We start from the raw sequence: 143,835 nt of genomic DNA, 5'->3' as shown, positions 1-143,835 counted from the left end.
TTGATTACAGTATCACTCGTATTTCATATGTCACAACGATTCACCGATTACTAACATTAAGTTAACTTTACTTGGCTATTGATGGTTGCAGTCCATCTCTTCTGTCCGTGAACAGCAGTCTGGTGCAATCAGAGATGGCAGGTTTACCATTTCGCGAAATTAGGCAGCAATTGTTAACTAGCTAGATAATTTTACCTCGGAAGAACGTCTTTCATCAGTACCTGAGAAATGGGAAAGAGTCCAAACGATCTTAATGCAAATGTGATCATCAGTGACAAAATCTTGACTCGTATGAGTACTGATGAAAGACGTTCACTCAACTTCTGTACAGATTTATGACTAGAGTTGGACAAATTGTTGAGCCACCAATTCAACCACACCATCTCTGTCCTCCATTGTCTTGACAACAATCCTTTTTTTGTAGGGGAACGAGTCTTCTCCTGTCTGTCTTAAAGGCCTCCACATTTGGATTCATTTGGGGGAATGTTTCCCACAACCTTCAAGAAGCTGCTCTCCTCCTGACCATAGGGCACTTTGATCTGCCTCACAGGATACTCTAAAGATACTGAGATATGGAAACATTATTTAAATCTAATAAAAAAATATCCTAATATAGAACAGGGACAGTCCATGATCTTTAAATCAGTAAAATAACCTTCAATAAGTCTATGTTTAATCTCAAGACAGATTCACACCTAGCTTACTTACAAAGCAAGCACTGTCCTCATGCATATAGGGAAAATGTACCTATCCTGTTCAGCTGCAGGATGTTAGGGTCAGCGATGCTTCTCAAACAGAGTTCCATGCCAATCGTCCTGATAGGACACATCACTGCACTCTATACTCCTCTGTAAACTGGTCATCTCTGTATACCCATCGCAAGACCCACTGGTTGAAGCTTATTTATAAAAACTCTCTTAGGTCTCACTCCCCGCTATCTGAGATATCTACTGAGGCCCTCATCCTCCACATACAACACATGGTCTGCCAGTCACATTCTGTTAAAGGTCCCCAAAGCGCACACATCCCTGGGTAGCTCCTCTTTCAGTTCACTGCAGCTAGCGACTGGAACAAGCTGCAACAAACACTCAAACTAGACAGTTATATCTCAATCATGGACACTCTTACTGACAGTTGTGGCTGCTTTGTGTGATGTATTGTTGTCTCTACCTTCTTGCCCTTTGTGCTGTTGTCTCTGCCCAATAATGTTTGTACCATGTTTTGTGCTGCTACCATGTTGTGTTGCTGCCATGCTACATTGTCTTAGGTCTCAATTTATGTAGTATTGTGTTGTCTCTCTTGTCATGATGTATGTTTTGTCCTATATTTTTGATCCCAGACCCCGTAGGAGACCTTTTGGAAGGGTGTCATTGTAAATAAGAATGTTCTTAACTGACTTGCCTAGTTAAATAAAATATGGTACAGGAAAGTTATGAATGTATGGAAATCTGGATCAAATGCGCCGAATACAACAGTATATTTTGAATCCCAGACCCCGTAAGAGACCTTTAGGAAGGGCGTCATTGTAATTTACGAGCTTACGAGCCCCTAACCGACAGTGCAGCTTAGAAAAATACGACAAGAATAAGAGATAAAAGTAACAAGTATTAAAGAGGAGCAGTAAAAAATAACAATATATATGGGGGGGTGCCGGTACAGAGTCCATGTGTGGGGGCACCGGTTAGTTGAGGTAGTATGTACATGTAGGTAGAGTTAATTAAAGTGACTATGCATAGATGACAAGGATACCTCCCAACCATAGTTTCAGGCAATATGGCATTACAATAAAAACAAAAAGACACTGTGCTGTAATTCGTCCCAGCTTGTTAAAATTTACCCGAATTTGGGAGACCATTCAGCGTTTGTAATTGCTTCATGACGCACATATTTTGCTATATAGCTGGTCAATATTGCTTAGCTACAATATAGCCTAAAGCAAATAGGCCTAGATTAGGGGTGTCAAACTAATTCAATGGAGGGCCTAGTGTCTGCAAGTTTGAGTTTTTCCTTACAATTAGACCCTAGACAACCAGGTGTGAGGAGTTCCTTATTAATTAGTGACCTTAATTAATCAATCAAGTACAAGTGAGGAGCAAAAACCCTTTGACACCTGTGACCTAGATCGTCAATATTGATACAAAGCAGCGCCATGTAAACAATATGACATGGATGGATCCACAAGTAGGGTCATAGTAGCATGCAAACTCAACTAGTGCTTTACCAAACAGCAATAGGCCTATAAATTGGTGTGACGGCCAAATGACACCAGACACGTAATATATGCAAGCGTTTCTAAACTGGAAGAGGTGATTCAAATCCGGGTGCCAACTCACGTGACGCCACCAATCGGAAATAGATGACAACACAGCTAGCCAACTGCTTGCCATGCTAGCAACATAAATATATAGATATATAGAATTCACCAAACAACCTATTATTTGCTAGCAAAGGCACGAGCTACCTAGCTGTTATGCTGTTGCGTTTTCAATAGCTTGCTAGCTACCTGCTATAACGTAACTAGCTTATAACAAAGACTGCATAGCTTGCCGTGTAAAAATGCACTTCTCGTCAGTTTATCATGGCATGCATGCATTGCCACCTCGCGACCTGCTATCAAATGACTGCTAGCACAAGCAGTCTATCTTTCAGTCACGTTGGTATAGTACCTAGCTAGTTTTCTTGCAAAATGTCAAATAAAGGGTCAATTTAAAGTGATATGCTGAAACCGTTTAAACATTTAACTAACTGTGCTCAAATAGTATCGCCAACAGTAGTTGTGCTGATGAAACCGTGCTATGCATTCTGATCATTGTAGTTGATGGCGCATAAAGGATTATGCTGTTTGCAGAATGGGTTGCCCTGTATGGATGGAGGATGCCCTTTAAATGGGAGATGCTCTACGACTTGCCAGGAGCCTAATTTATAACCGTTGCATAATTAATTAATGTGACAATACATTTCTGCGTGCGCCATTTCTGACAAGTCTGCGCACGTACAAAAATATAGAGATTTATAAACACATATGCATGTTTGTGCGCGAGTGAGTGAGCATTAAAGCCATACCTTATAAATCTCTGCCTTGGAAACGCCCTCCGTTCACCTTCCATGGTGACAATAACGCCTTTTATTTGCTGTATAGGTTTGAACTATTGGCATTAGACCAAGGCATGCAAACTATTGTTTATCAATATATTATTGTCTTTATATATCCTGCCTTGATATAGGCTCTGAGATTAAATAGGGAATGATGTCAGGATCCTATCGCACAGCAATCCTATAGTCTGTCATTCAGTCAGTCTATCACCCATACTGTAAATTATTTTACATAATACATAACTACCGGTCTATTTAATGTTTAAATTTTTTTGCAGAAATGTATACTGAATCTGGAATAGGACTGCCAGTTTCTGAACGAGAAATCTATGGAAAATCGGCGTGAACTTGTCAGCATAACGTTTGAATTCAGTAATGTTTTGCATTGACTTTTCCCCAAACCTAAATATGATGGACTACCCGCAATTTTAAAACATTGTAGGGCAGGCACAATTTTTATTACAGTACTTACAAAAGCACACACAGGTCTACTTTAATGTAAAATATCAGCTGTTAAAATTGACTGTATACCGGTATTATAAACCGAGCTGCCTATGATATTGCAGGACTTGAAATAAAAATAGGCCTTGCCTATCTATTTACAAGGCTACTAGGTCCAATTCAATGAGAGATGATAATTGTAATTTGTTGTAGAATATGGCTTCTTCGGAAATATGAACCCATCACACCCAGAAAATGTGAGGAATATATAATGCAATGGTTATGAAAATAAAATAATCTACAAATAAAACAGGTTTTCACCCATCTCACTAAATGGCTGCATTCATGTTAATATTTTGTTCTTTGTTTTAATGAATGAGCTGTTCATCTTCCCACTTTTGCACAAAATACTTGCCAGCTTGCAATACAATATTTCAACCGCTTGGTCTAAAGTTTGCGGGGAGGTGAGCAAATTCTGGCGTCAAGTTCAATTATTAGAAATGCCAACCTTTGATTGAAAACTGGCACATGCACATGTTGGGGTATATTTTGTAATTATGCATGGTTTATAAACGAGGCACCTGGGGCCTTGTTCAAAATCATTGTGTAAATGGAACACTAAATATCTGCGTGTGCCATTCTGAAAAGACTACACACACACAAACCTATTGAGATTTTTAAAACCTGGCGCACGCCATACACATAGGCATGTTTCCCATTATAAATCAGACCTGTCGTGAAACTCTGCGCGCGTGAACAAGCGTCATAACTTTGCCTGAAACACGCCCATTGTTCACCTTTTATGGTGACAACAACGCCTTTATTTGCTGTATATTTTGAACGTTTTGGAATTATGACAAGACAGTCTCTAAGGAATTTACAAATAATGGCAAACTTGTTCAAATGTCTATGCAGGGGTTGGCAAAATGTTTTAATTTGCAGTGACATTTGTCCTATTTAAACATCAGACTGACAAAAACAATTGCACATTGTTTGTGAACCTGTAAACAGATCGTTTGAATTCAATAATGTTTTGCATTTACTTTTTCTCGAACCTACAGTATATAGGCTATGCCCGCTAATTCTCGTTAAAAAAAAGTTAATCTACAGTAGGCCTACTTACAGTGGTAGTCTACACACTTCAATGCAAAATATCAACTGTCTGTTCACCTGTTAAATTCTACTGAATGTTATAAACCAGGTGCAACGCAAAAAAATCTAATAGGCACATGCGCATGGTAATTCGGCCAGAAAAGGTGAGGAATTTATTCTGCAGTGATCATGGAAATGGAATCAATAATAGGAAATATATGCCTATTTCTATTTGTTTCAGAATGCAAAGATACAATGAATTGTTTTTCGCTCTTCTCATTAACAGAAAATGATTGCTCTTGTTACTATATTTAGTTACCAGATTTTTTTGTTACTAATATGAGCATCATCATCTATTCCTGCACAAGGCTACTACACTGAATAAAAATATGAACTCAACATGCAAGGTCAAAGATTTTAAAGTTACAGGTCATATAAGGAAATCAGTCAATATAAGGAAATCAGTCATACTCATTAGGCCCTAATTTCACATGACTAGGAATACAGATATGCATCTGTTGGAAACAGATAGCTTTAAATGTAGGGATGTGGATCATAACACCAGTCAGTATCTGGTGTGACCACCATTTGACTCATGCAGTATGACACATCTCCTTCGCATTGAGTTGATCAAGCTGTTGATTGTGAATGTTGTCCCACTCCTCTTTAATGGCCGTGAGAAGTTGCTGGATATTGGCCGGAACTGGAACACGCTGTCGTACACATCCATCCAGAGCATTCTAAACATGCTCAATGTGTGACATGTCTGGTGAGTATGCAGACCATGAATGAACTGGGACATTTTCAGCTTCCAGGAATTGTGTACAGATCCTTGCTACATGGGGCCGTGCATGCTGAAACAGGAGGTGATGGCAGTGGATGAATGGCATGACAATGGGCCTCAGGATCTCGTCACGGTATCTCTGTGCATTCAAATTTCCAACGATAAAATGCAATTGTGTTTATTGTCTGTAGCTTATGCCTGCCCATACCTTAATCCCACCGCCAACATGGGGCACTCTGTTCACAACATTGACATCAGCAAACCCACACGATGCCACATACGTCTGCCATCTGCCCGGTACAGTTGGAACCGGGATTCATCCGTGAAGAGCACACTTCTCCAGCGTGCCAGTGGCCATTGAAGGTGATCATTTGCCCAGTGAAGTTGGTTAGAACACCGAACTGCAGTCACGTCAAGACCCTGGTGAGGACAATGAGCACGCAGATGAGCTTCCCTGAGACTGTTTCTGACAGTTTGTGCAGAAATTCTTTGGTTGTGCAAACCCACAGGTGTTCGGTTGGCTGGTCTTAGACCATCCCGCAGGTGGAAGTCAGATGTGGAGGTCCTGGGCTGGCGTGGTTACACGTGGTCTGCGGTTGTGAGGCTGGTTGGACATACTGGCAAATTCTCTAAAATGACATTGAAGCGGTTTATGGTAGAGAAATGAACAGCTATGATGGACATTCCTGCAGTCAGAAATCTCGTATTTCTTTTTGAGCCCTTTCCAACGAGCTAGGTTATGCTACTGGCTAGAAACTTCAGTGGAAATTGAAACTTGCCTGCTGAAGTTGGGACTTGGGAGTGTTCAGAATTTTTTATCTGAGTAATTATTTGTTCTTTTTTTAACAAACATAAGGTTATACATTTTCTGTGAAAATAACATTAAAATGTGCTTTTGCTGCCAACCTGGCTTGATATTGGATAGACTCATAACCGCGGGAAGTAGGGGTTGAGGGGGCTGCAGCACCCCCTGAAAAATCTGAATATAAAAAAATCACAAGTAGTTCACTTCGCCTTTACTAGTCCTGTATTAGCTGACCGATATAATGTAGCGCATGCCCCAAAAATGTAGAGCATGCCCCAAAAAATCTTATTTTACCATTCAGACACACATCGTATGTCTAGGAATCAGATTTGGATCGGACTTCAAACCACCTACATAGGTGCGGTGAAATGTGGCTTGAAATATCCAATTCCATGTGCTTTTTGGCTGTTCTCACTGCAGGAAAGATTCGATTCGGATATGCAAACAAATTGCATTTGAGTCACTTTAAATGAGCCAATGTGAACCTATGTGAACAAGGTTTTATAGACCCTAGTTTGTGCTATCTAAAACCAAAAAGGATTCTTTGGCTATCCCCATAGGAAATCTCTTTGAAGAACCCCTTTTGTTTCCAGGTAGAACCCTTTTGGGTTCAATGTAGAATCCTTTCCACAGTACATAATGTAATCCAAGGAAGTCCAAAACGCAAATGTTTTGGCTAGAAGTATTTGAATTTAGTTTGAAACATGAAACCGAAAAGAGTTCTACCTGAAACGAGAAAGGGATCTCCTATGGGGACAGACACTTTTGGAATGCTTTTTATTCTAAGAGTGTAGATATCTTAGCTGGCATGCCTGTGTGACAAAGTGAAAATGTAGAGTTTCCATCAACATGTAGATATCAAAGAACAGAGTAGTGGGTGAAACCATTCACTTCAGGAAAAGGTGTGATATAAATAAATATTCCTTTCATTATGTGTTGTCGAATTCATAAAAATATTTGCTGCCGTTGTAGGAAGGTTGGCAATACGAGACGTCCATTGGACTTAACATTTTCTTTCCTTGAAAGAACAACTAGCGGGTTTCAAGTTTGTCTGCCTGCTCTTCAGTCTGAGATATTCTGAGAGCAGGTTCGTGTATCATTCCTCTGTACATTAAAAACGGTTTAAAAATGTATACGGGTTCATATTCAATAGTGAATGTGACTATGTATATATTTATCTTACCGTTGATGTATTTAAGGCCTATTTCGATAAGTTAACCAAGTTTTTACTGGCTTTGCTAGCCATGTTAATGACGAGCTGACTAGCACTGCACTGTCAAAGCTATTGCTAGCAGGTGATTGATCAAAATATGAAGTGAATGTTTATTTTCTTACTACCTTAATTGCATTGCAGTGCTAGCTGTGCCACCAGAGATTCTGGGTTTGAGCCAAGGCTCTGTCGCAGCCAGCCGCGACCGGGAGGCCCATGGGGCGGCGCACAATTTGCCTAGCGTGGCCCGGGTTAGGGAGGGTTTGACCAGCAGGAATATCCTTGTCTCATCGCGCACTAGCAACTCCTGTGTAGGGCCAGGTGCAGCGCACGCTGACCAGGTCGCCAGGTGTACAGTGTTTCCCCCGACACATTGGTGCGGCTGGCTTCCAGGTTGGATGTGCATTGTGTCAAGGAGCAGTGCGGCTTGGTTGGGTTGTGTTTCGGAGGACGCATGGCTCTCGACCTTCGCCTCTCCCGAGTCCGTATGGGATTTGCAGCGATGAGACAAGACTGTAACTACTATCAATTGGGGAGAAAAAAATGGTTGTACTTGTGCTCTGTATTTATGGATTATAATATCACTTCACATTGAGGGCATGTATCATTACTGTTGCTCCTATCTAAATTATATCTTGTGTACTACCTAACCAGTGAGTGTGTGGCTGTGACCGTCCTGTCAATGCCTGTCATCACTGTTTGATATCTTTTACTGCAGGTATGCTTTTCTGTATTTTTGTTATTTTCTAAACACAATGCATTTAGACTATACGATCACTTTGTGGATATATTCTGAGAGCAGTGAACGTGTGTCTGTGACCGTCCTGTCAATGCCTGTCATCACTGTTTGATATATTTTTCTGCAGATAAAAACCAAGTCAACCTGAAGTGTCGGTGTCCGTGTGCCTTCCTTCTGGGGGGCTATGTGAAGTTGGTTACAGAATTGGTGCCAAGATCAGTTATCGCCGATCACCGGGGAATACAGCAGCACTCCAGAGAGGAGGACCACACCTCCCGTCAACTTCAAGAGACAGTCGATTTAAATAGACAGCCACCAAAATGACAGATGTGCTACAAGGAGGAAACAAAACATATTGACACTACAGGAAGACATCCAAAAAACAGAGGAGAGTTCAGAGCGCCCCATCCTTACCTCAGCGGTTCAAGGAGTTGAGTAGCAATGATCAGGTGACAATGACAAAACTTGTCACACTGCTAGAACAGTTTATTATTAACCAAAACTCTGCTCACCCCACCACAAGAGGGCCCTGCAGAACTTCACAGCTGTCTCCCTCCTTCCCATGTGCTATATGTAAAGATGTGGCTCACTTCACTCGGTCTCACTGTCTTAATGACAGCATGTGCTTCAAATGTCACAATCCTGGCCATCAAACCATAGACTTCCCACAAAGCAGTAGGTTAGAAGAGAGGCACCAGTCGGGCAGCGGCCATAAAATCAAGTTCTAGCTTTAAACTAATAGGTCTGCACCTTGAGGGGAAAGGTGCAGCTAAAAACTCAGCCCCTATAAATGAATGATCCTGAAATAGAACTGTCTTCATAATCTCAGCAAAAAAAGAAATGTCCCTTTTTCAGGACCCTGTCTTTCAAAGATGATTCGTAAAAATCCAAATAACTTCACAGATCTTCATTTTAAAGGGTTTAAAAACTGTTTCCCATGCTTGTTCAATGAACCATAAACAATTAATGAACATGCACCTTACAGACGGTAGACAAGTAAGGTCACAGTAATGAAAACTTAGGACACCAATGAGGCCTTTCTACTGACTCTGCAAACACCAAAAGATAGATGCCCAGGGTCCCTGCTCATCTGCGTGAACATGCCTTAGGCATGCTGCAAGGAGGCATGAGGAATGCAGATGTGGCCAGGACAATAAATTGCAATGTCCGTACTGTGAGACACCTAAGACAGTGCTACAGGGAGACAGGATGGACAGCTGATCGTCCTCGCAGTGGCAGACCACGTGTAACAACACCTGCACAGGATCAGTACATCCAAACGGTTCAGTACACCTGCGGCACAGGTATAGTCTTGCAACAACATCTGCCCGAGTTACACCAGGAATGGGCAATCCCTCCATCAGTGCTCAGACTGTCCGCAATAGGCTGAGAGAGTCTGGACTGAGGGCTTGTAGGCCTGTTGTAAGGGATGTCCTCACCAGACATCACCGAAAACAACGTCACCTATGGGCACAAACCCACCGTCGCTGGACTAGATAGGACTGGCAAAATGTGCTCTCCACTGACAATTCGCGGTTTTGTCTCACCAGGGGTCAACGTCGGATTTACGTTTATCATCGAAGGATGGGGCATTAGTCGTTCAGTATCTGGCCACACCAGATACTAACTGTTACTTTTGATTTTGGATCCACCCCTCCATTTGTTCAGGGACATATATGTCTGTGGAACTTGTTCAGTTCATGTCTCAGTTGTTGAATCTTGTTATGTTCATACAAATATTTACAAATGTTAAGTTTGCTGAAAATAAATGCAGTTGACAGTGAGAGGTCGTTTCTTTTTTTGCTGAGTTTGCGAAGAGAAAAATCAAGGCTACACAAATATGATATATCAACAAACTCAGAGAATAACAGGCAATGAAAGTCTGTTCTATGCACCAGTGACTGTGCAATGATCAGTAGAACTAAGAGGACTCTTTGATAGTGGTTCAATGGCCTGTATGTTAAGTTAATTTCTTCGAAAACATGTCTTAACTGAAAGCTCGAAATTGTCCTGTCCTGTAGGACTCGTTGGATGTGGAGGTCAACATTGGGTGGAAACTGCCTATTCAGCACAATGGATCTGACATCGGGATTTTACAATATTCCCATATACGATCGTAAATACACAGCCGTTTCCACACCAGTTGGCCTTTCGAATATAACAGAATGGCTCAGGGCCTCTGCAACAGCCCAGCTATGTTTGCCAGGATGATGATGTCAATCTTTGGGGTTCAGAACTATCTAGATGACTTACTAGTCTTTGGTAAAAGTGAACAAGAAGCACTTGAACGGTTGGAGTTGGTTTTCAGTAGACTCTCAAACAACAACTTGAAGCTTGTCCAAAAGAAGTGCCACTTCCTTAGGTGTTCTGTGAAATTCTTAGGCCATGTGATATCTCAAAAGGGGATCCAGACTGACGAGGGAAAAGTGATGGCCATCAGTGAAATTACATCCACTGATCTCATGGAGATGGATGGGAATATTACTCCTATTTTATCAACAGGTTTTCAAAAATTGTCAAGCCACTGTGCTGTTTAACAGCGGGACATAAAACCAAACCGAAAAGATAAAAATGGCAAAACTGAGTAGGCCGTCTGGTAGGCTGACACCTGAAGACTGGACGAGTGAGTGTCAACTTGTATTTGATGAGTTAAAAGCAGCTGTAGTTTTAGCTCACCCAGACTTTAGTAAAACACTTCATACTTTCGACTGATGCTTCAATTGATGGCCTAGGCGCTGTTCTGAGCCAGATCCCAGAGGGCAAGAGTAAAAGTAGACCCATTGCGTTTGCTAGTAAATACCTCAAGCAAGATATCCAGCCTGTTGTCTATAGTTTCTTGCATTGAAATGGGCCGTGCGTTTAAAATGTAGTCACTGGCTAAAAGGTGCCCAGTTTACTGTCCTGACAGATAATAACCCACTCACTCACATACTGACAAAGCCTAAACTTGATGCCTGTGAGCAGAGGTGGGTGGTGAAGCTAGCCCCGTATGACTTTGATCTGAAATACACACAGTGGGGCAAAAAAGTATTTAGTCAGCCACCAATTGTGCAAGTTCTCCCACTTAAAAAGATGAGAGAGGCCTGTAATTTTCATCATAGGTACACTTCAACTATGACAGACAAAATGAGGGAAAAAAATCCAGAAAATCACATTGTAGGATTTTTTATGAATTTATTTGCAAATTATGTTGGAAAATAAGTATTTGGTCATCTACAAACAAGCAAGATTTCTGGCTCTCACAGACCTGTAACTTCTTCTTTAAGAGGCTCATCTGTCCTCCATTCGTTACCTGTATTAATGGCACCTGTTTGAACTTGTTATCTGTATAAAAGTCACCTGTCCACAACCTCAAACAGTCACACGCCAAACTTCACTATGGCCAAGACCAAAGAGCTGTCAAAGGACACCAGAAAGAAAATTGTAGACCTGCACCAGGCTGGGAAGACTGAATCTGCAATAGGTACGCAGCTTGGTTTGAATAAATCAACTGTGGGAGCATTTATTAGGAAATGGAAGACATACAAGACCACTGATAATCTCCCTCGATCTGGGGCTCCACACAAGATCTCACCCCGTGGGGTCAAATGATCACAAGAACGGTGAGCAAAAATCCCAGAACCACACGGGGGGACCTAGTGAATGACCTGCAGAGAGCTGGGACTAAAGTAACAAAGCCTACCATCTGTAACACGCTACGCCGCCAGGGACTCAAATCCTGCAGCGCCAGACGTGTCCCCCTGCTTAAGCCAGTACATGTCCAGGCATCCCGGGCAATGAAGGAGTGGCTTCGTAAGAAGCATTTCAAGGTCCTGGAGTGGCCTAGCCAGTCTCCAGACCTGAACCCAATAGAAGGGAGGGAGCTGAAAGTCCGTATTGCCCAGCGACAGCCCCGAAACCTGAAGGATCTGGAGAAGGTCTGCATGGAGGAGTGGGCAAAAATCCCTGGGACTAAAGTAACAAAGCCTACCATCTGTAACACACTACGCCGCCAGGGACTCAAATCCTGCAGCGCCAGACGTGTCCCCCTGCTTAAGCCAGTACATGTCCAGGCATCCCGGGCAATGAAGGAGTGGCTTCGTAAGAAGCATTTCAAGGTCCTGGAGTGGCCTAGCCAGTCTCCAGACCTGAACCCAATAGAAGGGAGGGAGCTGAAAGTCCGTATTGCCCAGCGACAGCCCCGAAACCTGAAGGATCTGGAGAAGGTCTGCATGGAGGAGTGGGCCAAAATCCCTACTGCAGTGTGTGCAAACCTGGTCAAGAACTACAGGAAACGTATGATCTCTGTAATTGCAAACAAAGGTTTCTGTACCAAATATTAAGTTATGCTTTTCTGATGTATCATATACTTATGTCATGCAATAAAATGCAAATTAATTACTTAAAAATCATACAATGCTATTTTCTGGATTTTTATTTTAGATTCCGTCTCTCACAGAGTGTACCTATGATAAAAATTACAGACCTCTACATGCTTTGTAAGTAGGAAAACCTGCAAAATCGGCAGTGTATCAAATACTTGTTCTCCCCACTGTACATATTACCTCAACCCCACACATTGACCCTGTACCGGTATCCCCCTGTATATAGTTTTGCTATTTTACTGCTGCTCTTTAATTACATTTAATTCTTATTCTTATCCATATTTTTTTTTAAAGGCACTGTTGGTTAGGGGCTTGTAAGTAAGAATTTCACTGTTGTATTTGGCGCATGTGACTAATACAATTTGATTTGATTTGAGATCCTTGATGAAAACCTACTCCAGAGCGCTCAGGATCTATAAAAAATATTGATCTGTATGCACAGTGGTTACTGCAATCTAGCCAGAGGTATCAGCAGAGAGTCTGGTCTTATTGCAGTTTGTATCCTGGCAGGGATCTTTGGTCAACTACCTCTTGTCTGACAGTGTGTCTGCCTCCATTGTCAAGGCTGTCACAGTGGAAGTGCAGAGAGGGTTTTTCAAGCTCAATTAAGTGGTGCAGAGATAAGTGGGACAGACAATCTCCTCATGAATAATTAAAAGGCTGACATGTCATTGACATTAAGATGGTTTATTAAACAAAAGTATATGACAGCTGGTGAAACTATTGACTGTGCTGAAGTAGGTCACAAAGTTATTAAAGATGCAGTTCAAGCCTCCTACTAAATATTACACACACATACACTCACACACACGTACGCACGGACACACAAATGAGTATGCACACACGGACACACACACAAACGTTGGTTTTACTATCCAAGTGGGGACCAAAAAATATCTTCTCATTCAAAATCCCATTTTCCTTAAAACTAACCCTTAACCCCTAACCAAAATACTAAATGTAACCATAATTCCTAACTCTACCCTAATTCTAACCCTAACTGTAACCGTAACACTACACCTAACCCCTAAGCCTAAAGTAGCATATTTCCTTTTCGGGGGCCAGCGAAATGTCCCCACTTGTCAGAATTGTCATTTTTTACTATCTTTGTGAGGACTTTTGGAACCAAAAAGGATAGTAAAGTTAGATCACACACGTAGGTTTCATCTCCCTCAGAATAAACATGTCACACCATCTGATAATATCTGCTTCTTTTTTTACACTTTGAATTAGACTTGGAATAGAAACGCACTGACTGAGAAATACTAGAGAACCTTTAAAAAGCTTTGCCCCAGGTGTGATATGTTAGATAATCTGAACTTGTTTTTCAGGATAATATTTAATTCTCAGAGGCCTCGATGGTGGCTGACTTTGTTAGTGAGTGCACTGATCAAACTTCTGTTTAAATAGATATTCTACACTGTCAAGGCAATTAATGATATGCATTGGCAATAATTAAAGGAAACTAAGAAAAGATAGCATTTTAAAATACATATTTCTATATTTCATTCTATATTTTTATTTCCCCATCCCTAATAATCAATGGTCCAAGGTGCCCCAGTACTGATGAAAACAGAGATGTGTAATTCAATCACTTACCACAGTGGACATGAAACTGGACCCATACCAATTTGCTTAGAGAAATAGCTGCAGCATCTGATCCTCAAACACATAGATCAGCCACAGACCTATGCCAAACTAGATTTCTCTTCCAACCCTTCATCCTTCTAGCCAAAATGCAACAGCTGGACAGTGGACATTTAATCCATACCCCATTTACTGGTATCACTCCTTATGTACTTAGAGCTTCCAACAGTTATTCGCTAGTAAAAGCGAACAACAATTACAAATCCCTCCTGGTCTGTATCCATCAACTCTGTAGCAAAGCAGGGCTGATTGAGCTCTGTTGTCCTTTTGATTTTACACACCAATAACTAAATGGGTTTGACCACCAATCATGATATCATGCATGTGGCTCTCAGACGACACCTAAACGGTGCTTCAGGTTCCTCAGGGCCAACCAGTTTTAAAACCTCGTGCTCAATTATACAACTTAACAGGCATTAAGGACAACAGTGGGGGTCTATAGGGATGTACGCCTATAGGACGTGTTGAGGAATCATTCTGTATCATGACACAAGCCGAAACCCAGATGCAGACACAGGAGGCAGATGGTTGGTTGGAGTCTTACAATATTTATTCATCCAGTAGGGGAAGGCAAGAGAATGGTCATGGACAGGCAAAGGGGTCAAAACCAGTTCAGAGTTCAAAAGGTACCAAAGGCCAGGCAGGATGATCAGGCAGACGGGAAAGAAGTCCAGAGTCAGGCAGGGGTCAAAACCAGGAGGATTATCAAAAAGCAAATCGCAAAAGGAGTACATGGGGAAAACACACTGGTTCACTTGACTAACATGCAAGACAAACTGGCACAGAGAGACAGGAAACACAGGGATAAATACACTGGGGAAAACAAGCGACACCTGGAGGGGGTGGAGACAATAACGAGGACAGGTGAAACTGATCAGGGTGTGACATTATGGCGTGTGCAATGTACAGAGAATTGCAATTACTGAACACTGACTATAAGGTGTGTGTAATATACATAGATCATGTATGGTTAATGTGTTAATTAAGAACATACATACAAAAATAACTTAAAGTTATAAGTTAAAGTTATTAGTGCAATAACTGAAAGTGATGGACTGTAGGGGAGGAGCAATAATGAGCAAGATGTGTTTCTTGTTGTTCTGGCTCTGTTCAGTTTGTCACAATACACTTTTGTACGCAAAGCAAATTTAAATCACTATAAATATCTAATCTAATGTTATGTAAATTAAGGTTCCAACAGTATAAACATCATGTCTGATAAAAGTGTTAAATAAAGAGCATGTTGAACCCATTTTTATTGTGTACATTTGTATGTTAAATATCATACACAAGAGGGCAGTGTTGAAACATTAAAGTACTTCAGTGTCAAGAACTTCCTGGCTTTCCAAAACAGTTGAGCCTCAGCCTCTAAACAAATGTTACGCGTAGTGGAATATTCCCTTTGAAACAGGACAATTCTCTCATGGAAAAAGTTTGTTTATGGAAGTTGTTCAAAGGCCATTGGCCTAAATGTCTGTCGTATCATTGTTTGAGATCTCCTTGTATTAGAAGTAAAGCAAATTACAATATAAAGTGTTGTTAATCAATGTGGTTCTCTTTCAGGTTTCCATACACTGTTTCCGTTAGCATTAGGAGGTTGAACCATTCATAATGCATAATCCAAGGCTTTTATTTCCTCTCCTCTTTGAAGTGTTTTGTGGCGTTATTATATCCAGGCTTGACTAGTAACAACGTTGATGTCTTTTGCGAGCTATAATTACTAGATCAGAGGTAGGAGGGCAAAGCCAAAATGTGCTTGAAGTACCAGTGTGGCCATCCTTTGATGTTTGAGGAACAGAAATGCAGCCCTTCCACAAGAGAATTTCCACAGAAATATCTGAGAAGGCCATATGCATCAAACCTTAATGACACATAATGGCAAATATTTCTTTATAGAGTGAACCATTAGCATTTGGCTCCAGTAATTGTAAAATGGTCAATTATATCATTTTGGTGAATTAGCGTACTTTAAACACCCCTTTAATGGTGAGCTTTGTTCTTGGCATGCATGTGTGAAACTGTCCTCACTCAGCAACTACGCCACGTTCAGAGGACTAGGCCAACCGTACCATGATGATGACATTGCTTTTGTTATCGCCATTTTTGTTAGATTGTGTGAGTTTTGAATTCATCTTCTCTGTGTTATGGTTACAGCAGTGTCTGCCGCATGTGTTAATGTCCTAAGTGAAAGCGTCCTTGGCTGCTTTTGTTGTTGAGTCACCTGGAGGTGTCTATGTGCACTTCAAGTGCAGCATCCTGAAAAGGTGATTGGGGCTGTGGGAACAGTTACTGTATGAGGAAGAAGGGCTGGCAGCAGCAGGATATCCCATCACATTGACTGCACCCAGTTCCTGAAATGCTTCCCAGCAGCAGTGTCCAGGAAGAGGTCGCCAGGGGTCAAGCAGCCTCCTCCCACTGTCATTATCCTTCCATCACCTGCCTGACATCCTTGTGCTGACAACAACAGAACACTAGATGTAGGATCTTTATTTGATCACCCTGCTGTTGCAGGAAATGCAAACATGTAGTGTATTAAAGGTTTAAAAGGCTTCTAAAGTTTGTAATTTCCTCAGAAAAATGTCAGACTTGATTTGCCCTAACAAACAAAATGTATCAACCCCTGCAAAAATGGTCAAATTAAGATCCTACACCTGTACTCTTTCACAGAGGATAGCTCAGGTACCGTCTGCTGCTTACTCTTTTTGTTATTCTGGGTACTTTGTGGCTGTCTATATCTGAGACTTAAATAAATAACACATCAGATGATTTCATTAATTAATTTTGACACTGAAAAGTTCCATTTCCATTTTAATTCAAATGAATGTTGGTAATTAACAACAATATGGAGTATAATTAAGTACTATAACATATGCATGTTGTATAAGGTTAGCCATCAAGGTGAAATGTTGTTAAATGATCATTTTCAATTATGCAAATGTATGTAAAAATTAATTATTTCAGACTGCACATCACTAACATACAGTAGGAGCTGTTACTCCAGTGGCAGATGTCATTCTTTATCTCTAAACCACATTGGATTTTGTTTTGGCACCAACTTGGTTTCTAACATGTTAAAATATTTTTGAAATTCAAATGTTTTATGGCTAAATTTCACAGCACTCTTCGCCTATGGTTATACAGTCTGTATACCTTTTGAGTGGAGCTATGACTTTGTTGATTTTCCAGTTCTTCAAATGCCTTTGTGTCATTCGTTGTCTGGCAGCCTCCCTCTTGTCTCTGAAAATGCAAAGTGAACAAGGCTTAATGAGAAGAGGAGAATATTTTTACATGATTTAAAAATAGGAGATAAGCAGATGCTCTGAGCAATTCTTACTCAGATACTGCACTCTCACCAACGTTTCTGAAATCTAGTCGAGAATGAAAGACAGATGTGCAGAGAGTATTTCATTCGTGTCCCTTCTCTAGATACTGTAGATATTATTTGATTCATACATTTATTCATAAATGTATTGCCTCAGCGATAATATGAGGGAGAGAAAAAGTGATTTTGTAAATGAACTTATTCTGATGAAAAGCAGTAATAGGAACATTAACTGAAACGACTTTCTGATATATCAAACCATTGGCAGGGAATATAAATATCTCAAATATAGTGAAGATGAATTGATTTCCTTTGGCACCATGCTGTTTGTTGTCTGTTTACTGAATATGGAGCCATCACGGTAAATCATTTGATATCAATAGCCCACTACAGCACAAGACGGTGTATACCATAACAGTAGATGTATCCTTTACATCTTAAAACGATCACAAATGTTTCTGTTCTAAAGGTAAGTGACTATATAAAGACCGTTTTGTTTTGCATTATGGACCTTGAATGCACCTCAAAATGGTCTAGTGGTCCATTATCTTTAAGGTTAGTTGGTTATTATCCTTGGTGATTTATGCTGTCCATGTAGACCCTCACCCACAATGACCTACCTTGCTTTCATCTGACACATCAATCATTAATCAGTTCAAAGTCAGGTCTGTCAAAAGCCTAATCGTGATGTTTAATCATGGGTGGATTTCAGTTTCTGCAGACCTCTACTCTTGATTCCTTTAGTTAATTTAAAACATTGTTGCAGTTAATATACAGTAGAGGTCTGCAGATACAACATGGTGAATGTGCACTGATTTCAGAGCAGAAACCCATGCTTTCCACACGTAGCACCTTCACCTTAGTTTCAACCATGGGCAAAAAGCACAAAGCTGCAGATCATGGAACAAAAACAACAAGCTCCCTAGACCACTGAGAAAGAATAAATTACTCCATAGACAGTTCCTATGATGATAAAATATGCAGTGGCTCTGTTGAATGGGTGGAACACACTAGCCTTACATGCACATTCACATCCACGTTGAGAGAGTGACTGAAATGTATTGGCTGAAAAATGTATGAGCACAATCGTGTGTTTGCACTGGCAGGATTATTTATTCAGCAAGGACTGAGCACTGTTGTCATTTAATCAGCTGATTTACCCACAGCTAGCCTCCCATGTGGGGCTGAGACTGGAGATGAGGCTACTGAAGACTCCCTGACCCAGGGAGTCAAAGATGCACGTGACACACAGAACCAAGGCAGGGCGGGTCCTGGTCCAGTTACCCAGTAACCTGAAGCATATGCTTCTTTTCTGCACACGGTCCATTTTGAGAGTCATGATGGCAGGCAGGTGCCACTGTAGTCCAAAACACTGGACTCTTTAACTGTCACTCCTCATTATGGGGACTCAGAGCAGAAACACTGACTTATTCATGCTTCTGCCAGCCTTGGTGCATGCTCTAGCTCAGGCTCAAGGTGCAAGTTTCTGAGTGAATGTCTACCTCAGCTTTAAATCGTTTCACCATTATAGTTCACCAGCATTTCATTCATTTAATATGCTGAGGAAGATGTCTGCAGCTTTGAGTCAGAACTCAGAGTTCATCTCCGAAAGGGCTGTTTTGCAAACTGCAACATTCGTCTAAAATGATGATAGGACAAAATATAGTGACCGGAATAGCTGTACATACAGTAAAACCATCGACAGTAGGCATAATTGGAAAAACTAATCCTGGATCATCATCGGCAAGATCCATATTGGCAGATGTGTAGAGTACTTAAGTAAAAATACTTAAAAATACTACTTAAGTCATTTTTGGGGGGTATCTGTACTTTACTTCACTATTTCTATTTTTTTACAACTTTTACTATACTCTGCTACATTCCCTATGAACATAATGCACTTTTTACTCCCCACACATCCCTGACACCCAGAAGTACTCGTTACATTTTGAGTGCTTAGCAGGACAGGAAAATGGTCCAATACACGTACTTATCAAGAGAACATCCCTGGTCATCCCTACTGCCTCTGATCTGTTGGACTCACTAAACGCAAATACTTAATTTGTAAAATATGTCTGAATGTTGGAGTGTGCCCATGGCTATCAGTAAATTACAAAAACAAGAAAATTGTTCTGCCTGGTTTGCTTAAGATAAGGAATTTGAAATTATCTATACTTTTACTTTTGATACTTAGGTATATTTTAGCAATTACATTTACTGTTGATACTTAAGTATATTTAAAACCAAATACTTTTAGACTTCTACTCAAGTAGTATTTTACTGGCTTTCACTTTTACTTGAATCATTTTTACTTTTACTCAAGTATGACAATTGGGTCGTTTTTCCACACTGCATATTGGCAACATACTATTTATCACTTTCAACACATCACTTGCACACACAGCGGGTAGCTGTTATGGCTTAGAGGAGAAAATTATCCTATTGGGATTTAGTAGAATATATAAAGATGGTAAATTCTTATTACCTGTGCAGAATATAAATTGATTGATATCTTGATATCCTGTTACTGAGAGTATGGTGGCCTATGTGTTGATGAGAAAACGTTTTCACTGCAATTTTCTCAGAGACCAATTAAATGTTGTGAAGCTGAGAGGGTGATAAATAATGCCATCGAATGAATATTTTTCCTGTCACAATGTGATGTCTGCTCTGATCATCGTCAAGTGCCATTTATACATGTCTGTCTGTCTGTCTGTCTGTCTGTCTGTCTGTCTGTCTGTCTGTCTGTCTGTCTGTCTGTCTGTCTGTCTGTCTGTCTGTCTGTCTGTCTGTCTGTCTGTCTGTCTGTCTGTCTGTCTGTCTTTTCAGAAGTTCCTCCACCTGTAATTCATAACTCCATTTCAACTTGTCATGCATGCTGTGCTCCAATGTTTGTTATACACGTAAACTGGAAGCTGACACATCCCCTTGTGAAGTAACACAAGACTATTATTCTAACTGTTCCACAGTAGGCAATAATAAAATATCTAAAAGTCGCAATTGATGATCACACATCATTGTGTAGTTTGTTGAACCAATATGTGCTTACTCAGACAACAGTAAGATAATAATAACTGGCTCTTGGAGCATGGGTGAATGTTTTTCTCTCGTCTCTAATACTGCATCATAAACTCAGCAAAAAAAGAAATGTCCCTGCCTTTCAAACATTATTTGTAAAAATCCAAATAACTTCACAGATCTTCATTGTAAAGGGTATAAACACTGTTTCCCATGCTTGTTCAATGAACCATAAACAATTAATGAACATGCATCTGTGAAATGGTCGTTAAGACACTAACATCTTACAGACGGTAGGCAATTAAGGTCACAGTTATGAAAACTTAGGACACCAAAGAGGCCTTTCTACTGACTCTGAAAAACACCAAAAGAAAGATACCCAGGATCCCTGCTCATCTGCGTGAATGTGCCTTAGGCATGCTGCAAGGAGGCATGAAGACTGCAGATGTAGCCAGGGCAATAACTTGCAATGTCCGTACTGTGAGATGCCTAAGACAGTGCTACAGGGAGACAGAATGGACTGCTGAACGTCCTCGCAGTGGCAGACCACATGTAACAACACCTGCACAGGATCAGTACATACGAACATCACACCTGCGGGATAGGTATAGGATGGCAACAACATCTACCTGAGTTACACCAGGAAAGCACAATCCCTCCATCAGTGTTCAGACTGTCCGCAATAGGCTGAGAGAGGCTGGACTGAGGGCTTGTAGGCCTGTTGTGAGGCAGGTCCTCACCAAACATCACCGGCAACAACGTCGCCTATGGGCACAAATCCACCGTCGCTGGACCAGACAGGACTGGCAAAAAGTGCTCTTCACTGACGAGTCACGGTTTTGTCTCCCCAGGGGTGATGGTCGAATTTGCGTTTATCGTCGAAGGATGAGCGTTACAACCAAGGCCTGTACTCTGGAGTGGGATCGATTTGGAGGTGGAGGGTCCGTCATGGTCTGGGGCGGTGTGTCACAGCATTGCAGGCAATCTCAACACTGTGCATTACAGGAAAGACATCCTCCTCCCTCATGTGGTACCCTTCCTGTAGGCTCATCCTAACATGACCCCCTAGCATGACAATGCCACCAGCTATACTGCTCGTTCTGTAAGTGATTTCTTGCAAGACAGGAATGTCAGTGTTCTGCCATGGCCAGCAAAGAGCCCAGATCTCAATCCCATTGAGCACATCTGGGACCTGTTGGATCGGAGGGTAAGGGCTAGGGCCATTCCCCCCAGAAATGTCTGGTAATTTGCAGGTGCCTTGGAGGAAGAGTGGGGTAACATCTCACAGCAAAAACTGGCAAATCTGGTGCAGTCCATGAGGAGGAGATGCACTGCAGTACTTAATGCAGCTGGTGGCCACACCAGATACTGACTGTTACTTTTGAGTTTGACACCTCTTTGTTCAGGGACACATTATTCAATTTCTGTTAATCACATGTCTGTGGAACTTGTTCAGTTTATGTCTCAGTTGTTGAATCTTGTTATGTTCATACAATATTTACACATGTTAAGTTTGCTGAACATAAACACAGTTGACAGTGAGAGGACATTTCTTTTTTTGCTGAGTTTAGCTGTCTCATTGCCACAGCAGCTAACAAAAAGGAAGTCCAGACTTAAATCTAACCAAAGCCTGAGCAACCTGTTACCAGCCTCATGATTTAGATTAACAATGGCCAACTCCAGTATCCTGGGATCTAGCCTCTGTCAAGAAGCTGATGCATCAGTGGCTGTGTCTTCCCAGAGCGGCACTATATCTTCCATGCGTAAAACTCAGGATTACTGTAACTAGGATGGCTGTATCTTCACAGCAAGATAAGCTTTGATACTGTACTGTACATGGACATATTTTAAGAGTTCAAGCTAGCCCAAGTGTATAACCTACTGTAAGTGTATTCATACCCACGCAAAACATGTGGACTGGGAAATGTTCCGTTTAGCCTCAGAGAATAACATCGATTTATACACTGATTTGGTGAGTGAGTTTAGAAGAAGTCCAACTGTGACTATTAAAACCTACCCTAACCAGAAACAATGGATAGATAAAACTGAAAGCACCAACCACCGCATTTAACCATGTAAAGATGACCGGGAACATGGCTGAATATAAACAGTGTAGTTGTTCCCGCCCCAAGGCAATCAAACAAGCAAAGTGTCGGTATAGATACAAAGTGTAGTCACAATTCAACGGCTCTGACACGAGACGTATGTGGTACGGTCTACAGGCAATTATGGACTACAAAAAGAAAACCAGCCCCGTCACAGACACTGACGTCTTGCTTCGAGACAAACTAAACACCTTCTTTGCCCGCTTTGAGGATAATACAGTGCCACCGACATGGCCCGCTACCAAGGACTGCGGCCCCCCCTCTTCTTCTCCGGGGCCGACATAAGTAAGATATTTAAACACGTTAACCCTCGCAAGGCTGCTGGCCCAGACGGCATCCTTAGCCGCATCCTCAGAGCATGCACAGACCAGCTGGCTGGTGTGTTTATGGACATATTCAATCGCTCCCTAGCTTCAAGATGGCCACCATTGTTCCTGTACCCAAGAAGGGAAAGATAACTGAACAAAATGACTATTGCCCGGTAGCACTCACTTCTGTCATCATGAAGTGCTTTGAGAGACTAGTCAAGGATCATATCACCTCAACCTTACCTGCCACCCTAGACCCACTTCAGTTTGCATACCGCCCCAATGGTTCCACAGACGATGCAATCGCCACCCCACTGCACACCGGTGCCCTATCCCATATGGACAAGAAGAATACCTATGTAAGAATGCTGTTCATTGACTTAAGCTCAGCATTCAACCCCATAGTACCCTCCAAGCTCATCATTAAGCTTGAGACCCTGGCTCTCAACCCCAGGGGTGTCAGAAAAACAACCTCTCACTCAACGTCAACAAAACAAATCAGATGATCGTGGACTTCAGGAAACAGCAGAGGGTGCACCCCCCTATCAACATCGATGGGACAGCAGTGGAGTAAGGTGGAAAGTTGTGGGTTCCTCGGCGTACACATCACGGACAAACTCAGGAGGCTGAAGAAATTTGGCTTGTCCCCTAAAACCTTCACAAACATTTACAGATGCACAATTGAGAGCATCCTGCATGGTAGGGCAACTGCACCGCCATCAACCACAAGGCCCTCCAGAGGGTGGTGAGGTCTGCACAACACATCACTGGGGGCAAACTACCTGCTCTCCAGGACACCTACAGCTCCCAATGTCACAAGAAGGCCAAAAATATCATCAAGGACAACAACCACCCGAGCCACTGCCTGTTCACCCCGTAGCATTGGATAGAAAACACTCTGAAGTTTCTAAAACTAAAAAATAATGTCTGTGAGTATAACAGAACTGATATGGCAGGCGAAAACCTGAGGGAAAAAGGTTTTTGAGGTCACAGGCTATTTCAATGCTAGCCTATGGGAAAAAACAAATAGACAGGAACCATATTGCAGTTCCTATGGCTTCCACTAGATGTCAACAGTCTCTAGAAAGGGTTTCAGGCTTGTTTTTTGAAAAATTAACAAGTAGTTGTAGTTTTTCCAAGGTGTCCCTCATTAGAAAAGGATTCTTGTTGCATGTGTGAATGAGGTGTGCGCTCTTCGTTATTTATCTTCCCTATTGAACATACTATTTTCCGTCTTAAATTGTATTGTTTATTTAGATATTAGAGTACCTGAGGATTAATTTGAAACATCGTTTGACTTGTTTGGACAAACTTTACCTGTAACTTTTTTGATTCATTTGTATGCATGTTGAACGAGTGGATTACTGAAATCAATAGCGCCAACTAAACAGACTTTTTGGGATATAAAGAGGGACTTTATCGAACACAATGACCTTTCATTGTGTAGCTGGGACCCCTAGGATTGCAAACAGAGGAAGATCTTCAAAGGTAAGTGATTTATTTTATCGTTATTTGGGATTTTGTGATGCCTGTGCTGGTTTGAAAAGTATTTTGATGTGGGGCGCTGTCCTCAGATAGTCACATGGTATGCTTTCGCCGTAAAGCCTTTTTGAAATCTGACAACGCGGTTGGATTAACAAGAAGTGACACTTTTAAACGACGTAAGACACTTCTATTTTCATGAATGTTTAATATGACGATGTTTGTATTTTGAATTTCACACTCTGCAATTTCACCAGATGTTGTTGTAGTGGCACGCTAGCGAAACTCCGATCCCAAAGAGGTTATAACAGCTGCACCAACGTATAGGTACTCACACGACCAACGGACATGGGAACAATAACTGACAAAGACAGAGGGAACATAGGGCACATATGTAACATACTAATTAGGGGAAATGGGAACCAGGTGTGTGTAATCAGACAAGACAGTCCGGGGTTTGTAATAATGAATCCCGTTCAGTGAAGCCTAGAAAGCCGGTGACGTAGACCTCCGGATCTGGTGAACAGAATGAGCAGCAGTACCGGGGGGGTTCCGTGACAGGTAGTTGTTGGGGAATTGTTAGATTATTTATTAGATATTACTGCACTGTCGGAACTAGAGACACAAGCATTTCACTACACTCACATTAACATCTGCTAACCATGTGTATGTGACCAATATAATTTCATTTTATTTGATTTAGATTTGATTGGATATCTAAGGGTTTCAAGCTAGTATTACCATATGTTTTGTTTTGTTTTATTTGTCCTGTTATTTCCATTTAGTGATGTCATCCGTATGGTTAGGTCATGTTTGTATAAATTGATTCTGTAATGGTATAAATAATATTACCACACATAATTACAGGTGTGACATCATTCAGAATCTCGTTAATTTATGTAAAATGCACTTGACCTTTGCAGCATTATACCATTTCATTATTAAAATATTTTTTTATGTTGTCCACACTATCAAATAAATGTAGGCCGGGAACATATGGCACAACAACTTGAAAGAGACAACAGTCTGTAGGCCTACTCATTTATCTGGGATAATAGTTTATAATCTTTTGGCCATTGACTCACACAGAAGGATCCACCTGCACTGTAATTATGTAATAGTGAGTTACTCAAATTGCAGACTTGAATTTGCCATAATTCAAGAAGATAAAGGCGAAATGCTGTCATAAATCAGTTTACATTACTGGACTGGAACCACGAGGAAGGTGTACATTGTAAATTATATCAGCATGTCTAAATACAATTTGTTGCAGCAAGCATCTGGCCAAGTGGCTATAGTTTAAGGGACATAACTAATGCAGCCACCCCCATTGGGCTGTTATTTCATCAAGCAAACACTCCCGATCTGAGCATGAGCCATTATGAATCCTTGGCCTTCTAGCGTGTAAGCACCTTTTAGGTATTTGTATTTCACCTTTATTACGGAACTCTCAAAGAAATGGGGGTACAATGCGTAACTGTGGGCATCATCATTGTCACAACAATATTGTTTCTGACAGTTTCCGTGCAAGCCAGATAGGCTTGTGCTTCACGTTTCCATTGCCTATATAAATGTAATAGATCGTTTGTTGTTATTTCTCTTAAACGAACATAATTATCTGTACATAATTATTCTATTTTGGTCATTTAGGCTATAATGATTCGATTTGTGCATTTATGTCAATGTCTTTTCATGGAATACCAGTGAACATCTAAAAATACAGTCGTCATAAGAGGCACCCATGAAACAAAAGATCCTATTCCACCAGCACGCTCCAGTCTAGGGTTTATAGCTCCTCCCTGTGTGTAGCGGGTGACAGCTGGGATCGCTGTGCACTAGTAAGAAGGCTTCATCTCCAAATAGGATGACCAGCAGCTTTTGTTAGGGGACTGAGTTCGGTTGCCACGAATGGTTCGGGAACGCTCCATTGTTAATTCTTGAACGCCAGGTTGGTCCTGCTCAGCTTTCTCAAATGAGTTTTTAAAACCGCTAGGTTTCAAGTGAATTTCCGATGGATATTCCGATTTGAAGAGGTGCGTAGCCTACAAGAGCGGCATGTAACAAAAAAGCCCAAGAGGTTTAGAAAAGTAGCGTTCGCATAGTTTTTTTTATCTCTCGAAATGAGCACTGTCTGAACTGCTTTTTGAGCATTCGTTTTAATGGATTAAAGGACGAGCAATACATTTACCCCAAGGCATATCCATTCATGAGCTGAAGGTATTGTATTATGATTTTTAACCTTGGATGTGCATAATAGTAGCCTATTTCCATAGAGCCTATAAACTATAGCCTGTTTTCCAAATCACTGTAGGCTATTACAAGTGCACAACGCGTGTATAACAAGGTAGTCTAGGTCACTTCAGTAACTTTATGAAATATCTGTCTGTTGCAGTTAATCAATAACCATTCATTGGGAAAGTGTAGGATTATCTCGTAAAGATAATAGGTATTTTGGCAATTTAAATATAGAATGTTTGTGCTTAAATAAGCATTTACACGTAGCCTATTATCCAAGCTGTCACGGGTCCATTCAATATCATTTGGAAGAATTTCGACGTGCTTGTAAAGCTTCAGAAATTATAGATTATTATTGACAACTCTCCGCCAATTTTCCCCAGGTGGTGAAATCGTCTATAATTACAACGCCTGTCAATTATGGAGACAAACTCTCCCTTGCTTTTACTGTGCTGTGAACTTAGGCTAGCAGGACTCAACATTATAGTCTACTTAAATCATCTGAGCTCTCCTTCGTTGTTGGGCTCTCCATGGCTGCGCAATGAGATACAATTGTCATGTGTGAGAAGACAGACGGGCGTTTAGATTGTCCGTGTTGGCTGAACTAATATCACCTGTGTCTTTTCAAGTGGAAAATAAGGTATTTTATCGCCGCAGGTTATTTCAATGTATTGGCCTTTATCATTCTTCAACACATCATACATTATTTATTGATGTGGATTTAAATATACAGTAGCTATTTCATAAATGTATTTTCACTTTTATTTTACCACAATTGGGTCCAACTGATTTCTGACTGACATTTCTTTAACTGATGTACTGTAGATGGTTGTAGTTACACCACTTGTCTCTCTGTCTCTCTCTGCCTTTCTCTGCCTCTCTCTCTCTCTCTCTCTCTCTCTCTCTCACACGCACGCACGCGCACACACACACACACACACACACACACACACACACACACACACACACACACACACACACACACACACACACACACACACACACACACACACACACACACACACACACAGAGATAGAGATTAGGAGTGAAGCTTTGTCCACACAGGGTGTGTTTAGTGACTACAGGATTTAAGGGCCATTTCAGGGATGGTCATTGTTGTAATTCCTCCATTCGGCATCAAATATGTGTTACATGTATGTAATGTATTTTCTTTAGAAAGAGATAAAACTGGTGTGAGCAGCCATATATACTGGATGCTGAGTTTACCCATTATTTTTTACTAGGTGGGCAGGGAGGCCCCATGCAACATGCTAACACCTCAGCTCTCTCAGCCAGTTTGAATATGTCTGGGGTTGCTGTATTTACAATGGGAATCTAGTCAAGGATAAGGAATGTTTCTCAATATGTTGAAACCTCCCATTTCCTGTGTGTTTATAAAAACACAATTAGGAATTAGTGCTAAATGGCTGTGATATTTTGGGGGAATTATTTGTAAGATGGGATGGTCTTGTAAAAACATTGATAGGAAAAAGAATAGTCTATGATCCATTATTTCATGAAATCACTGGAAAAAATAATTGATGCGTTCCCATTCTCGGCACTTCCGCATGGATATATAGTGTAACAGTAAAGTTGAGATGAGATACTGTAGAGGATATGTACTATGGGTATCTCTGTGAGATATACACTACAGCATTCTTACAGTGATGGGCAAGAGTCCTGGAGCCATTTTGAAACACCTGCCATGATACATTGTTTACAAGACATACTCTGAAAGCAGATCATCCTGCCATTGATGTATGTGTACATGTGTGTCTGCCACTGTGTGGCTGACTACATTTGGAGAAAGCATTGTTTTTTCTTCAAAGCAGACAAGAGGAGAAACCAAAACACCAGCATGCATTGTGGTGCCTCTATTTGGAGCAATGCTCTGTGGGACATTTGATCTGCAGCTTCCCAACAATAGCAATGAGGTTGGCATTGTGTGTGACTGATGTGGATTTGTCACACTTGTGTGCTTGGATCCGCTGTGCAGGAGTGTAGGTTGGTATTTACATTTGTCAGTCAAGGATAGATAGACATGCTTGGTCTTGAATAATTGATCAATGGCATGCCTATGTGTAATGAGTTGAACTCAATTACTCAAAGCGAGGCCTTGTTAATCATTGTGTTCTAATTTAGTGACAATACTATAGGTCCAACAGAGTTGTCTATTTCTGCATCTTTTATGATTGTATGTTTTATTAATGTGCCAGTGTATTTTTTGTTGTTTAAACAATTTGTGTATGAGAGCATCATTAAAATCCTCACACTCGTCAACATGTGATTTATTTATGATTAACCCTTTATTTATTTATTATTTTTATTGCAGTTCTCTTTATACTTTAATCATTTAAAATTAGGCTTTCATCGCATTTTAGACGGGCTACCATAGTAGTCCACAGATAGCAAAATAATATACATTTTAATACCATAATCCTTTGGGGAAATTATATCCCATGTAGCCCATATTTAACTAGGCAAGTCAGTTAAGAACAAAATCTTATTTACAATGACAGCCTATCCCGGAAGACGCTGGGCAATAGGACAGCGCACAATGACAGCCGAAAGTGATTCAGTCTGGATTCGAACCAGGGACTGTAGTGACACCTCTTGCACTGAGATGCAGTGCCTTAGATCACTGTGACAATCAGGGGTCCAGTGGCAAGATATAGGCAAAGTTTCAATGTGACATGTGGAGGTTTAGCCTATATCTTGCCACTGGACCCCTCATGACATTGGCATCATATTTAGTGGTAAACCTCCACTCAAAGGTGAAATAGCAAAACCCATCCCATAGTATCAAACACTTGACCATTGCTCTGACAATAATATATTCAGTGAAATCCAACCCCCCCTAGCATTAACCCCCCCCAGAATCCCATTGCACTATTTATTTTTCTTGAAGTAATAGGCCTTGTAAAATTCCCTTCCCTTAGGCTTGTTAAATTAACATAATGGAGGTCCTTATTAGTGTCAGAATAGCCAAGGATGTACAGTATGGAGCTGATTTTTGACAGAACCTCTTAAGCCAATGGCTGAATTGGCAGAGTGCCTTTTGACATGCTCACTGTTGCTCTTAAGCAATACTTTGTTCATAGAAATTAACACAATTAAATTGTGATTGGCAATCCTAGGAGGAGAGTTGATGTAGCCGACCTGCCTGTGTTTCATAGAAGTTATCAGAGATGATCCACCTCTCTGGGATATGTGTTTGCAAACACAGTATAAACTGGCTGAGATAGACAAGTGTTGATAAGGCGCCTAATCTGATGCCAGACAACACAGTTTATAGTATGTACAGTTGAAGTTTACATACACCTTAACATTTAAACTCATTTTTTCATAAATCCTGACATTTAATCCTTTTAAATATTCCCTGTCTTTGGTCAGTTAGGATCAACACTTTATTTTAGGAATGTGAAATGTCAGAATAATAGTAGAGAGAAAGATTTATTTCAGCTTTAAATTTCTTTCATCACATTCCCAGTGGGTCAGAAGTTTACATACACTCAATTAGTATTTGGTAGCATTGCCTTTAAATTGTTTAACTTGGGTCAAACGTTTCGGGTAGCCTTCTACAATCTTCCCACAATAAGTTGGGTCAAATTGGCCCATTCCTCTTCACAGAGCTGGTGTAACTGAGGCTGGTTTGTAGGCCTCCTTGCTCACATACGCTTTTTCAGTTCTGCCCACAAATTTTCTATGGGATTGAGGTCAGGGCTTTGTTGTCCTTAAGCCATTTTGCCACAACTTTGGAAGTATGTTTGGGGTCATTGTCCATTTGGAAGACCCATTTGTGACCAAGCTTTAACTGATGTCTTGAGATACACCTCCAATTGACTCAAATGATGTCAATTTGCCTATTAGAAGCTTCTAAAACAATGACATAATTTTGGGGAATTTTCCAAGCTGTTTAAAGGCAGTTAACTTAGTGTATGTAAACTTCTGACCCACTGGAATTGTGATACAGTGAATTATAAGTGAAATAATCTGTCTGTAAACAATTGTTGGAAAAATTACTCTTGTCATGCACAAAGTAGATGTCCTAACTGACTTGCCAAAACTATAGATTGTTTACAAGAAATGTGTGGAGTGGTTGAAAAATGACTTTTAATGACTCCAACCTAAGTGTATGTAAACTTCCGACTTCAACTGTAAATAGTTAAATGTGTACTGTACTTATACAGGTGAGTGACCATGAGTCACAAACGGCACTCGCTGTGAACACTCATTATAAACAACGGTGGCTTCCGGTTGTGTTTAGCTCATTGGGTGCTCATGAGGTGTGCATCGATGCTTGCATAGGACTACATGGATGCTCTACAGCAGCTTGTCCTGGGAGAGTTCCATGACACTGTGTTGACGGGGTGCTTGTTGTGTGCTTTGCAGGCCCTCCTTCCACCTTCTGTGCCTCGGTGTGTGGCAGTGTATCACAGAGAGGAGCGTGCATCTATCCCCCTCCCTAGGCCCATCTCGATTGGCACTGCATTTCTCATCTATTAATCATTGAGGCTGCTCTCTTATTCGGTTGCCATAGTTTCAGGGCCTGATACGGTGTTGGGGTGCCCAGAGAAGGCCTGGAGAGATTTCAGGGCAGCACTCGGATCAGCACTCTCCATGGGTGTCTGCTTGAAAAGGCTAAATGGTTTCTACTTTCATCTCACAGCGGTGCGCTCCCTCTATAGAAGGAGGAAGAAAATGTAAGGAGGCTTTCACAGTAGGCCTTATCCCTGGAATCATGTGTCTTTCACTGAAGAGGCTGATGCTACTGTATGTTTACTGGTGACAATATGGGTCTTATTGTCCTCCTGGGTTTGCAATGGGTGATCTGAGAGATAGAATTGGCCTCCATTATTACACAGAATGTGTTTGGAGAGATTAATTTTGTTGTCTGGTTTAAGAAAACAAACCGTAGAGAATTTGTAGAAGATGGCATCACTCTCCACCAAGAAAGATATCAGTATGTTGAGGCTACCAGTGTGTTGAGCATTTGTTTTTCGTTCCTCTAAGATGGTCTTTCTTGGCCGTGTTGTACCTCCCAAATGAGTCTGTAATCTCTGTTTACTCTTGTAAATGTTTAATGTGGCCATATTGTTGCTGTATCATATTAAACTTTGCCTATTTTCAGGGGAACTAGTGGGCAAAGCCCTCTAATCATGGGACTTTCTTCTTGGCCTTTCATGTGGGCCACATTAAGAAGAAAGAACCCTGTCATTGTTAGTGCCATTGGGATGTAATCCAAGCCTGGGTGATTTAGACACTGCAATTCTCTCATCTGGGTGACCTTTCTGGAGGGAATCCTACCATGGGTTTATAATGGAGAATTGGCCTGTTTGCTCAATTTACCCATGCAGACGTTTTATGGCTTTAAAGTGATATGATTGTAGACTCAGTGACATGATTTGTTTAGGTGCAGGTGACTGGCGAGGGGGCAGGGCTTGTGGACTATTGTTAATCTGTTATTTATGTGGAGAAATGCACTGTGTAAAGTGCTATGTGAGGGATGCTGCTCTGAGGCAAGGTCTATCTCGAAAGCTTTTATCAAAGTACACCCGTGGTTAGTAAGTGTTATTTAATAGAGCAAATGTCATTTCTAATGCCCTCCCAAGTCATGTAACCCTTCAGACGATGACAGATTTTTTGCAATAGTGCTTTATGAGGTACAGTATTTCAAAATTCCTTATTTTACCTATATGAAAGCAATCTCATCAATTGACGGCTTTTACACGTTAGTTTCTTTAAAGATAAATCAAATTGACATATATTTTTCATTAGCTCTAAGTAAGGGATGTTACTACAGACATACAAGAAAGAAGGATCAGTCACTGTTGCTGGCTACACATTTTTTTTTTAAATAGTCTTTTTCCATTTCTGAATCCAATCAGGACAAGAAAGTGAACAATAATACCTCTGTGTGTACATTTATGACATACCTAATGAACAAATTGCAGTCAATGTTGCGTGGTCGTGTGGCTGGTAGGAGACGCACACGACCACAGGGCCCCCAGTGTTTCAGCACTCCTGCCTATCCATCAGCTCAGGTGGACCGGTGGGCTGGGAACACTTATCATCACTCTCATAGAGGCCACACAATGTCCCCCTTGCTCACATTTCACTCAACCCTGATTAAATGTATGGCAGCGGATGCTGCATTGTTCCATGCATAGTGATGTGTTCATTATCTAAATTCTCATCTTATTAGGCAAGCAGCACAAGGTTAGTGTGTGCAGGCGGAGGAATAAGCTGTTATTATGAGGCATGTTGCTGTGATTGAGCTCTACATTTTATTGAGAAATGCACAAACAGTATTCACAACACTGTTGACGACTACCATACTTTTACTATGCATTTCAGATGAATGTGAATGCTCTGGCTGCCAACTTGGCTCTTTATTGATTATGCTGCTAAGGTAATTGAACACTTGATTATTTAATTGCGTTTGGAGACCGTATTAAGATGCATGGCCCTGTTCTCAGGTGCAGCAGTCTCTGAGAATATGGTTTGACTTCACAAATGCAGGTTTTTCATGAATCTTGTTCTGGAGGCAGCTCTGCAGAACGGTCACTAGCTGGCACAGTCACAAAGTCATAAAATCTGATTTAAACCTAACCTTAACCCTAACCTTAACCGCACAGCTAACCCTGATGCTTAACCCTAACTTTAAATGAAGACCTAAAAGCACATTTTTATTGCCATGAATTTTTACAATTTAACCAATTTTGACATTGCAGTTGGCCTAAGGATAAATCACTCAGTTCTGCCTCCAGGACAAGACTCGTGACAATAAGCATCGGCACGCTTCACAAACAGTCTGAGAATCTGTTAGAGCATCCTCCCATTTGTTTTCTTCCGCATCCCATTTTTTTATGAGATCAAACAGGTTCCTCAATGACTGTCCATTTTAAGTAGGTAGGTAATTATGAAAAATTACCATCAGCAATTCATTAGTCACCCCCTCTTAAGTTTCGGTTGGCTCCCCTGTCAGTCGGTTAGTGCACGTGAGCTAATGCAAGGTAACCAGAGAGGAAGGGAGGAGACAATCTACAGGCAGCACAGCACAGCTCCTGTTCATCATCTGACCTACATAAGAGAAGGATCCTCTGGTACTGTTGTTTCTGGAACAGTATTTCTTTCTACCTGACTTTGATCTCCACTCCTCTCAGGGTGATGCTGTGTGGATTTATTTCCCTCTGTAGGCCCATTGAGGTGCAGCCTTACTGCCTGCGTCCATACTGGGCCTATGTCCCAGTGCCAGCTAGCCAGCTAACTAAATTCCCCTGCATGGTGTATGTAGACACTATCTAAAGCAAACACTATTTAATGTGGCCTCGGTAGATAAGATGGGTCATTGCTGTTAAATGGTGGCGCCGTTGTGTAATCACTCAATTCTCACACTAACAGGTGAATGGCTTAATGTGACCTTGTGTTATACAGGCTGGCTGCTCCTGACTGTGGTTGAGTCAGGAGCTGTAGAAAAGGTTATGTTGTTGAATCAGGGTTTCAGTTTCAATATGTTGTTTGTGCAAGAATCACTTCATGACATTCGATGAAAGCGGAGATCAATTGAGTTAGTGATTTCAACAACTTTTTCAAAAAATCATCTGCTTAACAACTACCTCAGGAAAATCAGAACTCATGGTAGTGCCAACTACAGTATCTCTTAGGGATGGCTGTGATTGTTCCAGAGTAACAGACAACCAGATTAAATACCCAAGGACCCCATATTTCTTAGCTCCACCATGAGTATAGTAATACGGTGTGATTTTTCTATCCAAAGTGCTCATTGCTTTCCCTTAAGGCAATGTCTACAGTTATTACTGCATCACGGTAATTTCCATGGCTATAATGTTGGACTAATTGATAGAGTAAATACTACAGCTGCATCGCTCTAAAATATTTCCTGAATGGAAGTATGAATGGAGCATGGCTCTATTCTTTCCCCACTGTACAATTCCCCACACAGTTTTAGTTCCTAATTCTTCACGCCACCATATTGAAATTGAAGAGAGGTTGCGGTTGGAGGAATATTGATTTTAGCCAATCGAATGTTAGCAGAATCTTGGGTGCTTTTTATAGCCATTAGTAATGATTATTTATTCACGTGGACGCATTGTATTACATCTTGGAGGTTATTGAGCGGACACAGAGATACTAATCAATGAAAGCATTAATACTCCTGTTTGTCCTGTACTCTCAAACAACTGCCTCCCTCCCCCAGAGTCAAAAGCTTTGACAAAGAACTCATGTTGTTCTAATGGGCCAATGTGTTTGATTCATCGTCATGAGGGTTGGTCATAAGAACGGCCTTGCCCTAGTTGCCAATAAGATTGGCAAGAAGAGATCGGCCCAAGAGGCGGTTATTATTCAGAAGGCATGAGTCGAGAAAAAAGGGCCTAACATAGAATAATTAAGGTGGAGTCACATTTTACTTGAAAAACCATCGCAAACTACCCGGGGAATAGATATACTGTACGTGTGTCTTCGTATTGGATAACATGGATATAGAACTGAATCCTCAGTCTCTAGAGTTGGGCCCTGATGTTTGACTAGATACCAGAGAATGCTAGTGATAACATAAGCCTTTTATGGCATTGTGACGGTTGAAACTCAAGATGGCAAACCCGGTTATAAAACAGTTGTTGTTGCTGTTTTGCTTAAGTGCCCTTTGGGTGGGTTATGGCATGGTCTGTGTATGTGAGCCACTCTGGTGTCTAATGGGCAGGGCATGGCGTATAAAGTATCTGTTGGACATGTACTGTGGGTCAGATATCCTAGTGGTCAGATGAGTGGCTGATCCTGTGGAAGACAGAGTGATTAGGTTTCCTTCGTGTTGTTGGGGTCCGATGTCTGCTAGAACTCCTCAATCGGTGCCATGTTTGACTATCACATGTATGCGGTATATGAAATGGTGTATCCTACATGTGATATGATGAACAATGGAACTACAACTTGATTAAAGTTCTCCATTTCAGGTTATGTTTCCACCCACCCCATAGGTGAGAATGTAAACTAGAAGTTGATCATAATAACCTATTCACCAAACTCCCCCCCCAAAACAGATCAAATGAATAGATAAGACAAATAGGCCCATGTTGTGTATAGGGTCAACAACATGATATTTCCTGTGTTCAGGATATGGATGCTGTTTGATGTGGTGGATATATTTTTGTGTCAGAGGATTGATATGATAGAGAATCAGAACAAGGTGGTGGTATTGCATTCACCTTTACATTCTCAAGTGTGGATAAGGAATGGCATCGTTACGTAAAGAGATCTCCATGATTATGCCTGGCCTCTCAGTGCACAGTATGATAGGTAGTTCTTTGGGTGTGTGTGTGTGTGTGTGTGTGTGTGTGTGTGTGTGTGTGTGTGTGTGTGTGTGTGTGTGTGTGTGTGTGTGTGTGTGTGTGTGTGTGTTGTCTGTGTGTGTGTGTGTTGTCTGTGAACCAACAGTGCTTGCATCCTATGCATACAGCAGCAGGGCACACAAGCGCTCATTGTACACTTCAAATAGCAGTGCTTGAGTACAGACAGTTTTGTCCCAGTGGAGATCTGTCAAGGTTATACGTTATTCCACAGTTTTCATATGGTAATCATTTCTGGACTTTTCAAATGGAGTTGTTTTAATGAAAGTAGTCGTTCATTGTATGCTCCTTAATGGAATGTGACAGCCTGTACTGTTTAGGTGGCTTAATTGGCCCTCCATAGAGATTGAAGGGTAGAAAGGTGAAAGGAAGAGGAGCCTTCCTTATAACACAGCCAACACGCTTCACTGGCATTTCTAGTTAGTATAAAACCCATTGTTTTATTGGCAAACACAGAACAATAGACGGATGCACTGAACTTCCCTCTTTTAATGAGGACATTGTCAAGAACTATCATCATTATAATGACATTTCTGTTGATTTCCTATTTACTGTATACAGTAGCCATCACAATGACGGGGTTGAGGAATATTTCTGAATTCGTTTTTTTGTTGTTGCCGGTTACAAATGTTTGTCTGTGTGCTTCATCCAGTGAGACATCAGCTGTTTATGTGAGATTTTCGAATCATTGTTATTAAGTCCTATTTTCCTGGAACCGAGAACACCGATTGACCCCGGTAGGTTTTTGTTTATGTGTAACGTGCAATGAGTGAAGAGGTGCAGAGAGCGCAGAGAGCAAAAGGATGTGGGGAAAAACACGCTTTAATGTCCAGGAAAAATAACATGAACAAAAGTAGGAAAACAAATGAACAGAAATATAAACGGACAGCGCGAAACCCAAAATGCAAACAAAATACACTCTAACACAAAACAGACGAACAAGCCCGCACGAAACAGAAGCGGGCTGAACAAACTTAAATAACCCCACCCTAACAACCAAACAAGAAACAGGTGATACCAATTAGACAAAACCAAACGAACACAGAACAAAGGATCGGTGATAGCTAGTAGACCGGCGACGACGACCGCCGAGCGCCACCCGAACAAGAAGGGGAGTCACCTTCGGTAATATTCGTGACAGTACCCCCCCCTGACGCGTAGCTCCCGCTGCGCGACCGGGGGGCCGAGGCGCCTGGCGATCCGGACGGAGGAGATGGAACTCTCTCAACATAGATGGATCTAGAATATCCCCCACCGGAACCCAGCACCTCTCCTCCGGACCGTACCCCTCCCAGTCAACGAGGTACTGCAAGCCCCTCACCCGGCGTCTCGAGTCCAGAATAGCTCGTATAGTGTACGCCGGGGACCCCTTGATGTCCAGAGGGGGCGGAGGGACCTCCGGAACCTCACCTTCCTGCATGGGACCAGCTACCACCGGCCTGAGAAGAGACACATGAAACGAGGGGTTAATACGATAATACGAAGGAAGTAATAATCGATAACAAACCTTGTTTATTCTCCTCAGGACTTTAAATGGCCCTATACACTGCGGACCCAGCTTCCGGCAGGGCAAGCGGAGGGGCAGGTTTCGGGTCGAGAGCCAGACCCTGTCCCCAGGTGCAAACACGGGGTTGACGGTCAAGCGCTCAGGTGCAAACACTGCGGTGACGGTCAAGCGCTCTTCTTCTGCCTAACACTCGCTTGGCGTAATGACTCTTGGACAGCCCTCCAGGTCTCCTTATAGCGCTGCACCCACTCCTCCACCGCAGGAGCCTCAGTCTGGCTCTGATGACAAGGTGCCAGGACCGGCTGGTACCCCAACACGCACTCAAATGGTGACATGTTGGTAGAGGAGTGGCTTAGTGAGTTCTGGGCCATTTCTGCCCAGGGAATGTATCTCGCCCACTCCCCTGGCCGGTCCTGGCAATACGACCACAGAAACCTACCCACCTCCTGGTTCACTCTCTCCACCTGCCCATTACTTTCCGGGTGATACCCTGATGTCAGGCTGACCGAGACCCCCAGACGTTCCATAAATGCCCTCCATACACGGGAGGTAAACTGGGGGCCTCGATCAGAAACTATATCCTCGGGCACCCCGTAGTGCCGGAAGACATGGGTGAAAAGAGCTTCCGCAGTCTGTAGGGCCGTGTGGAGACCGGGCAATGGGATAAGACGGCAGGACTTAGAGAACCGATCCACAACGACCAGGATCGTTGTGTTACCCTGAGAGGGGGGAAGGTCAGTAAGAAAATCCACCGATAGATGGGTCCACGGCCATTGTGGAATGGGGAGAGGTTGTAATTTACCTCGTGGCAGATGCCTAGGAGCCTTACTCTGGGCGCACACCGAACAGGAGAAGACATAGAATCGCACATCCCTCACCAAAGTGGACCACCAGTACTTCCTCCGAAGACATCGCACTGTCCTAGAAATACCTGGGTGACCCGACGAGGGTAGACTATGAGTCCATCGAATCAATTGATCACGAACAGCGAGCGGCACGTACCTACGACCCTCCGGACACTGTGGAGGCGCAGGTTCCTCCCTTAGCGCCCGCTCGATGTCCGCGTCCACCTCCCATACTACTGGTGCCACAATGATGGGAGTAGGATCGATGGACCTGTCCTCAGTGTCATAGAGTCGTGACAGCGCGTCGGCCTTAGTGTTGAGGGAACCTGGTCGATACGAGATAGTAAAACGAAATCTGGTGAAATACATGGCCCACCTCGCCTGACGAGGATTCAGTCTCCTAGCTGATCGGATATACTCCAGGTTACGGTGGTCAGTCCAGATAAGGAAAAGGTGCTTAGCCCCCTCAAGCCAGTGTCTCCACACCTTCAGGGCGTCAACCATAGCCAACAACTCCCTGTCCCCCACATCATAATTCCACTCCGCTGGCCCGAGCTTCTTAGAAAAAAAGGCACAGGGGCGGAGCTTCGGTGGCGCACCCGAACGCTGTGAGAGCACCGCTCCAACCCCAGCCTCGGATGCGTCCACCTCTACTATAAACGCCAAAGAAGGGTCCGGATGCGCCAACACCGGCGCCTCAGTAAACATCGCCTTCAACCTACGAAAAGCTCCGTCCGCCTCTGCTGACCACTGCAAACGCACCGGCCCCCCCTTCAGCAGTGAGGTAATAGGAGCTGCTACCTGACCAAAACCCCGGATAAACCTCCGGTAGTAATTGGCAAACCCTAAGAACCGCTGCACCTTCTTTACCGTGGTCGGAGTCGGCCAATTACGCACGGCTTTTACGCGGTCACCCTCCATTACCAACCCAGAGCTGGAAATGCGATAACCCAGGAAGGAAACTGATCGTTTAGAAAACTCACATTTCTCCGCCTTCACGTACAGGTCATGGCCAGATGGAGTAGCTAAATGCAGTTTTCCATTCATCTCCCTCCCGAATACGAACCAGATTATACGCACTCCTGAGATCCAGTTTCGTGAAGAACTGCGCTCCGTGAAATGATTCAATGAAGCAATGAGAGGTAGTGGGTAACCCACCGTGATGGAATTTAGACCTCTATAATCAATACACGGACGCAAACCACCATCCTTTTTCTTCACAAAAAAGAAACTGGAGGAGACAGGTGACATGGAGGGCCGAATGTACCCCTGTCCCAGAGCCTCGGTGATATATGTTTCCATAGCCACCTTCTCCTCCTGGGATAAAGGATACACATGACTCCTGGGGAGTGCAGCGTTTACCTGGAGGTTTATCACGCAATCCCCCTGACGATGGTGTGGTAATTGGGTCGCCTTCTTTTTACTGAAAGCGATAGCCAAATCGACATACTCAGCTGGAATGCGCATGGTGGAAACCTGGTCTGGACTCTCCACCGTTGTTGCACCGATGGAAACCCCTACACACCAGCCTGAGCACTCATCAGACCACCCCTGGAGAGTTCCCTGTTTCCACGAAATCGTAGGATTGTGAATAGCTAGCCAGGGAATCCCCAGCACCACCGGAAACGCAGGTGAATCGATAAGGAACAGACTAATTCGCTCCTTGTGATTCCCCTGCGTAATCATCTCCAACGGAATTGTGGCTTTCCTCACCAGCCCTGACCCTAATGGTCGACTATCTAAAGAGTGCACAGGAAAACTTTACTAATGGAATCCTCAACCTCTGAGCGAGTCCGCAATCTATAAAGTTCCCAGCTGCACCTGAATCTACCAGTGCCTTATGCTTGAGAGAGGGAGAATAATTAAGGAAACAAATGAATAAGAACATGTGACCAACAGGAAACTCTGGGAGAGTGTGGTGCTTACTCACCTGAGGTGACCGAGGAGTGTTCTGCCTGCCTTCTCGACTCCCAGATGAATTCCTCCAGCACCGACCAGACGTGTGCCCTCTCCGGCCACAACTGGTACAGGAGGAGCCTCCTCCTCTGATCTCCCTAGACGCGGAACCTCCTAGCTCCATCGGGATAGAAGCGGGAGGGTCAGGAGGTAGAACTGACAGGACCCTTTCAGAACGTCCGCGAGCAGCAAGCAGATGGTCCAACCGGATCGACAGGTCTATCAGTCCATCCAGGCTGAGTGTAGTGTCCCGACAAGCCAGCTCCCTGCGAACATCCTCTCTCAGGCTACACTGGTAATGGTCTATCAGGGCCCTGTCGTTCCACCCTGCTCCAGCGGCCAAGGTCCGGAACTCCAGCGCGAAGTCCTGCGCGCTCCTCGTCCCCTGCCTGAGATGGAACAACCTCTCACCCGCCGCTCGACCCTCTGGAGGGTGATCGAACACGGCCCGGAAACGGCGGGTGAATGCCCTTCGCTGAGTCGGGCCCGTTCCAGACCGCATTGGCCCACTCAAGGGCTCTACCCGTAAGGCATGTGATGAGGACACATACGCTCTCCTCGTTCCGAGGGAGCCGGCCGAACGGTGGCCAGGTAGAGTTCTAGTTGAAGCAGGAATCCCTGGCACCCCGTCGCTGCTCCATCGTACTCCCTCGGAGGCGCTGGAACCGGATCCCGATGGGGGAGATGGTAGACGTGCTGGTGGGAGGGTCGGTGGGGTAGTAGGGAGACCATTCCTCTCCCAACGATCCATCCTCTCCATCATTTGATCCATTGCTGATCCGAGGCGATGGAGGATGGACGTGTGATGAAGGACTCTCTCCTCCATCGTGGGAAGAGGAGTGGTCGCTGCTCCTGCTGACTCCATATTAAGGTGCGGGTTTCTGTAACGTGCAATGAGTGAAGAGGTGTGGAGTCAGACGCAGAGAGCAAAAGGATGTGGGGAAAAACAAGCTTTAATGTCCAGGAAAAATAACATGAACAAAAGTAGGAAAACAAATGAACAGAAATATAAACGGACAGCGCGAAACCCAAAATGCAAACAAAATACACTCTAACACAAAACAGACGAACAAGCCCGCACGAAACAGAAGCGGGCTGAACAAACTTAAATAACCCCACCCTAACAACCAAACAAGAACAGGTGATACCAATTAGACAAAACCAAACGAACACAGAACAAAGGTCGGTGATAGCTAGAACAAAGATCGGTGATAGCTAGTAGACCGGCGACGACGACCGCCGAGCGCCACCCGAAAAAGAAGGGGAGTCACCTTCGGTAATATTCGTGACATTATGACACCAAGTCCTAAGTGGATGTGGTTATTGTCGTTGCATGTCTATGCCAGATTAAAGCTATCTTTGCTGCAGAGACCAAGTTAAAAGGCGTGGTGCAAGGCCACAGGAAGCAAGACCTTCCCAGACCTTGCTGAATAGAAAGGTTTTCCTTTATTTGACTTGGTGGCACCAAATCTCTGTAGCTATTTTAAAGTGATGCTCTGGAACTTTTGTTTAATTTCAACCAGTAGTTTTGGAATTGGTCTCTGTTTTTAGTGTACTACATCATTCAATTGTGAACTATGTCATCCATTTCGTATGTTACCTCCTGCAAATGTACCTTTTCTGGGCAATTTGATTAATATGTTATGAATCCAATTCGTACAATACTGTATGTTACTCATTTCTTGTGCTTAAGATCTCGGACTTCGTTTTTAAGGCACCCTGAACTTCCCGTGCTGTGGGAACATTGAGTCATTGATCTATAGCAGCCCGCTCTGACTGTGGGGATCGACAAAGTGGTGGTTTCACCTTCATATTACAGGTCAATATGAAAGTACATCATGGGAAAAACTTTTAGATTACACCCTTAACCAGGAGTGAAAGTAGATTTAATTTCTTACCGGTACGGGATACCCAAGTTTGAGCACACATTTGTTTTTAATACTACATAACGTACACGGTAGCCTACTCTGCTGACACTGACAAACAAATCAATAAAAAAGACGTTGTCCATATAATTGGTCTTCGAAAAGGGCACACAAAAATAAAATACGATGTCTATCTAACCTGGAGGAGGAAATTATTATCCAAAACAAACAAAAGTGACACTGACCCAATAATAAAGTCTGCATATGCACACTCATCGGAATATGGCCAATGTTCTCCGCTGGTGCCAGTAAGATAGGCTACTGTTTGCTCAATTAAGATTGGAGTCTTTTCATTGTTATCTCTTTAAAGCAATAGCCATTTGCTTACCAAACTGTTTTTTCCCCCAGTTGTATTTTGAAATATTGCGATATGCCTGGCTGGGTCGCTCTGCTTTTCACTGACAGTCGCAACTCAACAATCATCTATTTGGTATTTGCAGCGCGCGCTGCCCAAATTGTGGGCCCTTTCCGACAGTAGGCTATGCGATTTTAAAACAATCCACAGCTTTCTTTTTAAGAAGTTAATGATCCTCTGTGCCAAATCATGCTTTCTGATGTAGTGGCCTATTTTGAATAATTGTATTTATTTATGTATATACGGGAGTAAGCTAATTAGGATATCTCATTTTGGCAATTTAGTTCAAATTACTTTAGGGAAAGCTTAGCTTCCCCTAGCCTTATGGACACGCCACCTCCCCCCTTTAATGTGGCATAAACACAACCAGTCATGACGTTTTCATCTGATTGTCAAACAATCACTTAACAAAGGCGCTCCTGTAGGCTACCCGTCCACTCACAAAATCATTTCACCGTCCAAACCACAACAGTGCACTGTGCACCGGCCTTTTGATTAAAGGAAAGAGACATCTGTTAACAAACACCAACGTGTATTGTAATTACATTATGTGATTGTCATTAGGCTTACCACTCGGTTTCCAGTCAATTCGCAAATGTTTCATATGGCTGACATAGAGAAATATTAAATAATGGTCTAATAGCCTATAGTTTATTGGGCGTGTTGTATTAATTATGATAGGCTCACGTTTTACTGGCATACCCCCACTATTTATTTTGCCGGGACGCCATACCGGACCGTACCACCTTACTTTCACCCCTGCCCTTAACTTCACAGAGCCCTGTCAACCTTTTCACTCAAGAACTCGCTAATCTCCACATGAGAAGATCATGTTGAATTAGACACTCTGAATCTGCATAACTCCTCTGGCTTATATTGTTGCAAAATTCAGGTCGGTATTTCTCTGGCGTGTTGACTAAAAGAAGGATAAAATTCTCACTGACTGACCAGTGGTGCATTAAATAGCCTGCCTGAGCACGGTTGATTATGAATAACAAAACTGTATGTGTGTCACTCACCATGAAGATAATTATTTTTCACCAATTGTTTTTGCATCTCTGAGATTTAAAAGGGAGAGGAGAACGTTTTTGTAATGACTTTTGCCGATGTTTATTTTCCTCAGAGTGGTGCACACAGGTCTGGAGTGTGGTATAGTTTGGGATGATGTTACTGGTGTGAGTTAGTACCAGCGACAGTTCCACAGTGGGAAGCCAGCTCTGGTGGGGAGACCTCATGTCCAGATTTGGCCTACATTCCAGACACTCAGTGGTCCGTCTGAATTCTATGGCCTGAGGTGAAAGAACCGGGGGAAGGAATCGAGGTTAGTCCTGGGGTCAGTTTGTATGTGGCTGTGGGTGTGTGTGCATATGCCTGTGTAGAAGTAATTTATTCAAGATAGATGTACCAAAAATGAAAGGATAAGCCTGTGGTGCTGTCGGTATTGCTGTAGTGGATATCCAGGTGTATTGAAGCAATTCTCTGAAGTATGATGGAGAGCAGATCAGCTATTTTGGATGTTGTAGGAGGACTGTTTTGAAAATCTACAAATGAAGTTGCTGCATTGTAATTAAAGGATGTCTAAAATGTACAATACTATTAGGATGGATGTGGCACCACAGCAAATATGGTTGTAGGTTGAATTCAGAGTAATGACTACTAAGACCTTCTCTTTCTCTGAAAAGGTTTGAAGTCAAATGGCCATAAAAGCTGTCAAGGTTTCTTCCTAGGTTTTGGCCTTTCTAGGGAGTTTTTTCCTAGCCACCGTGCTTCTACACCTGCATTGCTTGCTGTTTGGTGTTTTAGGCTGGGTTTCTGTACAGCACTTTGAGATATCAGCTGATGTACGAAGGGCTATATAAATACATTTGATTTGATTTGATTTGAACACATTTGATTCTATGGCTTGTCCATCTTGTCCATCTGCAGGTTACGTCACCAGCATGCTGCCTTGTTTATTTAGATAATGGATGTTAAGCACTGTTGTTGTTAGCGTCACTTGGTGATTGATGGGGGAAAATCCACCTCAACTGACCTGGAAAGCCAGCATGCACTGCTGTTTACCTTGTGAGACATACCGAGACAAACAAGGTATTGAATTTCATAACAACGTGTAACTGTGGTATCCAGACGTACAGTATCCTGATTTCAAAAACTAGAAGCATTACACTGCACTGTTAACAGTTAAGGCTTCATAGGCATAACTGAGGTTCTATGCATGGACTGTTTGGAGGTCCCTCTATTCATTGGTCATGTCCCCCCCCCCATAGTGGTTGGCTAATTGGTCGTCCAGGCTAGCTACTTTTTGTCCTGGGCTCTCAAAAAGGTGTGTGGATGGAGTTATAGAAGGCACACATGGGGGAAGAGGGAAGCAGAGTTCCTATACAAAGCTGTGCTGGGAAGAGCTGAGCTGAAGGGGGTCTCACCGGTTTGGGGGAACAGATCCTGCCAGTTGTTGGCCTCCACAAGTTAGCCTTGACCCACATAGCCACCCATGTGTGAGATGTTTCTTTATAGAGCTCCTCTCACTTGAAACATGGAAATATGGGTGTTCCTGAATCTCCCTGCTTGTTTTCTCCACTGGGACCGAGAGGAGGCCCCATGTGGGCTGACATTGTTCCCCCCGACCCAAGGACAATAAGCCAGTTGGCTCTGCCAAGCAGAAGAGTGCTTCATTCTGGGAGAGAGTATTGATTGTTCTATAGGCTGAATGTCTTCAGCTGCGCTAGGATACAGGGAGAGGTCGTTATTGCTCCTGAATCATGGAATCATAGACGTTAGTGGGTCTTTAACATACTCCATGTTGATTACGCTGGTAGAAGAATTATATGTTTTTTGAGGATAAAGTATTCTGTGTAATTAGCACCTGGCCTCTAAAAGCACATTCAGAGACATTACACTGGCTGTGTAAGGGCTGCAAAGCTATGTGATTCAAGAAGGGATATGCTGAATGAGAAAATGGCTAATTTCTCTACTGTTGATTTTATTGTCTCAGGCTTTTTACCCATTTAGGAGTCAGTGCTTTATTTGTGTGAAGAAGCCAATGACCTAATCTTGATACTTTATCTTAAAGGCATAAAGACTATGAATCAGTGAATTGTGAGCGATGAGTAGGTCATGGATCATTATAATTTACCCCCTTTCCATTTGGCCATGATTATAATTGAAGTAAGTCACACACACACACACACACACACACACACACACACACACACACACACACACACACACACACACACACACACACACACACACACACACACACACACACACACACACACACACACACACACACACACACACACACACACACACACACAGAGGGTTGGGTAGGTTACTTTCTAAATGTAATCAGTTACAGTTAGTAGCTATCTTTTTGGATTACTCTGATTACTTTCAGTTACTTTGAAATGACTTTCCCCTTAAGATGCATTAGGAGAAGACAAAAAATTTATATTACCAATTGAACAACATCTATTGAAGGATAAATCAATGTTAGAGTTTACATAGCTGGCCATAAATGGATGTTGTATTTGACTTTATGGGTTATGTGGGATTCTTCTGACCCATTGCTTTCTACCTCAATACAGAATATTATAATAATAGTCTATATCTTTACATTAAAAACCAAAGTCTGTCAGATTTCCAGTGATATGGAAATATAAATTAGCCAAATTGTTTTACCTGAGCATAACCCAAAAACTAAGGATTTATTAGCCTACTCTGTTATTTATGATTTTGTTTTCATGGAGGACTGATTGCTTCGTGTTGAAAAATAAATTCTGCTCTCATGGAATGGCATACTTTGAGCACTATGGGGAAAGTGCTATTTAGATGTGAAAAATGAATGCAATATGATCCATTTGCTATAGGCCTATTGTTTATGTATTTATTGGTGACACTTTGAAATCTCGACAATTTGCAGCCGTTTAAGTCTATCAAAAGTGTGTGAGTTTGCGCATGTGTACATTAGGCCTATGGATTAAAAAAATAATCATCATCACAAATTAGAATGAGCAATAAAAGCCCCACTCAGGGGTCTTCTTAAATGAAACTTGTTTTTGACAGTATGGAGCACAATACCACAGAGTTTAGAAGGGAGGAACTGTTGCAAGCAAATTTTTCGCTTACTGCCCACCGGTCGCAAAAACAGTGATTGAAAGGCAGCTTTAACTTCCCCAATTCAACCATTATTGGGTTAAAATACACCTATACATTAATGAACAGCCATCCACAACAACCACAAATAGCTAAATGAGAGAGCAGTAGTGTGATTCACATCATTGAGCTCAATCCTCGACTTTGGCGATGTCATTTACAAAATAGCCTCCAATACCCTACTCAACAAATTGGATGCAGTCTATCACAGTGCAATCCGTTTTATCACCAAAGCCCCATATACTACCCACCATTGTGACCTGTACGCTCTCGTTGGCTGGCCCTCGCTTCATACTCGTCGCCAAACCCACTGGCTCCATGTCATCTACAAGACCCTGCTAGGTAAAGTCCCCCCTTATCTCAGCTCGCTGGTCACCATAGCATCTCCCACCTGTAGCACACGCTCCAGCAGGTATATCTCTCTAGTCACCCCCAAAACCAATTCTTTCTTTGGCCGCCTCTCCTTCCAGTTCTCTGCTGCCAATGACTGGAACGAACTACAAAAATCTCTGAAACTGGAAACACTTATCTCCCTCACTAGCTTTAAGCACCAACTGTCAGAGCAGCTCACAGATTACTGCACCTGTACATAGCCCACCTATAATTTAGCCCAAACAACTACCTCTTTCCCAACTGTATTTAATTTTTATTTATTTATTTATTTTGCTCCTTTGCACCCCATTATTTTTATTTCTACTTTGCACATTCTTCCATTGCAAAACTACCATTCCAGTATTTTACTTGCTATATTGTATTTACTTTGCCATCATGGGCTTTTTTTGCCTTTACCTCCCTTCTCACCTCATTTGCTCACATTGTATATAGACTTGTTTATACTGCATTATTGACTGTATGTTTGTTTTTACTCCATGTGTAACTCTGTGTCGTTTTATCTGTCGAACTGCTTTGCTTTATCTTGGCCAGGTCGCAATTGTAAATGAGAACTTGTTCTCAACTTGCCTACCTGGTTAAATAAAGGTAAAAAAAATAAATAATAATAATAATAATAATAAGTGATATCCGTATGGCCAGTAGGCCACACCACTGGTGTCATCCTAACCTCCAAGCTTTTATTCAAATTGGATGTATAATCTTTGGATGTCGACAGCAGTCGCACCATTGGAAGACATAGCTTGCTTGGACTGTAGCCTACAAAAGCCTATTCTTGCTCTTTTCCCGTGATCCATCAAAACACATTTGGTGTGTCATCATAGTAGTCTCTGATTGTGGTCAGACTGCAGATTCTTGTCAGCTGCCATGTTTTTGGGGTGACTGTGAAGATCCAACCATTTTCAACGGAGAGTAAAGACTGTGGTTGGGTACCACTTTTACAGCATAGAAGCTTAGAAGGACCTTTAAAATATTTTTACAATGGAGATTAAAGACAGTGGTAGGGTACTACTCTTACAGCATAGAAGCTTAGAAGGTCCTTCAAAAGCTTTTTGCTTTGAAAAATATGTTCCTCACATTGGTTTTCTGTTTTTTTTTAAATAGGGGGGGTATAAAAACAGGCTTGCAGCTAACACTTTTTTTTATTTTTATCCAGGATGATGGGGCTCTAGTTTTCTTTTCTCTATATAGCACACATTTTCAAACACAGTTTGTACCCACGCGAGCTTGCACACACACACGCACACACACACACACATACACACACACACACACACACACACACACACACACACACACACACACACACACACACACACACACACACACACACACACACACACACACACACACACACACACACACACACACACACACACACACACACACACTAGCATGGAATCAAAAGCTTAGAATTAAGCTGTGTGTATGCTGCTTCCCCTTCACTGAAGCCCATTTTGGGGGAGGAAACCACATGAAACAGCCTGAGCCCTCCCACTCCCACTCAGCAGCCATTAAAAGATTAGACAACTTTACTGGATCTTATAATCAGTGATGAAATGCCCAACAAAATGCATTTTGATATCTCAACAAGAAACCAGAGCCATATGCAGGTCATTACAGACTCTCAAAGCCAGCTGTTGTTTCTAGACCTGACTGAAACTCAAGCATAAATTTAAAGTAATTACCATGTCAGAGATCAAAACTGGTCTGACACCACTTTTTCAATTACTCAGAAAGGTTGTTAAAATGCAAATTCAACTAAATGGCTAAACCCCCTGAGAGGGATATAGTTTCTAACATTTCCTTATCTCGTCTTTAAGGGTGAGGGCTGCAGACTAGAGGAATTGACTGTGCTATTCCTCTTTACCCTGTATGAAAGCTGGCTGAGCTTCAGAATCTTGTAATTACAAGGCTGGTACTAGAAATGTCCTTCCCCACACAATTTAGTGAAGATTCCGGAGTCTGCCCTTTTTGTGGAGAAGGAGCCATCTGAGATGTATTGTATAAAATGATATAATGTTATTCTTAAAGATGAATACTGTATTCTTATAATTGACCTCTTTATGGATAACCAGCACAGCTCTCTCTGTTTATTGAAAAGTTTGTTTTCAATGTTCTAGTATTTCATTTATATTGATGATGTCTTGTAATGTCTATGAATTTATGCACCATTCTCTATGTCTCTTGGCAAATTGATATTACGTAATGATGTTATTTTGCCTTGAGCACTTACTCAGACATGCTATACAAGTTAGTCAGTGCTATTTCTCCAGCCTTAACACCCCGGTGTTTGACTCCACAACAAGATGCCCTCAGATATTGCCACCACAGTGGCACCGCAGTGACAGTGACATCATCACTAGTGGACAGATCCTGGAAAGGTTCACTGGCAGGGCTAATCAGGGCTACTGTATATCCTGGCAGGAGAAAGCCAACTTGGAATCAAGCAGGGAGGCGGGGGAGGTGGGAGAGGGAGGAACGCAACGCTGACTGGAGCAGGGAATGCTCTGAGGTCATGCCATAGGGGCCAATCCCGTGGGGCCCACCCTGAATCCAATGGCAGCTATCCTCACCACTCTGGGGGGAATGCCAGATAGCTGGGTCCTGGAGACTCCACAAGCCTTGCACAATGAATGGCTGTATATTAGCTCTTCCCTCTCTCCCTCTGTCTCACCAGTCACCACAGCCTCGAAGGGCATGACGGGGGTAGTATAAAGTGCTTGTGTCATGTGGAAGAGTGTAGCAGGATGTAAGGAATCTGTCCCCTCAATAGGCAGTTTAGAAGGGTTTTATTTACAGTTTAGAAAGTAAAGGTTTGGTTAACACTTTCTATGAGCCTCCTGTGTATAATGCATTATGAATACGTTTATATTGTCTTCTATCACAGACACTATCCTCTTTTAATCTGAGTGAATGACAGCATATGCACAACGCTGCATGTCCTTGTGTTAATTGAACTCAGACTTTGCTGGCATTTATTTGCACTTCTAAGCTTCCATGTTTCAGTGTCTCTCCTTTGTGTTACGTTAAGTAAACATGAGTGTATATCCCATGTGTCCAGTCCCCCTTCTTCTCTTGTTCATTCATGCCATTGGAGCAGTATAATGAGTTGTAATCAGCAGCAGCCCTGCTGGCCGTATTTCATTACACTTTTGGCATGGTTGTGCGGGCGTTTTTATTGCAGCGCCGAGCTGCTCTCAATGAGCTTATGGCAGACCTTGATTAGATGGAGAGCTTGCCGAGCAGCGATGGACGTCACCTTTTTTTAAATAGTTAATCTGTTCCTAAAAGGACAATGACTCCTTTAACCCCCCTCCTCACCGCCCCCATCTTCCCCTGGCCTGGAGTAGCTCATGGCTGAGGCACGCCGTGGATTAAACTCTGTTATCCACTCCCCTTCTGCCTCATATCACACATAGGGAATACTGTTGCCATTTCTTTTGATAGAGCCATCTTATAGGGCCAAAAGCAATAACCATATGTTCCAAAGCAGTCCAAGACAGGAGTACTTCTCCCCCATAGTTACTTTCTCTGAGCCACCACACGATGCAATTAGAATGCACAATGTTCCACGGCACGATTTTACAGCGGCATCATTTCAGAAGCCTGTAGGAATTAAATGTTTAAGATCGCTGCCCTGAATGAATTCGTATATAAAACAGACAAATATCAACTAGAGAGTAGCAGAGTGTTAGTTCTAAATGGAAAATGTTAATTCATTCAGGAATTATGGAGGTGGCTTAATCTTGTACAGTTGAATAGAGAGGAGCTACTTTGATTTGTAGTGCTGGGGGGAGGGGGGTCTGTTCCCACCAGATAGAGCCGTATCTTGCAGCCTCTAGAGTAAAGCTTTCACTAATCCCCTCAATGAGCCACTCCAAGGAGGATTCACCTGAAATTCTCGATACTGAAATGTGGCCCTGCATTGTTTAACAATTTCATGCAGTAATATTGATTTCTCCCCCCAATTTCTCAATTTCTCCCTTATTTTTATTTGTCAGGCCCACTTTCTTTCAACAGTACTTTCTTGAATAGGAAAGTAATCCCTAGATTCTTTGTACTTACTCACAGAAAGAGAAGTGACTTAATGTTGTATACTGTCCTACAGTGAATAAAATGGCCTTAACGCAGTCATAATATTTGCGTAGTACAGGAATAATGTGTTTCTAAAACTGACACCTTTTAATAAAATAAGTAATGTTGACGTATGTACCACTATGCAAATACCACACTATTATTGCTGTGTATTCAAAGCCCCAGGAAATAATATGTAGCCTGGTAACTTCAGAAGAGTACTCTAAGCCAGCGTGAGTAAAGGACTTGGACAAGGTATTAGGCCTAAGAAATGTCTGGCAGGATGGCTGCTTGTCCATTGTTTCCCCCCAAATTCGCATGTCTCCAGTATTAAATGCACAAACAGTTAAATGATTTAAGGCAGAGGATGAGCAGGCTTATCTTCTTAAGTCTTAGGGCCTGACACTGCCAGTAAAGCAGACACAGATTTCATTGTTACTGCTAGCAGACAGTAATTGCTATCTGCCCTCCTGGATGCAAGGCTTGTCTTTGGATTAAGCATGTTGGTGGTATGGTGGGGGCGGTTGTTGCATAGGCTGGTTATTACCTCATTGGGGGGAAGAAAGAATGCCGTCTCTCCAAGGACAGTATGGCAGGAGATAGCAACGGATAGCAGAGGATAGCAGGGTAGAGCAGCAGAGGCACAGTTGCTGTTGCCATTAGTTGAGTGGATATTTTGAAACTAATCTGTCTCAAAGAGATAGTCGCTGTGTGTCTTCAATTCCATTAAGTTGATTTACATTATTTACCTTAGGCTTAGGCGGTACACTCTTGGAAAATTAGGTGATATCTAGAACCTTAAATAGTACTTCGGCTGACACTATAGAGGAACCCTTTGCAGAACCCTTTTTGTTTGCAGGTAGAACTGTTTTAGGGTTCCATGTGGAACCCTTTTCACAGAGGGTTCTACATGGAACTGAAAAGGGTTCTACCTGTAACCAAAAAGGGTTCGACTTGGAACCAAAAAGGGTTCTCCTATGGGGACAGCCAAAGAACCCTTTCAGGAACCCTTTTTTCTAAGAGTTTATATTGTATATTGGGGTATTTTGAAGTACAGACGGTATGATTTCCAATACCGTCCCAACAAATAAAATAAATACATGATACTTTTTTTTTTATTATAAAAAAATGTATTGAACCAGTCACAGGGCATGTTTGTTTACGAAGAGCAAATGGCGAAATGATGATCCACTGTTGAGAACCACAAGATTGGTGATGAAGTTACACTTCAAATTCACTACTAAGGTTTGCCTTGAGCTATCTAAGCTACAGTATGCATTTGGTTTGCTAACCTGCTAGCTATAACGTTAGGTGGCTAGTTTGAAATATCAAGCTTCTTGATTAGAATTTAGCTAGCGACCGCTATGGGAATTCGCTAGTACTCTGTTAGAAAAATAAATAAATAAATAGAGCTCCTTGTGTGCACTGCAGATAATACCGTATACAGCAACGGTATGCAGGTATGAAAATCTAGAGAGAGAGGAGAGAGGAGAGAGGAGAGAGAGAGAGAGAGAGAGAGAGAGAGAGAGAGAGAGAGAGAGAGAGAGAGAGAGAGAGAGAGAGAGAGAGAGAGAGAGAGAGATAGAAACTATTCTGTCAGAGTGCCTTAGACAAAATAGCCTTAGTTGGTGCAGTTCACTGAGATTGTGCTCATCCTTGTGGATATTGTGTCTGCATGAACAAACCCAGGCCAGTGTGTTTATCTCAAGGCCCAGACAGGGAAGCCAGCATCCAGCCAGCGATGATGAATCACATTGACAGAGGGAATCAGGATGAAATGTTAATGGAAGTCTACTTGTGAACGTAGCTCCCTATGGAATAAGATGAGGATGTATTCCACGGGGAAAACAATTTATGCAGAAATTGGAATTCATATTGTATTTGTTGGCTGTCAGTTCATGGCGGGGATTTATATTGGTTCATTATATGCAACAGCAAGCTGTGAAGTTTATTTTGTATATATGTTGTCAAGGAAACAGCTATATGTTAACCCTTACACAAAAATATGTGATATTTACAGCATTATTGACATGATACTATACACAGCATTTCCGCATCTTTCTTACAAATGAGCTGAATGCTGGTGTGATGACCAACACATGCCTCATCTCATTCATGCACCGTTATGAACTGATACTGTGTTCCTGACATCTATTGAGGTAGTTTAACCACTGAGCTTTCTCCTATGTAGTGTACCTAAACTCTTGAGAAAAGCGCTCGGCCACAGTGTCTATCTTCTAAATAAATACTTTTTACGTATTCGTCTGGTATACATAAGGGGATACTTTTGAAAGTTTCTCTCCCTCTTTTTCTCTCTGCGATATCAAAGTACAGTTTACAGAAGTTGGTTTAAGCTGCTCCATGCCTGGTGTTTATTTGCTGGCAGGCTGGGTTTCTGGCTGAAAGGAGCGGTAATCCTGGCATTAGGCAAACATCACAGAGTGAGGCTGACAGGTTCAGTCTCCTCCGCGTCTCCAGACTTAGGTCTGGGAGCTGCAGGTAGAATGCTGACACTGATACTCCCCACATGCAGGAACGGTCTCTTTATCCAAGAAGGATCTCCGTCCTTCATCTTCACTCACTTAGACTGGTGTGAACCCACAGCACAGAACTTCTCTCTCTCGCTCTTTCTCTCTCTCTCTTTCTCGCTTCACTTTTATCTTCCATACAGTCTGGTCAGACAGGAACTCGTAAACGGGATGTCTTTAGATCTAACGCGAGAAGGAGGTAATGGAGAAGGTTAAAAGGTCAACATGAAAGCAACAGGAAGTTGTTGAATTCTGAGGTGGAGCTTGTAGGTTTACAAGGAGGATACCAACAGCTAAAATACGTTTTTTTTGGGGGGGGGGGATAATAGTTTTTTTCAGTGAACGTATCTGTGAATAGTGACGTTGTTCCTGTTAAATGATACCACGATCATTTTTGTTATGGTGTCATGAGGATGTTATTGCCAATTATGCATAGTGATTGTAAACTACAATCAATTGTTTTTCTGTCAGTTTACCGATCTTCCCCCCTGCATATTATTTCTTTACTGTTCCAGTTATGTACATGTTACTGCCTGCCTTGGGTGTTCCTTGAAAGCAAGGCTAAGGCAACACACCCTCCTCAGGCCCTCTAGGGAAATGTATGGCCATGATCTATTGCCCCGGTGACTGAATTAATGAAATATTTCCATTAGAAAAATGTTATGACACGGCCGATATAAGAAGTTATCAATCAAAAATGTCCTGTGACACGGCAAGGAAAATTACTTATTGAAGAACCGTCAATCGTGCTTAGGTAACACCTGTGATGGGAGGGAGATAAAGTGTATCAGTTCATCCCACCGGGCCATCCGTGTGATTGAGATGCTGCAAGGGAAGCTTGTATACCCTGCAGTGTTCACTGGTTCCAACTAGTAGGGGGCTCTTACTCTGGTGGGTTGCTGCTGTTTATTTTATGTGATAAAACTGTTCACATCACAAGATTCACATTCTGGCCATGGTCCGAGATGGGTTGCTGTAGTGTAACTTCAGTCAACAGCATGCATTACTAGTGTCGTACACTGTTACATTTAGAATTAGCTGGTGTCGTTAGTAGTGGGATAAGCAGCCAAGCATGCAATTAGGCCATGTGCCCGTGGACTTGCACTTGCATTACATCAGTTTGTCTACAATCCTGTAGAATATCTGAAGGATGTTCTTGTTTTTGAAAATGTCACTTTATCTGCTTTTCTCCTCTGACTTTTGTAGTGTAACACACAGAACATGTACGTTGGTGAAACTTCACGATCGGTTGCTCTTTGTGGACTTTTCACTCATTTAGAGGAAGCATACACCAGCATTAGTAATCTGCTTATTTCCCAAGAAAATACATGCCAAGCTGCTCCCAGTTCCTGTATTTGCCTCAACAACATGATGCAGGGTATATTATCGTATTGGGAATGACTGAAATCATACAGCTTAAACAAGTGTTGACTGTAACAATGAAATGGTCTTAACCAATATGAACCAATAATTTTAGCCCCATATGCGTAAGCTTAAATGGTTTCACTGTATTGCTAATGGCTAATGGTACAGTACAATTGCATCTGCAAACGTTGACATTCAGTGAGCTCTGTGCCCTGATTGGCTTGGCTTGGGCCTAATCAGTCAAGGTTTAGTTCAGTAGTAGAGACACTGGTCTCTAAAGCACAATATCCAATTAGGTGGAGCAAGGCTAAGTCACAGAGCAGGTGAGGGGGTTTGTCTCGTCAGTGCTCTCTCCCCTCCCACCTTAGCAGTCTCTTCACGTCCAGACGTACTACTACAATAGGCTAGGCTGCACCATTCCCACGGTACACTCTTAGAAAAAAAGGTGCTATGTAGAACCTAAAAAGGTTATTCGGCTGTCCCCATAGGAAAACCCTTTGAAGAACCCTTATTGGTTCCAGGTAGAACACTTTTGGGCTCCATGTAGACAAAAGGGTTCTACCTGAAACAAAAAATAGTTCTATCTTGAACCAAAAAGGCTTCTCCTATGGCAACAGCCAAAGAAACCTTTTGTAAACCTTTTTTTTCTTCTCAAATTCCATTAGGTTCTGTTGTTTTAATTGCAAAGATTGGATGTCCAGTTGTCCAGAGTGACTTCTAGCTGCCACGCTATCTCATTTCCCCTGGCCTGCCTATTAGCTTGAGGAGATTAGCATCGTACTTGTTCAGATCAGATTGCTCTGCTAGAGCAGCCAGCCATTTGCCAAGTCTGTGGGAGTGCTCATGTAGAAAGGGAATAATCCAGGGTTGAGAATCCTAGACAAAAGTCAATATCACACCCATTATTACCACGAGGGAGTGGGCAAAATGTGTGGTCCCCGGTCTTCACACACACAGATGGATGCAACAACTGCTCGTTCGCACATCCCTCTTGAATACTGTGACAACCTGTTTGTTAGCAAGACAAGTGAATGGAACCATATGAAAAACATGGCATTGAGCTTGTGGAAGTGTAGTTGTGCAGATGTGTTTGTAAACATGGACACATGGTTGGGTTAAAGTTGTTTGCTTGAATCACTCTGATGAGGTTTCTCTCCCCTTGCAGGAGTGTTGTAAATGTTGATGGAGCTGTTTTCAGGTTGGAAACGTTGCACACCACACCAGTATATTTCCTCTCTAACTCTATTACTTTGTGGTCAAGGGCTGAGGATGGGTGGCATAACATCACACCTTTCCACTCCACAAATCCCTCATGCATTTATACCAGTCAAATTGATAAATGTGATCTCGCAACTGTATTGATGTGAAGACTTTTCTCATTTAGGCTTTTGCCTCTGAGGGGAAAAGGCCTGTGAATATATAATTCCCACTGAAAATGAATGTCATTGTTTTATTGTTTTCTCATTTATCTACTGTGAGAGCTCCCTCCAGAACTGACCGATCCCTCAGACTCTTCTCCGTACTCAAACTCATTTTGGGATTCATACCTCGTAGAGTCAACACTTTCAATGAGACCCACAGCAGTGCTTATTTATTTTGCACTAAACCACACAGCTTGTCTCAGTTACTCGATTGATTCCTTGTGCATGTTTACTCACATGAAGCAGCCATTCTTGTTCATGTTTACTCGCATAAAGCAGCCGTTCATGTGTTGTGGGGTTTTATTCATTACACAAATTCTGTTGCAAAACGTTTTGGAACAGAAACCGTTTACTCCAAACGGAAAATGTTTTGCAACGAAAACAAGCGTTTCTATTGGACATATTCAGGTAGGTCCGTCCCCGTTTTTTTTCTTTTCTGTTTTCTTCTGAATGATTCTTAAACGGTAAACGATTTATGTTGCATTACGTAATGAATACACCCCTGCTTGATATTGTGAGGTGATGTCGTAGCCCTAGTTTGTTTCCGGCCCCTTTGTATTTTTTGGGGACATAGATTTGAGTGTGATGTGAAAAAATCTACTCTCAGTGCTCAGGTTTAGTCACAGGCACACAACAGTTAGCATCAAATGGTTTGCCAGCAAATTGGAATTATTCAACGTGACAATTCAGAGCCCTATCACATTTACACAGTGTGCTAGGCTGTCATGGTGTCATCTTTTTAGGTAATTTGACATTTAGCTTTTGTGAATATTTTTGCCATTGTGCCGCGGCTCAGTAAGAGGCTATATTTTCACCCTGCCCTTCTGAGTGGTGCATTTGTTTGGTCAAACAGAATACCAGAGAGGGCTGAGGATCTTGGTTGTGCCGCCACATTTAGCTCACTCTCCAGATCCAGTTCCTTAAAAAGGAATGGAATGGAAATACATGGGTTAACAGCATGATTACAAGAATGGCATACATCAGAGAAGAAGACGGAGCTCTATCAGAGGAGGTAGATAATTGGATCAAAAGGGAAAAGTCGTCTGGTACCAAGCCACCTTATCTGTAATCATTTTCCCTTCTGCCCACCGTCTCAGTATCAACCCGCTCCAGATTGATTAAGTTGTGTGGCCTGTATCATCTTGCGTGATTGGCAGCACTGGGAAAGGTTCTGATATTTAAATGTGTAACCTCATTCTTTTTGGGGCCAATCTTTAAAGCACCAGCCTTCATAAATGATTTTCCAGGCAGAGTGAAGAAGCATCTTGCACCGCGGACCGCTTTTTGCCGCTCCGCATCGGGAGATGAAGAGAGCAGGAGACATGAGAGTGGGTTATATGACACATGGTATTTAATACTGTTTGCTGTGCAGTGCAGTGCTGAAGCTCCCTGGACTGTAGCTGACCCTGTGTTGTCAGTGACCGTCTTGGTTATGTTTACTTTGGCGACGCTCCTGTGGAAAACGTCAAGCCTGCCCTGTTCGGTTCAGTTCAAGACATCCACCTCAGGATATCTTGAAAGGCCTCAGTGGTACAGTACTGTCAGATCAGGAAAAAAATCATTGTTTCAATTCTCCTCATCTGTAATGTGCAGATCAGTGCTATTGGACTTGAAAGAGAGCCTACAAAGTGTTTACTCAGCCAAGGATCGCCTAATTGTTGTTTTCGATCATCTTTAGAATTAATTTACCCTTGTTGGACAACAGTGAGCAGCAGTGCCAGTCATTATAATGTGTCTTGATCAAGAGGTATACTGTACACTACAAACCAGGCTAATGAGAGGCGGAATGAATTGTGCAAGGGGAAATGACTGCAGTTTTACGGGCGCCTAACCAATTGTGCTATTTTGTGTGTTTTTTTTTTGCGTTGTTTGCAACTTATTTTGTACATAATATTTTGTACATACACAAATCCCTGTCATTCACATGAAGAGAAGCTGCCGATACACGGGACGCAGGTCTGTGTGCCTTGTGAGAATTTGTTGGCGAGTGTGTAACCCGCCTTTTTCATCAGTCCTATTGGCCAACCTGCAATCATTGGGGAATAAAATGGATGAGCTCCGTTCAAGACTATCCTACAAACATGACATTCAAAACTGCAATATCTTATATTTCACGGAGTCGTGGCTGAACGACCACATGGATGATATGCAGTTGGCTGGTTTTTCCGTGCATTGGCAAGGCAGAACAGCTGCCTCCGGTAAGACAAGGGTTGGTGATCTGTGTCTATTTTTCAATAATAGCTGGTGCGCGAAATCAAATATTAAGGAAGTCTCAAGGTTTTGCTCACCTTAGGTAGAGTAACTCATGATGAGCTGTAGACCACACTACTTTTTCACACAATTTTTTCATCTATATTTTTCATAGCTGTCTATTTACCACCATAAACCGATGCTGGCACTAAGACCGTACTCAACCAGCTGTATAAAGCCATAAACAAACAATTAAATGCTCATCCAGAGGTGGCGCTCCTAGTGGCTGGGAACTTTAATGCAGGGAAACTTAAATATGTTTTACCTCATTTCTACCAGCTTGTTTCATGTGCAACAAGAGGAAAAAAACTCTAGACCACCTTTACTCCACACACAGCGTACAAAGCTCTCCCTCGCCCTCCATTTGGCAAATCTGACCATAATTCTATCCTCCTGATTCCTGGTTACAAGCAAAAACTAAAGGAGGAAGTACCAGTGACTCGCTCAATACAGAAGTGGTCAGATGATGCAGATTCTAAGCTGCAGGACTGTTTTGCTAGCACAGACAGGAATATGTTCCGGGACTCATTCGATGGCATTGAGGAGTATAACAAATCAATCACCAGCTTCAAGAATGACGAAATTTGGCTTGCCACCTAAAGCACACACAAACTTTTAGAGATGCACAATTGAGAGCATCCTGTCGGGCTGTATCACCGCCTGGTACGGCAACTGCACCACCCACAACCGTAGGGCTCTCCAGAGGGTGGTGCGGTCTGCACAACGTATCACCGGGTGCAAACTATCTGCCCTCCAGGTCACCTACAGCACCCGATGACACAGGAAGGCTAAACAGATCATCTAGGACAACAACCACCCGAGCCACTGCCTGTTCACACCGCTACCATCCAGAAGGCAAGGTCAGTACAGGTGCATCAAAGCTGGGACTGAGAGACAAAAAAATTGCTTATATCTCAAGGCTATCGGACTGTTAAACAGCCATCACTAACACAGAGAGACTGCTGCCTTCATACAGACTTGAAATTATTGGCCATTAACAAATGGATCACTAGTCACTTTATTAATGCCACTGTAATAATGATGTTTACATATCTTGCATTACTCATCCCATATGTATATACTGTATTTTATACCATCTATTGCATTTTGCCTGTGCCGCTCGGTCATTGCTCATCCATATACTGTATTTATATGTATATATTCTTATTCCATCCCTATACTTAGATTTGTGTGTATTAGGTAGTTATTGTGGAATTGTTAGATTACTTATTGATATTGCTCCACTGTCTGAACTACAAGCACAAGCATTTTGCTACACTCACAATAACATCTGCTAACCATGTGTATGTAACCAACAAAATGTGATTTGTTTTAAGTGCATCGATGACGTTGTCTCCCAGTGACCGTACGTACATACCCCAACCAGAAACCATGGATTACAGGCAACATCTGCACTGAGCTAAAGGGTAGAGCTGAAGCTTATAAGAAATTCCACTATGCCCTCAGACTAACCATCAAACAGGTAAAATGTAAATACAGGACTAAGATTGAATCCTACTACACCCGCTTCGACACTCGTCGGATGTGGCAGGGCTCAAGCTGTTCATTGACTACAGCTCAGCGTTCAACACCATAGTGCCCTCAAAGCTCATCACTAAGCTAAGGACCCTGGGACTAAACACCTCCCTCTGCAACTGGAGCCTGTACTTCCTGACAAGCAGCCCCAATGTGGTAAGGGCAGGCAACAATACATCTGCCACGCTTGCGTGGCCAAGCACGACTCCAACACCATCATTAAGTTTTCCAACGGTACAACGGTGGTAGACCTGATCACCAACAACAATGAGACAACCTATAGGGAGGAGGTGAGAGACCTGGAAGTGTGGTGCCAGGACAACCTTTCCCTCAATATGCTATTTAATTTTTAACTTTAGTTCATGTAGTAAATATTTGTCTTAACTCAATACCCCATAATGACAAAGCAAAAACTGGTTTGTATAAATACATTTTTGCAAATGTATTACAAATAAAAATGGAAATATCACATTTACATAGGTATTCAGACCCGTTACTCAGTACTTTGAAGCACCTTTGGCAGCGATTACAGCATCGAGTCTTCTTGGGAATGATGCTACAAGCTTGGCACACCTGTACTTGGCAGGTTTCTCCCATTCTTCTCTGCAGATCCTCTCAAGCTCTGTCAAGTTGGATGCCGAGCGTTGCTGCATAGCTATTTTCAGGTGCTGCCACCACCATGTTTCATCGTAGGGATGGTGCCAGGTTTCCTCCAGACGTGATGCTTGTCATTCAGGCCACAGAGTTCAATCTTGGTTTCATTACACCAGAGAATCTTGTTTCTTGAGAGTCTTTTGGTGCCTTTTGGCAAACTCCAAGTGTACTGTCATGTGCATTTTACTGAAGATCGGCTTCCATCTGGCCACTACAATAAATACCTGATTGGTGGAGTGCTGCAGAGATGGTTGTCCTTCTGGAAGTCTCTCCAATCTCCACAGAGGAACCCTCTGTCAGAGTGACTATTGGGTTCTTGATCACCTCCCTGAAGGCCCTTCTCCCCCTGATTGCTCAGTTTGGCCAGGTGGCCAGCTCTAAGAAGAGTCTTGATGGTTCCAAACTTCTTTCATTTAAGAAGATTGGAGGCCACTGTGTTCTTGGGGACCTTCAAAGCTGCAGACATTTTGGTACCCTTCCCCAGATCTGTGCCTCGACACAATCCTGTGTCGGAGCTCTACGGACAATTCATTCAAACTCGTGGCTTGGTTTTTGCTCTGACATGCACTGTCAACGGTTGGACCTTATATAGACAGGTTTGTGCCTTTCCAAATCATGTCCAATCAATTGAATTTAGCACAGGTGGACTCCAATCAAGTTGTAGAAACATCTCAAGGATGATCAATGGAGAGAGGATGCACTTGAGCTCAATGCCAATTCTCATAGCATAGAGTCTGAATACTTACTTAAATTAGGTATTTCTGTTGTTGTTTTTTCATACATCTGCAAAAATTTCAAATAACCTTTTTTCGACTTTGTCATTAATGGGGTATTGTGTGTAGATTGCTGTGGAATTGTTTTTATTAATCCATTTCAGAATAAGGCTGTAACCTAAAAAAAATGTGGACCAAGTCAAGGGGTCTGAATACATTTCGAAGGCACTGTAGGGTTACCGTAGGGTGTATAGTAAGGTGTCAAATTATTATTCTGTTTATTATGCTCTACTAATCAAGCATTGATTGACTGAATAAGCAGCAGTTTGTGGAAACTGGCTGATCATTAGCTTCCACTGCTTTGGCATCCACCCTGAGGTCTCCCTCCATAGGATATTGGAACACAACACTTTATTTGCCCCGTCATCAGATAATAGATGCCATCAGTGGATCCTTCTCACCCTGGGTGGAGCTGTTCAGTCGAGAAGCCTCTCTCTCTCTTCACTACTTTACTTAGTGCTGGGTGTTGTTAGTGTGGTGTGTTCCTGTGTTCACACCGCTGTGTACAGTCCATGTCTGGTCTTGCCAGGCTGATGTCAGGGCTATTCCCACCCTGCGAGAGCTGCAGAGGCTGGTGTAAATGACCTAACTGTCAGTCAGTCACCACTGAACTGTTTATCTGTTGGACTCTCATTGGGGCTTCAACCACTACCACTGATGCACATCTGCAGGTATTTTGTTAAATCCCAGCCTCCTCCTTGCCCATTAGACAACTCGATGGGTAGTGTAGGGTATGCTGAATATGAATGAGTAGGTGTTTAATGGTAGACATGCCACATCTCAGGACTCTGAACAAGATAAACACGCGCAGGAGCTGTATTTTCATGGGGCCCTCTCGTGAACGTTGTAGATGAAATACATGTCTGTTATTGTTCATGGTCGCCGCATGTCCCTTGCTAACATGTTGATGCAACAGCAAAGATAATATTGTTAGGCTAGTAATGTATTTATGGAGGAAGTTAAGGGTGTTTGGGACTATGGGCCTAAACCTGGATTGGGTGTGTTTTACTCACAGTGGAGCGGTAGTAATTCCTAGCTATGGCTAGAGCATGGCAAAATTTCTTCACTCTGAGAGGGTTCTCTTGTTGTTTAGTATCTGCTGCTGGCTCTCTGCCAGTGTTGGTCTTGATTAGCCCGCCATTATGTTCCACAAAAACAAGAGACACTTTATAATTTAAAGTGTGTGTATAGGGTGTAAGCTTTGAGAATGTCCACATGTATTAGTACTTACAGTAAGAAAAATACCGGACACCTCTGTGCTTTGTTTGTGTTCGTTTTCAGCAGGGATTTTTTAGGGATTCTATACTTCAACCCCCCCATTTGGTTCGGAGGCAAAATAATAATTCACTCTGAAAGTTTGCACGTGTAATCATTCATCTCAGTCAGTAGTCAGAGGCGGAGAGATGTCATCAAAAGAGCATTTGACACCAAGACTGAACAGACTGAAACAATTTAGTTGCCACAGGGACTGCAATTCAGCAAAGACCACATTTCCCTGGGTTTAGTCGTGTGTGTTGGAAGGTAATGAAAGGGCTTTGAAGAGCACGCTGTAGTTAAATAATTTTGTGCTCAATTTCTTTTCGCTATTATATGATGCCCTGTTGGTTGGTTTTGATGTGACGAAGAGATTGGTTGTGAATTGAGCTCCTCTGCCCTGTGACATGATTTATGACGACTAAGATTAACTATCAAACATTAATTTATCAGAAAGAATTGTCTGCAGTTAGGAGGCACAACAATGCCGCATTGTGCCCTGTAGTGTCTAAATTAGAAATGATAAAGCTGTTTTCTGGAACATCATAATCGATTCAGCTCCCATGTATCATTTCATAGTATATTATTCAGTTAGCAATTCTGTGTTACTTTTCTATGTTTGTTGGCTCTGTCGACTCCATTTGTCATTTACAATAGACTGTTCCATAGGAACACTGGCATGTCTCCTGCCCCATCCTGCTTATCAATAAATTATTGCTCGACTTCCTGGTCAAGGTTCATGAAAGAAAACAGCCCCCATAGTGGTATATGTACAGAATCTCATATTGGTTTGAAAAAGGAAAATGCACAGGGCTAACAGAGATTCCAAGGGCTTATACCCAGGCCTTCTGTCTATTGTTGTGCCAGCATGTCTATAAAGTAGGTGAGGTGAGGGAAAAAATTGCCTTAGCGAGAAGGAAATTCAACAACCAAGGTCGTTCCCTTGGTTTTATTTGTATTCTCCCTCGCTGTTAAAGTGAATCTCCCAGTGAATAATGTTTTCACTCTCTTTCTGAATGAGATCCACAGGAGCATGGAGAGAACCCCCCCCATCCCTCCCTCTATCTTCCTCTCTCTCTCTCTCTCTCTCTCTCGCTCTCTCTCTCTCTCTCTTTCCCTCTTTTTCCCCTCCAACGAACAATACGGAGCCAGTGAACAAATGTGCTGGGGATAAACAACTTTTATCATACAACCCCCCAAAAAACATCTACCATTTGGCTCAGGATAAAAGGTCTCTGAATTAAATGCTTATACTCGATTAGATTAACGCTGCAGTAATTGTCAGGGTTGATTTATTGAGGTAATTTGTTGCCACAACACACAAGAAACATCAGCATGGTCACGGGCTGATGTAAATACAGTTAGCAATCAGGGGCCAACTCTTAGATGCTGATAATTATGTACAAAAAATGGTGCTGCCCTATTAAGTCTGCCCCGACACCAGGATCCAATCATAGAAGCTCTCCTATTAATTCAGCATATTGGCCAGGATGCAGTCCAGTAGAACTACCACTCCTGATGCTGCTCAGTTAATCACAACAGGTCTACTTCAATAAGACCCAGACTGCCATCGTTCTATGAAGCATATTACCCTGCTAATCCAATTGTTGTTTGATTACTTGCAATGCAGCTCTCTTGATGTATATATATATATATATATCTCTGACAGATTGCATCGGCTATGAAAATCAGATGCTTTAATTGTTTCATAATCTTTTTTCTTCTCTGTCTTCTCTTTGCAGGCTAAAGTAAAGAAGTTATCGAGAAGGGACCAGCAGTGCTACAATGAGGTCTGAGGCCTTGTTGCTGTATTTCACGCTACTGAAGATTGCAAGGGCTGGCTTCCCAGAAGACTCTGAGCCAATCAGTATTTCACATGGCAACTGTGAGTACCCCGAGCTGTTTCCAACTCCCCCCAAACACCCTGCTATCCAACCCCCCCACCACCCCCTTTCACTCTGAGTGCTTTTGGAAGGTAGAATGTAGTTTGGTGCCCAGGGAATAAAAAAAAAAGGAGTTAAAGCAGAATCTGAAACGGAGCCCACCCTACATCAAAGGATAATCCTGTATTTTCCTGTTGGGGCTTTCATGCAGTGTGTGATAGTGTAAATACCATATGAGGCTAAGATAGGTTTATTGAGCTTTCTCTCTGTTTGGGTAGACTCTATATTCCTCCCAGCCATGCATCCTCCAGCAACCTCCAGCAACCTTTCTTTCTATCAGGATTTTTAAAAACATATTGCCTTGTGTGGGAGGGGGGTGGGTTGCTTCTGATATTTATTGTTTTTGTTCCCCCTTCTCACAGATACAAAGCAGTATCCGGCTTTCTTTGGACACAAACCAGGAAGAAACAATACACAACGGCACAAACTGGATATCCAGCTCATCATAATAATGAACCGAACGTTGTATATCGCCGCCAGGTCAGTTCCTGCCCTTTTTCTCGCAGGCCACTAGCTCACATATCGGTTCGAGTTTTTGATATTCCCCACAAAGTCATATCAGATGAGATTACCATGAATTGGGAATATGTGATGCTATTTTAATCCAATAATGTGAGGCCGTTCCTTGTGTAATGTCAGGTAATTTTATTGTACTCTATGTGAATGTTATTTTGATTTCATTATTGAAATGTATTTGGGGGAGGCAGGGTGAAGTAGCATATTAATAATAATTTTGTACATCCCATTTCTGTTTAAGTGGATACGCACACAAAGAAATGGTATAAAATGTCAAACCAAAACAAGGTATACCAGTTCAATTCAATTAAAATCAACTAGATTCAAATCCACTGAATACAATTCCATTGATTTAATGTAAATCAATAAATTATTTTTTTAAATGTGTGTGTCGAAGAGGCTTAAAAAAAGACACTGACTTAGCCAGACTGGTATCTTTCGGCAGACAGAGGTGCACAGCGGATAAACTATATTCTCTTTTAAGTATGATACTGTTTGTGGCTATTTCTCTTTGTATTATTATTGTATCTTATTATTATGCTGTAAAAGTTCTTCCAAGCACCCCAAAGAACTTTCTTGCAACCTTGTGGCCCCACTGAACACAGGCTATAAATAAAGGGTCTAGGGCTGAAACTGAGGTTGTCTGACAGAGATGCCAGAGTCTGCATCAATAGTTTTTTCCATGGGGAAAGGATATTGATTTCATTTCATTGTGTATCATTATTTTTTCTGGAACTCAAATGTACTAATCAAATCAAATGTATTCATATAGCCCTTCGTACATCAGCTGATATCTCAAAGTGCTGTACAGAAACCCAGCCTAAAACCCCAAACAGCAAGCAATGCAGGTGTAGAAGCACTAGCTTGCTTGGACATGGGAAAAAAATATAATAATAGACCTTACATGTTACAATGTGAACAAAGCCACAGCATTCTCCACTGCATTGGAGGATACAGATGATACGGATCTGTGTCTTTTTTTGTATTGGCCCAATTACATAGTAGATTGATTGGATGCTTTTGAAAGCATTGTTGGGTTGCGTTGTTTTCTGAAAGCGCGACAAAATAAGTAGCCATTGAAGCCTGGTTTCTAAGTAGCAGGACTGTTTAACACATCTGTGGTCATTAAGGAGGTGTTGGGCGCTTTGGAGTCCTAGCCTTTGGTCTGACTGCTGCCCCCAACCTGCTCCATACCAGGCCTGGGAGAAATGAGAAAGGGAGGGTTTTATTTAGTGGGGGTGGCTTGAGTACAACAAGGTGTGTCTCTCAGTAGCGTATTTAAAGGAGACAGGAATTCCGACGGACACATGGCGAGGGGGGAATGTGACACAGGGATTGTTGGAATTGTTGTCGTTGAGAAAAGTAGATTGATTATAACTGGGAGAAATGTTTGAATCAATAGAATTATGTCACCGAAGCAAAGTGGACACCGAGATTGCTGAGCACAAACGGATATTAACAACTAGATGACCAACAGTATAAAGCAAATAGTTGGATGGTCATTGCAAGAACAGAATTCAGAGTAAGTCGACAGGCCAACCGTACAAACCATACAATGAAAACTTGACCTAATCAGATCTCAGTTGAGGCCCATAAACTGTCTTTACACAGGCAGACCAATTCTGATTATTTTTCTACTAATTGTGACTCACCACCTTCAGTCTTATGTAGCAAAATTGTTAATGTTTTTTTGTTTTTTTACATTGGACAAAAGTAGAGACTCGGAGCTACAAAATAGTATATCATACATAGCATATTTGAAGAGCAAAGGGAAAGCATTTCTACTTTGAAAGTTGATACACTTGTAAACTCACTTTTGAGAAAAGGGCCTTTGAATGTTTTGGTACCTACTAGAGAGCTCTCCTTTGTCTACACCAATTCAGCATTGTCTACACCCATTCAGCATTGTTCACGCGCTCTTAAGCCAGCCCCACCCATCTCTTTAAGGATTCACATGAGGTCATGTGCTAAACAGTGAGTAGTGTAGTAAAGATCAAGACTAAAAGTGGCATTAGGCTCCAAAAATGAAAAATGAAAGAAAAAATATTAGATGACGCTTACCCAGACACACTTGTCTAAATTGATGTGAAAGAAATGCTTTAACCACCAGCGGTGGTGAAAAAGTGGTGAAAAAGTACTAAATTGTCATACTTGAGTAAAAGTATAACATTTCATATTCCTTATATTAAATCAGACGGCACAATTGTATTTTTTAAATTTTTTTTATTGACGGAAAGCCAGGGGCACAATGTCCTTCAGTATCAAAAGTAAAAATATAAACCATTTCAAATTGCTTACATTAAGCAAACCAGACGGCACAACTTTATTATTTGTAGTTGATGGAGAGCCAGGAGCACGCAATTGTGTTTAGTGAGTCAGAGGCAGTAGGGATGATCAGGGATGTTCTCTTGATACGTGTGAATTGGACAATTTTCCTGTCAAAATGTTACAAGTACTTTTGGGTGTCAAGAGTATGGAGTAAAACGTGCAGAATTTTCTTTACGAATGTAGTGAAGTAAAAGTTGCCAAAATTATTAATAGTAACGGAATGTACTAATTCAACAAAAAAAAGACTTAAGTAGTACTTTAAAGTATTTACTTAAGTGCCTTCATACCAGTACATTAGCATACTTTATATACTGTTACACATGCACTTATCACATATTATTCAATACATAAGTTAAGGCCATGCAAACTGAATTGAATCCTGAGTGAGGTGCTCATGTACAGTACATAAACAGGGGCATGCGTCACATATTTATGTGCTGGACACTTGATACGATCACATGATATTGTTGTGGTATGTCACAAAATCATGTTATGACCACACATATCAATATTAATTTTATATATCAATATTTTGCTGTCTGGCTATATGGATTGTCTCTACAGAAGGTGTAAACGGTACAGCCAAATGGTTACTTGCATAGTAGCAATATCAGAAATAGATAGTGTCAACACAAATACAATATACAGTATGTACAAGAACAATATCAATAACGATATCAGTGATAGACGAGGTAGTTATATGCATACAATCAGGGATAAAGTGGCTGAGAAGCAGGATAAAAAAAAAAAATTGTAGCAGCAGTGTATGGCGTGTGTGGTAGGAGAGTGTCATGTGAATAGAGGCACTGCAGATAGTGCCGACTGGTCCGTCCAAACCACACATGAAGGGAATCTATATTCGGAGAGCCTGTTTCTGTCCTGTCCTTGACTTTGGTGCAGGGCATGTGATGTCCATAGCCTCTTCGTTGTAAAACTCCCTGATCTTCTCAAAATGATAGTTTGTCTACTAGCTGTGTCCAGTCCAGGTGGTGATTTTACAGGCAGACCATCTATGAGAGGAAGGATGTCAGCATTGCACAGCAGCTGAAGCCTGGTCCCGACAGTCCAAACGCTCCTTGGGGATAACGCCAGGCTCCAGAGTGTTGAATCTGTAAAACAGGGAATAACAAAAAAAATCTGAATATATTACAACCCTGCACAACATCAATTCACCTCCCAAGCTTAGATAAGAATAACCTCATACAATGAAAATTATTTTTTACCTGAAGTACTGGTACTGCTTGATCTGTGGCAGCGGCCTGATGTACGGAGTCAGGTGTTGTTGCCAGCCATAGCTTTCCACCAACACTGTACCATCCTCCAGTTCAACCAGCTGTGGGATGTTGACCCCTGCCACAGTGCCGTCCTTCACAACACCAGCAATCTCAGACAAAGTGTTCACACTGATCTTTCTGAAGCGCTGCTTGATGAGGCCGAAGCACGAGTCAGGGACAAACCACTGCCGTTATCACAATTCAGGTCCATACGTGTTTTCCCAACGTAGTTGGTGAAGAAATGGTGCATGTAATTGATGACTGCGCTGGTGCCTTTGGTTGTGCCAGCTCTCTTATTGTGGACTGTATGACTGGTGGATTTGAGTCAGGCGTGTTCTACTGATTGATGCCGAAAGACAAATTCCAGATACAAATATATTAGCATTATTATACACTGCTCAAAAAAATAAAGGGAACACTAAAATAACACATCTTAAATCTGAATGAATGAAATATTCTTTACAGAGTTGAATGTGCTGACAACAAAATCACACAAAAATGATCAATGGAAATCAAATGTATCAACCCATGGAGGGTCTGGATTTGGAGTCACACTCAAAATTAAAGTGGAAAACCACACTACAGATGTAATGTCCTTAAAACAAGTCAAAATGAGGCTCAGTGGTGTGTGTGGCCTCCACGTGCCTATATGACCTCCCTACAACGCCTGGGCATGCTCCTGATGAGGTGGCGGGTGGTCTCCTGAGGGATCTCCTCCCAGACCTGGACTAAAGCATCCGCCAACTCCTGGACAGTCTGTGGTTGGTGGATGGAGTGAGACATGATGTCCCAGATGTGCTCAATTGGATTCAGGTCTGGGGAACGGGCGGGCCAATCTATAGCATCAATGCCTTCCTCTTGCAGGAACTGCTGACACACTCCAGCCACATGAGGTCTAGCATTGTCTTGCATTAGGAGGAACCCAGGGCCAACTGCACCAGCATATGGTCTCACAAGGGGTCTGAGGATCTCATCTCGGTACCTAATGGCAGTCAGGCTACCTCTGGCGAGCACATGGAGGGCTGTGCGGCCCCCCAAAGAAATGCCACCCCACACCATGACTGACCCACCGCCAAACCGGTCATGCTGGAGGATGTTACAGGCAGCAGAACGTTCTCCACTGCATCTCCAGATTGTCACGTCTGTCACATGTGCTCAGTGTGAACCTGCTTTCATCTGTGAAGAGCACAGGGTCTGGTAAATGAAAAACGTCCTGCACGGTGTTGGGCTGTAAGCCAACCCCCACCTGTGGACGTCGGGCCCTCATACCACCCTCATGGAGTCTGTTTCTGAACGTTTGAGCAGACACATGCACATTTGTGGACTGCTGGCGGTCATTTTGCAGGGCTCCGGCAGTGCTCCTCCTGCTCCTCCTTGCACAAAGGTGGAGGTAGCGGTCCTGCTGCTGGGTTGTTGCCCTCCTACGGCCTCCTCCACGTCTCCTGATGTACTGGCCTGTCTCCTGGTAGCGCCTCCATGCTCTGGACACTACGCTGACAGACACAGCAAACCTTCTTACCACAGCTCGCATTGATGTCCCATCCTGGATGAGCTGCACTACCTGAGCCACTTGTGTGGGTTGAGACTCCGTCTCATGCTACCACTAGAGTGAAAGCACAGCCAGCATTCAAAAGTGACCCAAACATCAGCCAGGAAGCATAGGAACTGAGAAGTGGTCTGTGGTCCCCACCTGCAGAACCACTCCTTTATTGGGGGTGTCTTGCTAATTGACAGTGTACAATAGATGCGAAATGGCTTTCTGAGATATCACTACACACAGTTCACACAGTTCACACATCTAACGTCAGCTGGCTCACTAACAGCAAGCTTTAACTAGTAATACAAACAGATTGTCATAGCTAGCTAAAGTTAACCAATAGGTTCAATGTTAGCTAGCAAACATTAGGCTAAATCTAGCGATGCAAAATGGCATTCTGAGAAAACATCACTAACGTTACATACCCCTCATACACATAAGTTAATGTTAGCTAGCAAGCCAGCCACCTAACCTCAGCTAACGTTAGCTAGCTAACAGCAAGTTTTAACTTGGGATCTGTCGTTTAGACATGTTACGTTTACATTAGCTAGCTAAAAAATTAACTATAATCCCAATCCATAGAGTTACTAGCAATACAAACCGATTGTCATAGCAAGCTAAAGTTAAACAAATAACGTTAGGTTTAATGTTAGTTAGCAAGCCAGCCATCGAACTCCAGCTGGCTAGCTAACAGCAAGCTTTAGCTTGCAATGAAAATAACTTTCTGACAAAATTAGAAACGTATAACGTTAATATCTGAATCCTTAACTAGATTCTTACCGGTATACATGAATGAAAGCTTCACTGCAGACTGCAACCCATTTTATAAGACATCCTGTATTGTTTCCGTTTAGTTTGCACAGCTTGTTTGGCCCTTTGTGTTGCACTGATTTCAAAACGTGTTATCTTCAGTGTGAGAAAGTCAGCATGCGTCGTCCAGAAAGTAGTCCATCACAACTTTTTCCCACTGACCTTTTATTTTTATTTCACCTTTATTTAACCAGGTAGGCTAGTTGAGAACAAGTTCTCATTTGCAACTGCAACCTGGCCAAGATAAAGCATAGCAGTGTGAACAGACAACACAGAGTTACACATGGAGTAAACAATTAACAAGTGTCAATAACACAGTAGAAAAAAAGGGGAGTCTATATACATTGTGTGCAAAAGGCATGAGGAGGTAGGCGAATAATTACAATTTTGCAGATTCACACTGGAGTGATAAATGATCAGATGGTCATGTACAGGTAGAGATATTGGTGTGCAAAAGAGCAGAAAAGTAAATAAATAAAAACAGTATGGGGATGAGGTAGGTAAAAATGGGTGGGCTATTTACCGATAGACTATGTACAGCTGCAGCGATCGGTTAGCTGCTCAGATAGCAGATGTTTGAAGTTGGTGAGGGAGATAAAAGTATCCAACTATCCAAGTATCCAGCGATTTTTGCAATTCGTTCTTTGTCGATAGTGCCTGATAAATTCAGGGCAGCAATGCTATTGAGAGCAGAAGAAGCATATTTGCAGGTCTCCATGGCTAACATTATATCTTTCAAAAATACTATTACGAGCAGCTCATTTTATAGACACAAGATGCAAACACCACAGACCAATCCAAACTCATCTTTCGGCATGTCCAGCCCACTCATTATTTCAGCCAATCATGGCTAGCGGGAAGGTTGCTGACTTTCTCTGTGGCTAAACCAACTAGGCTCTTAATTAAAAAATTGTATTTGTATTTACAGATGACATACAAGTTTGATATTAAGGCACATGAAAGTTCACGTTTGGCATTTTTGCCAAAAAAACAAACACATTTTTTACATTTTTTAAAAATATGTTCAATAGGCTCTCATGTGAAGTCGTGAGATGTACGCCTAGTTTCCTGAATCGGGTCACAATTGGTCTTTTGACCAATCAGATCAGCTCTTTTGCCAGAATTGGGCTGCCGGTGTATAGTCATAACCCAGTGAAATGTGTCTGTTGTGGACCAGTGTTGAGGGCCCAGTGTTGAGGGCCCAGTTTTGTGGGGACAGTGTTGAGGGCCCAATGATGTGGGTCCAGTGTTATGACCATTATGCCATGCCTGAAGACCAGAAATCTCAGTGTGCAGCCTGCAGATGGTCAGTGGAAACCATGTCCAAAACCAAACTCTGTTTCAGGCCATTTTGTGAATGGTATAATCCTTTTGGTTCTTGTTTTACACTAGCAATAACACCACAAGCTCTTTTAGCAGCAGGACATGCAAACATATCCACTGCCAAAATTGTAAATAGATGAAAGTGTCTTAATCTGGAGAAAAAACGTAATCTTTGGCAATGCTGGAGCTCCAACATATGCTGTAATTGACATTATTTGGTCTTTTTGGGAGTAGTTTTAAACAGTTATCTTGATTAGGTCATTCTCTTTAGTCATTTGTGGCTTGTAATATGTTAATTCTTCCATAGTTATGCATTTAGTTCATGTCTGTTGTGGATTGGTTTAATATTCTGTATAATTTTCTCAATTCCTTTTTATAAAAGACATAATCCACATGCCAGGATATTACACATTTGAATCAGTCATGTTCTTTGACTAGCTGTTAGTCTTAATGGGAAGAAAACCAAATCGTTTACTTTTGAGTAATATCTTTTTTGTCTATTTTATTTTGATTTATGTAACCTTTATTTAACTAGGCAAGTCAGTTAAGAACAATTTGTGTCATTGGCCTATCTAGTAATTCTCATGGTGATGAGCAATGACATTATGAGATAGCTGTAATATTTGTCTGCTTTAATTTACCATATTTCTAAGCTAAAGTATGCATACATCAATGTTGTCATGAATTCTAATAAAACTGGGAATTAATATCACCACCCAGTGAGCACAAGATGTTGAAAATACATATTTCCACGTCTTTTCAACCAAAAATATTTATGTTCAACGTCTTGTGTTCATAGGGCAGTCTGGCTCCTTCTGTGCACTGCCCATACTCAGCCTGGCATCGGCTGTCAGAGGCCTTCTCCCTGCTGTATGTTGAGTGTGTTCTTGTGGTGCTGCTGTGTGGGTGTGTGTTTGCTAGCCCTGACCAGGGCCGACTCTGTGATCAGATGAAGAGCAGACACTGAGGCTTAGCCCAGACTTAAGCTCTGTCCTGGTGTCTGCCCGCAGAGACGATCAACCGGCCACTGCTAGCCTGCCAATAACAGCCAGCAGGTACCCCAAGACCCAGGTCATGCCGCATGCTGGGCATAGTCACCATTCCCTGCCCTCAACTCCCGCTAACCATGGCAATGGCACCCACCCTCTGTTTACGCCCCTCAATAAGGGTGGGAATGGTAAAGTCTGCCTGCGTGCCCTGGGTATCTTTGGGCTGCCCCACTGGAGGCGCATGGGTCTCAATTATTCTAGTCGCCATCAAATCCTGTTAAAGCCTGTTAATGATGCGGATTACACTTCCTCTGCCTCTCAGAAGCAGGCCGTAATTTTTTCCACTGCAGTGTTCTGCCTGTACAAAATGTAAATAAGACTCGGCCAAAAGGACAGCCAGAAAATACTCAATGAGGCTCCTCTTTAAGCCACTCCTGAGTGTAATCGTGCCCATTTTTCTCTCTACCCTCCCATACACTTGTGTTGGGATGTGAGCGAAACAATGTACAATGCCCCCCTACCACACATAATCTAGTTATGAAGAGGGTGGAATATGGGGAGGGGGGTGTTCCATTTGGAGGCGATAGGTGTGGGATGCATACTAATCAGGGCCCCCTTTCTGCCGTCCGAGCGCGAGATTGTTTCACAAAGGGTCACCAGATGGACCGCACTGGCCTGCAGTTCCCCCCAGAAGAAATGGGGTGTTATGAAAACGACATTCCCTAGCACAAAGCCCCTCTGTTCTCATGGTTGGATGTCCAAGTCCTCCTCTTTCCCCCTAGACACACCAAAGCGTTACTTTCAACTTTCAATGTTTAGAGCCGTGCAGATATTTACATACCTTCCATCCAACTCACATTCTTACGCCCCTATTTTTGGGAAGTACAGAGCCCACTCCTCAGTGATTAATATCACATAAAAAAACAGGTTGTGCGAGCCCTGAATGCTGATTGGCTGAAAGCCGTGGTACTGTATATCACACCGTATACCATGGGTATGACAAACAATGGCTATATAGCAATAAGGCACCTTGGGTGTTTGTGATATATGGCCAATATACCACAGCTAATAAACTGTACCATGGAAATTTAGAAGATGTATTTTAGAAGTTACACTACCACATAGAGCGCAGTGGAGATGAGAGGCGATCTGGCCTGCTGTATATTTAAGAGCTCGACCATATATTTAGTGGAGGAAATGAATGGGGACTTGATCTGACATGAGCCCAGGTGCAGACAGTGTTTGACTGCTGGTGTTGACATAGAGACAGCTCCAGCATTGTCCTGCCAGGATGTTTGCATGACGCTTGGCTTGGCTCTGTCTTATCTCTGCTGGAGCTCTGCTCTGATTCGACTGCTAGAATCACTAGGCTCTAAAACACTGGCCACATCACCAGGAGGGAGCAAATGATTGTAAATATGGACTTTTTGGAACAATGTCTCCAATTTGGATCAATTAGGCAAAGCATGTGGTGGAGAGAGAATCCAGAGAATCTTAATGAAGAACATTTTGAGGAGGATGGTCTGTGGCCTGAGCTTGAATCAGATTTTTGTCGCAGCTGTGCAGTGAAATTATTTGCCAGTGCAGATAAGAGTCAACTTTCTCCCAGAAAGAAGATACTTTTGTATATATAGTGTATGTGGACACCCCTTCATATTAGTGGATTTGTCTATTTCTGCCACACCTGTTGCTGACAGGTGTATAAAATTGAGCACACAGCCATGCAATCTCCGTAGACAAAAATGAAGAGCTCAGTGACTTTCTAGTGGCACTGTCATAGGATGCCACCTTTCCAGCATGTCGGCCCTGCTAGAGCAGACCCGGTCAACTGTAAGTTGTCTAGGAGCAACAATGGCTCAGCCACGGTGGTAAGCTATACAAGCTCACAGAACGGGATTTCCGAGTGCAGAGAGAGAGAGAGAGAGAGAGAGAGAGAGAGGGTGGAGCTTCTCCAAATGCTACGCTCTCAAGATTAACGATTTAATTTACGACGTAGCGCTGATAACATAACGTTATCCTCTTGGACAGGTATTCCCAAACCAGGGATACGTGCAATGCCGTCGGGGGTACGCCAAATAAAAATGTGATTCCAATTTTTTTTAAATATATATTTAAAATATATATATTTTAGTTAAAAACAATTGCTTCACATTTTCAAACAGTCCATTTATTTTTTCCAACGGGGCTATACATTTGGGTTAGTTTTTTTTCTTGACTGAGTAGGCTCGTTTCACTGCAAAATTCAAATTAAACCATATAGTGTTCAGCGAATTTACAACACAATGTCAAATATAGATAGCCTAGTCAAATAATTAACATCCAATCACATTAACCTAGTTTCTCACACGACTGACCTATCTGGGTGATGTTTTTCTCGCCTGGATGATCTGAGTTTACGATTACAGGGACTCTCCGCAACTATATTCAATGTGCGGGACAAAATTGAGGCTATGATTAAGAAGTTGGAGCTCCACTCTGTCTGCATTGTCAAGGACAACACACAGGTCTTTCCATCATTGTATGATTTTTTTGTGTGCAAATTAACTCAAGCTTACAGACAATGTCAAATGTGATAAACCGAAGCACCTGAGTGAGATGGGTGCGCAATTACACAGGTACTTTCCCAAAACAGATGACACAAACAACTGGATTCGTTATCCCTTTCATGCCCTGTCTCCAGTCTCCAGTCCACACACCGATATCTGAACAAGAACGCTTCATCGAAATTGCAACAAGCGGTTCTGTGAACATTTTATCAGAAGCCACTGCCAGATTTCTGGATTGGGCTGCGCTCAGAGTATCCTGCCTTGGCAAATCACGCTGTTAAGACACTGATGCCCTTTGCAACCACATACCTACGTATGTGAGAGTGGATTCTTGGCCCTCACTAGCATGAAAACTAGATACAGGCACAGACTGTGTGGAAAATTATTTAAGACTGAGATTCTCTCCAATACAACCCAACATTGCAGAGTTATGTGCATCCTTTCAAGCACACCCTTCTCATTAACCTGTGGTGAGTTATTCACAATTTTCGAATAACAAATAAGGTTTTATATGTAAGATGGTTAAATAAAGAGCAAATTATTGATTATTATTATATTATTATTTGTGCCCTGGTCCTATAAGAGCTTTTTATCACTTCCCACAAGCCGGGTTGTGACAAAAACTCACACTCAATCTTATGTTTAATAAATGTATATTTAAACTATATTCACACAGTCGTCTCAAAAAAATGAATCTCAAAAGTGGTTGCAGCGTTGAGCACGGTCACCTTTCCCTCCGCAAACAAGCCTGTCAATCACTCTCAGAGCCTTTCTTCACGGTCAGTAAACACAGTCTGGCAGAAAGGTAGTTAACTCCTGAGTTTATGTGTTCCATATGCGGGTAGGAAAGTCTGGATTACCAGTGAAATGCATAGGTCTTGTCTGCGCTTTAATGAGTGTTAGTATAGATTTCCTATGGCTGAACATAATGCTTAATTGACCTGAACAGCATCGAGTGACTTGGCAAAACCCCCCACCCCCCACAAACCTTTCCCATGAACAAAGAGGCTTTTGTCTGGGCGGCAGCAGCACTGTAAACTTTTGTTGACTGCTTCTGTCTGACAGAGTAAATAGCCCCTTTGTATATTGTTATTTTTTGCCAGTTTGAACAAAGTTTAGACAAATATGAACTGTTTAAGATTTACTGGTGTTGAATTGTTGTTGTTGAGTGCCTCTCTTATTTCCTCTCTTTCAGGGATCACATATACACGCTGGATACAGACACCGTCAACTCTGAGGAGATCTTTTTCAACAAGGTGAGTATTTTGGGGGGGAAGATGTGTTGTTCTGCGCCGTCCTCCGGGTGACCATACCGAACACTCGCCTAATTACCTGGCGGACCGTCCTGTCCAGTCCCTCTCCAGCGGCTTGCCTGGTGTGAGACACGGCAACGCCTTGACCCCACTAAGCACGTTATCCTATCAGGCACCAACCCACATGCGTCATTGCTGGTCAGCAGGACGGGGCCAAGAGAGAAACCTGAGATGTATGGACATATGTAACAACCTCCAACCTCAGTGTCTCCTCAGTGTCTGTGTGATCCACCTAGTTGGGGCAAATAATAAGAGCAAGCCGGAATCTCTCTGTCTCAAAGAGACTGAGACAGAGAGATTGATCACTGAGAGCCTGTTTAGCAGTAGTCTTTAATCAGTGGCCAGGCTCCAAACACTAACACTGCACTGTAGCTGTAGTAGAGGCTACTCTGCTGTGGAATGGCAGCTCGCTGGCTTCAGAGCAGCCTTGAGAGGACCCACAGGGCACAAGCAGAGTGCAGCCAATCGTGCGAGGTGACTGCCTGGTGCTCCGGGCCGGGCTCTGGCTCTCTTGAGGAATGATGACCACGGTAACTAAGCAGAGATCTCAATTGATTCCCCATCAATTTACTCTCCACAGAAACTGACATGGAAGTCCAGACAGGCAGATGTGGACACCTGCCGAATGAAGGGGAAGCACAAGGTACAGACTACTGATCTACTTATTCTCCCTCTCCTCAATGTACTGAAGTACACAGAATACATAATAATAACTAGGGCCAGGAGGTTTTCTTGCCCATGGGACCCTACCAGGAAAATGCATGTGCATATTCATTTAAACCTACTTCTGCCACCTCAGAATGCCTTGCTGTCTCAAATGCTTCTATATGAATACTCTATTGTGAAATGAATATTTACCTGTTGTTTTTTTATTATGGCATGGACAAATCCACCCATTTCCTTTATTGTGTAATTCATGTTATGTTTTCCGTGCATTTGACATTCTCATCAAATAATATACAGTACAGTTAATCGCATTCCAGGAATGTAAACTAGTCAGTCGCCATCATTCATTCCTTTGAACGTAGCTGTCAATGTTGTTTCGCTCTCGTTTCTTTTCAGCACAAGAATGAGACAATAAAAAAAATAATCCCCTTTCTCCCCAAGGATGAATGTCACAATTTCATCAAGGTCCTCCTGCAGCAAAACGATGACACCTTGTTTGTGTGCGGAACAAATGCTTTCAACCCCTCCTGTCGAACTTACAAGGTACGGCTCTCATTGCTCCCTACTACCCATGCTCTGACTTCACCTGTTAAGAATATGCCACCAACACAGTGCTGTATTTCACCAATATGGGTCCGACGTAAAGGAGAAGATATGTGGAGAGATGGACATTGATGGATTACTTTCAAAAGCCCATGGTCAGATCTGTCCCTTTTTCTACGTGTAGTTTGTCATGTTTGATTTAAAAGCAGGTAAACCTATGTTGACATGTAGGCATAGCAGTTATATTGAAATAAGATGCTCTAATCAAGACAGGCGGCCACCTCAGTTGTCAAGGCATTTTTGGAATAGTTTCAAGATTTGGCTTTGGCTTTGGCTTTGGCTTTGGCAGAATTATTAAGCCTGTCTTCTTTAGAGAGGAGCACCATCTGATTAAGGCAGCCCCCCGCAACTCTCTGAATCAGAGGGGTTGGGTTAAATACGGAAGACACATTCAGTTGGATGCATTCAGTTTACTAGGTATCCTCCTTTCCCCTTATATGTCATCCTTAGGAAAGATATCTCTAGAAGGCAGTTGTTGTTGGCATGTTGGGAAATAAATTGGTGCCACAGTAGACTTGATTTGAAGGTGTTGTTGAGAGACATCAGGGATTTGTTGTTTACTGCTGAACAAGACTCTTTGCTTCATTGGGTTTTTGGTTTCAACGAAGCACAGAAAAGGCTTGTGTTCTCACTTGAGCATTCTTTAGAGAATGCAGAATTTATGCCCAAATTTTATAGGCATGGTTAGTTTTACAGTTCCTCTGCTCCCATTTCAGACCCTTTTAATGGTTATTACTGGTATATTGTCTGCGAAAAGCTGACATCCTCACTGACATACCGTAACACTTAACGAGTGGCGCTGTAAAATGTGTAAACGTTATGAGGAAGAGGTGAAATGAACAGGCTGTGCCTGTCGGCTGTGGGCCGTTGGCAGGCTCTCCCAGCTGACCGATTCCAGGCTTTTGAGGTGCATCCACTCCTCAATGCTCAGCCTGGTTTTGATTTAGGGGGAGAGAGTATGTGTGCGCATGCATCCTCCTTGGCTACAGTTTGCCTCACCATCTCGATGACCTGACAGGCCTGAAAAGAGCTTCTGTTTCGGGGCCAACCTCATCCCACATTAATCAGAGGGGGGAAGGCTATACAAATGTTGCTGTCGACGGCAGCTACATCCCATGCCCCCACTCCCCACCCACCCCCCACACACACTCCTGAGGGCCGCTCAGACAGACACCTTGGCAGCCATGGGCCGCTCCCCTGAGCTAAGGCCCAGCTCGCTTTGTGCAATAAAGCCTCCCTCCCTAGCTGCCTGATATTCTATGGGTGTCCATTACGTCACATGTTGCCGGGCGGAGCAGGGGAACAGTCCTGAGAGGGCCCAGGTGATATGGATCAGCCATGGTGTAAAGCCTCAGCCCTAGCCCGACAGGCAGCAGAGAAATGGAGTGTGACTGTCTCAGTGGGAGAGTCATTGTACTGAAATTGTGCACACTATGATTTCCCATAGCAGTGATAAACCCTATAGGATAGCAACATAGACATTCAAGGCCCATTTCCACTGTGGAAGCAACCACCTGAAGGCTATGCTAGAGATGTCCTTATTTTCTATTTGTATTAATTTTCATAATTAATTAACATCTTCCAGGTTAGGTATAGCTTTCCATGTTTCTAATTGTTTATGGAAAAATAAAAGAATGTCTTCAGGAGCAAGAACATCATTGTGTATCCCTTTTCTCCTTGCTGTTTGATAGTGGATTGACCTCATATGTCTCCCAATTGCCTTGGAGTCTCTTCCTCCTATTCAAATGGCAGGAATATATCACTGACAGAGAGCCAAGCCCACAGTAGACAGAGGTCATTGCCACTGTGAAATTAAACAGGCAGAAGGGGGGCCTCCCTCCCTCCACCAATGCTGCAGCAGAACCCAGTCCAAGTAACAGATAGTCCAAGAGACTCAGGCATAGTGCCTCAACACCCACAGTGACAGCATAGTGCATCAACACCCACAGTGATACAGTTGAAATGAGTGACCTCAGACTAGCTACGCCATATCTTGAATAGAAAATAAATGTAATTGGAATGTCCTGTCTCAAAAAATGTGTCTCTGTTTATACAATTATTCATATTTTGATAGCAGAGAGAAAAATCCACTGCTGGTGTTAGTTGTCTTAATAAAAGGTCATGAGTAATTTTCACTGCCAAAACAGCTTCATCTATTTCTCTGGCAGGGTTTTCTGCACTTAGTGAGAGTGTGTGTGACCTTTTTAGTGGCCAGATGATAGCTGTTTCCACCGAGACAGGAATAGAAAATAAAATGACCTGTTTAGAGACCAAAAAGGGCAGTGTAAGCACTTCGCCTTTCTTGGCAAGCTGCAGTCTTTGTCAAGAGTATGCTAGCTTTGTTAGCATACAGCGATCTTGACCTCAGCCTATGAAAGACTCATGCCTACTGGGGATGACACGGGTACCCATGGGGGAGGTAACTGACCTTTCACCCGGATATGATACTCAGCCACTGCCACTACTGCTGCAATGTTGTGTGAAATATGGTGCCATATTTAACACAATAACATCATTTTCCAATGAGGATAGGGTTGGGTTGGGGTTTGGATGGGTTGGGTTGGGTTGGGTTGGGATGGGATGGGTGACTGGTAGCTTTTGGGTGGATTTTCCTCTGACCTTCTTCCCTTCCCCCACTGTAGATGGATACCATGGAACATCTAGGAGAGGAGATCAGTGGGATGGCACGGTGCCCATACGATGCCAAACACTCTAACATCGCCCTGTTTGCGGGTGAGAGACCATAACTAATTTGTTACTGGAATGTGGATGTGGCCTGGGAAAATATAGGGTACACTTTAGCCTAATGACGTAGGCTTTTAAAGCTTGTATTACCACATCAATATGAGTGCAGTATATACATTATGTTGAGTGTGTAATGTACTGTGTTTATTTTGTATACAGCAGTACCATTGGCAATCAGTGCCGTTTAATATGAGGGAGAACGATTGTTTTTTCATGAGCATGGCCTTATTTCTATTACAGCATATCGGATGACTTTCATTCATATTCCATTCACCCAGTTCAATGTAACAGCGATAGGTTTAGGGTACTACATGATACTCACATTTTCTCTATACCCATTATGAGGTTTCTACAACCTAGCCTATGAATGAAAGTTTACAACGTAGATGCACACAGGTCGAGAGACAAATTTGAGTTCACAGACAGTGACACATGGACAGCCATTGACTTTCAATACCACCTTGCACACTCTTGCCTGCATCTAGCTGATATAGAGTGTAATCATTAGTCCAAGAGTTGCACACAAGAGTTTCTATTGGACAAATTCATGTATGTTTATCCCCATTTTGTTCCATTTGCTTCCATTTAAGAAACATTTTTCAACAGAATCGGTGGAATGAATACACCTCTGATCACGCGTTAACACAGTTAACTGACACAACATGTCAGTTCATACTGAAATAGCTCTGGTAGGTTGGAGGACGTCCTCTGGAAGTTGTCATAATTACTGTGTAAATCTATGGAAGGGAGTGAGAACCATGAGCCTCTTAGGTTTTGTATTGAAGTCAATGACCCAGAAGAGGATGGAAGCTAGCTGTCCTCCAGCTACACAATTATTTGGTGACGTGACAGGTCGAGAGAGGTTTAGTATAGGTTTAGCTAAAAATGAGAACATTTTAAATGTTTAGCCATTTAAAAAAAAAAAATTTCACTGAGGATGGTCCTCCCCTTCCTCCTCTGAGGAGCCTCCACTTAGCAGTACTGTGTGTCTAAGACAACTTTCCTCTCGGGGACATTAAAGTTCTTCATATTCTATCCAATACTAAGAGAAATTACACCACTTGTATGAATGCTATGTCAAGAATGTGTATTTATTTACAATGTATCAATATGGCTCACAGTAATTACTTAAATGTATTATGCAAATGTTCCTTTCCTCTTAGTCGTTAAACATTAGCTAGATAGGAGAATCTTTCTCTATTTTAATGCAAGGTTGCATTAGGTATACTACCGTGCATTTAATACTTTGTGGCCCATTTTGATATCAATATACTAACAGTACAGTATGTCAGGAATAAGTGGCAGTCTGTTACATGCTGTTGAACAAATTGTTGAACTCTGGGAAGACTCTTTTTCTTGGCAGATGTAGATTGTGGGCAGCTTGTAAACACAATAAGTGGTTTTGCACCCCCAAAAAATTGAATCTTCTCCCGAATGTGGGGATTAAAAATGAATCAAAAAGACGAAACCCCAAATGAGTCAGATTTCCGTTGGTGGGTTTCAACTCCTCCAACCGAGGAGCTGTTAGTGATTCATTCCCATTGATATTCACTGTGAACCGATTTATGAGGTTTTTGTTCAATTCAACCTGGTCTCAGGGCATTTCATATTATTCTGTATGTAAATCCAAGACCCTCCATTTAGTATGATATGTTATGTTTTGTATGGTATGTATTAATTTGTGGATGTCCATCACACATTTTGATATGTTACGAATTACAAGTCGTATGAAACATTGTATATAAACTCAGCAAAAAAAGAAACGTCCTCTCACTGTTAACTGCGTTTATTTTCAGCAAACTTAACGTGTAAATATTTGTAGGAACATAACAAGATTCAACAGCTGAGACATAAACTGAACATGTTCCACAGACATGTGACTAACAGAAATTAAATCATGTGTCCTGAACAAAGGGGGGAGGGGGGTATCTGGTGTAGCCACCAGCTGCATTAAGTATTGCAGTGCATCTCCTCCTCATGGACTACACCAGATTTGCCAGTTCTTGCTGTGAGTTGTTACCCCACTCTTGGCATTGTCCCTAGCCCTCACCCTCCGATCCAACAGGTCCCAGACGTGCTCAATGGGATTGAGATCCGGGCTCTTCACTGGCCATGTCAGAACACTGACATTCCTGTATTGCAGGAAATCACTCACAGAACGAGCAGTATGGCTGGTGGCATTGTCATGCTGGAGGGTCAAGTCAGGAAGGATGGGCCTGCAGGAAGGGTACCACATGAGGGAGGAGGATGTCTTCCCTGTAACACACAGAGTCGAGATTGCCTGCAATGACATTCGATGATAAACGCGATTCCGACCATCACCCCTGGTGAGACAAAAACGCGACTCGTCAGTGAAGAGCACTTTTTGCCAGTGCTGTCTGGTCCAGCGACAGTGGTTTGTGTCCATAAGTGACGTTGTTGCCGGTGATGTCTAGTGAGAACCTGCCTTACAACAGGCCTACAAGCCCTCAGTCCAGCCTCTCTCAGCCTATTGCGGACAGTCTGAGCACTGATGGAGGGACTGTGCATTCCTGGTGTAACTCGGGCAGTTGTTGTTGCCATCCTGTACCTATCCCGCAGGTGTGATGTTTGGATGTACCAATCCTGTGCAGGTGTTGTTACATGTAGTCTGCCACTGTGAGGATGATCAGCTGTCCATCCTGTCTCCCTGTAGCGCGTCTCACAGTACGGTCCTAGCAATTTTTTGCCCTGGCCACATCTGCAGTCCTCATGCCTCCTTGCATCATGCCTAAGGCACGTTCACGCAGATGAACAGGGACCCTGGGTATCTTTCTTTTGGTGTTTTTCAGAGTCAGTAGAAAGGCCTCTTTAGTGTCCTAAGTTTTCATAACTGTGACCTTATTAATTGTCTACCGTCTGTAAGCTGTTAGTGTCTTAACGACCATTCCACAGGTGCATGTTCATTAATTGTTTATGATTCATTGAACATAAGCATATGAAACCATGTTTAAACACTATGCAATGAAGCTCTGTAAAGTTATTTCAATTTTTACGAATATTGTTTGAAAAACAGGGTCCTGAAAAAGGGACATGAGTTTACAAAAGTATGTGGAAACCCCTTGAAATTAGTGGATTTGGCTATTTCAGCCACACTCGTTGCTGACAGGTGTATAAAATTGAGCACTCAGCCATGCAATCTCCATAGACAAACATTGGCAGAAGAATGGCCTCACGGAAGAGTGATGGCACCGTCATATGCTGCCACCTTTCCAACAAGTCAGTTCGTCAAATGTATGCCCTGCTAGAGCTGCCCCGGTCAACTGTAAGTGCTGCTATTGTGAGGTGGAAACGTCAAGGAGCCGCGAAGTGGTAAGCCACACAAAGTTACAGAATGTATCGCCTGTCCTCGGTTGCAACACTCATTACAGAGTTCCAAACTGCCTCTGGAAGCAACGTCAGCACAATAACTTTTCGTTGGGAGCTTCATGAAATGGGTTTCCACACACAAGCCTAAGATCACCATGCGCAATGACACGCGTCGTCTGGAGTGGTGTAAAGCTCGCCGCCATTGGACTCTGGAGCAGTGGAAATGTGCTCTCTGGAGTGATGAATCTCGCTTCACCATCTATTAGTCCGACGGACGAATCTGGGTTTGGCAGATGCCAGGATAATGCTTACCTTCCTCAATGCATATTGCCAACTGTAAAGTTTGGTTGAGGAGGAATAAAGTTCTGGGGCTGTGTTTCATGGTTTGGGCTAGGCCACTTAGTTCCAGTGAAGGGAATCTTAACACTACAGCATACAGTGACATTCTAGACAATTGTGTGCTTCCTACTTTGGGGCAACAGTTTGGGGAAGGCCCTTTCCTGTTTCAACATGACAATGCCCCCGTGCACAAAGCGAGGTCCATACAGAAATGGTTTGTCGAGATCGGTGTGGAAGAACTTGACTGGCCTACACAGAGCCCTGACCTTACCCCCATTGAGCACCTTTGGGACGAATTCGAATGCCAACTGCGAACCAGACCTAATCACCCAAGATCAGTGCCCGACCTCACTAATGCCCTTGTGGCTGAATGGATCCCGGTGCCCACAGCAATGTTCCAACATCTAGTGGAAACCATTGCCAGAAGAGTGGAGGTTGTTATAGTAGCAACGGCGGATCAACTCCATAATAATGCCCATTATTTTTCCTCTGACACTGACTGGTATAGAGGTCCTGGATGGCAGGAAGCTTGGCCCCAGTGATGTACTGGGCCGTTCGCACTACCCTCTGTAGTGCCTTGCGGTCGAAGGCCGAGCAGCTGCCATAACAGGCAGTGATGCAACCAGCATGTAATCCATGCTTTCGATGGTGCAGCTGTAGAACCTTTTGAGGATCTGAGGACCCATGACAAATCTTTTCAGTCTCCTGAGGGGGAATAGGTTTTGTCGTGCCCTCTTCCCGACTGTCTTGGTGTGCTTGGACCATGTTAGTTTGTTGTTGATGTGGACACCAAGGAACTTTGAAGCTCTCGTCCTGCTCCACTACAGCCCCATCGATGAGAATGGTGGCGTGCTCGGTCCTCTATTTCCTGTAGTCCACAATCATCTCTTTTGTTTTGATCCCTTTGAGGGAGAGGTTGTTGTCCTGGCACCACATGGCCAGGTCTCTGGCCTTCTCCCTGTAGGCGGTTTCATCGTTGTCGGTGATCAGGCCTACCACTTTTGTGTCATTGGCAAATTTATTAATGGTGTTGGAGTTGTGCCTGGCCGTGCAGTGATGAGTGAACAGGGAGTACAGGAGGGGATAGAGCACGAACCCCTGAGGGGCCCCTGCGTTGAGGATCAGCGTGCCGGATGTGTTGTTACCTACCCTTCCCACCTGAGCGCGGCCCGTCAGGAAGTCCAGGATCCAGTTGCAGAGGGAGGTGTTTAGTCTCAGGGTCTGTAGCTTATTGATGAGCTTTGACAGCACTGTGGTATTGAACGCTGAGATGTAGTCATTGAATAAAATTTTCACATAGGTGTTCCTTTTGTCCAGGTGGGAAAGGGCAGTGTGGAGTTCAATTGAGATTGTATCATCTGTGGATCTGTTGGGGGGACATGCAAATTGGAGTGGGTCTAGGGTTTCAAATCAAATCAAATCGCATTTGTCACATACACATGGTTAGCAGATATTAATGCGAGTGTAGTGAAATGCTTGTGCTTCTAGTTCCGACAATGCAGTAATAACCAACATGTATCTAACAATTTCACAACAACTGCCTTATACACACAAGTGTAAATGGATGAAGAATATATACATAAAGATACATGAATGAGTGATGGTACAGAACGGCATAGGCAAGATGCTGAAGACGGTATCGAGTACAGTATATACATATGAGATGAGTAATGTAGGGTATGTAAAACATAAAAGTGGCATTGTTTAACCTGTTGCGTCGAGCCATCCCGGATCCGGGATCGTGAATACAGCCTCAAGCTCATTACCATAACGCAACGTTAACTATTCATGAAAATCGCAAAAGAAATGAAATGAATATGCTAGCTCTCAAGCGTAGCCTTTTGTTAACAACACTGTCATCTCAGATTTTCAAAATATGCTTCTCAACCATTGCAAAATAAGCATTTGTGTAACAGCTAGCGCACCTAGTGTAGCATTTAGCATTAGCATTAGCAGGCAACATTTTCACAAAAAACAGAAAATCATTCAAATAAAATCATTACCTTTGAAGAACTTCAGATGTTTTCAATGAGGAGACTCTCAGTTAGATAGCAAATGCTCAGTTTTTCCTGAAAGATGATTTGTTTAGGAGAAATCGCTCCGTTTGGTGCGTCACGTTTAGCTACGAAAAAAACCTGTATCCAGGAGTGTAATTATCCCCGCAGCTCATTAGCATAACACAGCGTTAACTATTCATGAAAATCGCAAATGAAATGAAATTAATATGCTAGCTCTCAAGCTTAGCCTTTTGTTAACAACACTGTCATCTCAGATTTTCAAAATATGCTTCTCAACCATTGCAAAATAAGCATTTGTGTAACAGCTAGCGCGGCTAGCATAGCATTTAGCGTTAGCATCAGCAGACAACATTTTCACAAAAAACTGAAAATCATTCAAATAAAATCATTACCTTTGAAGAACTTCAGATGTTTTCAATTGAGGAGACTCTCAGTTAGATAGCAAAGGCTCCGTTTTTCCTGAAAGATGATTTGTTTAGGAGAAATTGCTCCGTTTGGTGCGTCACGTTTGGCTACCAAAAAAAATTCAGTCTTCAAAACGCCGAACTTTTTTCCAAATTAACTCCATAATATCGACTGAAACATGGCAAACGTTGTTTAGAACCAATCCTCAAGGTGTTTTTCACATATCTCTTCGATGATATATCGTTCGTGGAAGTATACTTTCCCCTCTGAATCCCAGGAGAAAATGCCTGGAGGACACCGGGCGGACCCGTGGTAAATGTAGTCTCTTATGGCCAATCTTCCAATGATATGCCTACAAATACGTCACAATGCTGCAGACACCTTGGACAAACGGCACAAAGCTTAAGCTCGTTCATGGCACATTCACAGCCATATAAGGAGACAATGGAAAACAGAGCCTCAGAAATTCTGCTGATTTCCTGTTTGAGGTTTCATCTTGGTTTCGCCTGTAGCATGAGTTCTGTGGCACTCACAGATAATATCTTTGCAGTTTTGGAAACCTTAGAGTGTTTTCTTTCCAAAGCTGCCAATTATATGCATAGTCGAGCATCTTGCCGTGACAAAATATTGCGCTTAAAACGGGCACGTTTTTTATCCATAAACTAAAAGAGCGCCCCCTATATCCAAGAAGTTAAAGTGACTAGTGATACATGTATTACATAAAGATGGCAAGATGCAGTAGATGGCATAGAGTACAGTATATACATATGAGATGAGTAATGTAGGGTATGTAAACATTATATTAAGTGGCATTGTTTAAAGTGGCTAGTGGTACATGTTTCTGGTATAATGGTATTGATGTGAGCTATGACTAGCCTTTCAAGGAACTTCATGGCTACAGACGTGAGTGCTACGGGTTGGTAGTCATTTAGGGTTGGTAGTCATTTAGGCTGGTTACCTTAGTGTTCTTGGGCACAGGGACTATGGTGGGGAGAGGTTGAAAATGTCAGTGAAGACACTTTCCAGTTGGTCAGCGCATGCTCACAGTACACGCCTTGGTAATCAGTCTGCGGCCTTGTGAATGTTGACATGTTTAAAGGTCTTACATACATTGGCTGCGCAGAGCGTGATCACACAGTCTTCCGGAACAGCTGGTGCTCTCAAGCATTTTTCTGCTTCCTGCTTTAATGTTTGCTTGTAAGCAGGAATCAGGAGGATAGAATTATGGTCAGATTTGCCAAATGGAGGGCGAGGGACAGCTTTGTATGCATCTCTGTGTGTGGAGTAAAGGTGGTCCAGAGTTTTTTTTCCCCCTCTGGTTGCACATTTAACATGCTGATAGAAATTTGGTCAAACGGATTTAAGTGTCCCTGCATTAAAGTCCCCTGCTACTAGGAGCACCACCTCTGGGTGAGCGTGTTCTTGTTTGCTTATGGTGGAATACAACTCATTCAATGCGGTCTTAGTGCCAGCCTTAGTCTGTGGTGGTATGTAAACAGCTATGAAAAATACCTCAGGTGAGCAATAGCTCAAGACTTCCTTAGATATCATGCACCAGCTGTTATTTAGAAAAATACATAGTTTGTCGCCCCTTATCTTAACCATACGCCCCTGTTCTATCCTGCTGGTACAGCGTATAAAGATTGCACGTTTACTAGCAGAATGGAATGAAGTGGGGGTTTATTCGATCGCCTACAAATTCTCAGAAGGCTTCACGCAAATCACGGGGATCTGGGCCTGTTCCCGGGAGAGCAGTATATCATTCTCATCGGGCTCGTCAGACTCGTCAAAGGAAAAAAAGGTTTCTGCCAGTTTGTGGTGAGTAATCGCAGTCCTGAAGTCCAGAAGTTATTTTCGGTCATAAGAGACGGTAGCGGCAACATTATGTACAAAATAAGTAAAAAAAGAAGTATTAACAATGCAAAGAAACGAACAAAAAACAATTGGTTGGGGACACGTAAAACGTCACACTTCTTCTCCGGCGCCATCTTAATATGCCTTCTAAACACAATCATGTCTGAGTGTTGGAGTGTGCCCCTGACTATCCATACATTTTTAAAACAAGAAAATGATGCCCCCTGCTTTGCATAATAGAAGGAATTTGAAATGATTTATACCTTTATGTTTGATACTTAAGTATATTTTAGCAATTACATTTACTTTTGATACTTAAGTATAACCCAATACTTTGACTTTTACTCAAGGAATATTTTACTGGGTGACTTTTACTTTTACTTGAGTAACTTTCTATTAAGGTATCTACTTTTACTTAGTATGGCAATTTGGTACTTTTTCCACCACTTCTCTGAGACCATGTTGTTCAATTATGTAGTTAAAGTTTCCAATGCAGCCATCCATTTGAACCTGAGGAGCTGAGTTCATCCTCGCTGCGGATACTGTTCGCATCGAGGAGCATGTGTGTGTGTGTTTGTTTGTTTTCTGTCAATGAGCCTGAGGTTTCTGTGTGTATCCATTTCTCTCGTCTTGGTTTCTCTACATGTTTGTGCATCCAGTGATCAACATCAGCATCTTTGAGTGTTTGTTTGTGTGTTTGGCCCATGACTGGTATGGCGGTTGACTTCTTATCCCTCTCCCTCTCTCTTCTCCCTCCAGATGGAAAGCTCTACTCCGCAACAGTAACAGATTTCCTAGCGATTGATGCTGTCATTTATCGTAGCCTTGGAGATAGCCCAACTTTGCGCACTGTCAAACATGACTCCAAGTGTCTCAAAGGTGAGGAGAGCCATCGGATATATAGACCTGAGGGTTGAAAGAGGTGATAACATGGACAATGAATGACGGGTTGGAAAACAAATCAGAGCTAGAGTGAAAGGGAGGTGATTTGAGAGATGATTTGCTATTGCAACACACTTTATTTGATGCTGTCACTCTCACAACCAGTCCCATAGCAGTTATGTACTCAGGAAATTGGCTGCCCCTTGGGAACGAAAAAAACATGACCAGGTTGTCAAAACTGAATGGGGAGAACCCTCATTCCCCCCAACATGTAAATAGCCCCCTAATAGAGATGATGGATTGAGCTACTCCCTGTGCTGTACCTGGGCTGTGCCTCACTGCACACTGTGATTGATACTTTAGGTATTGGGTGTAAAATGGGGTGTCTGATCTGTTTTGTGATGATATGCCTTCTTTTTTTCCCAGAGCCGTATTTTGTACAGGCAGTTAACTACGGTGATTTCATCTACTTCTTCTATCGAGAAATTGCCATGGAGTACAACACAATGGGAAAGGTAAGCTGATTGGGGTTGTCTGTCCCTTTTCTTCTGCTCGAATCAGGGCTACTTCCTGCTGGACAGGAGAGAAAGGGAGCGCTTTGGGAAGTAAACAGGAAGTGGGTGTATCAAGTATCTGGAAGGGCGTTCAGCAAGACCAAAATGGTCAACCTTTTTTGATACAGAAAAACATTTGCAGGATGTAGGCCTAAAAATTGTTGAAAAACAAAACCGTCTGGAAAGTCATTTTGAAGTCTAAATATATTCTCTGACTTGCATGTCCGTGCTACTGTTTGACCTGTTGCTCACTCGTGCTGTTTCCTCAAAGCGTTTCGAAGTTTTTCTCCGAAATGAGACAGACAGGAAAAGAGAGGAAAGGAAAATTACTTTATTCTTCATTCAAGGTTTTAAACCAGAGGGATATGAAAGATGTTTGGATTATTTCTTTCATTTCAGTTTGCATGGAGAAGGTTTAATTGGGTACCTACAAGGAAATTATATAATTATATAAACGTTATATATTTTTGATTAAATGGGGGCGGGGGGGGTGTATTCACCCAATTTCGACTGACATATTGTACTGCACATGAATACCAAGTGAAATTCTCTGGTAATTTTGAAAGGGATATCAATATAACGAAGCATGTGGAGTAGAGCGCAAAGTGGTTTGGTTGATAATTTGTGGTAGAGGAATGGTACTTTTTGATTGCTGAACTGGAGTTTCTTTTGACAATCTGAAATGTAAGAAGTTCCACAGTCATTAATAATGTGTGCTATTGTATATGTATGCATGATTCATATTTACAAGACCATGGCTCTGGTCTAAGAGATTTGCCTAGTTATGGAGAGCAAATAGTAATAAGCTGTACCTTCTGTGAGTGAGCTGGTTGGGGAATAAGGAGAACAGCCAGACAACAGGTGTGTGGTGTAAATGTCAGCAAAACATAGGAGTTGATTATTGACTTCAGGAACCAGAGGAAGGAACATATCCCGATCCACATCAACGGGACTGCAGTGGAGTGAGTCAGCAGTTTTAAGGTCCTCGGTGTGGACACCGAGGACATGTCATGGACCACTCTGGTCAAGAGGGCGCAACAGCGTCTCTACTTCCTAAGGCGGCTGAAGAAATTAAGCATGCCACCCCGGGTCCTCTCTAAATACTACTGCTGCACCATCAACAGCGTCCTGACCAGTTGCATCACGGCCTGGTACGTGACCACAAGGCCCTTACTGTAACCGTGCTCCCACCTATCCAAACAGTTCCTGAGGAAGGCCCGCAGGATCATCAAGGACCCCACACACCCCAGCCACGAGCTGTTCACTCCCTTGCCATCCCTTACCATGAGGTCTGATACCAACAGGCTCAGAGACAGTTTCTATCTACAAGCCATCAGACTTCTGGACACTTGAACTGGACTGACCACCTGCTCTGATTCTCCATTCCATAGCACACGTGCCCTCACTGCACAATTTAAAACTTGCCCCCAATCCCCCCTTCCCCAAAACACGTATAAATGTTGGACTATAAATTGTCCCTTCCTGTATTATGCTTATGCAAAAAAAAAAATTATATTCTACTGAGCCATTTACTTTATGTTAATTTTCTTACCTTTTATTATTTCTTGATCATGTCTCATTGTTGACAGGAAACTGCAAGTAAGCATTTTGTTGGACGGTGTATCCCGTGCCTAAGACTACTAAAACTTCAAACTTCAAACTGGGTGTGTCTGAAATATCCACTGAGTGTGTGTGCGTTGTGCAGGTGGTGTTCCCCCGTGTGGCCAGGGTGTGTAAGAACGACCGGGGCGGCTCCCAGAGAGTTCTGGAGAAACAGTGGACGTCCTTCCTCAAGACCCGTCTCAACTGCTCCATCCCAGGAGACTCCCACTTCTACTTCAACATTCTGCAGGCCGTCACCGACGTCATCCACATCAACGGACGCGACGTTGTCATGGCAACCTTCTCCACACCTTACAACAGGTACGAGGGCCGGCAGACACACAGACGGAAATCAATTTCCCAGGCCACCCCAGCGCGTAATTCACTGTCACAATAGTTGTGTGCCCTTTGGTCAGGTGCGTAATGTCATTCCTGCGTTATTCATATTGAGAATGTAGAATCATTTAAGTGTGGGTTTTTTATCTAAATTGAAATTACAAATGAGCAGTAGAGCTGCTACATATTGCAATTCCCATTTTATGGTGGTTTTTAGGCAATAAGACAATTGCTTGTGACAATGCAATTGAGCATGGTTTAATGGGCATTAAAAGTCAATGAAGCGGCTTGGAATTTCTATAAGCGAATTTGATCCGGGCATGAATCGCAGTTAGCGAGCGAAATGAGAGGGAACAGATTTTGACTAGGATTTATTAGCCATTCATTTAACCAAGTTCCTTGGCAGCATGGCTTGCCTCTCGCTCTGTACATAGCCAACGCTGGCTGATTACTAAGATGTACAGCCTTGGCCACGAGGTTAACAGAAAAACAGCTCTGTAACCGTCACAATCCTGTCCTTGTACATGCTGTCTCTTAATGCCAAGGCAGCTGAAATGCCCATAAGAAATGACTGGGAAATAGTGATTCAGAGCTATGCTATGCACAGTTTGCACAGAGTGGTCCTAACAATCGGACTGAGGATTTTTTTTGTTTTTTGGGGGGGTGGGATGTTTATACAGCATTCCTGGGTCGGCCGTCTGCGCCTATGACATGGCTGAGGTGGCCAATGCGTTCATGGGACGTTTCAAAGAGCAGAAGTCCCCTGATTCCACCTGGACACCTGTTCCTGAGGATAAAGTTCCAAAACCAAGGTATGCCCCCCCCATCTCCCACACACAAACAAAGCCACACCCGCAGCATGAAAGACGCTCGATATCAGCAAACAAAGCATGAGATCATATTCCAGATGGCTGCCTACTTCTACAAATGCACCAGCTTGATAAATCTCCATCTCTGCGTTCCTAATTACCCAGCAAAGAGCAGCTCTTTTCCTCTAAAAACCGAGATCTGTGGAGGGGGATCGTAAGTGGTGTATATCCCCATATGGCTGATGATGTGGAGAGCAACAGGATACCACCCCTGGTGATTAGCATAAAATGATGTGTTTGTGTAAAACAAGGTCAGGTGTTAATGAGATCGGAAATCCACGTCTCGTTTATTCAATTTCATTTCTGTCAACGTTATCAGCAGACAAACAGAAGGGAGTTTTCACAATGTTGCCCAGTTTTTTTTTAAACTGTCTCCTCTGCAGCAGCAGACATGCCATGTGTCATCGTCTCCCCGACTGATCTGCCTCTGGTGCTCTCTTTATGTACTGTAGACCTTATTGCATTCTGCAGCGTCTACCATGGAAAAGAGATTGAATTCAGTGTGGATAACCTGGTGGAATCTTTGGCCTGGGTGTCGCGTAGTACAGTAAAACCCTTTTTTTTATGGCTGTCGAGAGGTGAGATGTCTTTGAGCGGATCTCCTATCAAAGGCAGCTTCACTTTTACAGGGCCCCTCTCCTCTGCTCCTCTGCCCTTATAAAGAGATCAAATGGCCACTCTCGGACTCTCACCTGTTTGATTCCCTGCTGCTTTCATCCACTTCAGGCCCGGGTGCTGTGCTGGCACGCCGTCCTTAGAGAAGTACAAGGTGTCCAACGAGTTCCCTGACGACACCCTGAACTTCATCAAGCAGCACCCTCTCATGGATGAAGCTGTGCCCTCTATCGCCAACAGGCCCTGGTTTCTCAAGACCATGGTGCGGTGAGTATAGCATCACTAGCTAGGATGGTACGCTAGCTAGCTTGCTAGGTAGGTCTGGGTTGTGGGTGGAGTTCATCAACGTCATGCGTGCATTATGCATTACTATTTGTAATAACCGGTGGAATCTTTACATAAATACATCGCTGTAACATTTGCGATTTAAACGGCAGGGCACATAGCAAAGTGTTATGTTACATGCAATGTTAGCAGTTAAAAGCATTATACAAGTCTAAAGCAGTCACTTTTATGAGGGCATATGGTGGAGAGGCGGTTTTAGTATCTATATCACAGCCTCTGTGTGTAGTATGACTCTGACACAGGAAGTCAACTGCAAACTGACTCTGTAATAGGACTTTATCTCATCTATTCCCCAAAGGGACATCTATGAATTCAAGCTTTTGTTACAAATTGGAGTGGACTATCAAATCCTATCAACTATGAAAACCTATTCCGTTCCCTGATGTACAGTAGGTTCCAGCACCTAGCCAGTCACAATCTGTAGATTGTCCCTCTTATGATTTCCCATTATGGGACAAAATCATGGGCATAGTTCTTGAGGTTGTTGTTATTCTTAATAGGACAGAACCATATAATACTTGATGTTATTGTTTATGGTACAAAAGCATGGGTATAGTGAACACAGACATTCAATGTAATTTCAAACCAAACAGTCTGAGTGGGAGAGAAGGCCTCTTCTCATTAATTTGATTGTGATGTGCGCATTTACTCCGGTAAATGTAAAATCATCTTGTGCTCTCATTCCAGCGTTCAGGCATTGTTTTATATCTTCCAGTGTTCAGGCATCTGTTTTATATCTTGTGACCCTTTGTAAAGAAGAGATGTCTTTAAACAGCCAGATGGAGAGGATGTGGAGTCCTTAAATTACTGAATAATGTCTTTAATCATTTCCATCTCACTGAATGAATAGCTATGAAAATGTATTTGCATATGGATCTGCAAATTATACATCCTTGTGATAACACTAGGAGCTCCATGGTCGAAATGTAATTGGATATTTTTCTAGATAACACTCAGTGGAGTTCAGCCCCAAAAATTAAATCAGGAAATTCATAAATGTGGTGTTATTCACGGTACTTCATATCCCTTCCAGATACCGGCTCACCCGGATCTCCGTGGACAACGCTGCGGGACCCTATCGGAATCACACTGTCGTTTTCCTGGGCTCGGAGAAGGGGATCATTCTGAAATTCCTGGCCAAGATGAACAGCGGTTTGCTGAATGACAGTCTCTTTCTGGAGGAGCTCAACGTGTATAACCCGGAGAAGTGTGTATTCCATTAGCCAGCCATGCTAACTAAACCAGCAGCACTACCCCAGCCCACCACATGGCTACTCTATCATTTAAAGCGTTTCATCAGGTTACACTGCACTGACCACAGCTCTTAAATTAAAGAGCCGGCCCTGGAGCTTCAGTAACGGGTGCTCAGACCGCAAGGCTTTACTCTTACAAATGCAGGATGATTAAAGAAAACTGTGAGAGGGACTGTGTTAGTCTTTAAAGCCAGACTGAGATCTCTCCTTAATATATTATGAAGGGGCTTTTGAAATATTTGGAATGGAAGTAAATGAGGGAAAAATATGCCTGGGCCTTGCCAATGCAAATATTTACTTGACAGGCCTGATGATGGGGTAGAGTTAGTGAGCGGGGATGAGAGGCAGGGCTTTCAAGGTGACGGCGTTTGTTATCCAACATCATAGCGTCACGTGACATGGGTGGGTCTGGAATAAAGTATGAGCCCCCTCTTTCCCTCTCCCCCTGTCTTCGTAGCATGGGCAGAGCAGTCTCTAGCCCGCAACCATCTGGTCTGAGTGGATAGCGCTGACTTGCTGGGTTGGATCAGGATCTGGGTTTGCCCACCGCTCATTACATAGTGTAGATGGACTATAAGCTCTAATTGAGGGCTCTAATGCAGGGCTGGAGGTAAATCCCTCCTCTGGGGTAGATGGATGCTCTGCACAGGGGGATTAGCGTGGGGCTCTCTTATACCCCACAGACAAAGATGCTGGGTGGGGCTTTGAGCTCCTATCAACAAAGACTGGAGCTGTTTTAAGTGCTCTGTTAGTGTTGACAACTCATGCCATTCATCTGTCTGTCTGTCTCTCTCTCTGCCTTGTCGCTAACTCTAACTCCTCATCCAGGTGCAGCATCGATGGTGTGGACGACAAACGTATCGTCAGCATGCAGATCGACAACCAGGGCCACTCTCTGTTTGTGGCCTTCACCTCCTGTGTGGTCAAGGTGCCGCTCTCTCGCTGTGAGAGGCATGGCAAATGCAAGAAGTAGGTTCAGAAATAAAACCTTGCATCCATAACATCCTCTTAGATTCAGGGCTTTTGTAATGCATTTGTAATGTCATAACTAATCAGTCATCAGGAAAGTAAAAGAAAGGCTGTTAAGATACACACTGTGATGACAGCTGTGTGTGTCTGTGGTGTGTTTCCTCCAGATCATGTATTGCCTCCAGGGATCCCTACTGCGGCTGGGTGTCTGAAGGAGCATGCAGACAGGTGGTGCTCGACCCAAAGTATGTTCCTGCTCATTCCACTATCATATACAGTAGTCATAATACGATCTGTGCCATGTGTTGACTGGTGACCTCAATGACTTCACTCTATCTATACAGTTGCAGTTTCTATGATTAGTCACATTTTTTGTGGTGCTCTATATTTTCTTCTAGCTGAAATGGCCATTGGAAAGGCTGATGGAAGGAAAGGGATATTTGCTCTGGCGCTGAGGCTGGGACTGGGACTGGATCATGGGTTTGCGAGGAGGGGGTTGATGGTCACCATAATTTGTAGCTATGTTTATGACACAGAACGAGATGCATTTTGAACAAACAGCATGTGAGGTTTCTGTGGGTGGAAACCAATTTTACAGATGAAGTCATAATAAAGGAACAGCTTTTGATGTTAAATGAATTTAATCCCAGCCAATTGATTGGTCTCGCATGCTACATTACGATATCCTATTATAATTTCTAAAGCCCGGGCCTCTCGACTGTTCTGATTGAGTTTCCACTTTGGAAATTGAGTAGACAGAGGCATTATGAGGTTAGATGACCTCACTTTTTACTGTACAATATTTCGAAGTGAGTGAGTGGGGATTCGAGAGCTATTATCTGTTGGTTTTGTGGCAAGCTATTGATAGCATTTGGACGGACACGTCCCAGTGTTTAACAAAAGGCCTTAATACAAACAGGCCCTGGAGAGACTCAGTTTGTTTCTCTCTCTCTCTCTCTCTCTCTCTCTCTCTCTCTCTCTCTCTCTCTCTCTCTCTCTCTCTCTCTCTCTCTCTCTCTCTCTCTCTCTCTCTCTCTCTCTCTCTCTCTCTCTCTCTCTCTCTCTCTCTCTCTCTCTCTCTCTCACCACCCTCTCTCTTACCCCCCCCCTCTCTCTTACCCCCCCTCTCTCTTACCCCCCCCTCTCTCTTACCCCCCCCTCTCTCTTACCCCCCCCCCCTCTCTCTCTATCTTTTTCCCTCTCCACAACCATCTGGACTTGGGGATGATTTTCCAGCTTTTTCATGTCAAGATGCCTCTTTTAATGTCTGAAAACAGATTGGTCCCTCGTCACCTGCATGGAAGCCCCTGACCAGCTTGCATATGATGTGGTTCTGCTGTTGACTATTCCTCCCCATGCTAACACCTGTACTATAGTATAACAACAGGTTCCCACTTGCACCTCCCCCTTACGTATTTCCTGAGAAAGCCAATGCTAGATAAATCGAGATCAGATTAAAAACTATGCAGAATTTGTGTGGAAAGGTTTTAAGGTTTTGTTCATGCAACTGTGCGTCTGGTTCGTGACTATGTGTCTATGATAGGCAAATCAGATTAGCAGATTAGGAGATACCAAGAGATGGATTTTGTTGTGCATTTCAAAATTATTTGATTAAGATCCTTCTTCTGGTTTGAAGCCCTGTAGACTGGCCTGTGTAGAGCATGATCCACGTTCTGATTGTGAGCAGTGATTTACGGAGTGTGGGCTGTCATCCGTGACTGTAATCTCTCTGACAGTTGGCTGCTCTGTTTCACTGCATGGTTGGTGGTCCTTCAGGAAAGTCTGCTCTGAGCTGAGCATGGCTGGGAGAAAATGGCATCTCTTTCACTAGAGCTTCCGCTGCCCTAGTGTCCACCTTCCTTTCTCCTCATTGGCCTGGCCGCTGGTCCCGATGTGTGTGATTAGATGATTGGACCATAGACCTATATCGATAGTGATGGTATACAGTAGGGTTGTCCTCCTGGCTGATTGTGCCTGTGCTCATCCTGTGTGAGTCCAGATCTGTCCAGGCCTGTGCTCAGTATTTCACCATGATGTCTCTGTTAATTATGCAGATCGGCCTTCGAGCAGGACGTGGAGCATGGCAACACAGATGGACTGGGAGACTGCCAAAGTAAGCAGGCCTCTTCCCTCTGTTGATCTGGGCTCAATGTGTCTCTGTCCTACAGGATAGGGACAGGTCTTTCACCCCACCACAAACAGCAGAAAATACACACATCACACACACACGCACACACACACACACACACACACACACACACACACACACACACACACACACACACACACACACACACACACACACACACACACACACACACACACACACACACACAGCTCCATGCCTAGTTAAATAAAGGTTAAATAAAATAAAAATACATCACTAAAGAGGCTTACACAACAATTGTTTGTATAGACTAGAGTAGAGCACATAGCTCTGTGTTAGTTTCTGGTTAATAGCAATTAATTACAAGAAAACAAGAAAACAAGCACTTCACAATCCTTTAACCAGAGAAGCACTATAGATCACAATGGATAATAATGCCTATCTTCAGTTACGATATTCTTTAAAGAGACGAATAAAAAGATATTGAATGATCATGCCAATGTATCATTCATCTTGCAGGTTTAGCTTTTGCTCTTTGAAAACATTGACACATCTTTCCTTTGACTTTTTAGATACGTTTGTGGCCCTCAACGGTAAGTAACCACACTAAATTAACAAGATGATACCTACCCTCAACCTTATTTATTTTCAGCTCTTCACTTCTATCAATTCTTTGCTCTCACCCCGAAATTAAGCCCTGCCCACTATTTCACAGGTGACTAAACGAACTGAGAATTGAATTCATTCCTTTTCTTTCTGTAGATGTTCAGTCCAGTCCTCATGGTCATGAAAGGGCTCGCCATGGTCAGTTTACTTTTGTTTTCCCCCAGTCTGTTTTAACGTGTAGTACTGTAGCTTCTAGCGCCCTCCCTAAATTCACTCCCTAGTGTTCAGAGTCCAGACCTTCTCTCCCCTCCACCCTCCTCCTGCCCTGGCCTGCTCTACTGTGAAAGATCCCTAGACTGCAATGCAATAGTATTGATTTGTCCTGACCTTTTTTTCCCTAATTGGATGGATCTTGTTGTTAATAGAAAAGGCCTCCGAGGTTCACTGTGGTTGACTAGACTCATCAGGGCACATGGAAAAGATGGAGGGTTGTTGACAAAGGCTAACATAAGAAGCGGTAACATTTTTCATACAAACCCACAGCCGTGCTGCACAATACCACTAGTTTAGGCTACAGCATGAATACACACGCAGACAGACTGCACAATTAAATTCCACACTTACACGATCGAGTGTGTTTATGCTTGATTCTTGCTGCTGGTTGATTGAAACCATTTACCCCCCAGGCTTATGAAGAAAAATGATAAACAGTCTTGGTTAGCCTGCAGTGATGTCACAGTCTTCCATTGCACCTCACACATCACACTTGAGCTGTACAAGATTCACACTCCCATAAGGAATGACAAGAATAGCAATTTTTTTGAAGTCATTCCAGAAATACCCCTCCACACTCCTTCTTTTCAACCCCATGTGTTTCTCCCCCATTTCCCCCATTTCTTCCTGTCAGATCTCGGGTCAAATACAAATTGTTTGCTATTTCAATGCAGCTCAACAGTAGTGTGTTTATTCACCCCAAGGTCTGGCTGTGTTTTTGAGGCAGACAAACCCAAGCATTTCAGGTTCCGACACAGACTGTTGATATAATATTTAAATGTAACTGCAAATGCCCCCCCAGACAAGCCACTGCCTCTAATTAATTTATAAAAAAGGTATCTGCACAAGTCGGCAGTTTAGGATTTTCTTTTCCAAGGAGCTGATCCTCCGACTCCGTATGTGTGTCATCTGCCTGAATTGCACTTCCCCATGCCGTGGAAAATGAATTATAAAATAGTCCTGTCACGCTAATCTCTTAGCCCACGGTGCATTGTTAAATAAATCATTTTAATGATTGCCACGCGGAGGCTGCGGGGCTGTTGTGCATGGAAGACCAACAGCAACAATCCCGGCCCCCTACCACTGCTGACCCTCCCCCACCAGCCTCTCTATCCTCAACCACCACTCGTGAGAAAGCGTGTTAAAATGGTTTACTGTGAGCTGGCCTGATTAACATACGAGCTGTTGATTACAGTATGGCCGCTCACCGCCTGGGAGTAGCCTCAAATTATTGCTCTAAACAGGAGCGACGTGGGGATGGTAATGTGATAATGTGATTTATATGGTTTTATTGTCAGAGGCGCCACCAAAATATACAGACTGGAACTTAAGGCGGAGGTGGAACGAATATTGATGTTGATACAACATAGAAAAATAACGGAGTATGGTAGGGTCTAATTTTAGTCCTGTTTAAACTGTGGCCAGCGATAGGCCAGCAGTGCAGGGTTTCATTAAGGAGTGTAATCCGAAGGGTAATTTAGGTTAGAGGACATTAATATCTTACCCCTCGTGATTAATTTGGTCTTGAAGTTGGGCTTTTTACAAAGCGCTCTACTAAATATAGCTGATAGATTGACATTGAAACGTAACGGGTAGAGGAGAGCCTGGGACGTGAAGAGAAGGGAGGATTGTTAGGGAGGGATAGGGCTTTTTCTTGCTCTTCATATCAAAGGTATGCTTCCCTGAGGTGATTGTGTGAGAGGTGGTTCAGTTCTTGCCAGCGGCAGCATGACATGTGAGTGAGGAAAGGAAAGGTTCTCCTCTCCTCAGAGACTCTCTATCTCTCCCTTCCTGCAAGGCCACAGCTCCCTGGAGATACAGAGTCCAGTAATCAGTTGTCCAGGGTCGCCTCACTAGGCAGGCACACTGTCTTGTAGCTTCGCACAGCCCATCTGCTCCTCGAGTGTGTGTGGGTGTGTGTGCGTATGCACATCTGTGTGAGAGAGAGTGTGAGGAGAGTTTAACATGTGTTGTGCCCGGCAGACCATCCCACCCTCCCATTCCCCACCACGGCCCATCCCCCTGCAGGAGGACCACTGGGTCGGGGCGGCATGGTGGAGCAGGCGGACACCCCCATGCCCTCAGATAACAGGGACCCCTATATGGCAGTACCCTCTCAGACCCAGCAGGATGCCAATGGTAAGCCTTGGAATAGAAAAGTCAATTTCTCCTGTGGCAGGGATGAGATTTACTGTGTCTGCTTCCAGCTGACTAGCCCAGAACTGAAACAGTGTCAGGAGAGAACAAATTGCCTCACCCCGGAGAGAGAGATTTATTAAACAAAGACTCTAATGTCCCTGAGGAGATGTAATATACAGACCATTACGCTTCAGGATAAAAAGGAAGATTTCACTGTATTTATTTCCACAAGAAGATGGCCCCAGTTTTATCTTGTGCAGGGACATGACATTGAATGCCCTTTTTTTGCTGTCTTAACATCCCAGCTGGCTCAAGGTCACTTTAAACCCAGACACATAAAGATGCCTGGAGAAAACACAGCCATGATTACACTGGCATGATCAATGTCATGTACCGTAATAGAGCAGGAAAACCATTAGAAGTTCCATTACCTGAGTCATCTTATTAGATGAGTGGTTACCATGAGTAGATATTGATAATCAATAAGGATGATTAGAGGTGACCGGTGGCCTCATAAATATCCACAAAACACACACACACCAATGAGGAGTACAGCTAGAGGACTGTGTGTGTTAGGGCGAGGTCATCAGGGAGGAGGAGTCTATCTCTCTCTCTCTTTGGTATGTGGCAGTGTGTGAGGTCTCTGGGGTTGTACTGTAGGGATGTGTCACAATTCTCCACCCTTCTCCTGAAGTGAGCACTTCCCATCACAAATGTGAAAGCATTGGTGAAAATATTGACTGGAGGGAGTTTCCCCCATTATCATTGTCACCATCCATGATGGAAATTGTGAGAAAAGACTGGAAGGGTGGAGAATGGTGATGCAGTCTAGATGAAGCTCAGTGAGCTAGCTGTCTCTCTCCTGTCGCTTTCCTCTCTGGAAGCTGGAGGCAGACACCTGTATAGGCAGACCAGACAGACACAATGGTGGCAGAGAATACGGCATGCTTAAACAGCATCACCGTGGTGTTGCTACCCCCGTTGCTGTTACCTGGGTCCTGGCTGGCCCCGTCCATCATGGCAACCGAGTTAACAGCAACAAGGGCTCACATTCAAACTCAAGCTTCTCACAGTATTTTTCTCTATTTTCTTTTCAACGTCACTTTTGCTGCTTGTCTCTCTGTATTATGAGTTCAGTTTCAGCTCTAGCTGCTCTTTTTTTGCTATGAAAGTGAGCTCTGATGATATTGTCTGTTTTGGTTCTGTGACTGTTTTCATGGCTTGGTTTTTAAACTCTGGCTTGACTATTTATGTTCTTGCTAGGATTACTTTGATGTATTAAGCTCCATTTTGCCTTCATGCAGCTTAAACCATCGCTGCATGGCAATTGAGCACCCCTTTCAACAGTACTCATCTCCTTATCCCTCTTTCCTATGTGCAGGTGCACTTCTCTTCTCATTCCTAGCTCCAGGTGCCAAATGTACTGTGAAAACAGTGCTGAGTGCCAATCTAACACATTAAGGTTATAGGGTATGACAGCCACTGTCTCAAAGCATAACCATAGAGTCATCAAACCTCCATCTTAGCCAAATGAACATGAATACTGTACATACAGTACAGGGAAATCTGAATTCTTCATCACTAGATGTTTTGAACAAATGTAGTTGCATTGACATGAATTAAACAAATTAAACTATAAATATTGCAGATGTATAACTCCCCAAATTCTGAGCCCCCAGATTAATCCTTGCTTGCAATTAAAATGATATAAAATTCCAACTTTCTATTTTGAAGCTCACTCATTTGTGGGATCTGTTAATGAATATTACAGTACCAATATGTATTCGGGCAACACATTGGAATGATTAGAATGGTAAAATAATGAGTATCCGCACTGTGGATATTTAATAGTTCACCCTCTGCCAGAAAAGAGCACCAATGTTGCTTGGTTTGCTGTCCCAGTACATTTGAGCACCGTTGTGTCTGGGCTCATCTATCCGTGTGATATCCCACCTCTCTCTCCTGTGACCCTCCCTCCCCCTCTACCTCCCCCCGCACCACCATCTGCTACCATTGTGAACAGTCTCCCTTCCACAGGACCTTTCATCTGTCGAGATGGAATGTTCCAAGGCTGTACCTTATGTAGTGCAAATGTATTACTAACCATATTTATAGAGCATCCTACCCTCTACCAACTGAAGTCATATCTATCTATCTATCTATCTATCTATCTATCTATCTATCTATCTATCTATCTATCTATCTATCTATCTATCCCCTGCCCTGCCCTGCCCTGCCCTGCCCTGCCCTGCCCTGCCCTGCCCTGCCCTGCCCTGCCCTGCCCTGCCCTGCCCTGCCCTGTCTGAGGCAATGAGTCCCGTCCTCCCCCTCTCTCCCTCCGACCTGTGGCCATTTCTGTGTCTCTCCAATTTATGGGTTCATTACAAAAGCTATTCAGACAGGGCGAGGGGGAAGGTGGGAAGGGGAGGGAGGGAGGGAGGGAGGGAGGGAGGGAGGGAGGGAGGGAGGGAGGGAGGGAGGGAGGGAGGGAGGGAGGGAGGGAGGGAGGGAGGGAGGGAGGGAGGGAGGGAGGGAGGGAGGGAGGGAGGGAGGGAGGGAGGGAGGGAGGGAGGGAGGGGGAATTCTCTCCCGTCGCTCTGTGGCCTTGGTCGTCTGTTGCACAGTCACTGTTCTAATCCCTCCATGGAAACATATTTTGTGTTGCATTGTTTAACCCCATGAAGTTACACAGGAACATCATTGGATATGTTTAGACAGGCAGCCCAATTCTGATGTTTTTTCACTACCTTCAGTGTTGGCAATTTACACTTGGAATAGACAGACAGTTAGCAAGTTGCATCTAGATCGGTTATTTTCAGCTTCAGTTGACTGGCACCTGTGTACCAAGGAGAGTGGCATGATAGGGGCACAACCTTGGATTGGTGCCAATTACTGTGCCAAAATGTAATTTCAGTTTGAACACTCACCATTATCAGGCTGGAAAGTCTACTAGGTACTTCTGAATAAAGGTAATAATAGAAATTAGGTCCTCACTGCTCAGCGATTTAATTTACTGTATGTAATGTCTAAATAACAGAATTACTCAGGAAGCCTCTGATTGTATATACTGCAATGTAATATTTAGGTGAACTGGGAGAAACAATGGTATGCCGTCTCCTATTGAGTCTATATACAGTAAGAGTCAAAGTTTGGACACACCTACTTATTCAAGGGTTTTTCTATATTTTACTATTTTCTACATGTTAGAATAATAGTGAAGATATCAAAACTATGAAATAACATACTGAATCATGTAGTAACCAAAAAAGCGTTAAATAAATCAAAATATATTTGAGATTTGAGATTTTTCAAAGTAGCCACCCTTTGCCTTGATGACAGCTTTGCAAATTCTTGGCATTCTCTCAACCAGCTTCATCAGGTAGTCACCTGGAATGCATTTCAATTAGCAGGTGTGCCCTGTTAAAAGTTCATTTGTGGGCCTCCCGGGTGGTGCAGTGGTCTAGGGCACTGCATCGCAGCACAGGCTCTGTCGCAGCCGGCCACGACCGGGAGGTCCGTGGGGTGACGCACAATTGGCCTAGCGTCATCTGGGTTTAGGGAGGGTTGGAGGAGGGGGAGTGATGGTGTGGGGGTGCTTTTCTGGTGATGCAGTCTGTGATTTATTTAGAATTCAAGGCACACTTAACCAGCATGGCTACCACAGCATTCAGCAGTGATACACCATCCCATCTGGTTTGCACTTAGTGGGACTCTCATTTGTTTTTCATCGGGACAATGACCCAACACACCGCCAGGCTGTGTAAGGGCTATTTGATCAATAAGGAGAGTGATGGAGTGCTGCATCAGATGACCTGGCCTCCACAATCACATGACAACCCAATTGAGATGGTTTGGGATGAGTTTGACTGCAGAGTGAAGGAAAGCAGCCAACAAGTGCTCAGCATATGTGGGAACTCCTTCAAGACTGTTGGAAATGCATTCCAGGTGAAGCTGTTTGAGAGAAGAGTGTGCAAAGATTTCATCAAGGCAAAGGGTGTCTACTTTGAAGAATCTAAAATCTAAAATATATTTTGATTTGTTTAACACGTTTTTGGTTACTACATGATTCCATATGTGTTATTTCATGGTTTTGATGTTTTCACTATTATTCTACAATGTAGAAAATAATAAAAATCAAGAAAATCCCTTGAATGTTTCATGATAGTCGTAATGATGAGACCAAGGTGCAGCGTGAATAGAGTTCCACATATTTTGAATGAACTGAAACTCACCAAAACAAAACAAACGACCGACCGACCGAAACGTGATGCTACTGGTGTGCACACAGGCACCTAACTGGAGACAAGATCCCACACCAGAAAGTGGGAAAAAGGGCTGCCTAAATATGATCCCCAATCAGAGACAATGATTGGGAACTATATCAGGCCAACATAGACATACAAAAACCCTAGACATACAAAAACCCAGATTACCCACCCTAGTCACACCCTGACCTAACCAAAATATATAGAAAACAGAGATATCTAAGGTCAGGGCGTGACAGAATGAGTTGGTGTGTCCAAACTTTTGACTGGTACTATATGTTTCATTTCTTTAGACTTCTCAGAAATATTGGTTGCAGAAGTCTGAAAAAATAATCTGACCTGTTACTTTTACATTTGCGCACTTTCGCCTTTTATGTCAAGCTTCAAGCCACGGGTTTCCTTTCTCCCAATTAGCTTGCATTATGTTGCCCCGCTAGGTTGTCCTTTTCCTTTGCGTCAGAGACCACACACAGTAGAGTGCAGCCTCTTTGTCTTTTTCTTAGGTGGTCTTACATTTAAACCCAAGTCTCTCTCTTTAAATTATTCACTGTAAATTGCACTGCAATTAAATTAATGAATAATTTCCGCATCATAAGTTTGATCTGAATAGATCTTCACATGCTTAGCTTGAGCACAATGTTCTTGATCATAAATCGGTGGTCTTTCAGTTGTAATTGTTTGACAAATTTAGTCGTTATAGGTGCATATGTGCATGTAGCCATGACTCCAAGGCTGATGTGAAAAGATCTGATGTGATTGGTCAAAAGACCAATTAGTTGGAAAAAATAAATGCAGCCAACAGAGAAGGATATATGCCCATTCAACTAGAGCACATGTGTCAAACTCAAGGCCCATTCAATACGGCCCGCGAGGGGTTAAAAAAAATTATAATTGGGACAAAAAACAAATGGAAACTGAAGAAATTTGATTGGACTTACATCTCTTCGCTCTTTCTAGGTTGCTAAGAATCCCGAAACAAAAGCTGGATAGTCAGGGAGCATCGATTATCTTTTTTTTTTATAGATTACTATTGTTTTGCTAATTTTGACATCAAAGAAATGTAAAGAATTTTCAGTGCGGCCCTCCGGACCTCTGTGAAGACCGAATACTGCTCACGGGCAAAATGAGTTTGACACCCCTGAACTAGAGAGATAGCCTTTCCGAGCCTCCGACTAAAGAGTTACATATACATATATTGTGTAGCTTAGCAGAGAGAATATATAAATACAGTCATATTTGACTGTATATAGGTGTACAGTAATTGTGTATGAATTCAGTGAAGTATCCAATATGCCCATAACAACTCCTTTCATGAATCGGTTTATGGTCAAGTGTTCCCTCTTACATTGGCTCTTGGTGGACAAAGCATGTCTTCAGGGTATGCTTGGATGTCGAAAGGGTTGGTATACCAGAAGGCCAGCATCCTGGAGTCGCCTCTTCACTGTTGACGTTGAGACTGGTGTTTTGCTGGGACTATTTAATGAAGCTGCCAGTTGAGGACTGTGTTGTGTTGAGGTGTCTGTTTCTCAAACTAGTACTTGTCCTCTTGCTCAGTTGTGCACCGGGGCCTTCCACTCCTCTTTCTATTCTGGTTAGGGCCAGTTTGTGCTGTTCTGTGAAGGGAGTAGTACACAGCGTTGTACAAGATCTTCAGTTTCTTAGCAATTTCTCACATGGAATAGCCTTCATTTCTCTGAACAAGAATAGACTTAAACAAGTTTCAGAAGAAAGTTCTTTGTTTCTGGCCATTTTGAGCATGTAATCGAACCCACAAATGCTGATGCTCCAGATACTCAACGAGTCTAAAGAAGGCCAGTTTTATTGCTTCTTTAATCAGAACAACAGTATTCAGCTGTTCTAACATAATTGCAAAAGGGGTTTTTAATGATCAATTTAGCCTTTTAAAATGATAAACTAGGATTAGCTAAAACAACGTGCCATTGGAAGTGATGGTTGTTGATAGTGGGCCTTTGTACGCCTATGTAGATATTCCATAAAAAATCTGTCGTTTCCAGCTACAATAGTCATTTACAACATTAACAATGACCACACTGCGTTTCTGATCAATTTGATGTTATTTTAATGGACAAAAAATGTGCTTTTCTTTCAAAAACAAGGACATTTCTAAGTGACCCCAACTTTTGAATGGTAGTGCATCTGCATAGAGGAAAAAGTCACATGTACAGGCAGATTTCATGTTGTCAAAGGCCAGCTTCTTTAGCACAGTTAACTCAGACACTTTTCCGATTAAAACTCGAAACTGCTAGAATTGACTCTCCCCATCCAGGCTGTACCACATTCTGCCGTGATTGGGAGTCCCATAGGGCGGCGCACAGTTGGCCCAGCGGCGCCCGTGTTTGTTCGGGGTAGGCCATCATTGTAAATAAGAATTTGTTCTTAGTTAAATATAAAGGTTAAATATATATATATTTTAAATAACAACCTGATTGACAAGGTAACTTAGCTATAGTTGTTAGGTAGCTTTTCAGACTGTCTGCAACCATGGTCTTGTCTGATGTAACCTTTGCTCCAACGTCCAGGCTAAGATTTCGAGCTTTGTTCTTTAATCTGTTAGTGTAACCTAACAGCTTCAGACACATCCATATTTTACTCAGATTGTTCCTGTTCTCACCTATTTTGTCATTAAAACAATCTTTCTTGGCCTTCTCTATCATCCTGTTAGCCTCATTTCATAATTTCTTATAGTCTATAAAAACGTACTCTGCCTTGGATTTCCTGAACTCCAGAAAGAGTTAATTTCTTAGCTTAATTGCCTTTAAAATATTATTGTTTAGCCATGGTTCTGTTCTTTGCTTAATTCAAAAAATGTTTATCTGGAGCCAGCTTGTCAACAGCATCTAAAAACAATTATTTAAAATTTCCCCAGGCATTTTCCACCTCATTGCATTTTCAATACAGTAAACCAGTCCAATTTGCTCAAACAATTAACAAAATAATCTGCACTATAGTTCTTCATAGACCACATTTTTATTGAGTTATGACAATTAAAAAACTGTTTTCTGAACCGTCCTACTGCAAAAAAGGATGGAATGATCACTGAGCCCATATTTTACATCCCCACTGTTTGACATCCTTGATCTATCCGACACCAACACAAGTTCAATGATGGTTTGGGTTGAAGGGCAGACCCTGGTGGGCTCATTAATCAGCTGGTGTAAGGCAAACAGATTCAAACCATTCTTAAAAGCTTTAAAAGTAACATTGCCCTTTTTAAGCATGTCTGTATTAAAATCACCAGTAACAATAACCTCTGATTTACGAAAATCTGTACAGTTGGAGCAAGTCTCCTCCAACAATTCATAAACTGGTCTTGTAGTCTGTAACAGGTTCTGACTATAATGGGTTTGCATTTTGGTAATAGAATGTCCAGCAACACAGCTTCAGTCTCATCATGGCTTAAATCTAAATCTGTAGTTGAACCCAATCTCTGATCTTACATAAGTACAAACTCCCCTGCCTTTGCGATTGCGGTCTATTCTAATTACTATATAATTTTTATCTTCAATCTCAGCATTTTTTATCGAACCATCTAGCCATGTTTCAGTAAAGCAAAGCACTCCCACCTTACAGTTACTGGAGAGTAGGCGGATTTCCTTGATCTTGGGAGGTTAATACATTGGTAGTGCCTGAGTTGGGTGGTGAGATAATAGCATTAACTCGTTTTTGCTGATTCATCCATATAATACTAGCAGATGCGGAATACATCCAAATGGTGTGAACATAGTTAGCTGGATGTGATGGTCTGCCTCTTCCTCCAAGTTGAAAAGACAACCATGACCACAACCGTAATCTTTGAACACAGAAATGGGTTCTCTCCAAGGCATGGTAGATGTACTGTAACCTCAAAGCATTTCCTTTCATCCTCCCTTCCAGTCAACGAGGTATGTACTGTGTTTTGTGTTCGCACCGTTAAGTCTTTCAGCGAGTGGCAGTTACACATCAATGAACACATTTCAGTGAGATTGAGATTTTATCGTTTTCAGACAATGCCTGTGTATGTAGAGGTTACAGCTCTGGACAACCATGCTATGAAGTACAAGTGGCTTTGAAGTCTGCCCAGACAAAGCAGGCAGTATAAGCAACAACTGGGTTCCACTAGCTACACAGATTAAAAGACTGTCTATGAGAATGTTCACACATCTCTGTCAGACTAGATGACAATGTTTCTCATTTTACATGGAAGTGCTGGGTTGTTTTGACACGTAGGAATGCGTATTAAATATCTGTGTCAAGGCTTTTGGAGGTATGAAATTCAAATTAGATAGTTGGACAGGAAATGTATTCTCCTGGTGGCTATTCACACTGCAATCTGACAATGAGAGTCAAAACTAGATGATATTAGTCACCTTGGATAAGAACACATTTTTAGGCAATGAATAATTAAAATTGCTTTACAGAGCCTTCAGAAAGTTTTCACACCCCTTGACTTTTTCCACATTTTGTTGTGTCACAGCCTGAATTTAAAATGTATTACATTTATATTTTATGTCACTGGCCTACACACAGTACCCCATAATGTCAAAGTGGATTATATATTTTTTTATATTTACAAATGAATGAAAACTGAAAAGCTAAATAAGTTTTAAACCCCTGTGTTATGGCAAGCCTAAATACGTTCAGGAGTAAAAATGGGCTTAACAAGTTACATAATAAGTTGCATGGATATAAAGGAAACCACTCAGGGATTTCACCATGAGGCCAACGGTGACTTTAAAATGGTTACAGAATTTAATGGCTATGATAGAAGAAAATTGAGGATGGATTAACAATGTTGTAGTTACTCCGTTTCTAACCTAAATGACAGTGTGGGAAGAAGGAAGCCTGTACAGAATACAAATATTTCAAAACATGCATCCTGTTAGCAAAAATATACTATAAAGTAAAACTGCAAAGAATGTGGCAAAGAAATTAACTTTATGTCCTGAATACGAAGTGTTATGTTTGGGGCAAACACAACACATCACCAAGGTACCACTCATCATATTTCCAAGCATGGTGATGGCTGCATCATCATATGGGTATGCTTGTCATCTGAAAGGACTAGGGAGTTTTTTAGGATAAAAAGAAACAGAATAGAGCTAAGCACAGGCAAAATTCTAGAGGAAACCAGACACTGGGAGACAAATTCACTTTTCAGCAGGACAATAACCTAAAACACAAGGCCAAATGTACACTGGAGTTGTACATTTTAATGTTCCTGAGTGTTGCTGGTTAAAGTTTTGACTTAAATTTGCTTGAAAATCTATGGCTAGACTTGAAAATGACTAGCAATGATCAACAACCAACTTGACAGAACTTGAAGAATTTTTAAAACAACAATGTGAAAATGTTGTACAATCCAGGTGTGCTGTAATCACTGCCAAAGGTGACTCAGCTGTTTTTATGTTAGATTTTTTTCTCCCACTTTGACATTAAATAGTATTTTGTGTAGATCATTGTAAAAAAAAAGACAATTAAATCCCTTTTAATCCCACTTTGTAACACACCAAAATGTGGAAAAAGTCAAGGGTTTTGAAGTTACTGTAAATGTCGAGCCTCAACACTGTCCTTGATACTCTGGGGCTCAAGGTCATCCAAGAACATTCTAGTAGCAAAAAGTTCATCGTCAGTTTCCTTGATGAATGAGCCCTTCAAATGAATAAAGCCACCTTGATTTAAAAGACTGCCATCTTCTGATTTGTCTGAGGCCTTAGTGTCCTTTATGGTTGCACCCTCTTTGTAGTTAAGATGAGAAACAATTGACTTCATACATGAAAGATATAAATCTTCAAAGTACTCGGGAGGCCTTGGGGTTGTTTTTAAATCCCACCTAGTTGCTCTAGGCAGGGTAGCTATGTTTGAAGGAGACCAAGTCACTGCTGGTTGAGAAATGCCTTAACCCTCCTCCTACACTGTGAGAAGACAAACTGCCAGCTCCATAGCACTCCTCTCTCAACAATGGATGCTTAGGTCTGACATTCTCAGCCCTCCGACTGTGTTGTTCTCAAGTCAAATCCAACTCTTTGAACTGCACAATTTTGGACGATTAATATGCTTAAATTCAATGTAACTAAAGTTTTCTAACAAAGTTTTCCATGTCCTTCCTAAAGTAAGCAAGTGAGGCAGAGACATTTGAATTTATGTTATAGAAGGATTATAATGGAATGAGCCAGTACTGCCAGAAAACGGCACACACATTTTTTGGGGACAAAATATTTATCTATAAGTCAAACGTTTCAGTCCAACACTTCTCAAATATAACAACATCTCCAGATGTAATTTCAGTCACAAGACAATAACTTAGAGACCACAGGCCTAAATTGGAGTGGAATGATGATTTTAGAATTTTTTACAAATGAATCAAAAATGAAAAACTGAAATGTCTTGAGTCAATAAGTATTCAGCCCCTTTTTTATGGCAAGCCTAAACAAGTTCAGGAGTAAAAATGTGCTTAACAAGTCTCATAAGTTGCATGGACTCACTAAATGTGCAATAATAGTGTTTGAAATCATTTTTGAATGACTATCTCATCTCCGTACCCCACACATACAATTATCTGTAAGGTCCCTCAGTCGAGCGGTGAATTTCAAATACATTTTCAACCACAAAGATCAGGGAGGTTATCCAATGCCTCGCAAAGAAGGGCTCCCATTGGTAGAAAGGTACAAGTAAAAAAAGCAGACATTGAATATCTCTTTGAGCATGGTTATTAATTACACTTTGGATGGTGTATCAATACACCCAGTCACTACAAAGATACAGGTGTCTTTCTTAACTCAGTTGCCGGAGAGGAAGGAAACCGCTCAGTGATTTCACCATGATGCCAATGGTGACTTTAAACAGTTACAGAGTTGAATGGCTGTGATAGGAGAAAACTGAGAATGGCTCAACAACAACATTGTAGTTACTCCACAATACTAACCTAATTGACAGAGTGAAAAGAAGGAAGCCTGTACAGAATTAAAACATGTGGCAAAGCAATTCACTTTTTGTCTTGAATACAAATTGTTATGTTTGAGGCAAATCCAATACAACACATTACTGAGTACTACTCTCCATATTTTAAAACATTGTGGTTACTGTATCATGTTATGGGTATGCTTGTAATCGTTAATAAGGACTGAGGAGTGTTTTATTTTATTTTATTTATTATTAGAATAATTTTTTTAGGTAAGCACAGGCAAAATCCTAGAGGAAAACCTGGTTCAGTCTTCTTTCCACCAGACACTGGGAGATGAATTCACCTTTCAGCAGGACAATAACCTAAAACATAAGGCCAAATCTACACTGGAGCTAAGCACAGCCAAAATCCTAGAAGAAAACCTGGTTCAGTCTGCCTTCCACCAGACACTGGGAGAACAATTCACATTTCACTAGGACAATAACCTAAAACACAAGGACAAATCTACAGTGGAGTTGCTTACCAAGAAGACAGGGAAAGTTCTTGAGTTGCTGAGTTACAGTTTTGGCATATATCTACTTTAAAATATTTGGCAAGTCCTGAAAATGGTTGTCTAGCAATGATCAACAAACAATTTGACAGAGCTTGAAGCATTTTTTTATGAATAATGGGAAAATGTTGCACAATCCAGGTGTGGAAAGCTTACCCAGAAAGACTCTCAGCTGTAATCATGCCAAAAGTGCTTGTACAAATTATTGACTCGGGGGTGTGAATACTTATGTAAATGAGATATTTTTGTATTTCATTTTCAATAAATCTGTTTTCACTTTGTCATTATGGGGTATTGTGTGTAGATGGGTGAAAAAAATCTATCCAAAAATGTATTTTGAATTCAGGCTTGTAACACAACAAAATGTGGAATAAGTCAAGTCAAATCAATTTTTATCGGTCACATACACATGGTTAGCAGATGTTAATGTGAATGTAGGGAAATGCTTGTGCTTCTAGTTCCAACAGTGCAGTCATATCTAACAAGTAGTCTAACAATTTCCCAACAACTACCTTATACACACAGATCTAAAGGGGTGAATGAGAATATGTGCATATAAATATATGGATGATTGATGGCCGAGCGGCATAGGCAAGGTGTAATAGGTATAAAATACAGTATATACATATGATGTGAGTAATTCTGGTAATGGTAGTTCTGAAGGCTCTGTAACTCTAGGAGCATGGATGGGCATTGGGTAACACTTTCATCAAGGAGTTGGAGGTTATCATTTCGCTCTCCATGTTTATAGTGAAGAGGACTTCTAATGGAGCTGGCCCATTTTTATTAAAAACAACCCACTGCCATTTCACTTGATGCAGTATCTTCTCCCTCCCTTTCTTTGACCAAGATGCTTGTCATCTCTTCTGCTGCACTTTTATTGAATCATCACTTTAGTAGCCCATAACCGCCTGTCTTTTTTTCTCTCCTCTTTTAAAAAAAATTGATTTTCCTGGAAAGTGACCTCTAAGAAATTTATGACACAGCTCCTTTGATTTGGAGGTCTAATCATAAATGCAATATATTCTCTGATATATGAGATTGTATCAAAGCCATATAAAACGAGTTCCATTTGCATCAAAGAAAATAAGCTTTCCCTTTGAACGTTCATTTATCTAATATATTTTTTTCATTTCAGCTGCCGATGTTTCATCTTTTAATTCTTTGTAGAAGCCATAACATGATTTTTGCCAAGTGTAAGACTGGATTTAAGCGGATAACATTTTCTCAAAAACAAGAGTCTACAGTCCTGCTGCAAATAGGACAAATTAGATAGGACAAATTAGATAGGACAAATTAGATAGGACAAATTAGATAGGACAAATTAGATAGGACAAATTAGATAGGACAAATTAGATAGGACAAATGCTTCGTTATTATTTGTGCTTTATTCGTCAATTAATTTAACCATTTGATTTTCACCTATATCATTGATCACTAATTAATTTGCTGATATATTTGAAATAATTTCATCCTTGTCTTTGCAGGAGTTATCCGTGAGAGTTACCAGAAGGGGCGTGACCAGCTGGTCCCTGTCACACTGCTGGCCATCGCTGTCATCATGGCCTTCGCCATGGGTGCCATCTTCTCTGGTATCCTCGTCTACTGTGTGTGTGACCACCGGCGACGAGACATTGAGCTGTCTGGGCGTAAGGACAAAGACCACGACAGGAGGGGCTCCATGAACAGCGTGACCAAGTTGACAGGCCTGTTTGAGACCGGGGCCAAGGACAGTCGCCCTGAGGCCATCCTCACCCCGCTCATGCACAACGGCCGCCTCACCAATGGTAAGATTCTGATCAAAGCCGACCAGCACCACCTGGACCTGGCTGGCATGCCCACCCCAGAGTCCACCCCCATGCAGCCCCGACGCAAGCCCAGCCGGGGAAGCCGTGAGTGGGAGAGGAACCAGAATCTGATCAATGCCTGCACCAAGGACCTGCAAACCATGGGCTCCCCAGTCATCCCCACTGACCTACCCCTGAGGGCCTCTCCAGGCCACATCCCCAGTGTGGTAGTGCTTCCCCTGCCACAGCACCAGCATCAGCAGCCCTACCAGCATGAGTATGTAGAGCAGCCCCACCGCAGCGACCTCAGCCAGATGAGCCTGGGTGACCAGGGTGCCACACTGGAGTACAAGTCCCTAAAGAGCCCCTGCCACAGCCTCAACCTGGTGGAGAGCGACGGACTGCCACCCCGAGTGCCCCAAAGGGAGGCCTCCCTCACCATCCCCCCTGCCGTGCCCCAGATGGGCAAGCGGCTCGAGGTGCACTCCTCCGTCTATGGCCATGAGTACAAGCGGGGCTACCCGATGAGTGCCCAGAAAGGCTCTGCCCTCAAAAAGCACAACACCAACTCGTCCAACTCCTCTCACCTGTCCAGACACCAAAGTTTTAACCACGTGGAGTCGCCGCCCCCCGCCCCACAGAGGGTGGACTCCATGCACATGAATTCCCAGGGGATGTCCCACTCCAGACAGCCCAGCATGAGCTCTTATGGTTCATTGCCCCGGACCGGGGTCAAACACCTCAAGCCTGACGTACCGCCCAAACCCTCTTTAGTGTCCCTCTCAACGAAAGTCAATTCCAATGACTCCTGCACATAATCAGCACGCTCAGAATACAGAACAGGGAACACAATTGCATCTCCTTTTGTCCTTGTACAGCAAGGACAAAAGTGTACAGCAAACACAACACTGCAAACACAACACACTTTTTAAAAGTTTTTTGTTTATTTTATATATGTGTAAATATTCCACAAATGGTTGATGTTGAGCTCAGGCTGTTGACTCCCAGTTCCTCAGAAACACGGAACACTTGCTACTGAGAAGAAAATTACTTTCATGAATATTTAATTGACAAGCAACATGTCACCCCTGTAGCATTCAAGACGGTGGCTGTGTTGGACTTTTGAACACTATGACTTGACTGATGTTTTGTTTTCTTAACTGACTGCTAAACGCACATAGACAGTGAGAGTAAAGGGGAGCAATTATATAGTGAGGACTGGGGTGTTCTCCCAGCAAGCATTTGGGCACAGCGAGCTCTGACTGGAATGACAGCTTCAGTTTACGTGAAAAACTGTGAAATGCCTCTCAGTGTTACAGCTACTGGACACAGCAATCAAGTTCTGCGTTGGTTGAAAAAAGCCTTGGTCTGAGAATCTTCTACTGCATTGGTTACTGAATAACACATGACTGTTAATAGTAATAGCTTGTTTTATTTATTTTTAATAAGTGCTTTTGAAGAAAATACTGACATTTTAAGCTCATAGAGAAGAGTTATTTAAATATGAATTAATCAAGAATGAAATTATTTAAAGTCAATCAACTGGAGCCAGTACAACTTTCTTGACACAAAAGGTCCACCAGGTCTTCTAGCGCCTTGGGTTTTTGAAGCTTGGGATATATGTGACCTCTGTATGGAGGATATATTTATTTAACTGTGCCAGATGGGACCTACATGATGGAGCAGAACCTCCCATGTTAAAGAAGTCAGAAAAATACAAAAAGCAGAACTCCTGAAACTCACTCCCTCGATCACTCCTCCATGGGCATCTACATACGTTTGGCACTGTGGTTTTGCAGTCAGTCTCTCTCTCCCGGTTGGCTTCTGGCTCACTGTGTATTAACAAGGTTCACTCTTGCATATAAAAGTGCAAAGGGAATAAAACGTGGAATTCCACACATGAAAAAGAGAAGCGTGAGGATGTTGGGCGCTCTGCCAGGTGTGGAGAGCGGCCATTTTGGCAGATACTGAAATGTCTTGTTTTCTCTTGGCACGTCACGCAGTCCTCTGATTGAATTACATCTGTTGATAGCCTGTTTCTCTTCCACATGTAAAGTTGTGCCTTACACCCTGAGTAGTGACATTTTCTTTAGCTGGTAACTATGTCTCCTCTTTGTATTTTCTTATGTCGTCTTTCACTGGTTTGATAAAGGCAAATAAAGAATGTGATCTTGTTGTAATTCTGTTCCCTAGAAATATACAGACATATTCTTCTTTGTGGTTCATTTCAGATAGTGCCAATGATGCGCTTAAAAGCAACCCTTTTTGTTGTGCTGGCAGTGTCGATGATGTTGTTGTGTGTTGAATTTTTTACTTTGCTGTTTGATTGGAGGGATTAATGTTTGTTCTTGAAATGGCCTCTTAGGGTCTTGCTGGTGCACAGCAATAATCAAACACTAACATATGAAAAACACACCAGTATACTGTACAGACATGGCACCAGGTTGATAACAATTCAGTTTCTAGGCAGTGAAAAGCAGGCTGGTTCCTGTGATAGAAAAGAGTAAAAAAAAATATTAGGAGATGTTTTTTAAAAACACATGTTCCAGGACTATTAGAGTAATTTAATTTGTACTAACTCTCTTTATCAAGGTCTTATGAATGACAGTTTCATTGACCAATCTGATCACATTTTTATTGATCACATCTCCCCAAATCAACAGAGCACTCCTTTAGTATTGTGTGTAGATAGGTGAGTTTCTTGATCTCAAGCAGATTTCCATTTACAATGGAGGAAAGCCAATTATTTCTCATCCATAGCCAATGCAAGAAGAACGAGTAGAATATTTCCACTTTTGAGGCATATACAGTATGTGTTAATTGAACTAACGTGTACATAGATGCTTATAGGGTTCGATTGCAGCGACTGCGACATGCATCATGATCAGATTAGGTTTAGTAAAGGGAAGGTCATTTGAACTTTCCACCCCAATAGTGCAGATTGCATCTCTAGCCACGGTCTACATAGCTACTGTGGACAGTGTGTCTCTTTGGTGTGTGTGCCTTCGTCTTTCACCCTTGCTATACACTGCTAGATGCAACTGAGACAGACTCAACTCGTTTTAAACTTTGTACGCTTGTAAGATATTGTGATGTCACAAGGTTTTTTGCCCTACTCCATTTAACATCTGATTCACAGCTTAATGTATGTTGTAAAAAACATTCTCTTTAATAAATGCAAAATGTAATAAAAAAATATATATTGTCATGAAGATGGTTGTATTTCCATGATTTGAGCGCAAAACATGCCATAAAAAAGATGCTTGCTCTGATAGTACAACAGAACAGATAAAAGATAAATGCTTTTAACTTATGGGAAAATACAGCTAACTTCTGTGATATGGTTCTTATTTATGCTTAGAGTACAAGCGGTAGCACTTGTAAAACCTACGTTATGTTGATCCAAGATATTTTGGAGAATTGTTGGCAGTATTTCAGTGTGAATAAACAGGCTGATAAGAATCAGTCTGGAGCCATTAACTGGTTTACAGGTTGGAGTCATTCATCCAACAACACCTTTATGATATGAAGGTGAGTCACTAATGCGTAGAGATTAGGTTACAAGGATGTGACGCTAACAATAAGGGTCCTTGTTCTCTCACAATCTTGTATTGTTCATTCCCTTTTTATTACCTTTGAGTCACATTTTCACCGCTAATGTAGCAATACAGTCAGTGGTAGAGAGCACAATAAGTACACAAACAGCTCTTTTCCGTAGTAAGTTATTTAAAAAGGACACTGGAACAGCTCCATATCATCACAAATTCAAAGCAAACATTATGTTATGCATCTACCATATGTCTTTGTGTTTGTTAAACCAGTTAAACAGATAGGTTCAGGAACAACAAAGCTTTCGGAAAAAATACATAGAGAGAGATCAGGGGCCTGCTAATAAACAGACAAAGTGCTCACAGGCCATTGCTGGAAATAAAATGACAATGTATCCAAACGTAATGTAAGATCATGTATATGTACACTACATGACCAAAATTATGTGGACACCTGCTCGTTGAACATCTCATTCCAAAATCATGGGCATTAATATGGAGTTGGTCCCCACTTTGCTGCTATAACAGCCTCCACTCTTCTGGGACGGCTTTCCACCAGGAACATTGCTGCAGGGACTTGCTTCCATTCAGCCACAAGAACATTAGTGAGATCAGGCACTGATGTTGGGCAATTAGACCTGGCTCGCAGTCGACATTCCAATTCATCCCAAAGGTGTTCGATGGGGTTGAGGTCAGGTATCTGTGCAGGCCAGTCAAGTTCTTCCACACCAATCTAGACAAACCATTTCTGTATGGACTTCGCTTTGTGCACGGGGGCATTGTCATGCTGAAACAGGAAAGGGGCTTCCCCAAACTGTTCTCGCAAAGTTGGAAACACAGAATCGTCTAGAATGTCATTGTATGCTGTAGCATTAAGATTTCCCTTCACTAGAACTAAGGGGCCTAGCCCGAACCATGAAAAACAGCCCCAGAACATTATTCCTCCTCCACCAAACATTTGGCACTATGTATTCGGGCAGGTAGCGAAACCCAGATCCATTCATCGGACTGCCAGATGGTGAAGCGAGATTCATCACTCCAGCAAACAGGTTTCCACTGCTCCACTGTCCAATGACGACAAGCTTTACGTCACTCCAGCCGACACTTGGCATTGTGCATGGTGATCTTAGGCTAGTGTGCGGCTGTTTGGCTATGGAAACCCATTTCATGAAGCTCCTGACGAACAGTTATTGTGCTGACGTTGCTTCCAGAGGCAGTATGGAACTCGGTAGTGAGTGTTGCAACCGAGGACAGACGATTTTTACTCCCTACGAGATCCAGCACTCGACGGTCCCATTCTGTGAGCTAGTGTGGCCTACCACTTCGCGGCTCAGCCGTTGCTCCTAGACATTTCCACTTCACAATAACAGCACTTACAGTTGACCGGGGCAGCTCTAGCAGGTCAGAAATTTGACAAACTGACTTGTTGGAAAGGTTGCATCCTATGACGGTGTCAAGTTGAAAGTCACTGAGCTCTTCAGTAAGGCCATTCTTCTGCCAATGTTTGTCTATGGAGATTGCATGGGTGTGTGGTCAATTGTATGTTATGCCTGTCAGCAAAGTGGATAAATTTGAAGGGGTGTCCACATTCTTTTGTATATATAGTGCATCAGATAATGGACAAAGAAAAATAGGCATGTAATTTGCTGCATGTTATAAATACTCTCCTGGAAGAAAAAAAATCTATGGGAATTCTGTTTGGATTGTGATCTACTGTGAGACAACGGTTGGACTACTCGATAGCTTAAGTGTTTGCCAGTAAACGCACAAGCGCAGACATAACACCCCACCTTCCACCACCACGTCTCCAATTCGTGCTGGCAAGGCTCTGTGCTCATTTTGAGTACTGCTGCCCCACAATCTGTGGTCACAACAAGCTTAGTGGAGTAATCCTTGACCTCTCATCCAGCTATCAGTTCCCCCTTCTGATACATCTCTTAATGCCCTACATCCTCTTAGTATGTGTGACATTCCCTGCCACTGGTCCACTGTTTCAGCCAAAAGAGTAACCATCACAGAGACTATACAGTACAACAATGTCCCTCTTAATGTCCCTTTGAATTAATACAGTTCAACAAGTCATTAACCACCAATGGCCCCTTTAATGATAATTATCACTGGTTTGTTGTGGTTTATTTCTCATAATGGTATTGTGTGTCTATTTTACAGTATATGATTGTGAAGCACGGTCTCTAAGTCCTCTACCCTATTCTACCTCCTGCTAGCCCAAACCACAGGAGGAAAACCTAACACAAAGCAAACCTGAGAATGGAATGTAAAACAAGAATCTATGATGTTGGTGGCTGGCACATAATGATTGTTTATATGAATACCCATATCATGCGTACTCAAGATGCAACGTCCCTGAGAAATCTCTATCAGAATCACACAAAAGAAGAAGAGCATGCCCCTTGACAATTAGGTACTACTACTGTGGCATTGAGATTTTAGAACACAAATAAAAAAGAGGGAAGGTTGATGTGACATGTGCAGGACAGGGCTGTTCCATGGTTTAATTTGAGGGCTTCATGGTGGTGGTGGGAAGAGTGGAATGAACTATGGGAATGAGGAGAGAAGAGGCATTCAGTGCAAATCTTGAGCACACATGTGGCTTAGCATAATGGTTGGCAGGGGGATCAAAACAATGCCCACGGGTGACGTGAGGGAGTAGAACAGAGCAGAGCAGGGGGACTTGGACATGGTCCTCCCCCTCACTCAGAAGCCACTGCCTAGGACTGGGAGTGACTGACTGGCTCTATCTAACAGGAGCAGGGGGTAATCCTCAGAATAGGTTTATACGCTGAAACCTGACTAGGAGCAGCACAATGTCCTCATAACACTGTCATGATTAAATGAAGACCCTATTCTATTGAATATAAAAGGGGCCCAGAGTTTTTCCTGGTAAGGTTGCATGGTCAGGAAGAACTCAGACCTCAAATCATGACAGTGTTTTCTGGGCATTCTGATGGCCACTCCAAGGGTCTTTCACATGACAGTCCATTTTGTAGCATGATCAGGAACAAGCACCTGGTTTGAGAAGTGTGAAATAATAGATCTTAATGATTGTTTCATGCCTCATGATTATGGGTAATAGTCAGATATCTGGTTTGACTGGGATTATTGCCGGTCATCCCAATGGCAGTTTGCATTATGATGACCACTCTGATAAATTGTGACTGAATGTTGTTAAGAGTATGTATAGCTGGAAAGCGCAGACTGACCACTGTTCCCCTTCCTGTTGTAATTAAAAGTGGTAGAGTGGGAGGTCAAAGGAGCGATGTGGAGAAACTTGCACCTCACTCAACTGACACAAAACTAAAAGAAACATAGAAATGTGAAAGTTATCACGTAACTGAAAATTGGTTGTGAAAATTACATTTCCTACACTGGTTTTATCACATTGTTTCCATTTCTCTGATTTCAAGATGTATGTTGTTCTATGGCTTTGTTGTTCCATGATTTATTTATTTTATATAAAGGATCATTTCATATTTATTTGGTATCATTTTTTGCCTTACTCTTTTCAGAGAACTGCGTCAGCTAGAGTAGTAAAGTACACTGACAAACAGTCACGGAAATTATTAATGAGCATGTCACCAGCACGGTGGCTGTGCGTGCCTTCAAGGATATGGTGAAATGTATGGCAATGACAAAGGACTATGAACACATTATCTGGCATGGCATATTAAAGTCAAGAAGAACTGGCACCAGAATCATTCATCCACCTGTCTTGTCCGAAAGTCTACCAAACATGTTCATCGAAGGATGCCAAATACCATTTGAGATACAGACACATAGTTGGAGCTGGTATGATTGATAGGACACAAACACATGCAGGGAAACATCTCACCTAACTTCAGATAGGGCCACAAAAAAATACTCACGACTGCCTAGTGCAAAACTTTTGTCTGCAAACAAAATTGACACAAAGAACTCTACAATGGTCAGACACTTGTGGTTTGCACTTCCATGCCATTATCTCAAACTGACAAAACAAACAACATTATACACAACCAGACACTTGAACAACCAATTACAGAGTCCTGAATGAACAGAGCTAATCCACCAACATTCCACTAATAGGAATCACTTACTGCACACATGTTTGTTTTTTACCTTCATTTAACTAGGCAAGTCAGTTAAGATCAAATTCTTATTTTCATTGATAGCCTTGGAACAGTGGGTTAACTGCCTTGTTCAGGGGTAGAACACCAGATTTTTACCTTGTCAGCTGAGGGATTTGATCTTGCAACCGTTCAGTTACTAGTCCAACGCTCTAACCACTAGGCTACCTGCCGCCACAGTGACATCCCCTCTGCTATCAGGCCTTGTCTGATGTCTCTGTACCCAGACTTGCTGTGTGTGTGTGTGTGTGTGTGTGTGTGTGTGTGTTTGTTTGTTTATCTCCCAGGTGTATAGTGGAAAGATATCATTGACCTTGGATTCAAGCACCTTGTGTTGATTTCTCTTCAATTCTCAGGCTAAGAAAGTGAGATGAAACGTGTGGTGTGAAGAGGTCTAACAACACCAAATTGCAAAAACCCTAGCTACTTGTCAAGATGTATTGTTCTTCAATGTTGTGAAATGATTTTCAACTTGGCATCTGTTCCAAAGCTGAGATTACCCTTGCTAGCTACACCATGTACCTGCCTTACCTTGCCCCGTGCCGCTGCCTGCCGTGCTGCTATGATGCTCTGCTATATTTACTACACATTACAACTCATTGTTAATAATCATTCCAAGGATTACCTGGAAGTAGTCACATGATGTGTGACGAGCAAAAACTAAACTATCTGGCCAGGCCTGCACCCTGTTGGAATACAGCCCCACTGGACACGCAGACAGACATGGTGAATAATGGCTCCTCGTGCATCACCCCTCCCCCTTCCTTCTCTGCCTGCCACCACCCCTGTCACCTGATCCTGGCGGTGTGGGGAACGGCTGTCATGTCTGTCCCCTCCCGGCACACACCCATCCAAACAGATACAGACAGACTCTCTCTCTCTCTATGTCTCTATGTCTCTGCTATAATCAGGGGGGTACAGCTGTGGCCAGGGTCACCCAGGGCTGAGGAGATCACTCGTGGAGGATGGCTGAGGAGCTGGAGGTCACCAGTGTCGTAATTATACGCCAGAGGTGGCCCGGCATGGAGCAGTCCCATTGATTTTTATGTCACACAGGATGGAAATTCATGGATGAGATTTATTTCCGGAACCGATGAAAGATTTCGAAGTTGCCTGGTACAAGGTTAGGTATCATCGTTATGATTTTGGCATGACTATGTTTTTATGTGTGGAAATTAATTAATTCAGAGATTTTGATAGACTGCCAAGTGTGTTTGGGAGGATTTCGATTCCCAAATATGGAGACATGACTGAAGTTCAAGTCATCACAGCCCCAAAATTCAAGAGCTTACAATCAAAATCACTGAATATTAAATAATTTACTGTAGCACATGCATGACTAAAGGATTTAATGAATAAATCAACTCTTTAGTCTCATTTGTGATTATCTGACCGCAAACCAATTGTCTTATAATAAAGTGCTTATACCACACTAAGTCCTTATTGTAATTTCTGTGTCAAACCTATTTCATGTCATTACAAGGGAGTTCAAAGGGCCAGACAGATTCTAGGTAGATCATCAGTCACTTTTGACATTTAATATTGAGCCCTGTGTGCATGGGTCAAAAATAGTGCATTACATAGGGAATAGTGTGCTATTTGGGACACAAACCCTGGTCTGAGGCTCATTAGGGAGCGCAGAGTGAGTGCCTGAGACAACTCATCCTCATAACAATATGATCAGAGCCAAACCCATTGGAGACGTTTATCCCATCACTTATTGCTATTTTTTCTTGTAATTATTATGGAGATTATTGTTAAGGGTTGTTCATTGTTTGCTCACAACCATTAAAGTGACAGATCATTGATAGATACAGGGGAGAATGATTTATTACCGCAATTCCATTGATTTAATACACAATGTATTGTTGAATTATTTTGTATGCAATCATGCTATATAGGTCCTATCTAACTCTGAAATATCAATGTGAGCAAAAATTGATGTTGCATATCTACATTAATTCTGCACAATTTTTTCCAGAATTGATTTACTATTTTTTCCAAATATGTCACACATCTCCCTCTCCATGCACTAATGCAGGTCCATGTGAATCATAATGTGTGAGTTCTCAGATGTGTTGCTGTGCTGATGATGTGTGATGTGTGAGATAGTAGGGCTGAATACCATGACCAGGGCATGCGTTGGTTGGTTCCCAGCTGTGAGCTAGCTAGGGTTCTGTCTCGTCCTCCGTCCCCATCTCTTCTTCATCCATAATAGATGAGTGGGTTAAACCTCCCAGGGGTCTGTCCTCTCCCTCCCCATCTCCCCAGCTGTTCTCAGCCAGGGCCCCATTTGCATGCATGCTTGTCCACTTGCATTCATTATGCTGACAATGCAGCTGATCCACTACGGCAAAGCACACATCACAGCCGCTCTCACCAGGCTTCTATGGTACATATAGGCTAGTAGCACAAGGCCTGAACTGACTCCCTTCAGGAAGTGAAGTAGTGTACCTTTAGACAGCTTTGCACAGTACCGAGAAGATCACCTTCTAATGGGCCATCTCTTAACGCCTCTGGAGATCAACTGCTATCCGCACACATCTACAGATACATGATAAGGCCGGGCAGGCTGGCTGTACATCTCCTACTACACCCAGATAATGTTATGTATTTCCTCCGCCCTGACTAGATGGAACAGTCAGAGGGGTGCTTTTTTTAACTTTACATTTTTTAGACCCTTTTTCTTCCCGTTTCGTAGTATCCAATTATTAGTAGTTACTATCTTGTCTCATCACTACAACTCCCGTACGGGCTCGGGAGAGACGATGGTCGATAGTCATGTGTCCTCTGAAACGCAACCCAACCAAGCCGCACAGCGTGCATCCAACCCGGAAGCCAGCTGCACCAATGTGTCGTAGGAAACACTGTGCACCTGGCGACCTTGGTTAGCGCGCACTGTGCCCAGCACGCCAACAGGGGTCACTGGTGGGCGATGAGACAAGGATATCCCTACCGGCCAAACCCTCCCTAACCCGGACGACGCCCCACGGACCTCCTAGTCGCGGCAGCTGCGACAGAGCCTGGGCGCAAACCCAGAGTCTCTGGTGGCACAGCTAGCGCTGCGATGCAGAGCCCTAGACCACTGCGCCACCTGGGAGGCCCAGAGGGGTGCTTTTTAATGGGGCTGGCTAGTGAGGTTTACAGCCGTGCATAATGAAGTAACAAATATAGCTAGGATTATAGTGCATCCAGGGATAACGTTGTCTCGGCTGGTGGACTGGAGATAGAGACCCGTGTGTCTTCATCTAGACTGATCTAGAGGGGCCATGGATGATGTCTGGTGGGGGGCCTCAGAGGCAGCCCTTCAGCCCAGACTGAGTCAATGTTCCCTGGGGTCAATCTGCCCTCCTCCCCCCTGCGGTGGAGTCCTGGAGCTTTTCCCTGAAAACAACTAAATAAATGAAAACTTCACTAAATAGTCTGAATTAATAAAAGATGTGACTCTTGGTTGACTCCATGTTAATGTGCATCAGAAAACATGTCTCCATTCATAAAGTTAACCTCTCTAAGCAGTCTGAGAATATCTATGGTATTTCTGTAGTGCCTCCTCTTTTTTTTTATATATATATATAATGCTTGTCTATTAATATTATTTTTCTCAGTACAGTGAATTACTGGTGTCATAAACTTCTTATCATAATCAATACATGTTTTGCCCTCAGAACAGCCTCAATTCGTAAGGGCATGGACTCTACAAGGTGTTGAAAGCGTTCCACAGGCCCAATGCTTCCTACAGTTGTGTCAAGTTGGCTGGATGTCCTTTGGGTGGTGAACCATTCTTGACACACATGGGAAACTGTTGAGCATGAAAAACCCAGCAGCGTTGCAGTTCTTGACAAACTCAAACCAGTGCGCCTGGCACCTACTATCTACCATACACAATACATGTCTCAATTGTCTCAAGGCTTAAAAAAACTTCTGTAACCGGTCTCCTCGTCTTCATCTTTTTATTTAACATTTATTTAACAGGGCAAGTCAGTTAAGGACAAATTCTTTGTACGCTCAGTGTATATTGCAATCTAGTTCTCTGTATCTCTATTTCAATACTTCAAACTGCTTCTCTGGATCTCTATTTCAATTATACATTTCAGAATACAAATCTGTACTAAGCAGATGAAATCCTCCCAGTTATTGGAAAAAACATATATTCTTTAACACAAGGGGCACGCTGAAGAATGTACCCTTGCTAGGGATGGGGGAAAAGTACGACACCAATCAGGCCCCCGAGGCCTGGAATTGCCCAGGCCAGTTCTAGACGATTCTGTGCTTCCAACTTTGCGGCAACCATTTTGGGGAAGGCCCCTTTACCTGTTTCAGCATAGCAATGCCTCCGGGCACAAAGTCGAGGTTCATACACTTTGACATGTTGAGTTGATATTTTTGTTCGGTGCAGATTCACAGTTGCCATCGAAGTCATTGCAAAGGGTAGGTTTACCAGAGCAAATTAAAGTTAACCATACTCTATAAGCCATATATCCTAATGATACTATTTAGCCCTACATAGCATTTGCAAATGTTAATACGATATCCGAATGAGAGTGAATAACAAAATCAATGAGGGCCCCCAGGAAGTCTGGGCCCCTGGGCACATGCCCCGCATGCCCGGTCGGTAATTCGGCCATGATTACTACAAGTTTATATAGCTGGCTAGACTAACTACACTAATTTGCCAATCTTAAAACTGCCGTGGGCTCATTAAGTGACTGTCAGTGAGTGACATATAAGAGGTAAACTGCTGATGCACAACCAAGTTTTGAAATTGCACCTTATGTATTCTAATATTCTAAATCTCAAAAGTAAGTTTAGACCCCGACTGAGTCCCTACATTTTATTTGTATTATTTGGTGGCCTCATGTATGTAGCTAGGGCCCTGCTTGCACTACGTACCTTTGATGTAATCTCAACTGCATTCCAGGTCATTTGGTTGTTAATAGATGAAGCACAGTGAGAACACTAAGTTATTGTGCAGATACAACATATCTGACATTGTACTCCCATTTGAACTTTGTTGCACAGTGATAACAATCACATGACAACTAAACCAAAAATCAGACAGTTTTTTCCACTGGAATTTTTGATGATTTTAGATGGTTGAAAGTATAGTGATAACACATTGGGGAATTCAACAAACTTCTGGCCGTCGCAACCAAATATTACCCACATTTCCATGTCGAAATTAAGTGGTGTTCGCAGTGGAATGGTAATTCACATTGGCTGAATGGGTAGTAATCATGCTCGCTGGAAAGCGTTCTCCATCATGCACGTTAAGTTACTTCACACCTCACGCAGCTGCCGACCCTGCAGTGCCTCAGCCAAGCACATTATGGCATTATGTAGAGTAGACTGTAAGCACTGCAGAGTCTATGTGTTGTCAGACTTACTCGTTTAGCAGAGAACTGTGGCTCTTGTCTCGCACACATGCTTCAAAACTGTTAATATTGTGACATGTCCATGAGGCGATCATAGCACAGTAGCATCACAGAAATAGGAATGAACTCTTCTGCAGTAAATGGATGATCCTTTTACTGGTGCACAGTAATATTTAACCATAATCGCTACTGCAGCATTGAGAGCACGCTAAGCTATAACTTGCTTTAGCTTGACAGCAACAAAGCTCTTTTATCCACTGCGTCAACATGTTACCGGAAAATGTTCATCAGACAATATAGCCTACTTTAGTAGCTATTTATTTACCATAATTAAGTATTTTATTAGTAGTGTAGGCAAAACGTGCAATATGCATGATCTTATTGTGACGTCCCTCCCACTCTGTCTCAACGTATTCTTTCTCGCTGCTCTTATTTTCCTTATTAGGATGTCAGTGGGCGGAGCTGGAAGGGTTGTCAGCGAAATGAGTGTGTCCCGGGGATAAATATACCTTTCCCCCATACATCGAGGAGACTCTCCACACAGACACACATTTTTGTTGTGGCATTTTAGGGCTTCTTTGTGTTCATTTGTTTTGGCACCTCGTAACACCCCTCATTATCATCATCTATGCACTCATCCACTCACTTACACTACTGACTACACACACCATTGTCACTTGTTTATAGCTTATATATATTGCTTAATAAATATATTTTTGTTATTTCTTCATCTCCGCTTTGTCTCACTCATTACGGTTCGTAACATTATGCAACTTATTAACTCAAAGTCGATGAGTTGTGTCACATCTATAACATCAGTGAAATACTGTAAAAGACCATGACCGTAACAGTTAAAGATCATGACCATTAGAGACCATGCCAAAAACAGTCATCAAATTCTAGGACTACTAATTTGAAGACTAATATTTTCTTTGCATGGTCTAACATTCAAGTCTACAGAAGTGTAATGAGATGAATACAGTTCTAATTGCCTGTTTCTGAGAAAGTCCCAGTAAAATAAGGTTATAAGGGGGATGAGAGTAGGGGTTAGTGAGGGGGAGGGCTTGGCTGAGCTGCGCTGAGGGAGGTAGTGTGTCATGTGTGTGAGCACAGCAAGCGGCATGGCTCCAAACCAGCACTGTCAATCTCATTAGCACACTCATACACATGCACACTTCCCTGCCTAGAAGCAATGACACACCTCCTTAATCTGCTCTTCATCCCACAATATCCTCCCACATACGCACAAACACACACGCAAACACAAACAAGGAAGCATGCAATCGCATGACAGCTACAGTACAGGCAAGCAAATACGCAAGCACAAACAGGGACACAGGCAGAAAGAATGACTGGCGCACACAGGCACAATTACAGGCACACACGCATGCACGTACGCACACTACTTAATAAATTGCGTTTGGCACAGCAGTCCTGTAACAGCTGTCCTTCCACTTTGGGTGAAGACGGCATCATCTGGCTATTGAAAGATTTGTTAATTTCCAAATTAGGAGACACACTCATATTACACAGGACAGAATAAAGACCCATAAATACTTAATTCCTGCATAAATAAATGAACAGAATAATAAATAAACAAGCAAGTTAGTTACAGCAAACAGCCAAACACACAGACTCAAGCAAAGACTATGTATGTGGGTGTGCAAGGCAGGCACTGAACAGCAGGCCAAAATAACAAGTAGTAAAGTTGGACAACATTTTCATTTAACTAGGCAAGTCAGTTAAGAACAAATTCTTATTTACAATGACAGCCTACCGCGGCCAAACCCGGACGACGGGACTCCCAATCACAGCCGGTTGTGATACAGTCTGGGATTAAACCAGGGTCTGTAGTGATGCCTCTAGCACTGAGATGCAGTACCTTAGACCGCAGCGCCACTCGGGAGACCATGGTATGGGGTAGATTTCAGTATTAGGAAGCTGCATAAAGACAAAGATTCTGGAGTGAAGGATTCTTTTATGGTAAACAGGTGGAAAAATGTGAGGATTTGGCAATAGGATTTTCTCTCGGGAACCATAGGTACTTGGATTTGTGAAACAGGATTAGCTGGTGTGTAATAATATGGATGCTGTGGGGGTAGACTAAACTCTGGTGTGTGTGAGTGAGAGTGAGCGAGAGAGAGAGAGAGAGCGAGAGAGAGAGAGAGAGAGAGAGAGAGAGAGAGAGAGAGAGAGAAAGAGCGAGAGAAAGAGCGAGAGAGAGAGCGAGAGAGAGAGCGAGAGAGAGAGCGAGAGAGAGAGAGAGAGAGAGAGAGAGAGAGAGAGAGAGAGAGAGAGAAAGAGAGAGAGAGAGAGAGAGAGAGAGAGAGAGAGAGAGAAAGAGAGAGAGAGAGAGTTGAGGATGTTGTTTTAACGTAACGTGGCGACAATGTGATTTGGAATCTTGGTGGAAAATACATTGGATTTGGAGAAAAAATTATCTACATAAACTGTTGTTTTGAGGGTGAAATTTCTACCACAATGATTATGTCATGATGGTAACTAGTACGTCGAACTGGCCTCACAACCACAGACCACGTGTATGGCGTTGTGTGGGCAAGCGGTTGGCCGATGTTAACATTGTGAACAGAGTGCCCTATGGTGACGGTGGGGTTATGGTATGGACAGGCGTAAGCTACGGGCAACAAACTATTTGAATATACAGAGATACCGCGGCAAGGAGATATAAGAAAGCTCTGGAAATATTGTAGTTTTTTGGACACATATTTAACCCCTTTTTTTGTTTGAACAAAACTACCTCCATACTTCCATTATTTATTTTTTTACCTGTACCGGGTTACCTTTAGACGAGTCCCGTGACACTATTGTGTTCATGAGAGTCTAACCTTTCCATATAGTCTTCACATTTGTTAGCATAGGTTTTTCTGATGCTACAGCCGTTTTCATGAGAAGACCCATTTTTGGGATGTCTCCTGGTCTGACAAACAGCAGTGTAGCTCTGCCACTTCCACCACTGATGCGAAATACTGATATAGGCAATTGTGGTGGATTGAGATGCAACCCATGCAAAAAAACAAATATCTCTAGCTTAAATTGATGGATTTTGATGTGGATTTTTGTATTACCTTAATTCAATTGACACAGGGGTGGGTAAATAACCTCTTACAGGAAAAATCCACCCAAAACCATAATTCCTTTCATTTACAGTGTTAAATAACAATAACATGTGTGAACAATATTTTTTGTGAACACATTTTTATTTTGTTCTTATAATAAAGTTGGATAGCAACATGGAAAATCATTGTGGACATTTTTGCAGCTCAAGTTGACTACAACATCCACAGTGCAATGCTCTCTCTAATGGCTGGCTGGTTTGCTAGGTAGCAAATGTAGCTACACACAATAATACAAAATACAATATCAGCATGTAACGTAGCTAGTTAGCTGTAAAAACAAAATGCACTATCAATTTAGGAGTCTACAATCTCACCATGTTCAACCTGCAGATCGATGTGGCTCACATAGTGAAGTCTAACATTCGTATTGGCAGATCTACTTTTAAGGAGATGGGAAACATTGCCCTTGCTACATCAAACTCAGAGAGCTCTCCTTCAAGGAGTGAATGGGAGTCTATTGGGCACTAGCTCAAAAACACAACATTAGAACAAATTTTGTCCAACAAGAAGTACAACATTACGCATCTTTTCAAAGATATGAGATAATTAACTTATCTGTAGTATCGTATAGCATTGGAATCGTGACATTACATACTTTGACTTTGAGAAGGGTTTGCTGTGACGATAAGCTTAGTAACCGCGTGTCACAGCATGACAACATGAACGCCATTGGTCACCAGACTGCTGGGTGGGGCGTTACACGTTCCTTCATTTATTGCATACCTATTTCCTTTCTATAATATCTGTGGCAACTGCACCGTGCAATGCACCCTGGAGTAAAGGAAAAATGTGCAAGACCCTCCATTAAATTACACATTTCTCGAGGCAGGAAAATCTCCAAAATATTATTAATGGCTCATTCGAAGGAATACATCCTGACATCGGCAAGTATTGAAATCTTACATGTATGATAGACATTTTCACTATCTAAAAATCGTATTCTTATTAACCTCCAGTGTAGTGAGAGCGACTTCATCACAGCGCTACGTAATACCGGCGGGATTTCTGCCTGCTTGAACGCCAATAACTCATGATACACATGAAAACATGGAATGACCCAGGGAACCGATAGAACATCACTCAGAAATGCATAAAATCAATATAGCATTCAAAATGGGTGAACTGTCTTTAAAGTGTTTTGCATGTTTGTCCAGTGTGGCTCAGTTGGTAGAGCATGGCACTTGCAATGCCAGGGTTGTGGATTCAATTCCAACAGGTGACCAATACTAAAAAGTTTTAAAAAATGTTATATATTTTTTCTTTATTATTCCCCGCAAACCCTACCACCGCTCCCCTAATTGGAGTAAACTATTAAACAACAACACTTAGGCTTCTACTTTCAGCTTATACATACTATATACAGTTGAAGTCGGAAGTTAACATACACCATACCAAATACATTTATACTCAGTTTTTCAACATTCCTGACATTTAATCATAGTAAAAATACCCCGTCTTAGGTCAGTTAGGATCACCACTTTATTTTAATAATGTGAAATGTCAGAATAATAGCAGAGAGAATTATTTCTTTCAGCTTTAATTTTGTTCATCACATTCCCAGTGGGTCAGAAGCTTACATACACTCAATTAGTATTTAGTAGCATTGCCTTTCAATAGTTTAACCTGGGTCAAACGTTTCGGGTAGCCTTCCACAAGCTTCCCACAATAAGTTGGGGGAATTTTGGTCCATTCCTCCTGACAGAGCTGGTGTAACTGAGTCAGGTTTGTAGGCCTCCTTGCTCGCACACGCTTTTCCAGTTCTGCCCACAAATGTCTATAGGATTGAGGTCAGGGGTTTGTGATGGCCACTCCAATACCTTGACTGTGTTGTCCTTAAGCCATTTTACTACAACTTTGGAAGTATGCTTGGGGTCATTGTCCATTTGGAAGACCCATTTGCGATCAAGCTTTAACTTCCTGACTTATGTCTTGAGATGTTGCTACAATATATCCACATAATTTTCCTGCCTCATGAAGCCATCTATTATGTGAAGTGCACAAGACCCTCCTGCAGCAAAGCACCCCCACAACATGATGCTGCCACCCCCATGCTTCACTGTTGAGATGGTGCTCTTCGGCTTGCAAGCATCCCCCTTTTTCCTCCAAACATAACGATGGTCATTATGACCAAACAGTTCTATTTCTGTTTCATTAGACAAGGATGAACCAGACTTGTGGCTGTCTACAACTTTTTTCTGAAGTCTGAAGGCTGATTTCTTTGATTTTCCTATGATGTCAAGCAAAGCACTGCGTTTGAAGGTAGGCCTTGAAATACATCCGCAGGTACACCTCCAATTTACTGAAGCTGTTTAAAGGCACAGTCAACTTAGTGCATGTAAACCTCTGACCCACTGGAATTGTGATACAGTGAATTATAAGTGAAATAATCTGTCTGTAAACAATTGTTGGAAAAATTACTTGTGTCATGCACAAAGTAGATGTCCTAACCGACTTGGCAAAAATATAGTTTGTTAACAAGAAATGTGTGTAGTGGTTGAAAAATGAGTTTTAATGACTCCAACCTAAGTGTATGTAAACATTCGACTTCAACTGTACATTTTACGGACACAATATATTTTTCAATAGTTATATTTAGTTTGTTTTTAGTCCTGGCCTTCTATGTTTGATTTCTATTTGCCATGTATTTGTAACTGTGCTATTTCACAAAATTTCTGAACCAAAATACATTTTACAGTCCCCGTATGTTATACATGTATCTGTGTTAGCTGTGTGTGTGACATAACTCCAAAAATCCTATTTATGATATAATTTACAAAGATTATACATTTTTATAATAAAATAAAACATTTTTTTATCAATTAGTATATTTGAGTTTAACCACAATATTTGTTGTATTATTTGTTCGGTCTTTTCAGGTGGATTAAACCGAAATTGCAACCAACTTTCTATGGCTTGTTTAAAAAAATAACAATATTTTAGAGATTATTTTGTTTTCAAATAACCGAAAGAAGAGAGAAAAAGGCCTAAGTAGCCTATTAACTTGTCGACAAGTTAACGAATGATGTGTTGGATTAACGCCTCCCATCTCAACCAAAAATGTAATTTAAAAAATACAGGATTAAGCCAGTGGTTTAGATGGAATTGTCCAAGCAGTGGATACATCTCCTTTACATTTTTATAGTTGTGTATTTATATTTATTTGTATTTAACTAGGCAAGTCAGTTAAGAACAAATTCTTATTTACAATGACCACCTACCAAAAGGCAAAAGGCCTCCTGCGGGGACGGGGACTGGGATTAAAAATTCAAAATAAAATAAAATATAGAGCAACACACACATCACGACAAGACAGACACCACAACACTACATAAAGAGAGACCTAAGACAACAACATAGCATGGCAGCAACACATGAAAACACAGCATGGTAGCAGCACAACATGGTAGCAGCACATAACATTGTACAAATATTATTGGACACAGACAACATCACTATGGGCAAGAAGGTAGAGGCAACAATACATCACACGTAGAAGCCACAACTGTCAGTAAGTGTCCATGATTGAGTCTTTGAACAAAAGGGGGAGATAAAACTGTCCAGTTTGAGTGTTTTTTGCAGTGTTGTTCCAGTCGCTAGCTGCAGCAAACTGAAAAAAGGAATGGACCCAGGGATGTATGTGCTTTGGGGACCTTTAACAGAATGTGACAAGAAGAAAGGGTGTGGAAGATGAGGGCTGCAGTAGGTATCTTAGATTGGGAGGGAGGCCTAAGAGGGTTTTATAAATAAGCATAAAACAGTGGGTCTTGCGATGGGTATACAGAGATGACCAGTTTACAGAGGAGTATAGAGTGCAGTTATGTGTCCTATAAAGATCATTGGTGGCAAATCCGATGACCGAATGGTGAAGAACATCTAGCCGCTCGAGAGCACCCTTACATGCCGATCTATAAATTATGTCTCCGTAATCTAGCATGGGTAGGATGGTCATCTGAATCAGGGTTAGTTTGGCAGCTGGGGTGAAAGAAGAGTGATTATGATAGAGGAAACCACGTCTAGATTTCACCTTAGCCTGCAGCTTTGATATGTGCTGAGAGAAGGCTGCGTTGTCAACCAAACACAATTCAATACTACTTTTGCAAGACAGTAAATAAATAGCCTTGTTAAGGCTATCTTACAAACTAATATAACAGTATTTATTCAACCTTAAAATGACGAACACATCCATGGCCACATTTTTTGTTTGTCTTCTTGTGTAATCATAGAAAGCGTCCATCCTCAGGGTCGCAGGGCTGCTGAAATCTTCACAATTCCTATAATAATCTGCACTGTATCTCAAACGGCATTGATCACTTGCACCATGTACTCTACTTGAATGTAATCTCAACTAACTGCAATCCAGGTCATTTGTTTGTGCTATTAGATCAAGCACAGTAATAACAAATTAAGTTGTATAAATAAACAAAATATCTGCCAAAATATCTGTTATCCCATTTGAACTTTGGTGTGCTTTTAAGTGGTTGAAATCGCAGTGATAACACATTTAGGTGTTAACATTACCAAAAATTAGACAGTGATTTTCCATTGGAATTTGGTTGTGCTTTTATGGTTGAAAGCATACTGGTAACACATAGAGAACTCATGGCTGTCTTTTTGAGTTGGTGAAAATAGGTTGGAAACTCGTTGATCAACGTATCTACCAAGTATTACCCAATTCTCCATGCTGAAATGGCATGGTGTGCCCAGTGGCTGGTAAAGATGAGAAGATCTCAAGGATTAAATGGGTTTTAAGAATTTATTTGACTCTCCTAATTTTAGGACTTTGGCTGTGGTAAAATATGAATGAGCAGGTTATTTTTGTAGGGCCCTCTCACACAGCATTGACACTGTACTGAAAAGCAAAAAAAACTATGTCCCCAGACGACAGCTACGAATTACACAGGAAGATCATGGCAGGAGGTCATCCCTCTCTCATGTCACTCCTCTATTACTGAGGAAATGGCAGCTTTGCTCGTAACTCCACAAGTGCTATCTAGACAAACATTATTTTGCAGTGATGTCAACAGTCTTGGTTTTCGGCACTCGAAATCCACACTTGTCCCATTTACAAGCTATCTTTTAAATGTGTTAGCTTTCAATACATGGCTCACAGCATGATCACAAACACAAATTAATTTTAAAATAAATCAATTCGAAAATGAAAATAAAGCGAGGACTGGTTGTTTGATGAAGTGCCTGCGGGCTGAGCAGTATGTTTGCGCTGACGGCCACCACTCATTGTGTTAGCAGAGGGCGGAGAGGGCTCTTCTCTCCCTGAACCTGCCATGTGTACCATCACCGCCTCCCATCTGTGCCTCAAACTATTTACCCAATGTACTGCAACAAAACGGAGCGCCACCACACTTTATGCAACACAAAAACAAGGACATCTGCAGCAAATCAAGAGAGAGAGAGAGAGAAAGCAAACGACTTAAAGCAATGATCTAACAGAGTGGAAGAGAAAAGACAACGGTTGAAGAAACAGGTGAGGAGAAAGAAGAAGCTACTATGTAGTAACACTACTGTCATGGAGCGGCGCTGCCAAGAAGACTGGAGACGTCCTCAACAGACACTGGCCTCCACTCAGACAGCAGCAGTGCAGCTGCAACAATGGCGCTTGTTTTCCAGACCCGTGGGATGATTCGGCCCCTTCTGCTGATTTCAGGCATGAGCGTGTGTGATAAGGGAGCACTGGGTCTGATATGAGGAGGCATTGTTGGCGAGGCTCAGGGCTCGGGCTGAGGCTGAGAAGACCCAGGGGGCCCTACAGTACAGTAAGTGGGCTGATGAGTCTGGCTTCATTGGAGGGGTGGATGGTGTGGTTATGGGGCTGTGTGCATCCTCAGGGCTGGTGATGCCCCCGGTCCCAGCTGGCTGTGGATCCACAGCAGCCCACCCCATCCTGGCCAGCCGTACCATTACATCACATCATCCATCACAGTGGAGACACCATATAGATAGAACACTTGTTGTATTGTCTATGGGAAACAACTGTCTCTCAGCACGCACTAGCTCACTGTTAGCCATGCAACTCACACAGACTAGGCCTAATATGGATTGCATAACTCCACACAGAGATCTGTATCAAAAATGTATAAAAAAAGAGCAAATTGTGTCCTATTATCTGCCACTAAAAGCAAGATTTGACTTTAATATAGTTGCAATGATTGTTCTGTGAAGCATTAGCCTGGCGCCCCAAAGACTTTTCCATTAAATCTGTAGTTCTTTCGACACACTACAGATGTTTCCCTATTCTGTTCTCCATGTTATTGTCCATCTTTATGGTTGATGTGGTGATCGTGTACAGACCATTGAGGTTTTTTGTCATTGTCAGTTTGTGATTGGGTTCAATTGTCTGTCTGCGTCTTCTTGGTCCATTCGTACCAGAGCTGCCATTATCTCTGCCTATTATTTCAGGGCCAGCATTCTTTGCACAGTAGTCGACCAGTCTTATCCAGGATTAGTGCATTATCCACTTATTTGAGTTAGTTGGTTCAGGCCACCCCTGACACTTGCTCATAAAAACCTGAAGGCTTCGTGTTTACAATAAGGTTAAATAAAAATACAAATAAAATAAATACTGTTCAACAGGCCTCCGCGGTGTCACAACACACACATGCACAGACACTCGAGAAGGACTCTCTGTTCTGTGTTTTGCTTTCTCTCAGTTGGAGACTTTTAGCACCAATACTTTTTCCATGGCAGGCTGCGATATGCCATCTGTTCCTCGTGCTGTGGAACACACAGCTCCCTCAGGCAGTGACTTTGGTGTTTTTTTCACATGGTGGCAAAACTGTAAATTGGGTAAAATAACAGCCATTACAGAACACTAGAGAGGTTTTCTAAAGAGAGGTGACTGCCCAGTTAGCAACAAATGTTACCAAAACTTTAGAGAACGTTCCCTTAAGTGTCCCATTAGGTCATTAACGTTTTCATAGGAATGTTCCCATGATGTGCAAGGAATGTTTCCAAGAGATTCCCTTAATGCAAGGATGGGCAACTCTAGTCCTCGAGAAACCATGTTCTATGTATGTTTGATGTGACGTTGATGGAATATTCCCCCAACCCTCAGAAAACTGGACACATGAATGTTCTTGCAATGTCCCATACAACATGAATGTTGTATATTCTGAAAACATTGTAACCACGTTCTCGATGAGTTCTGCTTGACATTAATTAAGGTAATGTTCTCCTTAGTTTAACACCAAAACATGCTAAACATCTACTCAGAAGGTTTTTGCTAACATAGTTCCGGTAAGTAACAGAAAACTGGACACTCAAACATTAGGGGAACATTTCGGGTAACATTACAAAAATGTTCTCTCTCCCAAGAATTGTTAATTAGGTGGAGCCTTTTTTGCATTTCAACATTGGGTTCAGAGTGTTTACCGCCTGGCATCTTCAGTTCAGAGTTCATTCAAAGAGGACCAATGTACGCAAGAGTTTAAAAAAAAATCTCCAACATGTCCTGCCTGTGGCAGAAGAAGCATGGATCAGCTGTCAGAACCTACTCTTCAGTGAGTGACTAACTCATCCATTTTACAACAGCTATAGATCCCATTCTACATGCTTATTATCCCATTAACACAAATGCTGCCTGCTAAGTTTGATACAAAAACAACAACCAATGGCTACATTTTTCTTAAGTAGGAAAGAGCTAATTGAAATGGTAACTTCTCTCAATAAAAATCTACTTCATAAATGTGAAACGAGGCCATAAAGTGTTTTATTGGCTCTCTAAAGACGGTGGGGAATACAGTTTCACTCGTCTTTTGTTCGGAGTGTGTCAACTTGACAGGAGAGTAATTTGAGACTTTGGGAGGAGAACCTGTAGCTATCTGTTATGGTGAAACCTTGACCATTGGACAATTCAGATCATTGAATGGCACATTTGATACTGCTCCATTTTGTAAAGCTTATTGAAAAGACTATACTGTATCTGGGAACCTCTCCTCTGCAAACAGTGGGGACGAGGATTTGTATAGTGCCTCTGTATCCCTATCTGGTGAAACCAAAGTTGGGGTAGGATGAGAAATAATGAGGAAACGTCTTTTTAGATTACCAAATGGTTGTTTTCATCTACTGCTAAAGATTACATATACCTCATTTCTTGACACATTTGTACATTAGTAACATTTCATGCAGAAATATTCCTAAGTACACATTACCTGCATTCCACAATTAAAAAACATTCGTGTTGCGAATCAAAAGACACAGGTAGAAAAAGACAACGACAAAGTGAAGTTGGATGACAGTCTTATATGCACTTCCTTCCCACTCTAAAAACAGGGGAAAAAAGAGATCTCCCATTATACCAGCACATTATCAGGACAGGGGTCTTGTCAGTGGGAATGTTAACGACGACACGTCTTCTTGCAAAGCCGTCATCACACAAACATGTAAAAATAGAATGGGACCCGCATCAAAAGTGAGGGAGTCCAACTGTTGCCATCTCTAGCTGCAGGGAGACAGAGAATATTTGTTCGACAATTAGGAGAAAGGCAACATGGCTGAGGGTGTTAGGCAGTCAGTCATGTGGAACTTGCAGCACTGACCTTGTTGTAGAACTCAAGCAGCTCCTGGTGGCTAAATTCCAAAAACACGATCTCCACACTCTGGAAGACAAGAGGAGAAAGGCTCACCGTGAGTCAAGGGACCGACAACACTCCCTCAGCTTTCTATAAAAAACATCACTCTCATCAATTATTTGTGCACTTCTGTCCAGTGAAACTAAGTACACAGTCATAGAGATGGTACTTGTACTGTCTAGTACATGTCCCCCCACCATTCTCTCTGAAATGATTTTCACCCAAAACCTAATAGCCATGCTCCAACTATCATGATTCACCAAAACGTAATACCACAATTTCAGTATCAGAGGGTTGGTTGGTATTCACATTTTCAATGAAATGAAGACACTTCTTTAGCTCATAAAAGGGCACTTACAGTATAAGACAAGACATATCTTGTGATCGGAAATAAACATACATTAGAATGAATAATAATATACCGTTAAGGATTAAGAGAAAAGCAAAGACATTGCTGTGAGAGTTATCCCAGTGTTGGTCTGTGCACCAACCAACACTTCTAGCCGGTGCTGTGGGGCTGAAGGCACAATGAAGGAGGGAATGTGTCAGCGCACATTAATGACAGGGATATTAATTAGAGCCAACATTATCATCCATAATTAAGAGGAAAATGGGAAATGTTATCTCTTGCCAAAGCCCACTTGGCATGTGCTAACATGAAATCTAGGGCACACACACCCATCCACCCACACTTGAATTGAGATTTGACAAGGTAACAGCTTTGTGCAACCATATTTGCACATTACAAATATAATAAGACACAGATCAAATATGATAAAGTGGCAAATTAATAATTGGAATGAATCAGAAAGATAAACATCCACATGAATCGTAAAAGATGACAAAATGCCAGAGCGTATTGACTTTATAATTGTCCATTCAATCTCAATCTGTTAAAGGGATAATTTGCGATTTTATCTACACTGAACAAAAGTATAAACACAATTTAAAAAAAATCCTTTGCCAAGATAATCCAGCCACCTGACAGGTGGGGCATATCAAGAAGCTGATTAAACAGCAGGATCATTCCACAGGTGCACCTTGTGCTGGGGACAATAAAAGGTCACTCTAAAATGTGTCACACAACACAATAACACAGATGTCTCAAGTTTTCATTGAGAGTGCAATTGGCATGCTGACTACAGGAATGTCCACCAGAGCTGTTGCCAGAGAATGTAATGGTAATTTATCTACCATAAGCTACCTCCAACGTGATTTGAGAGAATTTGGAGGTACGTCCAACCGGCCTCACAACCGCAGACCACATGCATGGCGTCATGTTGGGGAGCGGTTTGCTGATATCAACATTGTGAACAGAGTGCCCAATGGTGGCGGTGAGGTTATGGTATGGGCAGGGCAGTACACAATTGCATTTTATCCATGGCAATTTGAATGCACAGAGATACCGTGACGAGATCCTGAGGCCCATTGTTGTGCTATTCATCTGGCACCATCATCTCATGTTTCAGCATGATAATGCACAGCCCCATGTCGCAAGGATTTGTACACAGTTCCTAGAAGCTGTAAATGTCCAAGTTCTTCCATGGCCTGCATACTCACCAGACATGTCACCCATTGGCATGTTTAGGATGCTCTGGATTGGAGTGAACGACAGCACGTCCAGTTCCCGCCAATATCCAACAACTTCGCACAGCCATTGAAGAGGAGTGGGACAACATTCCACAGGCCACAATCAACAGTATGATCAACTCTATGCGAAGGAGATGTGTTGCCCTGCATGAGGCAAATGGTGGTCATGCCAGATACTAACTGGTTTTATGATCCACACCCCTACCATTTTAAGCTATCTGTGACCAACAATTTAATTCAATTGACTGATTTCCTTATATAAACTGTAACTCTTTGAAATTGTTGCATGCTGCGTTTATGTTTTTGTTCAGTATACTTCCCCAGAGTCAGATGAACTGATGGCTACCATGTTTTGCAAATTATCTCATGTTTAATGAGAGTTCACTGTCAAAGTGGCAAAGTGCCTATCCAAGATTGCACCCATGTCACCTGACAGCTCACCTGACGAGTCAGGTGATCACCAAATGACTGATACACATTCACCACACCAAACAATTCATTGTCTGGCAGTCATCATCCCATGATACTCCAGTATAGTGAGTTCTCTACTTGAATATCTGATGTATTTTGTTACTATGTACTGTGGTGGAAATTCAAAACCAGGGACACCTGAAGTCAATATTAACCTAGGGGGTAGCATTTGGAATTTTGGATGAAAAGTGTGCCCAATTTCAACTTCCTGCTACTCATCCCCAGAATATAAATCTGGATAGTATTAGTATATTTGGATAGAAAACACTGTGAAGTTTCTAAAACTGTTTGAATCATGTCTGTGAGTATAACAGAACTTAAGTAGCAGGCAAAACCCCGAGGACTAACCATTCAGATTTTTTGGGGAGGTCACTGTCTTTTCAATGAGTTTTCATTGGGCAACTAGATTTCTATGGGACTTGTTTGCCGTTCCAACCGCTTCCACTGGATGTCACCAGTCTTTAGAAATTGGTTGAGGTTATTCCTTTGTGTAATGAATGCGGCCATCTTGTACGGCCATCTTGAATCTGTGTCACGTTATGTGTGCTGTTTGAGAGTTGCGCAAGACCAGAAAAGTAGCGTTAGTTTGTTGTCGTCCTGTATTGAAAACAGATAGACCCGTCTTCAATTTGATCGATTATTAACGTTTAAAAATACCTAAAGTTGTATTACAAAAGTAGTTTGAAATGTTTTGGCAAAGTTTACAGGTAACGTTTGAGATATTTTGTAGTGACGTTGGGCAAATTGGAAGCAGTTTTTTTCTGAATCAAACGCGCCAAATAAATGGACATTTTGGATATATATCGATGTAATTAATCGAACAAAAGGACCATTCCTGATGTTTATGGGACATATTGGAGTGCCATCAAAAGAAGCTCGTCAAAGGTAAGGCATGATTTATATTTTATTTCTGTGTTTTGTGTTGCGCCTGCCGGGTTGAAATATGCTACTCTCTCTTTGTTTACTGTTGTGCTATCATCAGATAATAGCATCTTATGCTTTCGCCGAAAAGCCTTTTTGAAATCTGACATGTTGGCTGGATTCACAACGAGTGTAGCTTTAATTTGGTATCTTACATGTGTGATTTAATGAAAGTTTGGTTTTTATATAATTTTATTTGAATTTGGCGCTCTGCATTTTCCCTGGCTATTGGCCAAGTGGGACGCGACTGTCCCGCCTATCCCAGAGAGGTTTTAATTAACCTTTTACGACTAGGGGGCGATATTTTAATTTTTGGATGAAAAACGTTCCCGTTTTAAACAATATATTTTGTCACGAAAAGATGCTCGACTACGCATATAATTGACAGCTTTGGATAGAAAACACTTCGACGTTTCCAAAACTGCAAAGATATTGTCTGTGAGTGCAACAGAACTGATGTTACAGGCGAAACCCAGATACAAATCCAATCAGG

The 143,835-nt window shown here is 42.4% G+C and overlaps 1 protein-coding gene across 6 annotated transcripts; it reads left to right on the top strand.

Annotated features, from left to right (window-relative positions):
- Positions 1 to 26,233: 26,233 nt before the first annotated feature.
- On the top strand, positions 26,234 to 118,806 carry LOC109895597 (semaphorin-6A). 6 transcript variants are annotated; one of them, XM_020489430.2, is made up of 20 exons: positions 26,234 to 26,627; positions 64,748 to 64,890; positions 65,311 to 65,428; positions 77,467 to 77,527; positions 78,165 to 78,227; positions 78,692 to 78,793; positions 81,496 to 81,586; positions 90,301 to 90,420; positions 90,850 to 90,938; positions 92,683 to 92,900; positions 93,596 to 93,727; positions 94,511 to 94,666; positions 95,778 to 95,951; positions 96,826 to 96,966; positions 97,134 to 97,211; positions 99,021 to 99,079; positions 99,646 to 99,666; positions 99,836 to 99,877; positions 101,936 to 102,091; positions 115,295 to 118,806. In XM_020489430.2, exons 2-20 carry the CDS (start codon positions 64,791 to 64,793, stop codon positions 116,410 to 116,412), a joined length of 3,039 nt encoding a protein of 1,012 aa, XP_020345019.1. In that variant the 5' UTR covers positions 26,234 to 26,627; positions 64,748 to 64,790; the 3' UTR covers positions 116,413 to 118,806. The 6 variants fall into 6 exon arrangements, with proteins under 6 accessions (XP_020345019.1, XP_031686310.1, XP_031686312.1 ...); XM_031830450.1 differs by having other exon boundaries at positions 26,235 to 26,358; XM_031830452.1 differs by lacking the exon at positions 99,836 to 99,877 and having other exon boundaries at positions 26,235 to 26,358.
- The last annotated feature ends 25,029 nt before the right edge of the window (positions 118,807 to 143,835 follow it).

The sequence above is a fragment of the Oncorhynchus kisutch genome, linkage group LG8 (genome assembly GCF_002021735.2).
Source record: "Oncorhynchus kisutch isolate 150728-3 linkage group LG8, Okis_V2, whole genome shotgun sequence".
NCBI lineage: Eukaryota > Metazoa > Chordata > Actinopteri > Salmoniformes > Salmonidae > Oncorhynchus > Oncorhynchus kisutch.
The sequence above is the reverse complement of the archived record's forward strand: the minus strand, read 5'-3'. Positions and strand labels throughout refer to the sequence as shown.

Coding starts and splice junctions, on each gene's coding strand:
- LOC109895597 (XM_020489430.2), top strand. CDS start 64,791: ATGAGGTCTGAGGCCTTGTTGCTGTATTTCACGCTACTGAAGATTGCA. Junction 78,228..78,691: donor GAATGAAGGGGAAGCACAAG/GTACAGACTACT, acceptor TTTCTCCCCAAG/GATGAATGTCACAATTTCAT. Junction 99,878..101,935: donor TCATGAAAGGGCTCGCCATG/GTCAGTTTACTT, acceptor TGTGCCCGGCAG/ACCATCCCACCCTCCCATTC.